This window comes from Euleptes europaea, chromosome 1, assembly GCF_029931775.1.
Source record: "Euleptes europaea isolate rEulEur1 chromosome 1, rEulEur1.hap1, whole genome shotgun sequence".
NCBI lineage: Eukaryota > Metazoa > Chordata > Lepidosauria > Squamata > Sphaerodactylidae > Euleptes > Euleptes europaea.
The window spans coordinates 78,772,983-78,914,825 of record NC_079312.1 but is presented as its reverse complement, the minus strand read 5'-3'; the positions used below and the strand labels follow the sequence as shown (position 1 = coordinate 78,914,825).

Here is a 141,843-nt window from a genome sequence, read left to right as displayed (position 1 = left end):
CTGATTTGCGGTGGGGTGTGTGGCGGCTCTGGTTGTTGGCCTTGGAAGAGGGTCCGACGCCTCCCCCCCTTTCTGTATTGCGGGTGGGGGCGAAGGACGGGTGGACGTTGATTATCAAGAGTAAATTGAGAAGTCTTATTGATGAGAACCTGGAATCGTGCCTAAAATTAAAAACAACAACATACAAACCTGACTTACCCAAACTTTCCAAGGAGATGCAAGGCCATTGTTCACATTAAGTGTTTGTCAGTCATTGTCATGATTTAATTTTATGGATACATTACTTACAATTTAATTTTTATCAATAAATAAGATCATTATTAAGTATGATATCAAGTTTTATTCAGTGTACCTATAATTTAATTAAGACTTAAAACTTCAATTAAAGTTTATTAAGTTAATAAACAGTGTACCTACCTATATAGTTTAAGAAATTTGGCTCTCAAAAGAAATCTCAATCGTTGTACTGTTGATATTTGGCTCTGTTGACTAATGAGTTTGCCGACCACTGCCCTACACTAAGGAAGCTGTAGAGGCACAGTTTGCCTCCCTTTGGCTGGTCCTGCATCAACTTCCTTGACAGGGAGGAAGGTAACCGGTATTGCCAGCAGCCGCAGGGTAGAGGGGCAAAGAGAAGTGGTGCAGGTGAGGACAGCAATGAAGGTTTACCATCTCCCGAGTACTAATTGCCAAGGCTGATCAATACATATTTTCAACAGTCTCCATGCATTGTGATAGAAATTATTCTTGTCCACCCTGTAAAGGAGGTGATGGTAGCAGGGGCAGATCAGGAAACATTTTATGCTACATAATGATAAAAGCTGCACATCTGCCTGCATCCACATGCAAATGATTACTTACCATAACACACAATGGCAGCTTTTGCCCCACGATAGTATATCCGGCTCATGGCCTCATACCTTTCCGAACCAGCTGTATCCTAGAGAACAGCAAAGTGAAAGTAAGAGCCTCATATGTATCACCCATCTAGGTCTTATAAAACAGGGGTCCAAAGGTAAGGATCCAAAGCATCCATCACTGCTATGGTGCCAGTCACTAAAACAGGATTTAGAATAAGAAACAGTCCCTCCATTTTCTGATGTACAACCAAAGCAACTAAAGTTTATTGTACTGTAAAGATTATTACATATAGACTTGGACTCTGATGAAAATTCCCACTGATGGAAGGATTTCCATCTGCAGAACACACTTCCTTGCCTCCCCCATCCCTCTGCAGCCCAAAATGCCCTTCGGATGACAGGGGACCCTCCCTCCAGGAACAGCATAAAGGGGGAGTCAGAGGTGTGCAGCAAGAGGGGGAAACAGGCAAAAATCGCCCCCTCCTTTTTATCAGCAGATTCCACAGGATCCAATCTCTTGCCTACCTCGCTTCCATCCCAACCAGTGTTTGGAAGCTTATAATGGACTGGATTTGGGTGAATAAACTGAAACTTAATCAAGACACAATGGAAGTAACACAAGTTGGTGGTCAGGCTGTTTTAGGAACATGTGTACAATCTCCTGTGGATGGGGTTCCACTCTCCCTGAAGGAATAGGAATACAGTTAGCTCTTGGCAGCCTTGCTAGGCAGAAGGTGCTAGAAAAATTTTTTCCAGCTTAGGTGCTTCACCAACTATAGATATTACTATACGCAGCCAATCTTGCTGTACAGTAATACCTTAGTAACATCCAGAATGAACTACTGTTATGTGTTCTACATTAGGTTTTCCTTGAAGATGGTTCAGAAACATCATCTAATAAAAAATATGACAGGTTTTTACTGGATCCTATCAAACAGAGCATATAAAACGTGACCATTGCACTGGCTGCCAATTTGCTTCTGGGCTTAATACCAACTGCTGTTTTTGACCTTTGAAGTCCTAAATGGCTTCTTAAGCCATAAAGTACCAAAAGGACCTCTTTGTAGATTAACGTGCCTGAGCTGGTGGATGCCTTCCTGTGGGGACCTGCTTTAGCAAAGGTGGGGCTAGGGAGGACCTGTGGAATTCCCCTCCTTCAAAGGTGACGCTGGTGTGTCTTTACAGGCTTTCTGAAGAACTCTGAAGGCTGTTTTGTTTGTTTCAGAGGAACAAAGTAGTATGCTGATGGCACCATCTCTTTTTAATGGATGCTCTACTCGTTTTAAACATTTGAATTGTTTTTATGTTAGTACTGTAAGCCACCTTGGGGATCCTGTTTGGACCTGAAAGGCAGCAATAAAAATCCACTGTATAAAATCAATCTCTCAACTCACCCAAATCCCCAACGTCACAGTCCGGCCTCCCACTGGCATGACTTTGGCCACAAATGCAGCACCTATTGTCTAAAAGAAAGAGGATAAATACAGAAGCAGTTACATGACCCCAGCAGTTCCTCTCCTGGCCGATAGTCACTCATGTATGACAAATAAGCATAACCTCCAGGAAGCAAAACCGGGAAATTCTTGCAAATACCAAAAGCAGGCTTTCAGGTCAATGGTATGTCACAAATGACTAACATGGGTATGTGCTGGGAAGAAAATTAGTAACTGTTTTTTGTGGATTAGTAATGTTTATGAATTTATTTATAAAAAGCTCTCTTAAATTGGGAGCAGATACACACAGTTTCTCTACTTCTTCGTATTCTTCTGATGAGTGGGGACATGATTGCTCTCTTTAAGTATTTCAAAGGCTGTCACTTAGAGGAGGGCAGGGAGTTGTTCCTGTTGGCAGTAAAGGATAGGACTTGCAATAATGGGTGTAAATTACGGGCGGAGAGGTACCAACTGGATATTAGGAATATATTGTTTACAGTACGAGTATTCCAACAGTGGAATTGGCTACCTAGTGAAGTGGTGAGCTCCCTCTCGCTGGCAGTCTTTAAGCAGCGTCTGGACGAACCCTTGTCAGGGACGCTCTCTAGGCTGACCCTGCACTGAGCAGGGGAATGGACTAGATGGCCTGTATGGCTGCTTTCAACTCTATGATTCTACAAACAGTTTCCGTGTCCTTTCCTATTCAGAGTATCTGTGGACTTACAGATCTATCACCGGATATCAGTTTAATAACATTCCAAGAAAAAAAAACGAGAAGCTTAAGAGAAGGAAAAAACAAGAATTATTTAGGGATAGCAGCAGAACAAGATCGTTCAACCCAACTGTCTCCATGTCCGCCATGAAAGGGACACTCACATTCTGGTAGGGACCCACGAGGAAGCGGTTATGAACATATCTTTCCACCAAGCTGGTCTTGCCCACGTATTCTTTGCCCAGCATCACAACTTTGGCATCCACACGCTGCCCACTCATTCTCCTGCCCTTGCAGCAAAGAGTTCCCCGTTAGCTGGAGCACGCAACGGGAAGGTGCAGCTCAGGTGGAGAGGCTCACCTACAGGAAACAGAAACCGACGAACTGTATCGCTACCACAGGGAGCAGCACAAAAACACCACCCGCCACTCCTTGTGCTAAGAGGGGCACAGCACCTGCCGCGGCCCTCAAGAATATCCTCAGCCCATCAGAATTCGCATGGGAATTGGCAAGGGAGGGAAAACTTAGCGAGGGGGCAACAAACAAACATAGGAATGGAAAAAAATGTAAAACACATTTATTCCTCAGCAACACAAACTGCATCTGGCGAAGTAGAAAAGGGCAAGAGTCCAGGAGCACCTGAAAGACTCACACAAATATTTCCTGGCAGGGTAGGAGCTTTCGGGAGCCACAGCTCACTTCTTCAGATATCATCTCACTTCTTCAGATCTTCAGATCCCATCTGAAGAAGTATCTGAAGAAGTGAGCTGCGGCTCCCGAAAGCTCCTACCCTGCCAGGAAATATTTGTGTGAGTCTTTCAGGTGCTCCTGGACCCTGGCCCTTTTCTACCCCTGCAGACCGGCTAACACACACGGCGACCCGATGCATCGGGGGGAAGCGGGCTCTAGTGCAGAAAGGCTTCTGCCGCAACAGACGGGCCGGTCTTTCAGATCCCCCAACGCAAGCAGGGCCAGCCGCACGGGGCCAAACCCCAGCCAGGGCCAGCCGCCCCCGGGAAGTCTCAGGAGGAGCCCGCTCGGGTCTCCCGCAGCCCAACCGAGACGCCGCCTCCAGCGCGCCCGCCCCGCAGCCGGGACCCCCCCCCCCGCGCCCCGCCCCTCGGACAGGATCTGGCGCTGGCCGCCCAGGGCTTGCAAGTCCCCCGCGCGGGGAGGGGAGCGGCGGCATCGCTCACCTGGGCCTCATGGCGCGGCGGCGGCGGGTGGGGGTGGGAGCCCCGGCTGGGTCGGGCAGGCAGGCGCAGCCGGGCAGCTCCCCCGGGCTCCACCGGGGAAGGGGGCGGCGCTTGGCGCCGGGGACGGAAGCGCGTGTCGGGGCGGCGCTTGCAGGCGGGCGGCGGCGGCGGCGGCGGAAGAGCCGGGCTGAGCTGTCGGAAGTCGTCGCCTCGCCCGTGTCCCCGCATGGCGGCTGCTGCTGCTGGGCGCCGCCTGCCGCCGCCGCCGCCGCCGCGATCCTCCGGGCTGCCCGTGTGGCGGGCGAGGGGCCGCCCCGGCGGGCGGAGGGCCGGGGCCGCCTAGGCCGGCGCTGCGGTGAACGCCCCCCCCCCATCTCCGTCCCCTCCCTCTCCGTGTCCCGCCGGCTGGGCGATGGGGAAATACTTCCTGACCCTGAGCGTCCTCAAGGGGCCCTGGGACCAAGTCTTCGCCGCCTTCTGGCTGCGCTACCCCAACCCCTACAGGTGAGCGGGGGGGGGGGCGACCCTGCGCTTCCCGGGGTGGAGGAGATGGTCTAGGCCAGGGGGTTCTCCGCAAGGGGGGAATCATCCCCTCCCCCAGGGGAGAATTTAAAGGGAAGGGGGAGGGGGTTGGGACCGCTATTTAGCAAAGCGTGATGCCCTGTAGATTATGTACAATCTGCAAAATTGTAGTTTCTTTTTATAATTTAATCGGCGACGGTCAATCAAGTTGATGGCTATCTTGGGAAAGGGGGGATTATATTCTAAACAATGGTGAAAGCGGGGTGGGGGGAGGGAGCAAAAATGGTTGAGAACCACTGGTCTAGACTGCGTCTTGAGTATCCTTACGGGAAGATATTTGGGGGAGCAACCCTAAACGAGTCTATTTAAAAGGAAGTCCCATTTTATCACTTATTCTCCGGAAAGGATTATTAGGATTGTAAAACGGGGGGGGGGGGTTGTTGTTGTGCTAGTAAGCCTCTTGAATTTAACAAATTACTTTTCCATGCAAGTGTTTCAGGAGCGCAGTTTTACAGCCTCTCTCTGGGTTTGTTGACTCCGAAGTAAGTCCTACTCCGTTCACTGGGGCTTACTGCTAATAAGTGAGTGTGCCCAGGCTTGTCGCATTAATCTGCTGGGTTTATTTCTGCAACGCGGTGGACGTGCGGAGTTCTGCCGTGCTAGAGCAGCTCACTAAGTCCGGCAGGGCGCCCTCTGCCTGGTCAAACTGGCCCCCTCCAGTCCTGAGTTAAGGACCTTTCACCCACTGGACTGAGCGCTGCTGAGCCGCCGATTGCTTTCTATGTCAGCACGGTGATCAGGACTTGTTTTTTGGTGTGTGTTTTTTACCCTCATCAACTTGAAGTAAGACCGGAAAGTTTTGTTTAACGCTTACCAGCTCCCAAGCTAAAATGGACCAGTGTGCAAGGAAGTAATATACTGATGTGAGTGCAGGAAATAGGCCCAAATGCTTGTATGACAGGAAGCAGGACAGGCCCTTATTATCATATCTTGCTGACTGACATGAGGATAATCTGATGGAGAAAAGGACCATGTACACAAGCTCATGCTTTTATGATAATTGGAAATAGCTTCTGAGCATGAGCATCTCCCTGCTCAATTGTTCTAGCAAGGCTAGATCATCCTAAGGCACAGGAGAGAAGGCTCTAAGGCGACAAATGCTAGGAGGGACTTCCTCTTGCTTCCCACAGACTTATGCAATAAGATAAATATTGGTTTGTCTGAGCTGTGCAGGCTTCAGTAGGAGCCCTGAAGCTTGGTGACTTTATTATCCAAGCATTGGGTGTTGGATGCTATTAGGATGGGAATCCTGGGATGTATCAACAGAAGTAGTGTCCAGATCACATGAAGTGATGGTATCGCTTTACTCTGCTCTGGTTAGACCTCACCTAGAGTATTCAGTTTTGGGCACCACAATTTAAGAACAATATAGACAAGTTTGAACATGTCCAAAGCCAGGCAACAAAGATGGTGAGGGGTTTCGAGACAAAGTCCTATGAGGAAAGGTTGAAGGAGCTGGGTATGTTTAGCCTGAAGAGAAGACTGAAAGGGGATATGATAACCATCTTCAAGTACATGAAGGACTGTCATATAGAGGATGATGCCAAGTTGTTTTCTGTTGCTCCAGGTCGGACCAGAACCCACGGGTTGAAATTAAATCAAGAGTTTCCATCTAGACATTAGGAAGAATTTTCTAACAGAGCAGTTCCTTAGTGGAACAGGCTTCTTCGGGAGGTGGTAAGCGCGCCTTCCCTGAAGTTTTTAAGCAGAGGCTAGATGGCCATCTGTCAGCAATGCTGATTCTATGACCTTAGGCAGATTATGAGAGGGAGGGCATCTTGGCCATCTTCTGGTCATGGAGTAGGGGTCACTGGGGGTGTGGGGGTAGTTGTGAATTTCCTGCATTGTGCAGGGGGTTAGACTAGATGACCCTGGTGGTCTCTTTCAACTCTATGATTCTATGAGGAGCTGTGGAGTTATGGATCACCAGTTAACATTTATGTCCCAAAGGCACAATGCTGGTGGGTAGAAGGATCTTCTTTAGTGAAACTGTTGAGAATCACCACTGTTGACTGGCTACTGAAAGCAACCTGACCAAAGGTGAAAAGGTTGACTCTGGCAGTTGAAGATAACAGGTGACATACCCTGCTCAGAATAGTTTAATGAGTGGCTCCTCCCCTCTATAAAAATTTTGTCCCAGGCTTTCACTACTGCATTTGGCAGTAGCCCAATTAACAGGCTCTGCAGAGGGGTGGGGAGTTGGTGTCTCACTCTATGGATACAAAAGCAGACAATCCAGTTAGAAACCACATTTTCTTATCTCTGTTGGGGTCTGCCTCCACACTGATTGTTGCTTTCTCTGCTACTTGGGCTTTGGCTGAATAAAGTTCATTCAGGACATCATAGAAGACACACAAATGCCTTTTGTCTCCCCTCCCCAGTAAACATGTCCTGACAGAAGATATCTTGCACCGGGAAGTGACCGAAGACCAGAAGCTGCTTTCCAGGCGGCTCCTAACTAAGACCAACAGGATGCCCCGCTGGGCAGAGCGCTTCTTTCCAGCCAACGTTTCTCACTCTGTCTACATCCTTGAAGATTCCATTGTGGATCCACAGAACCGAACTATGACCACATTCACCTGGAACATCAACCATGCACGTCTTATGGTACGTAGTGGTTGCTTTGCGTGGGGTTAGGGCTAGGCTGTAAAGTTCTGGAGCCAATGTTGGTCGTTGAGAGTGATGGTAATTTTGGTCTTCTGCCTCCTGTGCAGGTGGTGGAAGAACATTGTGTTTACAGAGAGAACCCAGACAACAGTAGCTGGACAGAAGTCAAGCGGGAAGCTTGGGTCACCTCCAGCCTATTTGGTGTCTCACGTGCTGTCCAGGTGAATGTACCACAGATCTGTATAGCTTTATATAATTCATATGTATACAGTGGTCAGATCATAGAGTTGGAAGGGACCACCATGGTCATCACCAACCTCCTGCACAATGCAGGATATTCACAACTACTTCCCCCCCCCCCACATCCCCACTGACCTCTACTCCATGCCCAGAAGATGGGGAGGAAACCCTCCAGAGTATCTGGCCTGGAGAAAAATTGCTTCCTGACGATCAGCATTACCATGGGGCATGTAAGCAAGGGCCATGAGAGCCAAACACTGATGCAACCCTTCCTGCCCTCCTTCTCATGATCTGCCTAAACCCCTAGGGTTCAAGCTGTGCAAACTAGCCATGGGGAAACCCTTAAACATGCTTTGCTTAGTCTCTGATCATGCTTGCTGGGTTCTTGTTTCAGGAGTTTGGCTTGGCTAGGTTCAAAAGCAATGTGACCAAGAGCACCAAAGGGTTTGAGTATATACTGGCCAAAATGCAAGGTAAGTATATGCAGTGGCAACTGATTAAAAAAGGAGTTGTGGGGGGCCAAGGATACTACCACTGACACATGTGGGGATGGAGTAAGCAGGTGGTGTTAGGTTTGCAAACTGTAGTGTGTAGCTGTGTAAGAAAAAGATTAATGTGCACTGCTACAGTGCTGAATGAGCAGCCTCCTACAATGTCCCTAGAATTATTCCAGGAGATGTATAGCACAGGGTACGCAAAGCTGTCATGTTTTCTTTGATCACTTCTGCTAATGAAAGCAAGCAACTGATACTGAAGCCCGGCTAGTCTTTTTCATTTAATCTTATTTGTACTAAAGCGGCCCTTTTGCACTGTTGGTGAACCTTGACTGTAGTATGCTCTCCATTCGGTTAAAAGTCACAAGAGAAACTTTGTTGTTTTTGCTTAACTAGTCACAGCAGCAGTTTGAATAACCCAAAAGGGAAGCACTACTTCAGTTTTTTTGCACAAGTTGTGGGTAAACTTTGCCACATTCTGCTGCTGTCCTAACCTGTAGTTGTTGCCGAGCAAAAGGCTAGTGGGAGCATGGGGCACTGAGGAGCCATGATAAATATCTAAGAGGCAAATATCTAAAGGGGAAAATGGCCTGTGTCTGGCTTCTCTCTCTCATATTTGCATAACTGCACTTCTCCCAGTATTGCTCCATAGTCTTAATTGGTTTCTGAACTTCTGTGAGAATAAGGGCTAAATAACTTTCCTCGTTTAAAGCCAGTAGATTAACAGTCTTACAGCCATCTGGCATGAAATCTTTGCCATTAAGTCCCATACACAGATATTTAAACAGTGTTTTGCATGACATTTCCACAGAAACTTTTTTGTCAGGGCTTGAGTTCAGTGGCTAGAGTTTTGTAAGCGCTTGCTTCTTTTTTTAAATCACAGGTGAAGCACCATCTAAAACCTTGGTGGAAACGGCAAAAGAAGCAACAGAGAAAGCCAAGGAGACTGCCCTGGCTGCTACAGAGAAGGCAAAGGACTTGGCGAGCAAGGCAGCTACTAAAAAGAAGCCGCAGCAACAATATGTATGAAAAAGCAGCTTTTCCAACAGCGGGGACCGGAGTGCCATCAGCACAGGCACCATAGTAGTACTGGGAAGCTCACCTGTAACGGGTTTATGGGCCCTTGGGAAGTGGAGCCAACCAAACCGTCTTCTAGATTTTATGTTTTTTAATTGAAATTGTACAAATCTGACAATCATCTTCTTTCTAAAGGTGTAATTATCATTAAAAGAACAGACTTCCAATTCAGTCCACTGCCAAGACCTATTCTGCTGGTAGGAACTGATCTTCAAAACTGTGATTAACTGGATTAGTCTTCCTGTTTACATTGACCTCCTTGGGGCTTCCCCTTTGTATAGCTGTAGCACAGACCAGTTCAGCAGGGTGGCGCCTGCTTGTTAGAAAAGCAGGCTGCCTGCTCCAAGAGCTTACTCGGGTGCTTTTGAACTGTTAGGTTTTCTTCTAATGGCTCGGGTGCATATCATTAAAAGAAATATTTAACTAAAATGCTGCTGAGTACATGTGAGCATGGGGCACAAAGGGAAGGCAGCTCGTACTGTAGGGAATCAGAGTACTTTCATCAGCAGTTGCCTAGATTGTTTTCTCATCAGCCAGGTTCACCAGTTGTGGGGCATAGCTACTCACCACATCATCCATCTGCAGCTGACTCCATTTTATGGATTCCGTATACTGGGCCAAAACTATTACATATAATGCTCTAGAACCTTGCCCTCTTTTCATTGTCTCTTTTAGTAGGAGGGAAGGCCTGCTGCCTTCATAACGTAACCTGTGACTGCCTTCATAACGTAACAGTGACTGATTCTGGTAAGGGCAATATGGAGCTGCAGCATTAGCATCCTTTGTCCAAGGTCAGAAACAGCCCTCTTCCTCCTTTACTGAGAGCAAGCCAAGTCTCTGGAGACAGGTCCCATTCATAGCAGTATGAAGCACTGGGAGATTGGAATCATCTGTCTTGCTGCAGAGCCACCCACCAAAGTGTGGAGTTCTGTACGTCATAACCAGAAGTTGCTGGCATTAGAGTAGCTGTGCTCTCGCCCAGTGCTGAAAGAAGCCATCACAGCATCTTCAATGCTACCGAATTCCAGGCCCTCAACGTCCACTTCTGCATCTTCTGTAGCAGGAAAAAACTCCATTATACCCCCCATTGGATGTATTATGTGGTCTATTACAGGGGCTTAGGGTAGAGTCCCACTCTTTTTAGGAACAGAATAGGGGCCTGGACAGTTGGCTATTAAAGGAGCCATATCCCAGTAGTAAATAGCCAGCCCTCCCAGGTTTTGCAGAGGGTAGCTCATGTTCTAACAACAGAAAACATCAGCTACAGAAACTGCAGACTGGCACCGCAGCAGGGGACAGTCTGGTCGTTGGGTGGCACTCACCTTGGTCCGAGTCAGAGCGTTCAGAGGAGAGCTGAGAGCAGCCCAGGCTGTCGACGCGCAGCCTTTCGGCACTGGAATGACCGATCAACACCTGCAGCCTCTGGTGCAAGATCTGCTGCTCACACTGTAGTCTCTCCTTCAGCTGCTGGGCCTTCTGCTCTTGCTCTTCCAGCTTCTGCACAAGGAAGGATGAGGGTAAGAACAGTATTGGTCATTACAGCCAATTATCCTGCTCCCTACAAATGTAACTAGACTATGGTATGTGATGCTCCAGGGTAATGAAGCGGTCTGCTAAGACCTTCAATGCTTTGCTTGTGGGTTTCCTGGAAATACCAGTCTGGTGGAACACAAATCAAGCAAAACAGCAATTCAAGCAAAAAATTGCAGCCTCTCAGAAAGGGACAGAGCCACTTAGCTGCAATCAAGTGTAAAACACAGGATCTACTGTAGCGATCCACAAAGAACTGATAAACCAAAGCTAGCTACAGTGAGGAACATGTAATTGCTGCTGCCTTTGTGTGTGTAAGGAGCGATGCACGTAATTTACCTTAATGTGCAATCTGGCTTGGTGCAAGAGACTGAGGGTTGTCGACCGAGAATGCACTGAGTTCAGGGGGACTTGCTGCTTCAGCTGCTCCAAACACTGCCGCAACTGGGCCCTCCTGCCAGGGAAAGAACATAAGAAAGGAAGGGCCATGTTTCCGTTGGGGCTGTAACTAATTTCTGGGCCCTTTTGAGATGGCAACATATTTTCCAAAAGTTTTGTCTAGGGAAAAAAAACTACAATCCTCCATGCTTCAATTTTTTCCTTAATGGTGGAAATGCACTGCCTCGGAGGGTGGTGGAGTCCCCGTCTTTGGAGGTCTTTAAGCAGAGGCTGGATGGCCATCTGTTGGGAGTTCTTTGATTGTGGGGTCCTGCATGGTGGCGGGAGGGTTAGGGTCACTGGGGATGTGCAGGGGAGGTAGTTGTTAATTTCCTGCATTGGGCAGGGAGGTGGACTGGATGGCCCTGGTGGTCCCTTCCAACTCTGATTCTATGAATAATCCTTTGCAAATGCAGAAACTGAATAGGATTTTATAGTCTGCCTCTGCTATGCCTGCCTTGCTAACCACAAGTAAAAGGATATAGACAGGTGGCTAAAGCTGCAGAGATATAGAAAACCAACATAGAACATGTAGCGCTAGGGAACGTGTGTCTTTCTTCTCCACTGTTTCCTTACTGCAAAAGACTTCCTTGCTTGAACCACTATCTCCCATGGCTATTCTCACAACCATAGGCAGCACCTAAAAAGTGTTTGAAAGCCCTACCATAAGAACCTAGAGATGGAGAGGTATTTGCTGAGATTAAGGACTAAACTGGATGGCCAGCAATCAACTTCGGTCCAACTGGGGACTCCCTGCAGGCAGTTACTTGAATCAAACCACCAGCATCAACTAAAAAACGGGATGTTGCAAGACACGATATACAGAGATTGGCAGTTACACAAGACTGATCAACCAAGAGTGACAAATGTTTAGAGAGACACCTTTCTCTGAAGAGATACCATAATCCCATGATCACAGGGTTGTCACTTGTGGCCTTGATCTGTCATTGTTTGTTGCCTTAGCTATGGCACTGCCAGCTCTCATTTGCCCTCTCAGGATCTGTTTCCTTGTCAGTTTTTGATTTAAAAATATGCATGTATCACACCATCACTCCTGCATTTCCCCATGGACATTTCCAGTGGGCCACTGGAGCCGAAAGCATCTTGTAGTGTACTCGTATATCGAATTCATCCGGTCTACACTCGCTAATTTTGATGGACTTGGATTAGGATTACACATCAAGACTAGTAGTCAATAGCATGTTCAGTGATCTTTCCACTTTTTGCGTAAGCAGAAAGGGGGGAGGGATGAGAGAACGATTATCTTAGTCCTCATCCTTTCCCAAATAAAAGTTTACCTGTGCTTCTCCAGCTCGTTGTGCATAGACCTAAAAGCAAACAGAGAAGAAAAATAAGGTTGTGGGTTATGTATAGATTTCCAGAAAGGCACAGCTGTGTTTCTGTGTGCAGCAAAGACCGGCAAAGTCCACATCCAATCTAAGCAAACCCTGTTCTTGCATCAGTTTTCTATATTAGAAATGTGTGTGTGTGGGGGGGGGAGACTTGCCTCATCAGGAGCAGTTTAAGAAGAACCCCATTGATTAGAACAGTACCGAGTTCCTCCTTGCTTCATCTTGAGCATTACAAACCCTCACAATAACCACCACATCCAAGCACTCAGGAAACAGAGTATGGGAGCCAGTAAGCCTAAGCTGATAGGGCATGGTGGAGACAAGGTCCCGCAAAACTACATGTCACTGAGAACAAAAGGTCCAGGCTTCACAGAGAAAAGGCTCTTGGCTATGTGTAGCAAACTATAAGCAATCCCCATGGATGACTTCCTTATATCAGCAATAAGAAAGTAGGGTTTACGCCTCTGCCTATGGAAAAAGGCCATAACTGGTTTCAAAGATGAACTAGCAAACAGGAATAGTCATGACACCCACCCTAGATCTTCTCCTGCCATTCACAACAGGAGATTTACAAATACCATTTGTAGCATGTTGTTTTCTGCAATGAGGGCTTCTCTCTTCTACTGGGCATCAGGTATTTAAATACATAAACCTCAAGACCAAGGCACTGGAATATGTGCCATTCTTCAAAGGAAAATGGAACAGCAATTCCAGGCATTCAGTCCTTACAAATGCAAAAGTGTGGTGAGAAGGTGAGCCTATGACAAAACTTTCTTATATCACTAATCCAGATTTGATCTTTGGTTGGTAAGGGGATGGGGGACAGAAGAACCCCATCAGCTATCACTATATGACATAGAATCATAGAGTTTGAAGGGGCCATACAGGCCATCTAGCCCAACCCCCTGCTCAATGCAGGATCAGCCAAGAGCATCCCTGACAAGTGCTTGTCCAGCCTCTCCTTAAAGACTGACAGTGAGGGGGAGCTCACCACCTCCCTAGGTAGCTGATTCCACTGTCAAACAACTCTTACTGTAAAAAAAGTTTTTCTTAATGTCCAGTCGGTACCTTTCTGCCCTCAATTTAAACCCATTATTGCGAGTCCTCTCCTCTGCTGCCAACAGGAACTGCTCTCTGCCCTCCTCTAAGTGACAGCCCTTCAAATACTTTAAGAGAGCAATCATGTCCCCCCCTCAACCTCCCCTTCTCCAGACTAAACATTCCCAACTCCCTCAGCCTTTCCTCATAGGGATTGGTCTCCAGACCCCAATCATCCTTGTTGCTCTCCTCTGCACCCGCTCGATTCTGTCCTCATCTTTTTTGAAGTGAGGCATCCAGAACTGCACACAATACTCCAGGTGCGGCCTGACCAACAGCAGAACTATGACATCTTGCGATTTGGATGTTATGCCTCTGTTTATGCACCCCAATATAACATTAGCCTTTTTTGTCACTGGATCACACTGGCTACTCATATAGAAATATACTTTTGTCATTTCTTTCATTTTCCGAGTCCTTAGCAGTAATTCTTTCCAGTTGAACAGAAGCTGGCCTCCATGTTGTTCTGGTTACATATCTTTCTGCCAGACAAGCATCACTTGCTATGCTTTAATTTTGCGTGTATATTGCTATTGAGTTACAGCCGAATTATGGCAACCGATAGGGTTTTCAACGCAAGAGACCAAGGTGGTTTCCCATTGCCTTTCTCTGCATAGAGGCCCTGAAATTCCTTAGTGGTCTTCCATCCAAGGGCTAAGCAGGGCCAACCCTGCTTAGCCTCTGTGATCAGATGAGATTGGGCCAGCCTGGCCCATCCAGGTCAGGGCATGTCCTGTTTTTTTGCCTTCAGTGTATAAGTGTTCTTCCTCACCTTCATTACGGCCCTACCTTCATTATGGTAAGGGGCAAAACCCAAGTACCTACAGAGTCAGAAGAAGCCTTCCCTAGCCAGTTTCCTGCAGAGACTAAAACAGCCTCTTTTACGATGGTCAACAAGAGAGAAAAATACCAGCCTCAAACCTCAGAGAAGGGCCCTTACCTGACATTTTTCAAGGCCTTTCGAGGCTTCAGCCTCTTTTGGGACCCTATTGTGCCTTCTCCACGGTAAGGCGCAAGAGAGGCGTAGCCATGTTCTGCTTCTAAAGGACAAAACGACAAGCTGTAAACTAATTCCTCTCCCCTCCCAACGGACCCCCCTTCTTTTCTTTGTTCCCCCCACAAATTCGCACACCCATGCAGGAGACCACTGTCCGTCACCAGGCAATGGAGGCAAACGCCTCACCAAGAAGCCCACATTTCCCATTTTCAGCAGTACCGACCCACTCCGCCCGCCTTGAGCCAGGTACCTCTCTCCCTGCGTTCCAAGAACTCCGCCGCCTGCAGCAGCACCTGAATGTTGCCAGCGATGAGCTCCATGGCAACCAGGGACCCGCACCGAGCACGGACTCCCTCTACGATGCAGCCGAGCCGCCGCCTCCAGCAGCCAACCCGGGGACGGGCCCGCCCCTTCGAACGCTCGGCGATTCGGGCCCCGCCCCTTCGAGCCAGTCCCGCGGCGGCCGAGGCGGATCCGCTCCGCTTGCAGTTTTCGCATAAGCCTTAAGGCAGGGGCCGTCTTTTCACACCCCCCCCAGCTGGGCACCCGTCCCCACGCCGCTCCTGCTCCTCTGGAGCTCGAGGTGCTTCGCCGCACTGTTTTGAATCTCAACCTGCCGTGGGCGGGGCCAGGGGAACCGGGGCTACTATTGGCCAAAGGGTGGGACCAGGCATCCTGACGTCAGTTCGCTTTCAAAACAAAATCAGGCGGGAAAAGCAGGTTTCAAATTTGAATTGGAGGCAGGGCCATCTCTGTCTAATTGGGCTGCCTTGATTTGCGAGGGCTCTTAAGGGCCGTGTCATTCGAGCCCCATTTAAACGATCTAAACCGACACACAAGACTTCATCTAGGGCTAGCTTCTGTGCTGTGTTAATTAACTCGCTTCGCCTTCAGGCGGTAGACTCTCTACTCCCCATAGGACCATACCTGGAATGGGGAGGGTTGCCAGGACCCTCTTCATCACCGGCAGGAGGTTTGTGGGGCGGAGCCTGAGGGGGGGGAGGGGGGGGACTTCAGTGCCATAGAGTCCAATTGCCAAAGCGGCCAGGGGAACTGATCTCTATCGGCTGCAGATCAGTTGTAATAGCAGATCTCCAGCTAGTACCTGGAAGTTGGCAACTCTAGGAAAGGGGTGGTGGTGAGAAAACACCCCTCTTGCTGTTGCTCCAATAAACGTGATCTTGAACATATATCTATCTATATTGCTGCCTGTAAAGAGGTAAATGGGTAACAGAGAAGGTGGGGAGCTGAGAAACACAAATCCAGCCTCGCTGCTGTAATGAGGAAAAATAAATCCTCAAAAATGAGGCGATCCTACACAAAATAAAAGCGTACTGCAACGGAAGCAAAGTACACCAGACTGTTCTATGTGCTACACAGAATTAAGTGGGCGAAAGTAACTTAAGGTTTAAAGCTATACTGTCCCCAGCACCGTATAGTGATGGACTAGGATCTGGGAGACCCAGGTTCAAATACCCACTGGAATCTTGGTGGCCGGGTGACTTTGTGCCAGTCCCATATTCCCCGTTTTTTGTTGTGAGGTTAAAATGGAGGCCAAAAGAATGCAGTAAGCTGCTTTGGGCCCCCATTGGGGAGAAAGGTATAGTAAATGAGAGAAATCGATTAGAATTACATACCCTGACAATTTGTAGTGATAATAGTATTAGGTGCTGAACATTTGCTGTTGAAATATTGTCGAAGGCTTTCACGGTCAGAGTTCATTGGTTCTTGTAGGTTATCCGGGCTGTGTAACCGTGGTCTTGGAATTTTCTTTCCTGACGTTTCGCCAGCAACTGTGGCAGGCATCTTCAGAGTAGTAACACTGTCCTTCAGTGTTACTACTCTGAAGATGCCTGCCACAGTTGCTGGCGAAACGTCAGGAAAGAAAATTCCAAGACCACGGTTACACAGCCCGGATAACCTACAAGAACCAATTTGCTGTTGAAATTTTCACTGAGGGGAATGATCTCAAAAGGCCACTAAATGTATAGTAAAGTTATTATGCATTTGTTTATAACTTTTTATAATTCAAATAAATTTAGTATTTATGGTTTATCTATAAATGTCCAGCTTTCAAAAGAAAACTGCTTCCCCTTTTCATTTGTTGATTCTTTTGATGTGTCTTCTGATTCTGTTTTGTAATAAGGGAGAGTTTTGTCATCATTTTAATCAGCTGTTCTCTGTTTTATGGGGTCTGGTATTCCACAGAGAGCCAGCATGGTGCAGTGGTTAAGCTGTCAGACTAGGACCTGGGAAACCCAGGTTCAAATCCCCACTTGTGCCATGGAAGCTTGCTTCCTTGGGCCAGTCACACACACTCAAGGCCTGACCCCGGCTAGTTGGATGGGAGACCTCCAAGGAATACTGGGGTTGTGATGCGGAGGCAGGCAATGGCAAACCACCTCTGAACATCTCTTGCCTTGAAAACCCTACATGGTCACCATAAATCTGCTGTGACTTGTCGGCAAAAAAAAAGTATTCCACAGTCTGTTTCTCCAAGTAACAATAGTAGTAGCTGTGAAAAGAATTGTCACTCCCATTTTTTAAAAAAAAATCTAATTTTCTTTGTGCACTAGGCATGACCCACACCTTAGTATCCTAGAGTCTCCTGCCTCATAATCTCTCTCTTAGGGCAGCCATAAAGCAATTTGCACTCTGATTTTCTCTCTCACCCAGCTTAATGAGTTCTGGTGAACAAAAAAGCTTGCACACAGTTTTGTGTTATTCATTTGTTCCTCATAAAAGGTACTACGTGGCCTTTGAATTTGTCTTTGGACTAATGCAACTACCTGCAATCTCTTTGCTCCTGGTACTTAAGGCTGCCTGTTCTGCGTAAAAAAGATGAACTAGGACTAGTTAGGTTGTTTTCAGGGTATGAAATCTGAAGGGCGCAGGGGAGAAAAGAGGTGCTACAAGCACTTCCACAAACTACAAAGCCCAGCTAACCATAACCAAAAAGGCAGTTCTTTGTACAGTGCAAAAGAAAATAGATTAAAACTCCTACTCCTTCATTATTGGATTGTTGCACCACAAAGGATGTTGGACAGGTGCCGAACAGCCTTTTTGAGGCGGGTGTTGGAACAATCAATAGAGGGGGAAAAGAAACGAAATTCCAGGGCTAATTGAGAAATTAAACTGCACCAGGTCCAGATGGCGTAAACCTGATAATTTTTATAGGACTCAAATGTGAAAAATGGTGATCTAAGAAAAACATGCAGCCTCCACACACACCCCAAATGATTGGAGATTAGCCAATGCATCACAAAATTTTAAAGACAGATGGGTAGGGTTGCCAACCTCCAGGTGGTGTCTAGAGCTTCTGGAATTACAACTGATCTCCAGGTGACAGGGGTCAGTTCATCTGAAGAAAACAGCCAATTTGGAAAGTGGACTGTATGGCACTATACCCCACTGAGGTTCCTCCCCTCCCAAACCCAACCCTCCTCAGGCTCCACCCCCAAAATCTTCAGGAATTTCCCAACCTGGCGCTGGCAACCCTATAGTTGTGTGGGGGGGGGGGAGAGAAAACCAGGAAGTTACAGGGCACCAATTGAATCTGGTCCTTTGACCCTGCTGCTTATAAATGTTTATTCTTTATAACATCATGGGTCTGCCTATCAAGGACCCACCTCATGCATCTGACAAAGCAGATTCTAGGCCAGAAAAGCATATGGTATAGTAAATATTCATTAGTTTTTAAGACTCCTGTTTATTTTTGTTACAACAGACTAGCACAGCTTGCCCTCCAAAACTCTTATTGTTCAACAAGGCAGGGACAGACCCATCAAATTCTCCTCTAGGATCTGATGAGATAAAAATGTGGGTGCCGGGGTAGGTAACTGCAGTTTTTGCCCATATCTTGTTTTAAGACAGAAGGGTCTTCAAATGACTAGTGAGCAGTTAATGGACCAAAACAGACCACCATCTTAGCAGATGGTAGAAATTATCATATGGTTGCTTGATCGTCTGTTTTACTACAAACATCCATACAGTATCAGAGGAGCATGCCTATTATATTAGGCGCTGTGAAACACAGGTAAGATGCTGCTGCAGTCATCTTGTTTGTGAGCTTCCTAGAAGCACCTGGTTGGCCACTGTGTGAACAGACTGCTGGACTTGAGGGACCTTGGTCTGATCCAGCATGGCTTTTCTTATGTTCATATGTTCTTAATGCCATAGAGTCTACCCTCCAAAGCACCCACTTTCTCTAGGAGAACTGATCTCTGTAGTCCGGAGATCAGTTCTAATTCTGGGAGATCTCCAGGTCCCACCTGGAGGCTGGCATCTCTAGTTCTATTGGAAATGGAGTACTTTATGTACAACATTGACAGGGCAGCACAATATGCACGAGTGGCTGCACTTGGGCATGCTAACATTGCATGCAACATCACTGGCACATTTGTTTTAATTGCTTAGCATCATGTTTAAACTAGGCCTGAGTCAATTACTAGGGACGAAGCAACAGCAACGGAAGATTACCAAACCAGTCACTGATATCAAAGCCCACATTTTATAAGTGAGCAAGCTTCCTCACATGGGAATCTGGTCAGGTATGAGGCAGATTGACTTCAGTCAAGGAAACGATTCACTGTTTTAAATCACCCAGGAAAAAAGACCAATTTAAGTTGATCAAAATCAGTGTTTTAATTGGATAAGCTACCATCACTCTGCTCAGCTAAGTGCAAAGCCTTTTTCCAGCACAAGGAGCCAGAAGTCTCCTTGTATCTGAGGAAGGCCCCACACTTCGTAGAGCAGAGTGGTAGGAGCCAATCCATTATGATGAAGATACTTCCTAAATAAAACATGCATACTAATTAATGGCTATAACCACAGAAATATTTATTCAGTTTTAAATCCTCTTTACACAACTTTAAAGGGAACACAGTGTTTGCTACATATCTTTGCTATTTTTAGAAAATGATATACAACACGTTGCTTATTTTTAGATGACTCATGACCCCAGATAGGGTGTCCTTTACAACCTGCAGCCATGGCTGGTTGGAATCAACACTCCAGAGGTGGTGCTGCTTCGTTTTCCTTTCTGTGTTACCTTATGCCTTTTCTGTGGTCAGATAGTTCCCACCCCTCAAAAGTAAATCATCTCAAGCAGAAGTAAAGGCTGGCAGTAGCAACTGGTCAGATCAGCATTCTCCTGAGATAGCAGGTAAGTACCTTGATTTATATTTAGAATTTGAACTGTAACAGTTGCAGAGTTCAGGCATAAAATGGGCCCCAAAATTCTATCCTATCCCTGGTTCCCAAGCCATAGTGGAAGCCTGTGAACTTTTGTGCTGTATGGTAACTTGCAAATTATGTTCCATCTACAGCTCTTGTCTTTAAAAAAACCTGTTTTAAAATAAAGTCTTGATGTAATGCAATCATATATTTTGAAACTGAATTTATGACCCTCTTAGGAACTGTTTTGTTTGCAAGTTGAAACTTTATAGCTGAAACTTCTTTAAAAAGTCATTGCTTTTTGTTCACACCAGTTGGCTACATTCACTCAGTATATTATTAAGTTATCACATTCCACATTTAAGATGAACACTGGAGCGAAGGGACCCATGTCTGCCCCCCAGGCACCACAACCATCTCTGTAATACTCCAAACAATACTTTAGGGGAGCAAGAGTGTGTGAAAAAGACATGGGGGTGGTCTTCCCCACACATTTCTTATGCCAGCATGGTGTAGTGGTTACCTAGGTAGGATCTGGGAGACCCAGATTAAAATCCCCACTCTGCCTTAGAAGCTTGCTGGGTGATCTTGGGCCAGTGATTAATGTTGTGAGATGTTGAAAGGGGCAATGTTTTAAGCTAACTGGGTTCCCATTGACTCATTATCAATACTGGTATGAAGAGCACCATCTGGACCCTTTGGTTTTAACTGTTAAAGCTCTGAGATATAATAGGTTTTAATTTGTCAATCAATCATGATTTTCTGATGCATTGTATTTTAACTGGAACACTATGAATATTATTGATGTGAGCCACCCTGAGCCCGAATTGTGTCAGGAAAGGGCGGGATAAAAATCTAATTAAATAAAAAATAAAGTACATAACATGCATAAAAATGTCCTGTTATTGTTTCCAGTTAAGTCCCTTCCCCATACCAAGTTTATTATTGTTGATATGATGTAACAGATTTGGCCCCAAGGACAGGAAGTTACCCCCTTTTTAGCAAATCTTAGCCATCTTACAGAGAACATGGGACGCATGTCTATTAAACACACACACAAACATCTTTTTATTATTTTTCCTGCTGAATAACATTATTGGGCTATTATATAGTGCCATCAGAAGGATTAAACCAAGCAACAATGCTGGAAAAAAAGACATGGAAATATAATCCAGAGTATGCCACAACCTCTAATACATCTGACATGAAAATGGTGCACTACAGTGTACTTTAAGCACTGCAGTTCTCCCCAAACATCACTGTGTGGGCAAACCCCACCCCTTCCCCACACATACATTGTTGAAAGCAATTCTGAGCTGGGCTGTGTACAAAATTTATTTACTCTGCAATAACCTCTTTCTGCACTAGCTGCTGAAATTAGCTAACCGGAAGAGTTTCCTTTAAAAAACACTCAATGTTTAACCTTCAGTAGATCTAGTTGTACTTATTATAGAATAACTGCAACTCAAAATTTGCATCTGGAGAGGTGTGTGGGATACAGGGGAAGTGTGAAATGGCCGTCAAGAACCAGCTTCACCATACCTAACAAGTCTAGACACACAATTTAAACACAAAATGGTGGGTATTCTTTTGCTTGAAGATATACTAAGAGAACATAGTTGTCCTAAAATATGTATCACAACAAACCTTATAAACTAATGTGTAAGGTACTACATAGTTTCTTAATATTCATGCATGAGCTTTTATGTTTTTTAGGGCTGTTGAAAAAGAAATTCGGTAAAATTCAGATTCGGCAAAATTCGGCCAGTTTTGATTCGGGAAATGCCAAAGTCCGAACTCCCCTGATTCGGATCCGTGGAATTCGGCGCCAAGTTCCGAGTTCGGGGAAAAATTCGGCCGAATAAAGCCATTAAAAACACATTCACGCCTTTCCGCGGCTTCAGGGGGGCAATTTTGGAGGAAGAGGTCCCAAAATTTCAGAGTCGCTTGAGGGGGCCCTTCTTGCAAGAACCCCCAAGCTTTGTAAAGATTGGGTCAGGGGGTCCCGAGATATGGGGCCCGGAAGGGGTCCCCCCACAAAATCACCCACAGGAATAAAGGCATTAAAAACACATTTGTGCCTTTCTGCGGCTCTGGGGGGGCATGTTTGGAGGTAGAGGTCCCAAAATCTCAGCGTACCTTGAGGAGACCCTTCTTGCAAGAACCCCCAAGTTTTGTGAAGATTGGGTCAGGGCCACCCGAGATATGGGGCCCGAAAGGGGTCCCACCCATCTGCCCATTGGAATAAAGCCATTAAAAGGGATGTACTAAAACGAATGACAAGTCAGCCCATTGGAAGCAATGGGAGAGGCTGCCCAGCCCATTGAAGATAATGGGAGAGGGGAATGTCGGTTGACTTGCATTGACTCCACTGAAATACATTACAGGGGATGTACTAAAACGAAAGACAGGCTAGCCCATTCGAAACAACAGGAGCAGCTGCACAGCCCATTGGAAACAATAGGAACCAGCCAGAGAGAGACTCACTGACCCACAGTAACTCCACACGAAGTTGGCAACCAGTGAAAACAGTAGAAAGCCTTTGGCTTCCACCCTCACACACACACACAGAATCTCCCCCCCGCCCGCATACACACACACAGGAAAAAAATTATAGAGAAAAAACCCCAAATGGGTCTTACTGTGGATGTCTTCTTCTCTTCTATCAGGAGCAGGGACTGGGAGGACTCAGGAGTAATCCTATCCAATACGATTCTAGCAGACTCACACACACATACTCTCTGGCACGGGAGGTTTTGCCTTGGATTTGCGGCTCTCTCGATGCACATTAAGGATTGCCTGCTCCCATTCATTCCAATGGGTGGATTGGGGGGGGGGACCCCATAACTCGGGATGAATTGCCTTTTAGTCAGACCCCCGGGCCGTGGTAATGGTACAGCCCAACTGCCGAGGCAACCAGACCCCCAGGCCGGGGTAATGGTACAGCCCAACTCGAATGTGTTTTTAAAGGCTGTAATGGGCTGATCATGGGGGGACCCCTTCCGGGAACCATAATTTGGGACCCCCTACCCCAATCATCACCAAAATTGGGGGTTCTTGCAAGAAGGGTCATCTCAAGCTACGCTGAAAGTTTGGGGCCTCTACCTCCAAAAATGCCCCCCCGGAGCCACGGAAAGGAGCATATGTGTTTTTAATGCCTTTATTCCTGTGGGCAATTTTGGGGGGGAACCCTTCCGGGCCCCATAACTCGAGACCCCCTGCCCCAATCGTCACCAAACTTGGGGGTTCTTCAAGAAGGGTCACCTCAAGCTACGCTGAAAGTTTGGGACCTCTACTTCCAAACATGCCCCCCCCGAGCCGTGGAAAGGCACGAATGTGTTTTTAATGCCATTATGGTTATGCTGCTGATTCGGAGCCCCCGAATTTGCCGAATTTATTCGGCGATTGCCCCGAACTCGCCAAATTCGTCTCGTGGTTTTCCCGCCTTTTCTGAATTTGGTTCCATCCGAACTAGAAACAGCTGAATCGGGGGAAATTCGGCTGTTTTTCAGTTCGGGACGAACCGAACTGACCGTCCTAATGTGTTTTACACTAAGACTGAGGTATGTATCCATTACCACCAGCACCCTGATTCTACTGGGTTTTCAGGCATCTCTGGTGTTCACCATTGGGTCTCACTTTGAACACATGAAACTGCCTTATACTGAATCAGAGCCTTGGTCCATCCAGGTCAGTATTGTCTACTCAGACCAGCAGCGGCTCTCCGGGGTCCCAGGCAGAGGTCTTTCATATCACCTACTTGCCTAGTCCCTTTAACTGGAGATGCCAGGGATTGAACCAGGGACCTTCTGCATGTCAAGCAGATGCTCTACCACTGAGCCACAGCCCCTCCCCTAGGGCTTTCAACTCTAGCACATACAAGATTTTTGAAAATCATAACAAATGAAAGGTTGGGACAAGTATTACATTGGACATCCTAAGACAAATTTAAAATTGCATAGTTGTAGCATAACTGGTGAACTTGGTGGTGTTGAGGCTGGGGGGCGCTGTGTATTAAGCATGTGCTCCTCCTTCACACTGCTACAACAAACCTATACATTTTTGGTTTGTATACACACAGAGATGTTTTTGAGCATGCCAGTTTCCTTCCTTCCAGTGGACAGCCATCTCTAACCCAATGTCATTAAATCAATAGCTGAAATCCCTGGGGTTTTCAGACAGGAAAGTGCCCCGAATACTTATGCAGAGTACATTTCCCTTCTTCCTGCCGAACAAGCAGAGCCATACTGATGTCAAGTCCAGCAGGAACTCAAGCCAAGGAGTTGAAGGCCGAGATAAAGCACAAGAACGAAACACAAATGGTGTGTCTTGCAATGTGCTGTTTGCCAAATAAAGGAGTTTGCTTTCTTTTCTTTTCTTTTTTACACTACCAGTTCAGAACTACATGAAACTCTCATTAGAACTATAGGAATCTGATTTAGAACTGCTTGTTTTGTACAGAACTGCATGTTAGGAAACCTCTGGCGGTACTATAAAGTAGGGACTGTCCCTGAGAAATGAGAACGGTGGGAGGGTTTGGTAGATATGGCAGGGGGAGGGAGAAAGGAAGAGGCAGACTGCTAAAGTTTTGGCCTAAATAACACAAGAATCAAGCTGATTCAGCAATGCAGCATTGCTCACTCATGAGCTGCAGCAGTAAGTACAGGTAACATTTATTCAAGGATGGACACCCCAGGGTGAGCCCCCTCCCCCCCAGTTACCAGGCCATTCACAATTCCTTTGCCCCCATCAACATGTTCTGAAGTCACCGGAGTGGGTTTAGGGGACAAAAAGCACAAGACCTGTATGAGGCTGACAGAAGCGGGAAGCATTGTTGTTAATATCTACTGAACGTGGAGGGCCTGTGTTCCAGCACCTGGGCCTGCACAGCAGACTGGATAGAGGCAAATTGGATTGTAGGTTCATTGCAACCCACAGCTCCTGTACCAAACGATGTGCAACGAAACAAGCCTTAGCAGGAATAATTGGGGTGGGGCAGAGAAAGAAAACTGATACACACCAACAACATTTGAAAGTTTGTGTTTGCATTTTCTTGGGGGGGGGGGAAGTACAGCAGCAGATTGTCTGTCAGCACCCTACAACCCTACAGGCAAATCCAGCTACTGCCAGCACATCTATTCTGAACCCAGAGAAGACAAATTGGCAAGAGTAACAGACAGCATTTATTCAAGTATTCAGGAGAGTTACCAGCTCGTGATGGTTTCAAAGGAAGGAACTGTAAGTCTCACAGAGAGGACTCCAGAGCATTTTATAGAAAGTACATGGCAAGGTTTGTTGCAGCCCTTTTCTGAACAACCCACCTTAGCCCTTCCTACATGTCAGAAGCTGGTGGGCAAAAAGGCATGGCTGTCTTCCACACACTTTATGATGGTGCTGCTGGAGTCGAGATCCTGCTTTTGGTTCCAGCAAAAAGCACCATGAAGCCCGTATTGCACTTCAGTCCACATCTGGCAACGCACCTCTATTGCCTTGTCGGAAACAAACCTGTAGGACAAAGCCAGCCTCAGACTCCCCTCCCCCACCACCTTTTCCTAAGTGCAGGAATCCTGGAAGCCAAGCTACCAGCACCAGGCAATCCTTACATGGATACTCCAGCCGAAAAAGGAATGATGGAGAGGAAAGAGGCTATTAGTGCCATTTAGAGGAGTTTGCCCAAGTGCCATTTACAGTGAATTCTAGCTCCAGGCAAAATGGGTCACAAATGTTCTTCAAATATGAATACAAAGATCACATGCTATGAAATTCTAGAGTTTCCTCTTCTTCAGTTCCATCCCCCACTCCGAAAAGCCCTTTGGAGTGCTCGCAAGAGCTTCTGAATAAGACACAAGTGGTTGTTCCCATAGTCCTCTGCAGGTAGCACAGGCTGTGGCTGCCTTCCAGTCTTTGGTGTTTCTGTAGGCACACGAGGTGTGTGGTGAAGCCCCGGTCCACAGGCTGATGCTCACAAGCAGCTGGCATCTTTGTGGGCAGAGGGTAAGTGGGTGGTGTAGCAGTGACTGCAGATGCGGACCGGCTTCAGCTGCCTGAAGTGGGGCAGAGGTGCCAAGTGCGAGGAACAGCGAGAGCAGAAGATCTGTAAGGAAACAAACTGGGCATCAAATAGGGTCACCCGGTTCTGCAAGACCCACTTATTTACTTATTGCATTAATACCCCACTTTTCTCCCCAGTGGTGACCCGAAGTGGCTTACAGCATTCTCCCCTTCTATATATTATCCTCACAACAACCCTGTGATTTAGGCTAAGGTGAGGGTGTGTGACTGACCCAAGGTCACCCAGCAAGCCTCCATGACAAACTAGGGATTCAAACCTGGGTCTCCCAGAGTATAGTCTGATACTCTAACCCCTATTACTACCCCCCTACTACTGGCTCTTCATATGCTGGGGGGGGGGGGCAGTGATGCTGTCCTAAGAATGCACCCATCCATGTGTCAAGGCTCAAATCACAAGCAATCATTAGCCAATATCAATCTCATGCCAATATGGCCTGGCATAGCCAGCAAGGTTCATTTCAAGTCCTTTCCTTGCACCCATTCTGCTGCTCAGAATGCCACTCTTGTTCCATTCCCCCCTTCAGAACTGCCTGCCGATTCAGCAAGCACCACCTGCAATTGCCAGTTCTCTGTCCCACCTGGCTGTGATACATCTCAATACTTCAGCTAAGGGACCACTAAAGGATTCATTCACAGCATCATGCAACACAAAGGAGTCTTTCCAAAAGAATGATCTAACCCAACCACTGCCCCCAATGTAGGCTTATCCTACACATAAAAGGCTTTCATGTCTACTACCTGCCGACCTTGTTTTTCCTTCCCCCAGAATTAAGCTGTTTTCAGATTTCTGCGCAGCAACCAATCCCTTACCTTCCCACAACTCCGGCAGTGGTGACGTCGACGAAGAAAAGTAAAAGGCACATGACAAGCCATGCAATGGTTGCAAGTGCTGTCTGGCACCCACTCTGGTGGTTCCAGTGTATCTGAAAAAGGGGCAGAAGGGTAGCTGGTGACAAGGCTGTACTTCTATTGAGAGAAAATACTTGAGGCCCATATAGCTCATACCCCACAACCAGTCCTCTTTTTCATACTATATTACCCTTCTTTTGCTCCTCCTCATACCCCCATAGTATCTAGCCTTTCCATGCTTCCTACAACCTCTCTCTCCCCTTTTGCTCCATTTTCCTTTCCTCTCCCCCCTACACTCTAGCTTCATTCCCACCTCTTCCTTGTCTTTCCTACCTGTCCACTCCTACTTTCCCACCACCCAGCTCCTCTCACGTTTTAAAATGAAATGCATCAGCTCTTTTGGATTACTTAGGCAAGCACAGACAACACTAATTACGGTATCAGACAATGCACAATGGCTGCTGAGAACTCATGAGGTAATTTTGCAAGACATTGGCATTTTTAAAATTAACATTTTCTTTAATCCCCCCTCCTTTATTATTTAGTTATTTTTTTCCTGAAAACCTGGAGACTCCAGCTTCCCCAATTGGTATCTGCTCACATTGTGTGGATTTTTTGATCAACACTCCAGGGATGTGTTCAGAATTAGAGATAAACAGTAACCAGAAATGTATTTGTTAATGGTGAAATAAAATTGTACAGTCTCAGTAGTACACAAGGCACTGTAGATTAAAAGCCACGGTCCTTTTGAGCAGGCTACAGTTTAGACAATGCAGCACCTCAAATTGGAAAACCCACTGCAAGGCAAACAGTAATCGGCTAGCAGAACATCTGGTGGACAGCAAGTCAAAGACGAAACTAAAATACCAGCCAAGCCAAATCAGTACCCCCTGACTGTGCCTAACAAACCCTTGAGAAACTAGGGTGAACTGCTCTTGGAGGTCAGGTGAGGAGACAGAGATCAGGCCACGCCCCTGGGACAGCAAACATGCTGAAGCAGAAGCCTGTAGTTACACGTATCAAACTCTCAGCTCTCACCTTGTCTTCCACGGCCTTGCCTACTACTGGAACAGAGAGCACAGTCTGCCAAGTGAGGAACTGCGGGCGCCACACAGACCCCCACCTCTGAAAAGGAGAAATTAAAAGTGTTAGCATGCAGGCAGCTTATGTCTGCCCACAGCAAAGTGCCAGAGCCCAGACACAACTGGTACAATAAACATCTGCAGCATGTTTTCTACAAATGATGCAGCCATTATCTGCTAAATTAAGACATCTGAGAAGAAGGATGGACTACAGCCTCTTGGCACTAGGAAGCCACCAGCAGGCCAATCCAGAAGCTCCAAGTACCAACCGTGTGTTACAAAGAGATTCCTCCCCTCCTATGTACCTATTAAAAGCCAGAAAGCACTTCATGTTCCGCCCTTCAACATGCACTCCACTGCCCACTGATGGGCATCACTGCTAAGCGCATCTGAAAGGTAAGGAGCAAGAGCGCTGAGCGCTGCAATTACCAGCAAGCAAGAGTTTTAATGATACGCTTGCTCAGAGCCTAATAAAGCTGAGATTCTGCAACCCCCTCTCAGGGGTTTCATCATACTGTGCCAACAAGCGCTCAAAAGGGAAGGGCAGCTCGGAGCTTTTCATCATGTTTTTGTTCTACAGGTGCTGCTATTGGTCAAAGAACGTGATCGGGGAACCCAGACATCAGTGCACTTCCAAATGGCATCACCAGTGCTGGAGCTCAAGTGCGGCAGGTTCATTCGTGTTTACAGCCCCATGAAACAAGCTTTGCCCCTAACATCACTGCTTGGAATTTATGGCAGAACAGCACTGTGTGTCTGCACTGTACCTGCGACTTGCCTTGTATGCTGGCCTGAGTGCTGAGAACAGAATAAGCTGTCATGCACAAGTCAAGTAAGAGTCACTCACGGCCAGTGTTGGTCACTTCCAGTTCCTCTGTCTGGGACGTCACGATGGCAAATACAGTTTTCAGGATGGCACGCAGGTCACTGGCAAAGTTGGTCTGGAGCTGGTCTGCCACTCCTGCCCACACACAGCACAACAGTTAGAGTACAGAAAAGGCAGGTTCTGGTGCAAGCGCAGCCACCCATACACACACCCCTTTGGCTACCACTGTGCCCCTTCTTCCCACCTGATTAATGCACCAATAAGGCTGCTATCTTCATTGATCTCTCCTTCCACAGAGGCATCTGGCCTGCAGCGATGAGGCATTAGATATACTAATTCCCACTCTGCGCACCAACCTTTCAGTAGGGCTAATGTAGTGCTGTGGTTGAGACATTAAATCTGTGAATCAGGAAGTCCTCAGTTCAAATCCAGCCTCACTCCCATTTCTGCAATAGGGAGGTAATGCTGGGCTGCCTCCCAGAGTTGAGCAAGGATTACTAAGACAATGTCTACCAAATGCTTTGAACATCTGAAATGCATTATGCAAATGCAAAATATTATAAACCTCCTTACTACTTTTGCAATCTAATCTGTTACTAAATAATTTTTCTGGGGTGAGAGACAAGATTGGTACAGGTTATTTTTGGCCTATTGGATTTCATCTAGAGGGTTATGCTCCATTTCTTCTTTTAGGAAACCACTATGAGAGATGTTATGTTAAAATGCTTACTACATCCCCAACACATAAGCTGAACTGATTAGCCTCATCCCTTAGCATACGATAGCTATACTTAGGTGTTCATCGTAGCAACAACTGTACCGCATGACGGCCAATTTCATTCCAAGAAGCCTTCAAGACACTCACCTTGCCACTGTCATTTTCCAAAGGGTAACAAGAAGTTTATCATTATGTTTTAGGTACTTCGATTTTGTGTCCAGTCCTTCCACTTCTAACAACAGCAGACACTCTAGATCCACCTCTCATTGCTTGACACATGTTTTGTGATGGTTCAAGTCCTACATGGAGGGTGGGTTTCAGAAGGTGGTGCTGGGGGACTGTTGGTCAGCCCCTTGGCCTCTGGGGTCCTGCAAGGCTACATCTTGTCCCCTATGCTTTTCAACATCTATATGAACCTGCTGGGTGAGATTGTCCAGAGATTGGGGCTGGGCTGTCACCAATATGCAGATGACACAGCTCTAGCTCACGCTTCCAGCTGATCCCAGGGAGGTTGTAGAAACCCTCAGCTGGCAGCTGGATGCAGTCTGAGTGGATGTGGGCTACTAAACTGAAGTTTAATCCGAACAAGATAGCAGTACTACAGGTGGGTGGAAGGTCTGACCTGGGACTTAAAGTGCCACCCGTTCTAGATGGTGCTGCATTCCCCTTGAAGGAATAGGGCCACAGTTTGGGTGCTCTTGGACCCAAGCATACTGGCTGGATAAGCTGTGGCCAGGAGTGCCTTTTACCAGCTTTGACTGGTTAGCCAGCTGTGGGGCTTTCATAATCAGAAAAAAAAATTGGCCACAGTGGTGCATGCCCTGATTACATCTAGATTAGATTACTGCAAAACACTTTACATGGTGACATGCTTGAAGTGGGTCATTTCACTCCAGTCTTGCCCCATCTACACTGGCCCCTGATCTGTTTCAGGACACATCAAGGTGCTTGTGTGGACCTTTAAAGGTCTATGTGGCTTGGCATCAACATCTCTGAAGAACCATCTACTCCCTTATGAACCTGCCCGACTACTACAGTCATCTTCCAAGGCCCTTCTTTCTGAGATTAGGCAGGTGGCAACCCAGGAGAGGGCCTTCTTGATCACGGCACCAAAGCTCTGGAACTCCCATCCCCAGGGAGAATAGTCTTTCCTTTCCATTACCATCTTCCACCAGGAGGTGAATATTATTTTTGTTTCATCTGGTGTTCCCTCAATGATCCCTCTTTCCTGCCTTATGTTTTAATTTTTTGAATTAAGAGGGCAGAAGGGCAGGGTACAGATTTTTCAAATAAATGAAAGAATAAATGAATGTTTCTACCACAAGAAGCACCTGATCTTTGCCAGTCCAAGCCACAGAAGATCATACACTTGTTGAAGTCCTCCCTTATCAAAAAACTCTATTGTACCACCAACCACACACCCAATACTAATTTTCCCCATTGAGGTGAGGGATGTGGAGTGCCTGAGAGACCGTGGAGAAACTTAGGCACTTACCAGAGATACAAACAAATAATGTGTGGATCATGTCATCGGTGTTCCTGTAACGGGATCGTAATTCCAACCACCGGGAGTGCCGTGAAACTTCAACAATGGCTCCTGCATGGGTGCTCTTAGGCTCCCGCCCAGGATGCCTGTTAAGAGAAGCTGTTTTAGAACAAAGATGAAAAGGTGCTACTTTCTCCCACCTCCCCCCACCCCCATTTTGTCCAGAAGGACAGAGTTTCCATTAAGGGATCTATCCTAAGTGTCTGAATGTCTATCAAGAAAACTGTCAAGGAAAAGGGAATCTCCACAGTCAGACTTGCATTAATATGTCCATACCAACTTTGGCCCGAGAAGATTCGAGCACTTCCCTTCCACCTTCCAAGAGAGCCTTTGAATCCTTAGATTTGACACAGGCATGACTGTGACTCAAAGAGGCCTCCTGGTCTGGAACTTACTATCGCCTGGCTGCTAACTGCTTTTATTGACTCCATTTCTAGCTATGGATCTTTGATGCTTACCAAGGCAGACAGCTTCATTGCTGAAAACATTGAGACCAACATGCCTCTCTTCGTTTGGGCATCAAAGAGGAAGTCATGTGACTCAGGCTATGGTCCAATTCCTCTCAGTGGTCAGAAGAACTGTGCCGAGAATTTCAGTGGGTAAAACAGCAACCAGTCCCTGATGTGCGCATGTGTGTGTGTGGGGAGATTTTTGCTCCTTACCTTGGGACAGATAAGCAAGCCACAGAGCCCCTGAAGTCAGCAGAGTCCACCTTGCAGGAGGCCTGTGAATCTGCAGCACTTTCATTCAGGACACGTTTCTCCAACATGTAAAGCTCTTCCCTGGACAGCACACGCAACAGGTCTCTATAACAGAAAAGGTTTTTGAAAAGAAAACATACAAGAGATACAGCACACCTGAGCAGCCCTCAAGGGCTGAACTAAATGCACACAATAATTGGAAGGAGGAGCATCTCTAAGCTTAACTTAAGTGCAATGTAGAAGCCAAACTTTGCAACAAGGGACTTGCTTGATCTTGGCAAGCCAGCAAGGCATCTCAATAGTTCATCTCACTCTAGTATGCATACAAATGCTTACCCCGCCACCAAATAACCTACTTTCACCCATGGGAATTGTGTCTCTGCCTGTAAGAGAAACTGCCAGCATCGCTACAATGCTCCCCTTAACTAGAACTTAACTAGGAATGTACTTTAAGTTAATGGTGTGCATTCAGATATACCAGAGCTGAAAATATACCAGAAAAATACCTTATCGGTATATTCTGGGTATATTCTGCATCCCAAATACATTTGGGAATTTTTTGAGAAACCCAAAAAATTGTCCCCAAAATCCTGGAAATATTCAGGATGTACCAGGAAGATCAGGAGAAGAACTAGGCTACCACCTCTCTATGAGGTGCTAGTCGATTACATGCGGGGAGTCATTTAAAATGGGCAGGGGCATTCAAATTAGACTCCCACCTACAATCTGAAGCAGTTCAGTCTGGGGAAAAAAAGGTAAAGGTCCTCTGTGCAAGCACCGGGTCATTCCTGACCCATGGGGTGATGTCACATCCCGACGTTTCCAAGGCAGACTTTGTTTACGGGGTGGTTTGCCAGTGCCTTCCCCAGTCATCTTCCCTCATTCTGGGAAACACCTCTCCATATGATTCTGCTGAACACATAGCTTGGTGCTTAGCTTGTTCCCTTCCTCAAAGGGACCAGCCCCCTAGATCCTTGTAATGCTTCACTGAGGTTCCTGTGATGGAAGGCTGTTTCTCATTCACTCACACACCTGATTTTCCTAAGCAAGACATAAAAGGGGCTGAAGACTCGGGATATGTCCTCAGGCTTCCGTTCCAAGTTGAGGGGCCCATCAGGGTAGATCAGAAGCCCACTGCATACAAGGAAAAAAGACAGAGGTAGACAAGATGGCTCAGAAGTACTAAAGTCCTGTTGCACAAAGTCTTATGCTTACGTTGCTATCTGAAGTTGGGTTGGTTGGATATAGTCCAAAACTAAAGAAAGTGCTGCAAACCGCCATACTCTATGCTACCTTACACATCTATCTTACTTTTTGCTGTCTGAGAGGAAGGAGAAAACAAGATGAAAATAAAAAACAAATTTTGTAGCAACTAAAAGAAAGTTTGATATTTTAACAGTTTCATACAGTCATAATAGTACTAGCAGTATATTTGAATTGTGAATTAAACTTCATAACATTGAACTACTCAACAGTATAGAATCATACACCTTATAGCATATTAATTATGAGCAATTACATTTAAACAATAAAAATATCCTTACAATATTGTATGTCTGGAATATACACGAGAATTCTCCAGTATTGCCAATTGCCTTACTTACAAACTTTCATACACATTCTGAGCAAAATCTTGCCTTAAAAAGTAAGGTGGAATAAAGAATGTAAGATTGAAGTCAACCACTAACCCTCTCCAATCCTACAGCTTCAATTTACACTGTGTAAATTGGCTTGATTTATTCTGCCTTGGAAATATGCCAGAATTGCCAGGGTCAAGAGCCAGAAATGCCAGGACAAACATTTCAGGAATCTTGACCTGTGAAGCTGTGCAATGCTCAAAGGTTTGTTGTCAATCACACTATGACTAGTAAAACCACATACCTAATAATGGCCAGGCGGGGAATTGTGAACATCAGCTGCGGCTCATAGCCATCAATCATCTCCTGTGTCAAGTAGCCAAGCTTCAGCGCTCTAAGTGAGTGAGGGAGAGAAGTGCAGAGAATGAGAAAAGAAGGGTGTGGACCACATGGCTGGCAGCTGTCAAAACCTCAGTCCAAGGAGCTAATTATCTTAGAAACAGCTTGAGCCAAATTTCTAGCATCAAACAAAGTTTTGGCAGGTTTGCTTCACAAGGTGTGGTTTTCTTCCAACACAGAAGTAGGTGGTGCTTGTTCAAGCATTTTCCAAGCCACAAATAAGAGGCCCTGATAAGAGGCAAAATCCTCACCTGGCCACAGTTTCGCAGAATAGCACAACAATCTCCTGTTGCCTATAGACTTCTTCGGGTGATTTCACCGAAACCAATGAAGACACATAGCTGAAAAATAGACAAGACTCTGAAACCCACCTCAGCCACTACCAATAACTTGTTCTGCATATGGCCCCTTCTTTGGGTTTCCCATCATAGCTAGCATTTGGGTGGCATGAATCTCAGAAGATAGCACCGATCACTGGGGGTGTGCGGGGGGGGAGGTAGTTGTGAATTTCCTGCATTGTGCAGGGGGTTGGACTAGATGACCCTGGTGGTCCCTCCCAACTCTATGATTCTATCCTGCTTAAGATTACGACAGCACCTTTGACTGAATCCAGCCAGAACCTCCTTTAGCACAAGACTGTCTTTATCAAAAATTAGCTGTTAGAATTTTGCAACTCTATATCTCTACATATCCACTTACTGCTCCAAGGCTCGATGTAGTACATTTTCTAAAAGGAGGCCAGTTTGTAGTTTGTCTACTCCTTACTCTGAAATAGTAACCAGCACTAAGGCAGCTTAGTACGTACCTCAGTTCAAACTCTGCAAAGAGTATATCAAAGCGAATCAGTGCCCTACGGACAGGCTCTGAGTAAGGACCATGTTGGCTCAGGCTTTGCTCCCGGAGTACCGTCCGTACCAGTTCTAAGCTGCACAGCAGATCCTTGGCCAGAGGTCGAAGCCGCACTCCATCAGCTTCATCCACATCAATATAGGTGTGTGCCATCAAACACTGAAGGGAGAGCACACGGACAGATCAGGAAAACGCCCTGTCTTCTGGCTTCCCCTCCCTCCTTCATCTTCTTTACGATCTATTTCAGGGTTAGGATGAGCCCTCCAGAAACTGTAATAATGGTGAGCTCCAAAAATAGCTTCGGACTATGTCTCAGTACACAAGACAATAATGTTGCATCAGCATTCAGCAGTCATCTGCCCAGGAGGATCCAGGGATTGTATAACAAGTGAAATTTAAGCCATGGTTTGCGAAAGAACATAGTGTGGCACCAGCTAATCAAAGAATGTAGCTACTTTCTATTGCAGCCCTTCACGTCTGAGTACCATTCCATTTATGATATGCAAGGGAACATAAGTCGGCCAGCCCTTGCAGTTCACCCCAGCACATCCAGCAGGGCATGGAAGAACCTGACTATAATCCCTCGTGGCTCACCTCAGCAGCAAACAACATGTGGTTCCGGAGGCTGTCCACTAGAAGGTCCTCGGGGAATTTGATGACATAGTCACGGCCATGTCGCTCCTTGGGGATGCACTCATCCATTATCTGCTCTATGATGGCTAACAGTTCAGCCTGGCAGAACAAGAAGAGGTATTACTACTCTCAGAACAAGGACATTTCAAAGATAGCAAACAAATTGCTATGCAGGAGACCACTCTGGCCTAGAACATTATTGAAAGGCAAGGCAGATTTTGGCATCTGCATGATCAAGCACATATCTAAGCAACATCTAGACCTGAGCAAAGATTTAGCAAACCGTAAGAGAAACAAAATTCTGTGCTGACAGGAAGTGAGAATGAAGGAGACTCTAGGACACAGCTGCTCCATCTACCAAGAGTGACCCACATTAACATTTCCCCCCTTTAGCCAAGGATGAGAAATTTCCAAGCTACCTTTACAATTTCATCAACAGTAAGTCACATACAAATACATGCAAGCCAGGGTGAGGGAGCTACATTCTGGCAGATTTATACATAGTTTGCAGTTTGAGCCTTTTTGAACAGCACTCATTGCTCCGTGGGTCCAGCAAGACATTACAGCAGATGCCCTCTGAGGGTTCAACTGCACTTTCCCACCTTAAACTTTTAGCCACTTCTTTACCCTGCAAGGATCACTTCCAGCCACAGAGCTCCATGGGGAGAAAAACAGCTAAATAGATTAATTTTGTGAAGAAGAGTTGGTTTTTATACCCTGCTTTTTCTCTGCCTTTAAGGAGTCTCAAAGCGGCTTACAATTGCCTTCCCTTCCCCTCCTCACAACAGGCACCTTGTGAGGTAGATGGGGCTGAGAGTTCGGAGAGAACTGTGACTAGCCCAAGATGACCCAGCAGGCTTCATGTGGAGTGGAGAAACAAACCCGGTTCTCCAGGTTAGAGTCTGCCACTCTTAACCACTACACCACTACCCACATGGGTGGGTTCAACTTCAGCTTTCACGCTGTGCTTTCAACCAGCCTCCAGTTCTGATCCCAGCTCTACTGCCATCTCACTACTAAGTGCCCCTTGACCAAGCTTCATTGGCCCTAGGAGCCGGACATATTTTTCAGCATTCAGGGTTTCGTATTTTAATGACCATTTCTCTAATCATTGCTACCATAAAACCTAATCCTAAACTCTTCAGTCTCTCGTAGTGTTATTAAAGCTACGACAAAAGTGTTGTAGTACTATATAAATAAATATGGGGTAACCCTGGTTGTTAACACCGTAACAAACAGCTAACTTTTAAACGTAGCCTTGCTTCTCACCAACTTTTCATAATCCCATCATTACTTTAAAAAGTTCCATTGAATTGAATATTGGAGCCAGTATGGAAAGCAACTGGTTTAGAAATAAATTCATCTGCCTCCATTATATGCTAACTTTATACAGTTCAGAGAAGCAGTGAGAAGAGCTTTATGCACAATGTATTTTTATATCATACTTCAAAGGGCAAAATGATAAATAAGCATAGTACTTGTGCTGCGGATCACTAAGAGACACTACAGTAAAATCATTGCTGCAAATACTAGATGCCACAATGAAATTTTTAGCTGGCGTGGCAGCGTGGCATTTGTCAAGTCCTGAAATATCCCATCTTACCTGACTAACATGCAGCTGATTTAGCAGCACCAGGTACTGCTGAGGATCCGTCTCCACATCCAGACAATTGATCTCCGTTACCACTCGAGTCACTCTCTCATCAGCATAGAAAAACTGAGACAGCAGCCTGGGATCAGAACGCTGAACAGAGAACAAAGAGGTCAGGTAAGTCATTGCTGGACCATACAAGGCTTGGTTAAGACCAAGATTTGAACCTAGGTCTCAAACAAAAGGTGGGGTTCTTGTGCAAGTGAAGCACAGATTTGGCAAAAGGTATTATAAAAAGACAATAACGCTAGGAAAAGTCGAAGGCAGCAGGAAAAGAGGAAGACTCAACATGAGATGGATTGACTCTATAAAGAAAAACATGGCACTCGGTTTGCAAAACCTGAGCAAGGCTGTTAATGATAGGATGTTCTGGAGAACAGATTCATAGGGTGAGTTGGAAGCGACTTGACAGCACTTAACACACACAGAATTACAAGAATCCTTTGCTAAAATATTTAAGCCAGAAAGGGATGGGACTAGACAGCTATTCAAATTGTAAGGCATCACCATAACTGCCTCCACACAAAGCCTCTGCTGTGTGTTTCCCTCCCCTCAAATGGCAGCACTTCTTATCTCAGTTTCTACACAATACTGTTGTGCATTTGCCCACCTTGCAGGCTTTCTCTGGGCCCACTGTGGATTTCCCCAAACCTGCTTTGGGTACGATGTTTCCAGGAAGAGTTGTAAGAACATAAGAAAGGCCCTGCTGGATCAGACCAAGGCCCATCAAGTCCAGCAGTCTGTTCACACAGTGGCCAACCAGGTGCCTCTAGGAAGCCACTAACAAGACGAGTGCAGCAGCACCATTTCTTCTGGAGTTTCACAAGTGAGAGAGACTGTGAGTGAGCTCACTGGATGTGGGTCTTAAGGTGCTTATCCTTTACATAAATACACCACTTTTGTACCTAAAGCAGGATTTGGGGAACATGTGGATGAGAAGACGTGGATTCTGCATTTCTCTGCACGCATCCAGTACAACACTGAGCACCATTTTCCTCTGCAGCCCCCCATCCAACCACTTGTGGGATTCTTACCAGCTTGTTTTTAAATTATTTGTGGTAGGTCTACCGCTATTCTGTTAACACTATTATGACATTCCTCCTACTTTGTTTTTAAGTTAAGCCTGCCAGAGGTGGGTAGGGGGAATGGCAGGCATAAGAGGAAAACACACAGGAAATCTCAGTTGAGAAGCTACACTGCTGCTGTGAACGCCTTTGCATTCACAGAGGTAATGAGAGCAAAACGGGGGAATCACCCCAGTGTGGAAGCAGCTTTAGCCACCTGTGACAACAGGTGCTTGTGGGGCTGGGTTCCAGTCTTTAACCCTAACATTACATACATACATATATATTAAAATAATAAATAATTAAAATGCAACGATTAAATTAAATCTTTTGCAGAAATCTAGCACAAAAGGTTATTCAGATGGAACTTGAACCCAGCCAAGTAGTGAGGATTTATGTAAAGGATAAGCACCTTAAGACCCACATCCAGTGAGCTCACTCACAGTCTCTCTCACTTGTGAAACTCCAGAAGAAATCCTATGAATCAGTTTCATGCACACTAAATAATCTGTGCTGTGAAGAGTGCTCCCTCTTCCAGTAAAACTTCCATTGGCATAAAGGCCCACCGAAAACCACTGATCTTGTACAAACAGAAGTTTTAGAGGAGGAAACACGTTCTGTGACAGAGACTCGAGTACATGGAATTAATTCCTAGGACCCAAGCCACAGGTTTCAGACCCCTGCTTTAGAGGGTGGGGGAATCAAGATTTAAAATGCCAGAAGTTACCCATTAGTTTTTGCCAAAAGAGCACAACTGTAATCCACTGGAGTAGGGTGTGAGTGCGAAGGAAGATGGCAAACACATAGGTCTGCCAACCTCCAGGTACTAGCTGGAGATCTCCTGCTATTACAACTGATCCCCAGCCGATAGAGATCAGTTCACCTGCAGAAAATGGCCGCTTTGGCAATTGGACTCTATGGCATTGAAGTCCCTCCCCTCCCCAAACCCCTCCCTCCTCAGGCTCCACCCCAAAACCTCCCACCAGTGGTGAAGAGGGACCTGGCAACCCTACAAGCACAGGAAGAATAGTGACTGACAGGACTGTTCTTTAAGGGCCCAACTCCACAAAAGCAGCCGGGTATGGAGCAGGCGGCCAGGGGGCAACGGGCTCCTCTGATCACAACAGAATGGTGTAAAACCATTCTGGCTCAGCATGAATTGGTTCCCACTCCAGAGATCCATGGCACCAAGTGCTTTGTCATTCTGAAAATGTAGCTGCTCTCCTGCACCTATAAACACAAACCAATTTTAAGATGGACTAACAGTGTATGAGATCCTAAATCATCTTAAAAATCAGTTAACCCTCTGACAGAACTACAACCCATAAGATCTAGAGGGAGGAGAGACTGGGTCAAGTATGTACTCTAGCCATGTCAACACAGGCATGTAGATAGCCAGCTGTCTACAAAAAGGGCAGAAATTGCCCCAGAAGACCAGGCAGGGAAGCTTTGCAAAAAGCAAAGCTTCATGCCACAAATGACAAGCAAAGGCTAGAAGTAGGCAGACTAGTAGAAATAGGAAACAACTCATTTCGTTTTCTGGATTTATTTGCAAGATTGTTCTTCATTTCAGCTCTGTGCAGCTGCATGCAGTTAGAAATTGCCAAGAGAAACATGTACAAGATTAGTGCTGCTCAAGCCAGCCAAGTCAGCACATTTCAGTGAATTAGCCAGGACGGCAACAAGCCAGGAATCACCAAATATTGTCCCGAAGTTGTTAGACAGCTCTTGCTTAATTCACTTAGCACATATGCCCTTGCATGTGCCCTCCCCTTTTAGCAGACTTTGAGGGGGAGAAGGAGACCGAATTGCTCAAGAGACTTTGTCATCAATATTCCTCCATGATTTCACTGGCTGGGAGGATTACAAACCAATTTAAAATGACAGGCTAGCGATTCCCCATTTTTGACACATTAAGATCTTGACGGAGCTAGAAAACATGCCCAAGGCTGCTTCTACGTGGATAGGATTCTCCACATGGCTTTCACTGTTGCTGTAAATGCAGAGGCATGCACATTAGCAAAGGAGCTCCTGTGCATGGAAGTTTTCTGCATGTTTCTCTCTGTCTTTTTTCTGACTTTCCCCTTCTACACATGTTCTGTATAACTCAGCACTGGAAACTCACCATCCCTTTTGTGTTTTATACTGGCCTATGGCTGTAAGAGTAAAGACTTTGACCATCCCTTTGTTTTTTGTTCTTTTCTTCACGCATTAAAATTTGAAACAGATAAGCAGCAGTACATTGCTATAGTGATTGCCATTAAAAAAATAAAACTTCAAAAAGTACTATCTTACTCTATGTGCAGCTACCTCTGAGGTTGCTCCGGAAATTACAGTTAGCCCAGAATGCAGCTGAGCAGACCCTAACAGGAACGCCTTGGAGGGCACATATTTAACCTGTGCTCTGCCAGCTGCACTGGATTGAGATTTGGATTGAGTTCCAGATCAGGTTCAAGGTATTGGCTCTTACCTTCAAAACCCTGAATGGTCTGGGACCATCGTATCTGTGGAACCTCCTCTTCTACTACCCCCCCCAAGAGCCTTGTACTCCTCTTTGGATAATCCCTGGCCCAAAGACTATCCGGCTGTCCTTGACCAGGGCCTTTTTGGCTGTGGCCCCTGCCTGGTGGAATTCTCTGTCTAAGGAGACCCAGGCCCTGACGGACCTCTCTCAGTTCCAAAGGTCCTGCAAGATGGAGATGTTCCACCAGATCTATGGTCGAGGACAGCGACGGCTTTATCATCACAGCTTTGTTGATTCCATCAGCTGGCCTGGAAACCTGAAATTCCCTGAAGCTACTCCCTGCAACGTCCGTGTCTGGACCTCCCCAGCCCCCTTCCCCCCAGTTTGTTTTAAGTATACTGGGTATGGTTTTTTACATCATTATGGGTATGTTTACCTAGTATACTGGGTATGTTTATTACATTTGTAATATAAACTAGTTATGTCTAGTACCAGGGTGTGGTAGCTTAGGTGCTATTGTTATTTTAAAGTTGTATAAATGTTTTTATTTAATGTGCCTTATTTTTACTGTACATAACACTGTTGATGTATTTTTGTTGTGATCTGCCCTGAGCCCACTTTGGTGGGGAGGGCAGAATATAAATAAAAGTATTATTATTATTATTATTCTCCCCTGTGGCATGGCAGGAAAAAATGCTAGGAAAATGGCTTAATGAATGGCTAATGGCAAGAAAATGGTGGCGATGTGGGTGGGACCTTTGCAAGGCAGGCCAACGCATACCCTTCCTTCCAGGCAGCATTCTAACATGGTCAGACTGCATTCTTTCAAAAAAATATTGAGTAAAGCATGTTTGGGAAAGAACCTGGAAACAGGACAGTTACAGCACAACTTTGCATACAAGCTCCAATAAAAAGAACTCCAGTTCTGGAAGCCAAGGTGGATAAAAAACCTTCATGTGGAGGCAACCTGGCTTCCAAGAACCAGCTACCAGCAGCTTCAAAGGCAACAAAATGAGCTCTTGCCCAAACAACTTCATGCCACAATTAACCCAATAAAAGTGCTACAACATACTGTCGTTTTGCTGGTGGAGACCAATACATTACTCATTCTATAAAGATACTGCTGCCTCCAAGCAGTCACACATAATAGCTTATGTACTGTTAACTGAGCACTGTACTGTTAACTAAGCAATGCTATTACACCCAAGCACTGTTAGCTGAACTTTCAGACGGATCAAAGGACAGATGCAATGCTAAGCAACCATTCAAAATGGCGTCTTGGCAGACACGGGAAAATACAAGTGGCTTTAAATGGACAAAAATTCTAGAGCGACGGAGCTAGGCTCATTGGTCCCCAACTGGTAGAGTTCTCCATACTTATTTCCATTTCAGGTGGGATCAAAAGTGCTGCCAGGACACCAAGCTATAAATAGCCAATCTTCAAGAATCCCTCAAGAACAGGCTGTGATTCCCAATCAAGGCAAACACAACATCATAACCAGGCCATCAGCTTCACTGCCTGCTCACAAACAAGCTGTTGGGTGCTAGTTGGAGAGATCCAACAACAGCTGTAGTTAAAAAACAACAATGTATCTTCAAAATGGAATGAAACTATTATCTTCTATCACACCACTTCAGAAGCATTTAATAAAATCTCTAGTTTTCTTCTTGACTAAATACCCTTTTAATCTTGCCCCTCCACAAAACCTGTGCCAGCGTGGCCAGCCAGGCCTGTTCCCCAAAACATAGCTATTACCTGGCTATCACAGCAAGCCTGTCTTTCGTGTAATATCACATAACTGGTACTGGATTATTTCTGCTTTATGTATAACGCTCTGGTCTAGACTAAAATACCAGGTGGCTTTTTAATCTACCGTTTCCCCTCCCGTTTGAGTCACCACAGCCAGATGCAAAGGGCCACAGGGAAGTAACTTCAGACTGATCCCAAACTAATTAACAAGCAGGAATTGACTCATTATTTCCTCCTTTTAAACTGTAATTTTTAGACAAGTCATCATTTTCACAGAGCTAGTTTTAAAGTGTTAGTGGCTTGGTACAGAAGATGAAATCATTCAGCCACCTCAGGATGCACAGAGCGTGAGGTCACAATACACACCCCTCTCAGGTATGCTGGAAGGGCAGGCAGCTCTTTTGCAGAGAAGGATAATCTCAGGAGCACAAAGATTGCTACAGCTCATCGCACGTCGACCGACCGCACAGCCGACTGCTCCACCCAAGTCAGGCCGTGATTAGCCCTCACCAGAGGACACGCGATAGCTGAGCCTGAAACTTTAAAAATGGCACTGAAGGGCAAAACATCAGCCCCAAACTTAACATTTACTAGGCTTTTGTCATGGTTCTCACACAGATTTCTTCATGTGATTCTCTGCAGGGATACTTCCGTCCCTCAGTTTCTCAAAGGTGCTAGAATACCAAAGGCGTTGTAATTGGAAAGCCTGCTCCAGAAAACAAGAAGCACTTTCTTAGCCAAGCCCTCCAGTTTGTGAAAACTGGGGGTGGTGGTGGTGCTAGAAGCCACAGAAGGAAATCACTTCACCGCTACTAATAACTTCTAGATCTTTCATAGCCAGATTAGATACTGGAAGATCTCTGAACGGAGTTACCTCTTTTTATTTAAATAACATTTCTCTATGTGTGTGTGTGTGTGTGTGTTCAGATTGGGCTGTGGCACAGGAGGATGGTTTATCCCAACCTTTCATGCCATTTCTCTGATCTCAGTCGCCCCCTCTGATCAGATATTTACTACACAGGCAGGGCTGCCATCAGGTGGGAAAGCATCCCAGCAGCAGCTCAGACATATCAGGATGGCTCACTAACACCCTCCTCTGATCGACTGACCCATCTGCCCATCAATCCCTCCCTCTGCCATGCCGTAGGAGCCTCTATGGTGATCTCCAATTTCCTTTGAGAGGGGAGGGAAAGAGACACATACAGGTACTCATGTCTTTCACCCCATGAGGCAAATAACTCCAGGAGGCCACAGTTTGGGAAAGTGGTGCATGGGGGAAGAATAAAACTCCTCATCACCTTGTGCCACAGCCCTGATCCAAATCGCACACAGCCCAATCTCCCAATATCACTTCCCCTCCAAATCCAATGCCTATCAGAAAAAAACCCTCAAAAGAAGGCAGAGTTTTTGCAGAGATGTCTTCTGTTTTGTGCTTAGCTGTCTGGTGTTTACGCTTGTTTTTTGCCTTTAACTACCAACCTAATTAGTGATCATCTCAACCACAGCATGTACATACTCATAGCCAGTTTCATCAGGCCTGGCCTTGCAGTGTCCTGTACAGCCAGACCATCAATTATGGCCAACGTAGCCTCTTCCCTCTCACATGCATCATCTCTTCTTCCTGCATTTACTGAATGACACATATCCATTCCCATGTCTAGAGGAGGAAGCAAGGCTTGGCAGGTTTGGCCTTTGGTTTCCCATGAATGACGGCTATTTAAACTTGGACTAGAAACATCTGTACCCTTGACTCTTCTTCTCTCTTTCTATCAGCTTCCCCACCCCATCATGAAACTGAACACCCTGGGCAGAAGTGACCTTTTGTCCATTGCCCACTATAAGGTAAAGTAAATAGAGTTTGTAGAAAATTCATAAAGGAAGATAACACCACCAAGAAAGAAAGTGGTTCTTACTAGAATGAAGAGTGGTGTCATGTACCTACTACTAGACTAATTCAGTTGGATGTTTATGGACCTGTAGTCCATACTGTGTCAGCAAGTACAAAACATGTTACTAGATACACATGGTGAATTACTTAAAAACAGCATGAAGGGAGGCAGGCTTAGGAAGTTATGCCAAGACCTGCTTCTTTCCAAATGGCCTATTTTCCTTTCCCGATGATTTATACTGGGCATAAGCCAAGGTTGCAAACTTGAAAACAATTTGTATCCAAACCTTTAACCAAGTAGTAATGGCTACAGATAATTATATTAGCATATTTTGAAATACCGGCAAAAATCTACAAGACATGAAAACAGAAATGCACACACCATAAATGTAAGTATTTAGCGCAATGCTAATCTAAGAGAAAAGCAACAAAGCAGTGAGATTTATAAGCACAGATAAACACCACTGATGGTTTCACAAAAAACTCTTGTTGAAGAAATCTTAAGTTTTCACTGATGTTGCAAGGAAAAGACACTGTTAAATGTATTTATGTTCAGCCTCTGGAAGATACTGAGATGGTTAAACCGTATGTTGGAACTTCATGAACAAGCCTGGTGCTTGCTTGTTCCCTCCTCCCTTTACATGCTCAATTAGCAACTAACAGTATGGCACTACCCAGAGTTCACTATTACATCCAAACTGACAAACTATGTTTGCACAGCCATTCCCCTCCACCCGTGCCAAACAATGGGCTGAAGTTCATTTGCAATCTTGGAGAGAAGACAGCACACAAGAACAGAGCTTGCACATAGCACCAGCTAAGTAAGGTTGCCAAACTCCAGGTACTAGCAACAAAAGAACACCTATGCTGCAATGTATAAATACTAGCAAATGATACAGCACAAGGCTCCAAAGTAATCTCCTGCTATTACAACTGATCTCCAGTCAATAGAGATCAGTTCCCCTGAAGAAAATGAGGGAAGGGCAGAGGCGATTCTACTCACATCACCCCAGCTGGGCTTTCCAGCAAGCAAAAGTACTGTATGATAACTAGGGCTGTCGATTCAGTTCGTCCCGAACAGAAAAACAGCCGAATTTCCCCAGATTCAGCAGTTTTCAGTTCGGATGGAACCGAATTAAAAAAAGGCGGGAAAACGACAAACCAAATTCGGCGTGTTTGGGGCGATTGCCAAATAAATTCGGCAAATTTGGGGGCTCCAAATCAGCAGCATAACCGTCAGTTAGTAAGCAACTAGCAGCATTCTCCAGCGGCCAATGGTGGCCAAGCCGGGTCTTCTTCTGGCCAATCAGTCGCGGTTGAGTGCGTGAGCCCAGCTGCTGTGTGGCCCGGGGAGAGAAAGAGAGAGTGTCTGTTTGTGTGAGAGAGAGATCCCCGTGTGTGGGGGGGTGCGTGTGCTATTCGTGCCTTTCCGCGGCTCTGGGGGGGCATGTTTGGAGGTAGAGGTCCCACACCTTCAGTGTAGCTTGAGGGGACCCTTCTTGCAAGAACCCCCAAGTTTTGTAAAGATTGGGTCAGGGGGTCCCGAGTTATGGGGCCCGTAAGGGGTCCCCCCATCTGCCCATTGGAATACAGCCTTTAAAAACACATTCGAGTTGGGCCGTACCATTACCCCAGCCCAGGGATCTGGTTGCCTCGGCAGTTGGGCCATACCATTACCCCGGCCTGGGGGTCTGACTAAAAGGCAATTAATCCCGAGTTATGGGGTCCCCCCACATCCACCCATTGGAATGAATGGGAAGAGGCAATCCTTAATGTGCATCTAGAGAGCGGCAAATCCAAGGCAAAACCTCCCGTGCATAAATGGCCAGAGAGTATGTGTGGTTGAGTCTGCTAGAATTGTATTGGATTACTCCTGAGTCCTGACTCCCAGTCCCTGCTCCTGATGGAAGAGAAGAAGACATCCACAGTAAGACCCATTTGGGAGCTTTTCTCTATAATTCTCTATAATTTTTTTCCTGTGTATGTGTGTGTGTGTGGGGGAGATTCTGTGTGTGTGTGTGTGTGTGTGTGTGAGGGGGGAAGCCAAAGGGGGATGGGTTTACCTGTTCTGCTGGGGGTGGGCTTGATTGCCTCTGTGTGGGACTGGGCTTTCTACTGTTTTCACTGGTTGCCAACTTCGTGTGGAGTTAACTGTGGGTCAGCGAGTCTCTCTCTGGCTGGTTCATATTGTTTCCAATGGGCTGTGCAGTCGCTCCTGTTGTTTCAAATGGGCTAGCCTGTCATTCGTTTTAGTACATCCCCTGTAATGTATTTCAGTGGAGTCAATACAAGTCAACCGACATTCCCCTCTCCCATTATCTTCAATGGGCTGGGCAGCCTCTCCCATTGCTTCCAATGGGCTGACTTGTCATTCGTTTTAGTACATCCCTTTTAATGGCTTTATTCCAATGGGCGGATGGGGGGACCCCTTCCGGGCCCCATATCTCGGGGAGCCCTGACCCAATCTTCACAAAACTTGGGGGTTCTTGCAAGAATGGTCCCCTCAAGCTACACTGAAAGTGTGGGACCTCTACCTCCAAAAATGCCCCCCCGGAGCCATGGAAAGGCGCAAATGTGTTTGTAATGGCTTTATTGCAATGGGCAGATTGGGGGGGACCCCTTCCGGGCCCCATATCTCGGGGGGCCCTGACTCAATCTTCACAAAACTTGGGGGTTCTTGCAAGAAGGGTCCCCTCAAGCTACACTGAAAGTTTGGGACCTCTACCTCCAAACATGCCCCCCGGAGCCGCGGAAAGGCACGAATGTGTTTTTAATGGCTTTATTTGGTCGAATTTTTCCCCGAACTTCAAACTTAGTGCCGAATTCCACGGATCCAAATCAGGAGAATTCGGACTTCGGCATTTCCCAAATCAAAACGGGCCAAATTTTGCCGAATCTGAATTTTACCGAATTTTTTTTTCAAAAGCCCTAGTGATAACTTGCATTGCTTCTGCCTCCACTAAAGTCTAGTGTGATACAAGAGGAATGGGTGCCTCTCTTTTATGTCCTCTATGCAAGCACCTAGGAGAAGGAAAAGGAGTTCAAGGTGATCACCATTAATAGATAACTATGGAGCAAAGCCAATATTTGTGGGCCCCTTGCAACTATGATTTACAACATCCATGCTACCCCAAATCTAATAAAAATAATACAAAAGTAGTTAATGCATTGTTTAAAAGATCCCTGTCAGCGTCATGTTTGGCTTAGCCAAAGCAGTACACAAAGCAGTCTATCATACATATATACACAGACAATTAAAATTAAACACGAAGAAAATAAGAGCCCTGTGAGTTGTATTGTTAATTTAAAAAATTATATCCTGCCCTTCTAACCAAAGAGGTTCTCAAGATGGTTTATAGAACAATGCAACAAATCATATCAAAATAAAAAACAAAACAGTCAAAACAATACAATGGATAAGATCCACAAACTTGCTTCCATTAAGGTAAATCCATTTACTCTGGAAAACTCTCTCAGAGATATACTTTGCAAGAAGATGGATCCAACCCAATTTTCTTAATAGCAAGCAGTTAGAGCACTACAATTAACACAACAGGGTCAATAAGAGACCACAACAAGGATAATCAATAAATTCACCATCAAAGAAAGTATAGAAAAATAAGAACATCTTTGTGTTACCGGGGGTGGGGAGAAATACCTTTTTCTCCACCTTCACCACTGGTAACATTATTTAGTGCTACGCTGGCTTCTGAGATTTTACCATATATTGCCTATCATCAAAGTCTGAAGGCTAGAAACTATACATTTTCAGCATCGCCAAAAACATATTCTGCGTTTCCGTGGTGTGACTGCATATCACCCAGTTGATTACTTGGATTATAATAAGTAGAGAACCAGCTGATCAACCAAGATGGTACACAATGTCTTTAAATGGGAAACTCACGATCAGATTCCTAGAAGAATTGGACAAGGCCCAATTTCAAATATTAATAATTTTAACAAGGTACAAGATCACTACTGAGTGCTGTACAGACCACACAGCAAGTACAGCACGAGCATTGCATGTTTACTCAGAAATAAATCCCAGCATGTTGGTCAACACATATTAAACACATTTAAAATGAACACATATTGCTGCTAGGGTCACCAACTCCAGGTTGGGAAATTCCTGGATATTTGTGGGGTGAAGTCTGGAGAGGTGGGGAATGCTAACCTGAACAACAAAATGAGTCACCGTTTCTGCATCCTAAATTAACTGGCTACATCTGCTCACACTATTGATAGCACTTTTAAGTCACATGCTCCTTCTGGGACTCCTGCACTGGTACTGCATCTTACATTTGCATGTGATGGGTTATTATGAGTCAAGTGGTCAGGCTCTAGAGACGTTGGCATACAATTTAGCTTTCCTAAACGCCCCATATTTTAGCTTCTCTTTGCATTTGGTATGCTATTCCCTCCCCCAACAACAGTTCTGCAACTGTGTAGGTCACACCTTTGTACATTCTATTATTGCTCATCAAGCTGACTTCCTAGCCTTCTGGGGCATGTGTAGACAATCAAGAATATACAAGCTTCACCTTTTGAACCAAGAGAGTTAAGGAACACAACAGGTTCCACCCCATGACCAACAGCCATAATGTCCCAAGCAGATATGTTGCCTATTGCCTCCTTCTACAGGAGCATGCTGAGCCCCGGTGGTGTGTCAGTGTCCTCCCCATTGGGCTGGCCAAAGAACCATTGGGATATTTGGGAAGACAACTCCCCCCCTCAATCCCAATATGGCTTAAATGTGTCAGGCTGAGGCAGCAGCATAATACAATGATTCTCCCATACAGCTAGTGCCGATGATCAAAACTAGATGTGCGTTCCACAAGCCATGACCTATAAATCTTCTTGATCACTGCCTGCATAGCAGCACAGACAAATATGTCCCTACCAAGAGAGAATCTGAACAGTACGCTGGGCTTTTTACAGCTGACAAATACTAAAAAGCGGAGTCTGCCTGTTCTACGTCACAGCAAAGACATTCAGTACCCCCTTGGCTCTTCCTCTCTACTTCATATCAATGATGTTCCTTTTCTTCTTTTACACTATACTGTTCTCACTGGCTGTCAAAAAAAAAGCGGACAACAGTGGGCAAGATGTTTTGTGGCTGTTTGTATTGTGTATAGCTGTTAAAAATGAAAAAAATCTCAATAAGTAGTCAGCTGTGGTTATGTAATATAAGATAATGAATTAAAGAAACAAATTTAGACTCTAAGCTCAGATATTTCTAGTAGTAAGCAGCTATGGCCCTGTTGACCGTTCAAACACTGCAGAGTTATTTTTGCTTCTTGCAGTGAAAAAACACCCAACAATAAGAACTGGATTTTCAGGAGTTTTTAACTGCTGGAAAGATACAGCAACCTGCTGGCAGTGGAAATGTTTTTCATAAGTACCATTTCCATATCATCAACTGTATTTTCTTACATTGGTTCATGGAAATGCTCTTTTACATAACTAACTACGGCTTATTTCTCACTGAGGTGGTAGAAACTTGTGTTAGGCCCATAAGCACTTCAGACTGCAGGTAGACTGTAGGACACATGACTGAATGCTCCTCCTTAGGAAAAAAAATTCTGCAAATTTAAAACTAGCATGTTATAGAGAAGGCCGGGCTGCTGCACCCTGACATCTATTCTGTACACAGATAATTTGGGGGGGGGGGGTGTCTGGAGAAACAGTTAATCATGTGAACCCCCACCTACATTCTAGAGTGATAATAAGCCCAGAGATGCTTACCACCTAATTAAAATTTAGGTCTATTTTTCAACTCCATGGGCAGTCCAGTCTATAAACTAGTTGAGTTAGTTAACCGCCATTTCAGGTAATTCACTCCCCTAGAGACAAACCAAGCCATCGAATCAGATAATACCTTCATAATAAGTTTGGGGATCACAATATGACGCTAGCCAACAGCACTATATCAACATAATCATTGTAAAAAGCAACTAGCACCAAGGCCGTCCCTCCCATCCCTTTGGTGTGAAACAACCCCCTTAGTACCCAGCTCCAAATGATGCCCACTTTTTTCAGAATAAGTATGAAGAATTTTAGGGTTATTAACAGGGCCAAAGTCTTAAACCGCCCCACTTACTTGCTTTAATCATAACTTTCCCTCTAAGAGATACACTGATTATAGTTCATACAGGATGTAATGAAAAATTTGTGTTGAAAGTAGCACTAGGAATTAAATGGTATATTAAAAATTAAAATGGATAAAAGCAGTGGCTGAAGTTGGAATTGGACCTATTTTCAATAAGAAATAGGACACAAGCATTTTAACCATAGGGACTAATTCAGTGATTCTGCCATCAATTGAACTGTGCAGGTCTAAATATTATTTCCCAATATTGGCCCTGACCTGGATGGCCCAGGCTAGCCTGATCTCATCAGATCTCAGAAGCTAAGCAGGGTCAGCCCTGGTTAGTATTTGGATGGGAGACCACCAAGGAATACCAGGGTTGCTGTGCAGAGGAAGGCACTGGCAAACCATCTCTGTTAGTCTCTTGCCATGAAAACCCCAAAAAAGGGGTCGCCATAAGTCGGCTGCGACTTGACGGCACTTTACACACACAATATGGCATATTAGGAAGACTGGCCATTAAATTAAAAAAAAAGTTGATCCACCATCTGGTTTTTAATCTATCAATTATATTGAAATAAGGCTGCATATATTCACAACATTTCAACATAGGTGCCTTTTTAAGGAAACTGAATGTCTGTTAAATTATACACATGAAAAGCTACTGCTCATTGTTAGAAGGAAAGGCCATCTTTAATATTTCCTTTTTCCATTTCCTATTACAGTATTGCATTACAGCCAAAATAGCTGTAATAACCGTCCTTCAGTCACAGACCCAATGGCTAATTGGGAAGAGGAAGTTTTAATCGAGTTCAATTACAAATATTGGAGGGAACTGAACAGTCAGTACTGAACAAGAGCAGATCTGGCTATTTCACTGGTCCTGAAGCTTAAGGCCTGAAAGTTTTTTTCTTCTTAGTCTTAGATTTCATTATTTGTGCCTTGTACCCCTTTGTACACCATCACAATTACTGCAAACCTGTGTATAAAGCACAATAGCTGACAGACTAGATTACTTGTCTACTTAACTACCCAATACTTCAATGTCACAATAAAGAGTAAGATGAAATACATGGGCGATCTCTCTCACACACATCTTGAACATGCTATTCAATTCCCAAATGTGAGAAATGTAATAAACAGGTTTTATACCCCATCCCCAAATTCATTAAACAGGTTTTATACCCCATCCCCAAATCTGCATGCATTAGTTAATCCAGCACAGAATAATTTTTTCTTCCATCTAACTGTCTAAATCCATTTTGGAATACTGCTAAATTGCTGAATTCAGATGCATTATACTTTACCAGCAGTTTATAGGCTGTTCAGCAAGATCTCTTTGTTTGGCCCTGTGACAAGCCTCCCCCCTCCCTGAGTAGACGCACAAAGCCTCCTAAGATTTTTGGGATCTAGGTTCGTTTTGAACTATAAACCTTCCCTTCAGTTTCCAGGTGTTCTACAGGTAGTGAGTGTGAGGTACGTTTTGTGGTGCACAAGGAGATCACTGAGGCTGGATTAATACATAAACAACTAAGAAGATTTATCTGTTTACAAGTTGGTTTTAAAGGAGCAAACCAGAAGCACAGGTCTCCAGGTATACAAAGTAGAAACCTGGCTGAGGCACAAAAAAATTAAACTAGTTATGACTTCAGAGTAGTTAGACAGTGATTTCAGGCCCAAACAGACTTTTATTGACTAGCCACTAGGTTGCATTCTCTCTCACACACAGGATTCCACCCATACCAGCTTGCCCTTTCCTGAGTCAGACTAAATTGTACACAGTCTGCTCATCACCAGAGACAGGCCTAACAATCTAGCACTCTCCTCTCTCCCAGAGATACAGCTAACCCGCTCTGCCATACTGCCAGGCACAGCTGCTCTTCACTCTGTCTGCTCTTTTTCTTGAGCCAGACCTGAGCTGTCACTGCTCTCTCCCTGAGGCAGAACTCTGCTCCCTCTTCTCCTGTGTTCCCTCCAACATCTCACCCCCCCTCTTCTCGAAGGTGACTGGATGCTGGAGCAGCACACTCCTATGGGCTCGTTTGAGTGGCTGATTTTCCCTTCAGGGGCAGGACAACCTCCTGTCCGTTTCAGCCCCCAACTCATAATCCACTTTAATTGCATGATTTCTTGCCTCCTATATAACTCTTTAGTTCATGACTGATTTTCCAAACCTACCCCTACTTTATCAATGGAGAAAAGGTAGCTCCACCCACCCACCCGTAACACAAAGAGCCCTGGGAAATGAGTTCCTTCAAAGCAATGGTACAAAAAAGGATGTTAGCTTGTATTCTGGCATACAGTGCTGACCTAGCTCTATTCCCTAGACCAGTACAAGCAAGCATACGTTTATTTACAGACACACCATATGCTACTCTCTCTGAATTGCAACTTAATATACCTGGCTCAATGGAAGATGAGTCATAAACAAGTTAGCAGGAAGTCAAACTCTTGCCAGCAAATGGACAGCGCTGATGATGCCTGTAGAAGCAATTGCATCCACCCACACCTTCAACCTTCCAGAACAGCGGTGGCACAACACCAGTTCACACACAGAGTGCTTTGAACTCTCAACCTCACCCAGAATTGGCCTACAACTAGTACAAGGCCAATGCCCTTTACCAAAGGACTGAGCACACAAGTACCTTGATCTTCCAAATGTTATTTCCTTTAATTCAGCAGTGTGCAGAAGTACAAGGCACACATTCCACAGTGGTAGCCATGGTGTCAGGCCAATGTCATGGAGCGCACGAGCCACAATAGACACAGTCACAAAATAAAATAAAGTTTTGCAGCATCTCTACCGATACAAAGTGACAGACAACACCAAACCCCACATGCTTGCCCTGAAGCTACACAACAGCCTACCACCCGTATCCTACCCACCATCACCTAGTAAACAGGGCAAGACACCACCCAGAACAGAGTTCTCAACAGCCACAGACAACAGCCGGAGGGAGCACACATCTTGGCTGTCTTTGTCGGAGCTACCCCACTTCTGCTTAGATCTTAAGGCTCCTAAGTTTACTACCACAGAGAAGGAGATGAGAGAGAAGTGTTAAGTCACATACACAAGACCACACCTTTGGAAACTGACATTCATTAATTCAGAACTGCCACTCCCTGGTGCTATATAATCACAATGTCACCAAAAGAGTGGGGCATTTTTCCCCTTGACCCTTCTTTAGTCACTCTGATTACAAAAAAAGGGGGCATTCAAAATGCCCAAAGACTAAGAGACCAACAGTAACAATCCTGACTTGGCATCTTTAGCGGTAGAGCTGCTCTCAAAGGATAGAGGTTCGAGCCCGGCAGTAAAGCAGCAGAGCCGAGGATTCTTTTCAAAAGTTTGGCGGGGGGGGGAGAAGGGGCGTCTGAAAGCATTCCTCGGGTAAAGAAGGCAACCGACGCGAGCAGCTTTCTAAAGGGAGCCAGCCTCCCCCCGCCCCAGGCAGGCCTGTCCCAGAAGCTTCAAAAAGGAGGCAGGCAGGCAGGCAGGCAGGCAGCCTCCGAGACTGGAGCGGCCCCTGCTCCAGCCGCGGGAAGCATCCCGCCTCACCTTCGGCCTGTGCAACCACCTCCGGACAGCAGCAGGCAGCATGGCTCCGGCGAGGCGAGCGCGCTCGCCCTACTGCTCCCGCCCGCTCACCTGCGCTCGCTTCGCTCCCTGCCTCGGCCGGGGGCGGCGCCAGGCCCCACCCCCTGGGCGGAGCTCACGCCGCAGGGCGTGGGACTCCGCCGCGCCCCTCTGGGCTCGCCCCGCCCCGCCCCTCGCTTGATTGACACGGCCGCCTCCAGTCGCGCGTGGCTTCCCCACCTCCTGGCGGGGAGGAGCCGCCCGCCGGCCGGCCTCCTGCTGGGCGCGCGGGGAGGGCGAGCGGGGCGCGCGCTTCCCGCAGGAGCCCTTCTTGGCATCCAGGAAGCGGGACTGCAGCCGTGTACGCCCGGGCGGTTTGGCCTTGGATGTGCCGCTCTCTAGATGCGCATTTGCCCCATCCCAATCCCCCAAGCGCCGCAAGAAGCCCGCGTGCAGTTTTGAGAACTCCGATGGGGAACATGTGCATCTTGAGAGCGGCAGATCCGAGGCCAAACCGCCCGGGCGTACACGGTTTACATCTCCCGACCGCCTTCCGCCGATTGAGTTCGGTCGGGGTGCCTCTTCCCAGGAGCGCCGGTGGAGCAATGGGGCTTCTGCCGTGGCTTGCTCTAGCGGATAGCCGCCGCCCCCTTCCCCCCCCCTCCCCCCCCTCCCCCCCCCGGCAAACGTCTACGGTAGTTGCATCGTAGGTGAAAAGGCGACCGGTGCAGATTTTCCTGTTCAGGGACGCCATGTCGGGTAGGGGCGGGACAAAATTCGGCAAGTCTTCGAAGTGTGGTTGTGTGTTTTCAAGAGTTTCTAGTCTAAGGTGCCACTGTTGCTCCTGTCTCTCTTTCTTAACCCCCCCCCCACCGTCAGAAGAACAAAGGCTTGTTCGGAAAAAGTGAGCTGTGGCTCGCGAAAGCTCACACCCTGCCAGAAAATATTTTTGTTAGTCTTTAAGGTGCTACTGGACTCTTGCCCTTTTCTACTAAAGGCTTGTTTGTAAGGAAAGGATGTGTGTTCTCGGTATGCATATTTAATTCACAAGCTCATTTAATTTTTTAACAGCCTGTAAATTGGTCAGATACAGGTATGCTTGCATGACCGTGTGAGGTCTGTCACATGAAAATAAGTCTCCTCGCTGCCCTCCCTAAGTAGTCATTTTATTCTTGCCATTTTACTCACGCCATTTTAGCAACTTGTACCTGTTGGGTTTCTGCCTGCCTTGTAGAAACCCAACAGGCACCAAGAAATAAGCAAGAATGAATGAGTCACGTGTTATCTATTTTTACCTTTTAATCCAGCCTTTACTCAAAGGAGTTCAGGGTGCCATCCGGGATTCTCCCTATTTTTCCCTTCCCAACAATACCTGTGTGGTAGGGTGACTGGCCCAAGATTACCCAGTGAACTTCGTAGATGAGCAAGGATCTGAATTCTGGTCCGTCCACACCTAGTCTCATAATCTCATATTACATTGCGCTGATTTTAAAAAAAAGTAGCTTGCTGGGCCCTTGATCACCTACACAACAGCATGGGGGTGGGGCAGAATAACACCATGTAGACTCTGAACTAAAATGGTCTCTCAGGTTAATTTCTTTAAAAAGGGTGCCAGAGCTCATTTTGCCTGGTGGACCTGTCCCCTGAGTGGAAAAAAAGAGGGGAATAAAACTCAACCTGAAAACAGAAGCTGGGTACACAAGGTTGGGTAGAAAGAAAGAAAAATTTATATATACTAAAAATATAATGTATTAGAAGCGCTAAGTAAAGGTTAAAAATATTTAAAAACATTAAAATAGCACAACGGCATTTCCTAGGGTTGATCTCTGTAACCACATACCAAATGCGTTTTGGCCTATTGGGCCTTCATCAGTGGTTAATTAAAACACATGTTAAGCCTGCACACATTTACAGAAATAAATACATACACAAACAGTTCAAACCCAACCAGGCATGTGTATAGGTTGTAAAATCTATTACCAGTTACTCAGACATCTGGTCAGATTGGTTCTAGTTGTAATACTGGTTAGTATATGTCTCTCATATACTATGTGTGCAGGTATCAACCTAGGAGCAGTTAATAGGTTGGTGCTAAGGCCTAACTTAACACAGATTCAACCCTGTAGGGGTATATAGTTCTTTGTGTGAGAAAGGCTTATTCACTCACAAGAGTTGGAAATTGAGCTTTCCCTAAAACCAGCAGGATGAGCAGTCCCCTTCTTTCTGTCTAGTACACCCAACCTACCAGCTCCAGAATGTTCCACTCCCTTCATCCCTCATGACCCATTTAATTACCTTTTAACCTGCAACTAAACACTATTTCTTCCAGCAACTAATCTTTGAGTGAGGACTAAAATGTACAAAGAATGATTATACATGGAAGTACGGTGACTGTTTTAAGAGATCAACTATAAAATGAATTAAACCTAAACATGCTACTGAGGTTCTTGTAGGTTATCCGGGCTGTGTGACTGTGGTCTTGGTATTTTCTTTCCTGACGTTTTGCCAGCAGCTGTGGCCGGCATCTTCAGAGGAGTAACACTGAAGGACAGTGTCTCTCAGTGTCAAGTGTGTAGGAAGAGTAATATATAGTCAGAAACTATATATTATATAGTTATATATTCTGACTATATTATATTATATTCTGACTATTATATAGTTATATTATATTCTGACTATATATTTCTCTTCCTACACACTTGGCAGTGAGAGACACTGTCCTTCAGTGTTACTCCTCTGAAGATGCCTGCCACAGCTGCTGGCGAAACGTCAGGAAAGAAAATACCAAGACCACAGTCACACAGCCCGGATAACCTACAAGAACCAATGAACTCTGACCGTGAAAGCCTTCGACAATATGCTACTGAGGATTATGTAGTTTGCAAGTACCTTCTTATATTAAATGGTAAAATGGAAAAAAACAAAACCCTATAATTAACTACAACAAACTGAAGAACATTTCCTGAAGCATTTGTACAATTGCTGCTTTGGGCTTTTGCTGACAGCTATAATTGTACTGGTTGTTTACAAGGGAATAGTTGATGCTGCCACTGTGTGATACTATAGAACCACTTCCTGTCTAGATTGCCACTGGCTCTGCCCTTAGGTGTCTCACACTCAGTGACCACAGGTTGATCATACACAGTGCAATCCTCGGGGGGGGGGGGGGGGCAAAAGGCCTTTGGAGGTAGTGTGACCCCTGCGCTGGTATAAGTGCCACTTGCACCATCCACATGGGCACTTACTCTGGCACCAGGAAGTGGCGCAACAGTGTGAGGCACTGGCACACACAGCGCTCCAAAGGGGGCATTCCCAGGGGCAGGGCTAACTTTAGTCAGCTCCCTAAGCCTTTTCACCCCAGGAACCCCCATTTTTGCTGGCATTAACTTACTCCAGCAAAAATGGTGGTGTAGCCCCATGGAACTGCATACAGCAGTTCCACAGGGCTTCGAGGTATAGTCCTGTGTGGCTTGCTTGCCTTGGTGCAGCAAACCGCTTAAGAGGCAGCCTTCCCTGGCTGCGGTGAATCTACCCCCCCTCAAGATTGTGCTGAAATTGTTAATAACATAGTACAAGTAATAAGACTGCTGGTACCATTATAGAATAGAATCATAGAGTTGGAAGGGACCACTAGGGCCATCAAGTCCAACCCCCTGCACATTGCAGGAAATTCAAAACTACCTCCCCCCTCCACACCCCTAGTGACCAGAAGATGGCCAAGATGCCCTCACTCTCATCATCTGCCTAAGGTCACAGAATCAGCATTGCTGACAGATTGCCATCTAACCTCTTCTTAAAAACCTCCAGGGAAGGAGAGCTTACCACCTCCCGAGGAAGCCTGTTCCACTGAGGAACCACTCTAACTGTTAGAAAATTCTTCCTAATGTCTAGACGGAAACTCTTTTGATTTAATTTCAACCCGTTGGTTCTGGTCCGACCTTCTTGAGCAACAGAAAACAACTTGGCACCCTCCTCTATATGACAGCCCTTCAAGTACTTGAACATGGTTATCATATCCCCTCTCAGTCTTCTCCTCTTCAGGCTAAACATACCCAGCTCCTTCAACCTTTCCTCATAGGACTTGGTCTCCAGACCCCTCACCATCTTTGTTGCCCTTCTCTGGACACGTTCCAGCTTGTCTACATCTTTCTTAAATTGGGGTGCCCAAAACTGAACACAGTACTCTAGTTGAGGTCTAACCAGAGCAGAGTAAAGTGATACCATCACTTCACGTGATCTGGACACTATACTTCTGTTGATGCAGCCCAAGACTGTGTTTGCCTTTTTAGTTACAGCATCACACTGCTGACTCATGTTCAGTGTTTGGTCTACTAAGACCCCAAGATCCTTTTCACACACACTACTGCTCAAACAAGTCTCCCCCATCCTATAATTATGCATTTGATTTTTCCTACCTAAATGCAGAACTTTACATTTGTCTTTGTTGAAGTGCATTTTATTAGTTCTAGCCCATTTCTCCAGCTTGTCAAGATCATCTTGCATCTTCGCTCTGTCTTCTACCGTATTTGCTACCCCTCCCAATTTAGTATCATCTGCAAATTTAATAAGCATCCTCTCTATTCCTTCATCCAAATCATTTATAAAGATGTTGAACAACAAAGGGCCCAGCACAGATCCCTGAGGAACTCCACTAGTCACTTCTCTCCAAATGGACGAGGAACTATTAACTAGCACTCTTTGGGTACGATCTGTCAACCAGTTGCAGATCCATCTAACTATAATAGGATCTAACCCACATTTTCCCAATTTGTCAACTAGAATACTATGTGGAACCTTATCAAAAGCCTTACTGAAATCTAGATAAACTATGTCTACAGCATTCCCCTGATCCAGCAAGGGAGTAACTTTCTCAAAAAAGGAGATAAGATTAGTCTGACATGACTTATTATTGAGAAACCCATGCTGGCTCTTAGTGATCAGATCCATCCTTTCTAAATGCTCAAGGACGGACTGTTTGATGATTTGTTCAAACACTTTTCCTGGTATAGAAGTCAAGCTGATGGGTAGTTACCTGGATCCTCTTTTTTCCCCTTCTTGAAGATGGGGGCAACATTTGCCCGCCTCCAATCTTCTGGCACCTCACCTGTTTGCCAAGACTTTTCAAAAATAATGGACAGAGGTTCCGAAATTACATCTGCAAGTTCTTTGAGTACCCTTGGGTGCAATTCTTCTGGCCCCGAGGATTTTGTTTCATTTAAAGAAACCAGGTGTTTGTGCACTACCCCAATGCCAATTCTAGGCTGCAAATCCCTTCCCTCATCACATGTTCTGTTTATGCCATGTTGAGCACCACTTCCTTCATGAGAAAAAACTGAGGAAAAGTAGGAATTGAGGAGCTCTGCATTAATATGCTTCTTGCTCACCAAGGACTCTGGTGTTTTCCACATGGCTTTTGTGGTTTCTCCAATTGCAGCTGCCAATACAGGGCAATGGGTTTACACATAATAGGATTTCCTGCACTTTCCCTGCCCCCAGGCCCCTCCTAGGGCCACCCCACCACCAGGCGTTGAGGGTTTCCCAATTGTTGTTGTTTTAGAAAATCATTAGTTGACATATTACTATATTGATCTATCAGGTTCTCTTAAATCCAATGTAATTTTTTGCTGTAATAAATCACTAGCCCTACTGGGAGCAAGAAAATGGTGCCAGTGTGGGCCAGACAAGGAAGATCCAGACTTTCCCTTCCACATGGGTCCCTCCCCAACCTCAAAGTAGAGCTGGTTTGGGAACACTTACAGGAAAGACAGGGAAAACTCAAGAGGTGTCACAGTGCTGTGGTGAAGCCTGGCAAACCACCCATGTGTAAGTGACCTCTGAAGCAACAATCTTAACCTTAATGTCTAAGTAAACATTCATATAATTGCACACTAATGGCATAAAGTACTAAGAGAAAATCCCAGTTCAGTAGGCATCAGCTGGAGAAAAAATCCCAAGAGATAAAGCTAGCTGTAAATATGTACCTTCTCCCCATAACCATTTTACTTATTAGTCTTCATATTAATTAGAACTGGTGGGGGGGGGACAGATCAGAATACAATCAAAACCAAGAGCTCCACGCTTTTACTAGATGCTCTCATTGTTCCTTATAGGAAGTTCATCATTATTTCAAATAGTTTAATGAATTAATTCCTCAGTGCTTAACAAATATAGTCAACAACCTTATAGCACAACAGTCCCTATCCACCTCCATACCTCCCCTGGGGAATAGTCCCTGGGCTAAAAACAGGCAATCAAATTATTCAAATCTCACTTTCCTTAAGGGTTCTACCTGTCACCTTTTTTCTTTAACAAAAGCTCCTCCTCCAGTAGGTGAGAAGCTAAGGGGATACTGCCATTATAAATAATGTGAAGAGTTGACTTTCTAACAGAGTACTTTAGCTAACAAAACAAACAGCTGCTTAACTTACTGTACAGTGATTACTTTGTCAACAAGTAGACTTCAAAAGATTGTTCTTGTATTTCATATCCAGAAGGATGTGCTTGATGGCTAATATGAAAACATGTCAGAATAGTCTATTGGGCACACTACCGCTTTCAGCTGTGCTTGTCAAAATAGTTTTTACACTCATCCCATCCCCAAAGTCTTTTTTGTTAAATTTTAAAGTTTTAGAGTTTTATTTCAATACAGAAACAAAACATAAACATAACACAAAACCAATCCTATTCATACGGTTTAAGTTGAACTTATTTTTAAATTTGCATTTTAATAGTTCACTTCTTTTTTAGTTACATTATTTTCTCAATATATCGTCATGTCTAATAATATATTTATTGTGAAACATATATTACCTAAATCTTTCTTTTTCTGTTTTGATTTAATTTTATTCTTAATTTTCAGCTAAATAGTTCAGAAGACATTCCATTTTCCCTGGAATTTTGAAATTGGTCTATTATGTATAGTTTTGCCATAGTCACATAGTCAGTGAGCCATTCAAATCTGGGTATTTCTCTGCCTTCCATTTTGCTGTATATATTACTCTTGCTGCCACCACTATGTACTTGAATAATTCACTATATATTTTTGAATATTACTTGGTAAGATTTAAAAGCATTTTTCAGATCCATCGCAAATTTAAGTTTTAATATCTTTTGCATTGCATCATGTATCACTATCCAATATCTGCTTGCTTTCTTACATGTCCACCACATATGATAAATTGTTGCATCTGTGTTCTGACATTTCCAGCACTTCCCATAGTCTTCGTTAGCTTTTGCTATATCTTTAGGTGTGATATACCATCTAAAAAAATTTTATACCAATTCTCTCTTAATATTTGACACTCTGTAAACTTAATTTTTTTAGTCCAAAGATTTTCCCACTTACTCATATATTTCCTCCAAATGTTTGCATCTATTTTATCATGCAATCCTTTACTTCCTCTGTTTCAGTATCATATTTCAATAACATTTTATAAATCAGTCCTAATAAATGTCATGAGTCTACAGTGATTAGTTGTTCAAAAATAGTATTCTTTCTTAATTGGCCACCTTCTTTGGCTAGTTGTTCTCTCAATTTTGATACCATTTGATGATATAATAACCATGGACTATTCTTTCCTTCATCTTTGACTGTATGCCAAGGTTTTATTTTTCCTGGATTATCCATCAAATTCTCATAAATTATATAATATTTTTCTTACTTGTACTGTTGTCACAGTAAACGTCAACTTGAGATGCCAGTGGTGAGGTTGGTGGATTTATTCTACCTCTACGTTGAAACCATATTCTTAACAAACCATCTCTCAAAATATGTGTTCTGTTTTGAGTTTGAATTGTTCTTAATAACTTATTAATCAATAGATAGTTATGTATTCCTTCTTTAGTATCAATTATTTCCAATTTTACATTCCTTTGATTTGGATCAATAACTCAGTCTGACACCCAGATTAGTGCTGCAGCTTGACGATACAATTTAATTACAAAAGTTGAGAAAGCAGAGGGTGGGGTGGAATGGCCTTATGAGCCAGCATGATCCCTGCACTGGCGTTAGTACCACTTGTGCTGGCTAAATGGGCACTGTCGCCAGCGTTGGACCACTTACGTTGGCACCAGGGAGCTGCACAGCAGCACCAGGCATGGGAGCCGGTGCAGCTGCTGTGGCAAGTTTTCTCCAACACAAGGGTACACACTGGTGCCAAAGGAGGAATTCCCGGGGTGGGGCTGACTTTAGTCAGCTCCTCGAGCCCCTTCTCCCCAGGAATGCCCGCATGAACTTGCGCTTGCAAAAATGGTGGGGCAGCCCCATAAAACTGCATAGAGCAGTTTCACGAGGTTTGGGAGAAATTACGTTTTTGGCTTGCTGTTCTGGGCCAGCAAGCTGTCCAGGAGGCAGCGTGGCTGTGCCGTCCCTGGCCCTGCTGCAACTAGAAGAAGAAGAGTTGGTTTTTATATGCTGACTTTCTCTACCTTTTTAAGGAGAATCAAACCAGCTTACAATCTCCTTCCCTTCCTCTCCCCACAACAGACACCTTGTGAGGTAGGTGAGGCTGAGAGAGCTCTAAGAGAACTGTGACTAGCCCAAGGTCACCCAGCTGGCTTCATGTGTAGGAGTGGGGAAACCAATCCAGTTCACCAGATTAGAGTCTGCCGCTCATGTGGAGGAGTGGGGAATCAAATCCTGTTCTCTAGATTAGAATCCATTGCTCTTAACCACTACACCAAGCTGGCTCCCAAACTACCCCACGTTAGGATTGCGCTGCCTATGATACATTATTATTACAAGATGAGGTAATACAGAAATGCAAGTGAGATTTGATGGAATATTTCAGCACTAATAATGCAACTGAAACTACTGCGACAACAATATGGTAAACTAGTAAGGCCTTTATCAGAGGAACTTTATTAGCAATAGCTGCAGGGGGGAAAAGAGAAACAAGACTCAATAAAGAATAAATGGACAATTGAAGATGTTAGAACAAGATAATAAAACTACTGACAATAAGAAAAATTCAAGGAATTAAAAACTAAATAATCAATTAGATGTGTTAGAAGTTTGAAGAAAAGCAGAAAAAAAATAAGAAAAAACAAAGACATTTTGAATGGGCAACAAATCTGGAAGATATTTAGCATATTGTCTAAGACAGAGAAAAAGAAAAATACCTGGGATCAAGAAAGCAATCAAGTAGTTCATGCAGAGCAAGAAATACATTAACAAATAAAGAACTTTTAAAAATATTTATAAAAAAGACCCTGTAGATGTGGAAGGTATGGAGAAATATTTAACAGAACTACCAATTAAAAGATTTACATCCAAGCACAGAAGAATTCTAAACCAAGTAATAGGCTTTAAAACATATAGTAGATGGAGGGGGGGAAATGCAAGTAACGTACAATTAACATAAATATGAACACTGAAGCCCACTCCTAAGGGGAAAGGACATCTGGGGGGCTTTCAGCAGTGGCTCCCATGCTTAGACTATAACGTAATTATGAGTTAATATATTTTTAGAACTATTTGTTTCAACTCTTCAATATATATAACACCAAGTTGCAATGTCAATTCCCTCCCCATAATCACTCAGGCAACACTATTACAAGACCTAACAATATCAGTCATCCCATTAGGGAATCATTTCCTTGCCCATCCTTCAGTGCGCTAGGCCATCACTGCCTGCAATGCCCTTTGCTGCCTATATAGGACAAACAAGTAAAAAAACAAAAACAAATTTGATATCAAAAATATAAATAGAACCAATTTTCAGAAAAAAATACTAGTTTTTAATACCTGGAAAAACCAGGTATTAAAATACAAATAGTTTTCAAACAAGTAAGTATTGGTACGTCCAGAATTCACAAGTGTTTTATTATCTGGTAGCGCAAAACAAATTCACACGAAAGAGCTCCATTTTGGAAAGCTCCTCCTTAAAATAGAAAGGGCTGCGCTCTTTTGACTTCGACCTTTGAGGGCCATTGGTGGGCTGAAGCAAATGATATCACCAGTAGGACATGATATAGTAAAGTTGCCAAGAAGAAATGGACAGTGCTCTCTGCTGAATGCCAAAAGGGCAGCAGACAAAGGGACTGGTAGCCCTGCAACAATCTCACATACCAACTCTGTTGCCATATCCATATGGGCAACTATAGACTGTCCTTCAATTAGAGAGCTATTCTAGACAGGCTTTCTCAGCATCATACTCAGGTCTATTCAATGGGGCTTACACCCAGGATTTAGGAAAGCACTGTTAATCTATTAGTTTTTCAAATGCCACAAAGCTTCTTTTTGGCAACAGACTAACACAATTACTCCCAGGAGCAGTCTTAGCCAATGGGCAACCCAGACAGCTGCCCTGACCACCCACAGCCCCTCCCTCCTGGCAGAGGGGAGATAAGAAGTTGGCTCCTGCCACTGCTCGTGCTCACCCCTTCAGGGTTCAGGCAGGTGGTGGTCCCTCACACCTGCCTTGTCAGGGCTCAGGCAGCTGACTCCATGGCGACTTGTGCCAGCCTGTGGCTGCCCGATTCTGTGCTTGGGCAGCTGGGACCACAGCAACAGTGGCTCCCAGCCACATCACACAGGACTAGGGCTGCCTCTTGCATGGCCCTGGTGGTGGAAGGCTGTGATTTTTGGGGCCCTTCCTGGACTTTTGCCCAGGGCCCCAGAATCACTAAGACCACCCCTAGTTACTCCACTGTAATTTATAGCTCATGAAGGATGGAAGTCATACCCTGTGTTGGAGGTTCAATATATGTCAACTGCCTGGAAGAATCCGTCTGGTGCACAAATGCAACATAATGTGGTGCTATTTTTGATGGCTCTCTCAGATTGAAAAGAGAACTTGCACTGTATGTTCAATTCCTTACTTCTTTTTTTTGGACACCAATTTTCTTTTGTGAAAATCAGTGACAGGCAAGATTAATTCCTCCAAATAAGTGACTGTCTCTAGTTTGTGGTCACTTGGGGCCACTTAATACATTTAAAGCATGATTCACAACTCTGCTGCTCAGCCCTAATGCAGCTCCCTCCCACAGCAGTTCAGGCAGCAAAGCCTTACCAAATTCCAGATGTTTGGATACCACACCACCCAGCAGCTGCACAACAACCATGATGCTGCTTAACATCTTGAAGCGGACTGGTGAAAGAGCCTGGAGGATAGCAGCACAGGATAATGTGCAGAGTTATGGACTGCATCCTAGATTTTTCGTTGTATATGCTGAAAAAGCAACCGTATTGACTAAGCAATGTTTCAGAACAAATTTGAGATGACTCCATGCTTTAGGAAGCTCCTAATTGGCTGTGGCCCTCTGTGGTACTTGTACAGGAAGAATTGATTCCGTAGGTATGACTGAAGACAGATTTGGACAGTCTGCCTTAGTGTTCCTGCTTTCATTATAGTAGGATAGGCAGCTAGTATAACACCATTACTGACAAACTTGTTCTCTGATTTCCCATAGCCTATGCATGATTACTTGGGTGCCCCACTGAATTTGGTGGAACTTATTTCTAAGACTGCATAGGATTGCAGTCTTACAGTCTAGTCCTAAACAGAACATCACCCTTCAAAGCCCATCAACTCTGTCTAGAACTGCACCGAATGTCGCATTGGAACATCCAACGTACAAAGATCCCCCCCCAATATTAGATAAATGGATATTTAAGAAATTCCCACCCCATCTTTCCACCATGGGAGGCAGTTAGTGACACACAAAATAAAAACTGATATTTAAAAAACAAAAATAATTCAGCTTAGCAGAAACAAAGAGATATTAAAATGAACAATAGAAAATAAAATTAGTAAATTGTACTTCAAATCACAATTGGAATCAATAAAGACTTCACAATGAATTGGAAGAGTGACAGAGAGAAGTAAAGCTCCTGAGACTGTCTTCTGAAATATGGGGGGGGGGGGGCACTACTGAAAAGGACTACTCTCATGTAGAGGGTAGCCCTTTAATAGTCTGTTTAGAATTCTAAAGGACAACACCAGCATTTTGAAGTGCATATAATTATGCTAAATTTTAACAAGCTAATTGCTGATATATCTTTGGATTTGGGCAGATGGGCAACTTTAAACTCTCTCCGGGGATTTTAAGTTGTGACTTATTAAGCAAAAAAATCTGTTAAGGATATACTGGACACTGCAGCAACTCTTTAGCAAAGGACTGAGTAAAATGTCTAACCGCTGGCATTGTAACTCACAAAACATGTCCCTTAAACATATCATTTGGTCATGTCCAGTCATTCATATTTTCTGGAAAGAAGTTATTACTCATATTAATTTTGTAATATAATGTTCATTGATTTTTGAGGATGTTTATGCACTTTTAAATTATCTGTCTCTTGGAGGCTAACTGATAGTCAACAAAATGGACCCTCTGTGCTCTTACTACAGCTAAAAGACTCATTTTACTACATTGGAATGATAAATGCCCACCTCTAATAAATCAATGGATTGAGGACCATAGAACTCTATCAATATCTGAATGCATGGCATATAGACAACAATTGCATATTGGCTTCTTTTTTAGACATTTTGAAACCTTTTATAGAAACTTCTATGTAGATCTGCCACCATTGTTGTTATTTTGTCTCTACTTTATGTATAGTTTTTTTCTTTTTTAAAAAATTCTAATTAATTGCCAATTTTTTTCCTTGCTCTTTTTTTATATATATATAAAATTGGAAAAGTTATCTCCTGGCCAATACTACTAACCGAGTGTTCAGGAGCATCCCCAAACTGAAAATCTGCTTATTGTGGGACAATACAATTCAGAACAGTTTTAACATCGAATATCACCCAGGCCCTTCCCAGTGAGGTGACCCAGGGCAATACCATTGTCATTAATGTGAAAAACACTGAGACATCCAGAAGGACTAATGAGGATGCATTTCGTGCATTTCCTAGCCAAGGAGACAGACAGAGTAATCTGGGAGCCTGGGGGTGGGGGGGTGGGGAGAAAGGGGTTTAAACACAAAAAAGACCTTAAAATAGAGGGAAAGGCCCTATTGCAAACAGTGATGCCATTGCATTAGGGGTGTTCCCAGCATGAATGGGGTTTGGAAGCTGCCTAACAGCTGCTTCACCCCCCAGAACATGGTAAGTGTCTCTATGCCAGCATCCATACCAGTTTGCACGGTGCAAGTGGCACAGATGCCGGCGTAGGGGTCACACTGGCTCCTAAGAGCATTCGGGGGGGGGGGCCTTCAGGATTGCACAGTAAGGCAGTCTCAGTCCTCCCCACCCCCAAAGGCTGGAAAGCAAAATGAAAAGTAACCAGAAAATAGTCTCATCCAGAAATACCTAGACATGGACCATCATTATAAGCTTGCAAAACTTTACCCTCACTGGCATATCTGAGGCTGGCTGATAGTTGTTTAAATCAGCAGGGTCTAGTAAACATTTCCTTAAGAGAGGACTTATCTTGGCTTCTTTTCAATATTTCAGGAATAAACTCTTTCAACAAGCCATTTATGATTTTCATTACCCTCCAAGCCTGGTCCTCATAGACAGACCTAGCCAGCCAGAGGAGGCAAGAAACAAACATGGAAGTGACAGGCCTCACCTCTCCAAGAATTCTGCCCACATGCACAGGTTGCACAAGGTGAAAATTATCCCAGTAAACCTGACAAACAGAAAGCGTGGGAACATGCAGAACAAGAGCTGTAATAAAACTGAACATATGCATATATATATAGCTATCTGCTGTATCAGAGCATTACTCCACCAAGCTCGATACTGTTCACTCTGTTTAAGAGCAGATCTCCAGAGTTTGGGGCAGAGAAAACTCTTCCCCAACATTTGTTACCCAAGATCCTTAATGGGATCTTTTTCATGAAAAAAAAAATTATTTACAACATTTCTGTCCCGCTTTTCTTTCCTCACAAGGACCAACACGGCAGCTAGCAAATTAAAACATACATAATAAAATCACATTTTAAAACAAAACATAACTAAAACAATTACAAACAGAGCTAAAGTGCAAAAAGACATAAAAACAAACAATTAAAACATACAGTGAGGAAGGGAAGGGGATCACTGATGGAACACCAAATGAAACAAAAAAAGTGTTCGCTCACTGGTGGAAAATGGCAACAGAAGGAAACCGACAAATCCCCCTGGGGAAAGAATTCCAGAGTTTTGGTGCCACAACCAAGAAGGCCCTCTCCTTGGTAGCTACCTGCCTAATCTCAGAAGGTGGGGACACCCAAATCAAGGCCTCCAAAGATGACTGTAGTGGTCTAGTGGGCTCATAAAAGAGTAGGCAGTCCTTCAGAAGTGGTCTTCTGTTACCAAGCCATTCTTCCTCCTGGAGTCCAGAATGAATATGATTGATTTTAATGAACAAAGCGTTTGTTCTCCATATTGGTCACAGCGGCCACCGAGGACTCCTGCAACTTCCCTTGAGGGCTAGCTTGAAACTGTCTCTTCGCTACTCAGACTGTGTTGGATGACACTGCAGGCACAGTGGAGGCAGAAAAGTTCTTTGCTGTCATCACAGTCATGAGGTAGCCTCTTAAATGAGCTCTAGCTCACGTTCACTCTACATGAGATTCCCTCCACTGGCACTTGAGCTCCCCAAAAACCTGGGCAGTTAAACCGGCTCTTACAAGCAGGAGAAAATGCCTAGGAGGGTCATGGCAGTAACCCATAACTCCTCCCTGGTCCAACAGTGCCCCTAAACTGTCTAACACTGTAACTCCCCCTGACCCAAACGCTCAGTATTGCAGCCTCCAGACTTCTCTACCCAGCTCTTTACAGATACCCATGCAGAACACACTGCAATATAGAGAAATAGCATACACAGCCCCAGGACTGCTTCTGACAGAACCTGGGGGGAGGGGGGGAAGCCTACTTTGCCAAACATCTCTGGGCAACAGCTGCATTCACTAGCTTTCCCCCAGTTCTCACCAGAAGGAGAATCAAACAGACAAACAGCAGTCCCTGGATTCCAAGTAAAGGGAATAAATACCCTCATCATTACTTTGGACATCCCTTGGTGTTCCCTTTTGAAAGGCAACCTTGAAACAGGAATTCAGAGGTGTTTGCTTTTTTAAGTTACCAATTATCTCTCAGCATGAGAGCAAGATTCTAGTCCAGTAGCGGCTTAAAGACCAACAAGATTTCCAGGGAATAAGCTTTTGAGAGCCAAAGCTCCTTTCATCAGATACCAGTAGGAATGGAGATCCCTGAGCCCTTATATTCCACTGGGTTTAGGGATCTCCATCCCCTACTGGTATCTGACAAAGGAGCTTTGACTCTCGAAAGCTTATATCCTGGAAATCTTGTTGGTCTTTAAGGTGCTAGTGGACTCGAATCCAGCTCTTCTGCTGTCAGCATGATTTCCAATATATTGGCTTCCCCATTATGATTCATCTTTAGTTGTTGTTTGGAATTATTATGAATATACCATTAAATTCTATTATTCTTTATTATAAAATACCATTAAATTCTATTATTCTTTTTTCCTATCAACTTCATTCCAAAATATTTTATTGTCAGTAGCATTACTAGAGCCACTTCAAACGCTTGAAGATTTCATTCACAAGCTTTTTATATAATTAGAATCCACATTAGAAACACCCAGTGTTCAGTCAGATAGGATTGCAAAGTGTCTCCTGTGCCCAAACATAATGGGTTTTCCAATAACACGTGTTTGGATTTTCATCCAAGAATCCTGACCTAAGGGATCTAAATGGAGAAAAGTGGGAAGCCCCGGATATTGACATACCTTAGAAGCAGGGTTTTGTTAGGTACACAATAATATAATACAATACCTTTATTGGCATCTTAAAATAGTAATGTTAGGTACACCGTTTTGTAGACGGATACAAGTTAAGGGGGGAGTGAGAGACAGCAGAGGCCTCCTTGAGTGGTAGGACACGGCTCCAGGGGAAAACAGACAGATGTTCAGTTAACACTTTGTAGATGCTCCGAAACACTGCAAAGGGGGCTCAGGACTACCGGATCAGTGTTTAGAACAGGGGGGGGGACGCTCTCCAGCAGGCAGGTTCCCAAATAGCAACTTCACCCTTAAAGGCGGATATCAGAATATTGCAAAGCCGGGCCGGGCTTTGATGGGGAAATTGACACCTCCTGCTTACAAACGGAGGCGGAGGGGGAAAGCCACCTTCGCCCGCCTCCACCAGCCCCGCGCCTCCCCTGCCTGCACACGCGCTCGCCGTCAGTCCGCGATGGCGCCTCCTCCGGCCGCTGGGGGGCGCGCTGCCCAGGCACTGCCCGCTCCGGCGATGGCGGCGGAGGCTTCCCCCCGCGGGCAGGGGCCGGACGGGCCGCGCCGCCATATTGGCTGTTGTCCTGTCTGAGCGGCGGCGGCGGCGGCGGCAGCAGCAACAACAGCGGCGACGAGAGCGCGGCGGCGTGGGGGGTGCAAGGCTGGCATGACTCGCAGGCGGAATAAGACGGTGGGCGCGGCCGGGGCGCGTCGGGAGCGGCCGGGGGGAGCAGCCCCCCCAGAGCCTCCCGTGCCCCCCGCCGGGCCCGGCCTGCCAGAGACTCCCGAGGGGGTGGCAGCAGCGGCGGCGGCAGCAGCAGCAGCGGCGGGGAGTAGCGCGGAGCAGGGCAGAGCCTCACAGGTACCGGGAGCGCGCGTCCACATCTCGCCCTGCCCCCCGAGCCGAGCCCTGCATCCACACCCCTCTGCTCTTAGCAGGATGGCACACCCCGTGTCCATTTGCGGCGCGATCCCACCCTTCACCCAGATCCCTGCCGCACTCATCCGTTTGCGGTCGCCTGCACCCATTCATCCACCCATCCCTGCATCCCGCGAAACCTTTTTTGCCCCTCTAGCCCACCACCTACAACGAACGTCCTCGAATTTAGTTCCTGCAGCACACACGGCTGGATCAGCCCTCTCTCCAGCACCGTCGTGCATCCAGCACCTACTGTGCACCTTGCAGTCACCTCAAGATCCACCTTGAATCCAGGCCGTCTAGATCGTGACCCGGTGCAGAAGCGCTCTCCCGATTCTCCCCACTTCACTACAGCCACCTGCTTCCCCTGCATCCAGCACCCATTGAGTCCTGCTGCTCACCATGCTGCCTGCCTCCATTCAGTCCCTTATAGAAACAGCACTCCAACCTACATTCTAAATGTGCTGGTGTTCCCTTTCATCCCAGCCATGTATGCAGCACCGATAGATTTCGTTTTTACATGTGGCCTTCACTTCTTTACTTGCATGCAATACTAAATGTGCATGTAGTTCACCCAGCATGCCAAAGGCTGCACACACCTTTACTCCTGCATCTCTTCATTTCCTTAAGGAAGTACTATTCCATATGTTGGATGCACCTTACTCCGTATTACTACCAAGGCCTATATCTGGCTTCTCCTGCTATAGCACTGGTTCATTCTTTATATGCTGCATCTATTCAGTCTCCTCCTGGTTACATCTCTTTGTCAAATACACAAAGGCAGGTCTTTCCCCCTTGAAAGCTGTTTAGTTCTCCGTACCTATAGCTCAGCCTTCTGTTTGTGCTTTCAGCACATCTCTCTGGGCCTGTCTCAAATATATATATCCATCCCCTCCCACAAGGTAGGGTGGGGACTTGTCACTAACACACTAGCAGTCACCTGGATCTTTGTGTAATCCAGGCTTCTACATAGTAAAAAAAGCTTTCCCCTCTTTATGGAAGCAGAACAAGTTACTATAATTTCTTAGAAGATTTTTAGTGAAAAGCTGGCTTTGCATGGTTGGGGATAAGGCTATTCAGTGCATGGCTATTGAATCATGAGGCTGACAACAGTGGCCAGCATGCTACAGAAGGTCATTGTGTAACCTGTGATGGTATGCCCTCCAAGAGGAATGGGCCTTGGCATTAAAGTGCATTTGCAAAGCTATGTCTAGCTATTGTGGGGCAGTTAGACAGGAGCTGTGCTGCAAGCAGAATGCAGTTTGAGGCAGGGAAAGAACTGGAACACTGGTATGAACAGAAGTTTAGACACTGTCCCAGGGTGCTGTTTGGGCCTGTTTCTGGTTAGCTTGTCCCCTCTTGGCACTGGGCAAGCTGTTCCTAGCTCTTTATGGTTAACCATGTACACTGAGGTGGCAAATCCCCAGGACAGCTTTGTGTTAACTAAGGATTGTGGAATTAGCCTTCTGGGAAGCAAGGCGGTTGTTGGCAGACAGCAGACCTGCAGGAGACTCAGCCAGAGTTATACAGAGTATTTAGAAGTGGGGGCTTGTCAGCAGCCTGTGCCAATCTGCAAAAGGTTTTCAACCTTATGAAGAACCGGGCTGCTGTTCTTGTTTACACGTGTGTACATTTTTTAGTATGCCAGTTTTGTGCAGACAGAGGCTGTTATATTCAATGGTAGGCTATAGTTCACCTAGAATGTTATTTGGCTGGTTTAGGGTAAAAAAAAATGCCACTTCAATCAAACAGAAGTGCTGGTAAGCAAGCCCCCTGGGTAGATGATGCTGAACCTCTCCTGTCTGCAGCTTCTTCAACATGCTGCAGCTACCATTTCTGAATGTTTGTGCAGCAAATAATTAGCCCCTGGTATAATATACCATCTTCATAATTCAGATAATGGAGGATGAGAAACATATAAAGGAATTCCTTGCTAAGTTATCATGTGTAGTGGGTTGGGCAATTGGTTGGAACTCACCTTGCTTCTCACCTGTGCCATACTCTCTGCAGAGATCTAGATTTAAAAAGCTGCCGCTAAAAACGGGCAACAAATAGAAACTTGGGACAGGTCAGTTTTGTGGGGGAGGGGGTGGGAATTGGTTTGTTTTAACAAGCATAGAGATGGCCAGCTGGCACGCTGTTCCCAGCCTCCACTGAGATTTCTCTGCCCCCCCTTTACCCTCTACTCACAACATATTGAGTATACAAGGCTCAAGATATTTTCTTCCCTCACAAGCTCCTCCCAAATGCACCTTCCACATGTGCCTCCAAAGTAGGATGCAACACTGCATCTTGCACTCAGTGTCTGCCATGGAGAAGGTCTACAAAAACCCCACAGCTCATCAGGTGACCCTGTCTTCAAAAGATTCTTCATGGGAGGGGGCAGCCACAAAGTAAAACACAGTACAAGTATTTTCCAGTCATACTTTTTAGTTGAAAGGAAGAAAAATGGTGCAGTCTTTTTTATTTTATTTTTTGGCAGAGGGAGAAGGATAAAAAGAGGAGATTATCCAGCCAAGCTGCTGAGTAGACGAGGACTTAGGGGTGGGAAGGTGTCTGTCTCCTAGGGCTGAAGAGGTTGGCTGTTCTTGGTCTATAGAATTGAAAATGCAAGCATCTGATTACTGTAGTTTACCTGCTTGCAAAGATGTCATGATCTGTGCCCTGAGGAGGTTACAGCCCTGATGATGCTGTGTCAAAAGAGGAGGGTCACTTAGAACATTAGCAAGACAATAAGCCTGACTGGAAGAGATGCTTTTGTAAAAGTTCGCTTCAGAGCAGCCCTGTAAATTGGCCCAGTCAAAAGACTCAACACAAACGCTTGAAGAGCTATGCCACTTGTTACTACCAAACAAGACTAGCAGGTTCATATGCAAGGATATGTTTGAGCATCTTCATAAAATAAGTACTGCAATAGAAATCACTGAAAAGACTTAGGACAGGATTATATATGTTTCCTTATAATAACTATTACTAGAATCTTGATTGAGTTTTCTAATTTTGAAATACGGTTTCTGTGTTCAATTTCTCATGTTTGCTATATTTTAACAATAAAAGTATCTGGAAAAATTAGGTGGATGTTGGTTTAAGAACAGATTGTTACAGTGCTTTGGACAGAACAGTAGCATTATGTCCCAGTGTAATGAAGTGGGATATAAACCTGCGTGGAAACTAGGACGCAGAGCAGACAGAAAAAGAGCATCTTTGGAAACCAAGATGGAAAAAAGCTTTCGGTTGCAATGTCTTAAATAAAGGTAAAGGTCCCCTGTGCAAGCACCGGGTCATTCCTGACCCATGGGGTGACGTCACATCCCGACGTTTCCTAGGCAGACTTTGTTTATGGGGTGGTTTGCCAGTGCCTTCCCCAGTCATCTCCCCTTTACCCCAGCAAGCTAGGTACTCATTTTACCAACCTCGGAAGGATGGAAGGCTGAGTCAACCTTGAGCCAGCTACCTGAAACCGACTTCCATCGGGATCGAATGTCTTAAATACTGAAGTAAAAAACCAATAAGTAATACTGCTAAACTCTGAGGGAGACAGATCAGTCCTCCTCCGTATACTTCTTGACCCAGGAGGAAGAACTATAGGAGACCCACTAAGTTTAGATATCACCTTCTCTGCTTCATAGGTGAATCTGATTTCTGTCCAAGAATGGAAGAGCACCCATTTTGTATGGGAATAGAAAAAAGCAAGAGTCCAGTAGCACCTTAAAGACTAACTTTGTATGGGAAAGTGGTATATGAGAGACGGCCAACTTCGGAAATTCCAGAAGACAGTTGAGCTTTCTAGTAATGGTTCCTCTGCTGGATGACCGAAGCCCCAGAGAGGGAGGAAAGCAGAGGTGTTGCATGCATTAGGATAGATGTGTATGTTATCTTTACAGTGTCTGAACCACGTAGTCCTCATCCTGAGCATAAAGTAGAGACAGTGACAGAGTTAACTAGGTAATATACTGCTAAGTAGAATAAAATGGAATACATGCATGTATAGTATTCAGAGGGCTTTCCATTCAGCTTAATTTACACTAACCAAGAACTCTTCATTTAACGAAGGAGTCATGCTCAATTGGGCAAGGCAGAAATGCAGGGAGTCTTGAGAGGATGAATAAATAGAAGGTAGCATGTTATGCATGGGTTCTACAACTGCTGTGTGAAAGTGACTTCGCAGCTGCAGGCATCCACTTTACAGGCTCGCTAGAAATATTAAGACAGCATTCCCTTCTATCCACTTTTCTCTGATCACAGCTAAAATTGTGTGTGTGCACGCATGTGTAATCTGCCATACACAGCTGCACTCAGACACTGTCCCCTTTGCAGTTCAGAAACTTTTGCAGGTAGGTGAAAAATTGGAGCAGCAGCAAACAATGGAAGTGTTGCTACATACTGTGCAGAACAGGATACCTGTCTTTAAAAGCAGTGTAAAAAGGAGAATAATTGGCAACTGTAACTTCCACCACGGCATCCATACTGCAGAATTTGCATTTCAATAGTTTTAAGGGCACAGGAATCCAAAGTCTGACAATCTAATTTCAGTATAAGGCAAATTTCTCTTGTCCACTCATTTGGGAATGTACTGGGAATGCTGACCTACCCTGCATTTGTTAGCAGGCTGTGTGGAGAGTGACTTATGATAGTCTAAAGTCACTAAAAAGAAGGTTGGCTCTAATTAGAGGGGGCAAAAACAAGTATGCTTTTAGTACAATACGGTTAGCAAAATGCACGTTTTTCAAAAGAGATAGTACTAACACTTCAGACTCACAAGGTGGGATTCTGACTTACCACATGGCTTCTTACGACAAGGCAGACTTCTTTGTAACTTTGTGTGGCTTAGCACTGCAGTCAACCTCTTCAGCTTTGATATACAAAGTGCAGTAACATCGTTCCTATTTTCATTGTAGATTTCTGCACTTAATGTTCATGGCTGTCAGCTTCCAATCAGTAAATAGTTGCCTTTGTAATCCAGGTATTGCATAGGGCTAGAATGGTGGCTGAAGATCTTGCTCCCCCTGTCCCCAGAGATGAACATGTCATGGTACCTTTTTCTGGAATTGGACAGCCACTAGCCCTGTAATACTAAAAGGAGAACACATAGGGCTAGAAAGTGGTTGGGGCAGAGCTAGAGTTGCAAATGATTTTCAAGCATCCAAGCTTGAAAAGCAGTGCAGAAGTTTGGTTCTGGAAGAGAGTTTTCCCACTATGTATGTACTCGTTTCATCAGCACAAAATGGTTTTTTAAAACTCTGGGGAGTTTAGGAAAAACACAGCACTCAGGAAAACACAGGTACTCAGTAGATACCTGCTGAAAGGGAGTTGCGCACATTTCTGGGTCCTATCCCAGGTTGGAGAGAAAGGCCCAGCAATAAAACTTTCTACAAGCTAGCGCTCAAATCTGTCTCCATTGCTTACAGAAGGATTCCATGGAGGGACCAAAAGGCGAATACATTATATCCATTCACATCTCCAAGTCCTTCAGAATCATAGTCCTATGAATTGCTTACTTGTTTCACAGATCCCAGCGTAGAAAGGTGTGTAGCAAAATACTGTGACAGGAAAATTCTGGTAAGCCTTAGAAGTTACCATTTCAGACAAGAGATGAGAGTTCATCGTGGGATAGGTACGAGGTATCCTCAAAGAGCTTTTGCAAAACATTCCTTCCCCTTCAACCCTCCCCGCCCCCCATTCCAACCTTTTGATGGAATGCCAGCAGGCAACAGAGCAATCTAGCAATAGAAGGACCATCTTTTGAAGCCACTGTGGAGAAAAACAGCAGTACTAGCTAGTTTGTTACCTAGGCTTGGATTGCTTAGGTACTGCGTATTACTGCCTCACAGTTCTTCGTTAAGAACAACATTAGAATTTTTCCTTCTTCTATGTCCCCTTTGAAAAAGCATTCTCGCAAAGCCAAAAGTTTACCTAATCCAGAGGATACCTCCCCATCAGAGTCTCAGAAGTTCAGAATTAAAAATCAACATTGACTTCAGAAAACAGCAACAACATTTGTATTAACTACTAGAATCAAACAAATAATCTTGTAATAGGGGAAAAGTAGATACTTGGTCATTTAAACATTTGTGATCTCAAAGCAGTTTCTGCCAAGGTATGATAACCACAAAAGAATAAAGTTCTTGATTCAGATGTGCTATTCCACTGGTATAGCTGTTTTTTTGATTTCTTAAAGGTAACTGATTTAATGAATTAATGCCAGTCACTGTTAGGAGCTTTCTTTCCCTATTGCAAGAATACCAAAACAGCCTTTTGAAAGTTTGCCTTTAATTCACAGGCTCATCAGCTGACTAGGAAATACGTTAGCCAGTTTAGAAGCTGTAGCCCTAATTTAGATATATACAGCCATCACAGAAAATGCCACCAGATCCTAGCATCCTGAACACCTCAGTTTCTCATTTCCAAAGCAGCTAGGGTAGGGAGAGAAGTCCTCTCATTTTCCTGAAGGACCAATATTGGCACTGTACTCTTAGAGCATCTTGAAAAGAGATGCTAACAACAGCATATCTGCAACAGAAGTATTTCAACATTAATTGCATCCTCAAGAGTGTGGCTTTTGCATCACTACTTTAGGGTCTGGCTTTGAGAATAAGACCACACCTTCTCTGTGGGAAAACTAGTCCCTCACTAGTCAACTAAGGCCCCCAGAGATTAATGTATTTCACCAACTTGACTGCAGTATAGGGAGGTTTCAGTTGTACTTGGTAGTCATAAGGAGAAAAAGATGCTCTTATTTTGACAAGAAGCACGTATAAGAGCTGCAGGAATCAGTCCAGTGCTATTTCCTAGTATAAAAAGGGACTCTAAAAATTTAGCTGTTCAGCATGTATTTCTTTACATAGTCCTGGGTACTAACAAAAACAACTGTTCAAGCTAAAACCTACAATAAGTTTGGAACAACCAGTATTCAAGCTAGTTTCTGATAAATAGGCCCTACAATAGCTTTTTTAAAACAACAGAAATCAAGCATAAGTAACTCTAATGGGTTCTTTAAAAAAATTAGGCCTAGCTGACAAAATATGCTCTATTGCCTTTATGCCTAAAGCTTGCATTCTCCCTTATAAAGCATCTGAAGATCTATTGAGCGTGCTCAGTAATTCTCTTTGCTGATTGGGTGCTGGGCCAGAAGTGGTGGAACTGAAACTATAAATAACTTTCTTCCTAGGTAGTGGTTGAGTTTTTGTAAGTAGCAAGTGAGAATCATGTTTGGTCTTGTTTCTAAAAGGCTTTCCTTGCTTAAGTTAGTGCTTTTTTTCTTATAGTTTTCCAAGGGTGTTTGCTTGCTTTTTTGGGGGTGTGTGTGTGTTTTGTTTATTTGGATTACCATATTCTGTCCTGTAACAGAAGTGGTAGGAAGAAGTCTGGAGTTGGTTCAAGATATGTCTACACAAACACGATTCACCTTGGGACAGCTCATTTCCATGCATTGGTCAGTGAAATCTCTTAATAATTTTGGCCCAGGCTTATGGTAGTAGATTTTTCTCATAGTCATTGTGAGATAAATTTTGAGTTGAGATGCTTCTGGGAGTCTTTTCTTGTGTAGATTTTGTCTACATGCCATGTAGAACCTCAGGCAAACTGAGGCTATTCTAAGGTAACTATATCATGTAATCAAGGCTTTGCTGTTGCCTGTGAAGGGTGCTACATGATGTTAATAAGGATGAATACCTATAGGAGAGTTATAAAAAGTATTACAGGCCGTATAGGTTGGGGGAAGGTAGATATAAGGTCCATAGTAATGAGTCCTGTGGCAGTCCTGTGTGTTCTTACTTGGGAACAAACTCCAGTGAACTCAGTGAGACTTGCATAGGACTGCCTATTTGTGATATTAGGAGGAAGCTACTTGTGGGAAGAATATGATTGCAGAATTAGCTGTGAAGACTTATGAGTACTAGCAGTACCCATTATCAAACTGTGATAGCAATGTTCTCTGAGACTTGAGTGTAGGTAGTACCAAAAAAAAAATGACTTGCATTATTCTCAGTAATAGGAAGTCTCTGTCTTCCTGAATGTTGATATGACATGAGATCCTCTTGGTTCAGAAAGGAGCACAAGGACTGGAAATCTGGCAGTGTTGACTGAATCCTATCGGAAGTGGGCTAGTATGGAAGCTGGTGGCCACTACATAGAAAAGATGGATGCTGTGAAATCATTAGAACAGGAGAGCTGCTCTTCCAGGAAGATAGGAATAATTTTGACACATGCAATCATTATATGGTGCAACATGAAGCTTGGTGACTACAGTGAAGGGCATGTTGTATTCAGACCCCAGTCAACAGGGTTAGCATGACCTACCTAGTCTTTGTTAGTGGTTAGTCCTTTGTCATTCACAGAAACTGAAGCATCAGTCACGAAGAGATTCGTTTTCATACATTCTGTTAGCAAAGAGGAGTCCAAGTCTGTAACCCGTCATGCATGTATTTAAAAATACTGTTTGAAACCTGTTCTACTATAACTCAGCTTCAGAGTTCACTGAGGTGATATTTGAACACCTGAAGCTGCCTTATACTGAATCAAAGTATTGGTCCATCAGGGTCAGTATTGTCAGCTCTGACTGGCAGCAGCTTTCCAGAGTCTCAGGCTGAGGTCTTTCGCATCACCTACACCTTGATCTTTTGAAACTGGAGATGCTGGGGACTGAACCTGGGACTTTCTGCATGGCCAAGCAGATGCTCTACTACTCAGCTATGGCCATTCCCCTCTCAGGGAGCAAGGCTGCCTCAGTTTTCCAGGAGAGTGGTTTATGATGTAAAAATTATGCTCTGCTTCATTATTATTCATTATGTTTGTCTCCTGCCTTCAACTACCTCAAGGCAGTATAGGCCTCATCCCATTTTGTCCTTAGCAATCTTTCCAGTAGGCAAGGCTGAGCAAGAGTTATTTCCTCAAGTGCATCCGTTACCTTTACAGCTGAGTTAGCTGTGACATTGCTTGGTCTAGCAACTCCAGGAGGCTTGAAAGCTACCTATTATAAAGGGCTTAATTTTCATGGGGAGTTTCTCTCAAAGAGAAGCTCTGTATGAAAAGTGAAGTGGACGCATCCTGTGAAAGAGCTCTTTGACATCGAGCACTGAACCCTTGGAACATCCTGAGTCAAAGATACATTGTTCAGTTGGTGATGTTTGGTTTCATCCAAGGCCTGAGAGAGTGGTAGTTGGTAAACGGAAGGGAAGGTGCTGGCCCATCCTGCTTTCCCATTGGGAGATTCTACTTGATTGATGTCTAGCATAAGTCATCAAAACAGTTGACTATAAACCACTTGATCATGAGGAACCAAGGAGCGAAAGGGCAGAGTATCTTCTAACTCTCAGCATTCAAAGCTAGGGCTGAATGAAGTTGGAGAGGTGCTTTTGTTTCCTTAGAATGATCTGCCTCCACTTGTATAATTGTCATGGATTAGTTAATGATGCCTCTGTGTGCTGAACATGTAGTAGGTGTGCACATGGAAGGATAGCCAGTGACAGTTTTAGAGGCCTGTATGCTAAGTCAGGAGCAGTTTCAACAAGCAGAGTAACTATTTCAGAGATACAGGTGGCAGACACTGCATAAACAACAGGACGTTTATTGCAAGGGTATGGGTTGATTAGGTGAAACTCTAGGCCTCCATGTACACACCTACTACAAATGACACAAGAGATTGTGCGAAAAAGTAATGCTGTCAGTTAAAATGACTATCAGAAGAACTACTGGTTGTATTCTTCTGCAGAATTAAAAATTTGCCCCAGAAAGCCTGTAATTTTCACTTAGGCAGGGACCGCATACACTAATAGAGATGACAAGGACTGGAGTTACCATTTGTGATCTGAATCTAACCTTTACTTTTGTCAGTTCTTGTTGTGGGAGGTTCACTCACTGATGTAAAAGCAGGGTATAGCGTAGGATCTGGGAGACCAAGGTTTGAATACCAACCATGTCATGGAACCCTACTAGGTGAACTTGGGCCAATCATTCTCTCTTAACCTAACATACATAAGAAGGTCGTTGTTTGGAGGATAAAATGGAGAGAGGGAGAACAATGCCGTAAACCACTTTTTTGGGCGGGGGAAGGGAATTGGAATATCAATATGTCAAATTCACAACAGGGCCTCATCTGCAGATACTTACATCTGGAGATAGGAACCATGAACAGACAATACAACTTTCTACAAACATGAGAAAAGCCCCAGGTGTTCAGAAAAATCAGAAATCTAAAAAAAATACATGGGGGTTGTAAATCCCCCAAAAGAATAAAAGCAGAACTTGTACCTTTAAGAAACAAATGCCCTCTGTAGTGGCCATTGTGAGGTTGCTATAAACAACAATATTGCCAGCTTTCAAGCCTTGGTTTCTGTCAGTAAAATCCAGGGGGAGGGGTAGAGCCCTATCCAGGGGTGTTTTGGCCTTTGAGGGAGGACTTATTTGGGCCAACCCTGGCAGGAGCCACTGACAGGCACAGCTGCTCATTATTATTCAACTGCAGCAACCACATGAAGCAGTGTGGTATAGGAGTTAGAGTTTCAGACTAGAATCTGGGAGACTCAGGTTCAAATCCCTACTCTGCTGTGGAAGTTCACTGGTGACCTTGGGCCAGTCGCACAATCCCAGCCTAACTTACCTCACAGGGTTGTTGTGAGGATAAAAAGGAGAGGAGAATGACATTAAGCCTCTTTGGGTCCCTGATGGGGAGAAAGTTTAAGTTTATAATTAAGTTTATTATACAGCAGAAGATGGGTATCTTCAGTAATAATTAAATAAATTATTTAATTTATTTAAATTAAATAATTTAATTTATTTTATTTTTAATAATTATTTTTAAATAATTTAATTATTTTAAAAATAATTCAGTTTATTTTATTTAAATAATTTAAGAGAGCCAGCATGGTGTAGTGGTTAAGAGCAGTGGTTTGGAGTAGTGGAGTCTGATCTGGAGAACCAGGTTTGATTCTCCACTCCTCCACATGAGTGGCGGACGCTAATCTGGTGAACTGGATTTGTTTCCCCACTCCTGCACACGAAGCCAGCTGGGTGACCTTGGGCTAGTCACACTCTCTCAGCCTCACCTACCTCACAGGGTATCTGTTGTGGGGAAGGGAAGGTGATTGTAAGCCGGTTTGAGTCTCCCTTAAGTGGTAGAGGAAGTCGGCATATAAAAAACCAACTCTTCTTCTAAATAATAAATAAGTAAATAAGCAAATAACAAATACAGCTGAAGATGTGTATCTTCAGCTGTATTTATTATTTCTTTAATTATTGCCCCCTCCCTGCTTTTATTGACAGACACAAGGCAGATAAAAGATAGGTTGGCTGGTAGGTGGGAAGCAGGCAGAGGATATAGGGATTCATAGGAGGAGGGAAATAGAAGAGGAGGGGATACAGTGGGAAATGAGACACACACCCCACAAGTCTTTGCAGGTCTCCCACTTGTAAATATCTAAATAATGCTGGCAGTTAAGGATTAAGTTCCAGGGACAAAGGTTGATGCTTGTGGAACTACTGTCAGATGAAGTTTGTCAGCCTTCAGGTATATTATTTAGCAGTAGGAAGCAACATCCAATGAATTGTAGGTGATTGACCTATCTCTTTTTTTCCTCCTCCCCTCCAGTATTGGCAAGGTGTTCCTTATTAATTCCCCCCATAGGGTGTGTCTGATTCTGTGAGAGTGGTGGGGCCCAGTGCTCCCAGCCAAGTTGCGAAAGTCTTGTCACTTTTATTGTCCCTCCCTGCCCGAGTGTGCCTGTCCCTGCAGTGATGGTGAGAAGAGAAACCCAGTTTTCCTTCTGTCTCCTTCCAGTGCACTCTTCGCCCCTTGTGCTTTGTCTCACCTTGAGGCTGAGCGAGACCATCTGCTTTGCAGCAGCAGCTAGAGGCGCAGCCCTATTGTCCTGGGCTTCTCCGTTGGTGGGAGACAATGACGCCCCTGCCCTTGACTCTTCATGCCTGTCATAATCTCTAAGCAGTCCTGTGGCCTGTTGCCTGTCTTCTGCCCCAGAGCCAAGCAAGAAGCTGTAGGCCACACCTCCTTCCGTGGGAAGAAAGGAGCAGCAGGGAGATGAGCTCTGCCTCCAACAGCTGCAGCTGTTCCTCTGTCCTCAGCCACTTCAAGTGTTGAGCAGGGAACAGGTTGCCTGCCTGCTGAGCCCACAGGGCGTTGGGGTAGCGCTGTGTGTGTGCTGGGCTGGGGGAAGCAGCTTGCTGGACTGAGGCAGAATTGAATTGAGAGCTGGATAATGGGGGAGGGGGGAGGAGAACAGGGGAGGGAAACCCTAGAGAGGACTTGGATAGAAAGCAGATGCCCTCCTTGGTAACGTACATACTCGCTGCTACCACCAGCTGTTCTTTCGCTCACCTCTCATTCCTATGCCTGCTGGTCTGTGAACGGATGGTTGGGAGCCAGCGTGGCTTAGTGGTTAAGAGCGGTGGGTTGGAGCGGCGGACTCTGATCTGGAGAACCAGGTTTGCTTCCCTGCTCCTCCACGTGAGCGGTGGAGGCTAATCTGATGAACTGGATTTGTTTCCCCACTCCTACACACAAAGCCAGCTGGGTGACCTTGGGATAGTCACAGCTCTCTTAGAGCTCTCTCAGCCCCACCTACCTCACAGGGTGTCTGTTGTGGGGAGGAGAAGGGAAGGTGACTGGTTTGATTCTTCCTCAAGTGGTAGAGAAATTCGGCATATAAAAACCAACTCTTCTTAAAGTTTTCATCCAGGGTTAGTTTGTGTGAATAGTATTGTAGTAACATAGACCAAGGGGGAAGAATTAGGTAGACTAGCTGCCTACTGTAAGTTGTAATTGGATGCTCTGTCCCTCCAGTGTGCCCATTGGGTTGTATAGATTAGCACTTAGTTTGACAGAGATGCCAGGCAGACTGTGATTGTGCATGCATGAGTAAAGGGCTGCCTACATCAGCTCCTAGGGAATGCCCGTTTTCCAGTGAACAAGGTGCTGTGTGTCTGTGTGCCAGCATGGTGTAATGGCTGAGAGTGGTGGTTTGGAGCGGTGGACTCTAATCTGGAGAACCGGGTTGATTCCCCACTTCTCCACATGAGCGGCAGAGGCTAATCTGGTGAGAACTGGATTTGTTTCCCCACCCCTACACACAAAACCAGCTGGGTGACCTTGGGCAAGTTACAGCTCTGTTAGAGCTCTCTCAGCCCCACCTACCTCACAGGGTCTCTGTTGTGGGGAGGGGAAGGTGATTGTAAACCGGTTTGAGTCTCCCTTAAGTGGTAGAGAAAGGTGGCATATAACAACCAACGTTTCTTCTTCTTCTGCAGGTGCTGCCTACTTCCAACCAATCGGTGCAGACGTGCTGCTTGCTATGTCACCGGGAGCGTAAAGATTGGGGAGGACCCTCCCACAATGGGTTGGTGTCCCCAGGTGAGCGGCTGCCCCCAGACTTTGTGCCGGCACTGGTGCAGAACCTGCTGGGAGAGATGCCACTGTGGATCTGCCAAAGCTGTAGGCAGAGTGTAGAAGAGGAAGAAAGGAGGGCAGTCCAGGAGCAGGCGCTGGCGGTAAGCATTTAACCCTGGTAGAGTGTATTGCGAGTCCATCGCTTACTCCAGAGCAGGTGCTCTTGGGTAAAGAGAGCTGCCTGCTATGCATGTCATCTACTTGGGAGGCCTCCCTGGATTGGTCCTGTTCAGCAACCTGACTGAAGTCAGATAGTTCCATGTGTGTAGCTTTTGTCTTCAAGCCATGAGACCTGCTAGATATGACCTTAGTGAATGTTTCTACACGCTGGGGTCTTTTTTGTCTTTGCTCCCCATTTGTTCTGGTGGGAAAGGGGAACAGGAATCGAAACGAGAGTAGATAGGTCTTCTCAAGAGGCCTCAGCCCCGCTCCTCCAGGGAAGGTGTCCTATGCTCACCCTGATAGGAATATTCCAGGGTGAAGGTTAGCCCAGCATGTTTCAATGAACAACCTGATTTGGTATTTTGGATTTGCTGTTTGAGTCACCAGCTTTCTGCCTTCAGGTCTCGTTGTCTCATACGGCCTGTAAGTCACAGTCCTGCGGGGCAGGCTCCCACTCTTCTTCGTCTTCGTCATCCTCATCCTCGTGCCATGGGAACTCAGGAGACTGGGACCCCAGTTCCTTCCTGTCTGCGCACAAGCTCTCGGGGCTTTGGAACTCCCAGCATGTCAATGGGGCAGGCCAGGGGAGCTCCCTTGGGGGGACACCTGTTGTACCAGGTGAGTTCAAGTTAGCTCTAGCCTAGCTCTTTGTCTTCTCCCTTTTGCTGTGGGGTTCTCCCTACAGCTCCTTCATAGAGGCTGTTCTAAGAGTCACGAGGGTGGTAATGACTCAGCTATGTTGAGAGCACTAGCACCAACCCCACATTAAAACACTTGTCCAAGGACGGAAGGCTGTACACAAGTCTGAGTCCTGCCTTTCTCCTGAGGGCAAGTAATACTTTACAAGGAAAGTCCCTACCTAATGGGCTTATTACCTGGGGGCTGCCCAGCTTACCTAACAAGAGATTTCCTGGTCCTCTTTCATGGGCTCATGTCAGGTGGTTCAGATGGGGAGGCAAGCAGGGGGCCTGGAGAGCAGCTGGCTCCATCTCTGACTCCATTTCAGGTGACAAGCACCCCGGCCTCCTTCCGGAGTGTGCCAACCAGGCCCCTGCTGTAGGAGGTGGGCTCAAAGCCTGTCCTTACAGCCACGCGCTCTCCCCAGCTCCCAGCGGCACCCCAGGCTCACCTCTGCCTACCTCACTCGACTTCTGCAAAACGCTTCCCAAGCAGTTCAAGAGCATGTGCCGGAGACCCACCCCGCCAGGTCTGTATGTGCGGGGCCTGGGGAAGGCCAACAGACCAAACCTGCAGGGCAGAAGTATCTCCCTTGCTGGGCTCACAACTATGTGTGTCTCCCCCCCCCCCACTAGGCTTTGTTGTCTTTGGCTGAATGCGGGACTACAGCATGATAGCCCAAAACCTAAAGGGCCACGGGTTGGTTCTTTCTCCCTCCTATGAGTTATCTCCATAGGTTATGATTAGGGAAGTATGCCACTGAGCATGAAGCACGTAGGGCTGGACTTCCTAGCATGCTTTGAGGGAAACATATATTTTAAGTCATTGTCACTTTAGAAAGTGCCACAACTAAAATAAGGCTTCTAGCTGGGAACATGGGCGTACTCCTGGGAAGGAAGTGGTAGTGTGCAGTGGCTGGTGTGCACTGGGCAAACTTAGCTGCTGTGAGGCATTATGCCTAGTAGGTGGACGCTTCGGCTGTCAAAGCTTCGATCTAACCTTCCTCTGTTCTTGTCTGGCTGCAGGAGAGGCCTTCCATTCTGCGGAGCACCACCGGCACGTGGACCTCACTGCTCCTCCCAACAGCCCCACAGGCCTCCCCTCGCAGCCGCCGGCACTTCTTCCTACCAAGCAGATGCCTGCCCACCCTGGGCCCTTCAGTTCCCCTCCTCACGTCCACCTGAGCTCATCACAGCAGGCGGCCCCGTTCCCTGCACCAGTCCTCAGCCCGCACGCACCAGCTCCGAAGCCAGGAGCGGAATCCCCTCCCACCGGAACCTGTAAGAGTCCGCACCTACCCACTGCCAATGTGCCACTGCTGAAGATACCACCTCCCGTAGGCTGCACTCATCCATGCAACGGCCATTGCAGTGGCTCCTTGGGTCCTCCTGCTGCCTCACATCAACTGCCCAGCACTAACAGGTGAGCGCAACCCTGGCTACTGGGGATTCTTGCCAATCTACCTAGCCTCCAAATGGCAATGCTTCCCTGGGACTATTTATCAGTTAGTGTTGCTTTGTTTTCTTGGATGCTGGTTCCTCAGAATGTACATGTAAGCTTAACAACAGCATCCTATGGGATGTGACGTCTGTTTGGTGTAACTAATCCCCATGCAGACTGGTGGGCTGGGCGTTGCCCCCCCCTTCCACACTTTGCTGTGCCTTGTCCTTGCCCTGCTGTGTTCTAGGGTCTGTGGCTGCTAGAGCAGCCTTGCATTAATTCCGGTCCTCGAGAACTGGAACCAAGGCAGTCTGTGGCGTTTGTGCATGAGAGGGCTGCTGTCACGGCAGAGGAGGGTTGAGCATTTCCTTTTCTGAATTCAAGGGTGCTCACTATGAGCCATTTTGAGATGCGACCTGTCAAACCTACCAGGACCAACACACAGGTATTTATGTCTTTCCTGCCTTTTGGCTTTGCTAGACGTTCACAAGGCAGTGTACAAAATGAGAGTCTGTAATTAAAGCAGCCCATGTAAAATACAGTGAAGCCCAACATCAATTGCAAGCAGAAGCAGTAGCAGAATAGGCCAACAAAATAAATAATCAACCAGCAAATGCCTGGGAAAATTAATATGTCTCAAAAGCTGGGCGTTGATGCCAATCAAATGTTCCTGGGGAAGCGAATTCTGTTAACATACTGAGGTGCTTAGGAGAAAAGCAGGCATATAAATGCTTTAAATAAATGAATACTGCCCCTAGAAAGGATTTCCAGGCTTGCCCTCCACCCCACCTCTGCAGGTGGAGGCATCCACAGCCTTAGGGCCTAACTACATGTTACATTCCCCCTTTTATCCTCCCCAGGTCAGTGTGATTAAAAGGTTATTGCAGGTTCTGTTCTGGGAACTTAATTCCAGGTACACGTGGGCCCAATTCAAAGTGGTACCATGGCACATAGGGAGAAGGAACTTTTGTCATCATCTCCCCCCCCCCCCACACACACTGTTTTCCCATCATGAAACAACACAGGCTCCTATTTGCCCTGTTGGGGACCACATGTGCTCTCATGGGGTATACTTAAGGAGTGCTGTCTGCCCCCTCAGAGAAATCTAGGTGTACCCCATCAGTGCATATGGAGACCCCAACAGGGCAAATAACATCCCTCCGGGGACTTAAGCCCCTTCACCTTGTGTGCTGTGATCCTGATCCAAATTCAGCCCACACACGCCTCAGAATTAAGTTCCCAGTATGGGACTTGCAATGCACATTTTAATCATGTGGACTCAGAGGACCTGGGGAAAACACAGTGTGTAGGTAAGCCCTAAGATGATGATCTTAATGAACAGGATGGTTCATATGGTCCTTCAGATAGGTAGCGGTCGTTTAAACAGAAGTGCCAGCTCTGTACAATTTTGCGTGGTGAATAAACACGCCACCTACATTTGGGTCTTCCCCTGCTTCATCAAGCTCATTATGACATGATGATTTTCTCTTACAAAGGAATATCCATGGAGGCATCTAAGGGAAAAAATTATGTTCAGAATTCAGCATTCCTGTGTCTTAGGCTCTAAAGATCTGTGAGTAGGAATCTAGCCTACTTGAGGATGTTTCATGTGAATTCAGTCCACAAGGATTTTGCTTTCTGACATAACATTTCTCATCTGACTCCAAGTATCACGCCGTAATAAACTGGCCTTCTCTGAAGATCTCCTGTGCAACCAGGCAGGAAGTGCTGCAGATCTAGATCCGTCTTGTATTGTATTTTGCATTTTAGCAGCCCTATAAAACTCCTCTTAGATCTTAGCATTGCAGCAATCCTACCACAGAAGGGTCAAGTTCCTATGTCGATGAGGGGCTCTCCTCTCCTCCTGCCGCTTTCTGAAGCTCTCTCGAAAGATTCTTGTATCTCCTATATGCAGTTCAGAGGTGGGAGAGATTTCACTGGGGACATGTCTCACCCACTTGCTTCTCCCTGCTCCCGTCCTCTTTTGCAGGGATCCTGCCTGCAAAGGGCACAAGTTCCCAAACGGTACAAGCTGTCACGCGCCACAGTCCTGTGAGGCGGACGAGGGGCTTGGCGAGGACGAGGACAGCAGCTCGGAGCGGAGCTCTTGCACCTCGTCCTCCACAACCCAGAAAGATGGGAAATTCTGTGACTGCTGCTACTGTGAGTTCTTTGGCCACAATGCGGTAAGTGAAAGCATAACCATGATTTGCGCTGGTAGTCATTTTTAGTTGTTCGCGTGGGGGTAAAGGGGCTTGGGAGATGACACTGACAACACTACACATGATGACTTAACTACTTGGCCTTTGTAGCCTTGACATTAACGCACCCCCGGTATTTTAACTTTGCACTTCCTCACAGATCTGCCAAATCATTTCTGATCAGTTGAAATAAAGCCTTGTGGTTGCACCTTGTGCTCAGACCAGCGGGCCTTCTGATTCAGCTTGGACCTTTGGAGTAGCTTATGTGGCCAGAACTTGCGGCTTGTCTGTCTGTGAGGGTGGTGATAGAAAAAGCATGAACTGACTCTGGGAGCACTCCAGCTGTTTGAGATAGCGGTGGGTTGGCAGACCCGTGGTAATACAGTCTGCTGCGCCAGCAGCAGGCCAATAGCCCAGGTTTCTCCACAGCCTCCAGCTGCCCCAACAAGCCGGAACTACGCTGAGATCCGAGAGAAGCTACGCTCGCGGCTAACCAAGAGGAAAGAGGAGCTTCCTCAAAAGCTGGGGCATAGCAGTAGCTCGGGAGAGCCAGCCGTGGATCACCGGGATGTGGACGAACTCCTAGACTATATCAACAGCACTGAGCCGAAGCCCCTGAACAGCGCCAAGGCTGCCAAGCGTGCACGCCACAAGCAGAAGAAGAAGGTGGGCTGTGCATGTGCATACGTGAGCATGTGGGAGAGAGAGTGGGGAGTGCACACACTAGTTCAGAGCTCCTAGGAGATAAAGGGGGGGGGACGTATGTGTTCTCATGAGCCTTGGGAAGATGACTCCCTAAGTAAAGGGCTGATCTGAATTCCAATAAAGTGCTGGCCCCAGCCAGTGATGGGGCTGGGAGAGAGCTTGGTGAGACACTAATCTGAATATAGCTTTTCCCCATAGCAATGGGGCAGTTGTCCATTAGTTCCAGCGTGTGCAGGGGGGAAGGGAGGGAGGGAATCAGTGGGATGGAAAAGAAAAAATGAACTATTTGACAAACTTGTTTTCCCACTTGTCTGTGGACATATTTTCATGGACTCGCACGGATGCTGAAAAATGACATAATTTTGACATAACCTTCAAGCTTTATTTGACCTGCCTTGAGAGCAGTGCTGAAGGGGACCAGGATAAATACTGGCATATGTCTTACCATTCCACCAAGGAAAGTCTGCAGCCTTTCTCCAACTTCAGTAGCTCTTCCCCTCCTTAAGCTGGGTGAAGTGCCTCCAGCCAAAGGTTGGATCTATGCCAGCCTTCCTGCCTGCATGGGTGCAGCCATAAGCTTGACGCGAACGAAAGAGATCACACAGCCCGTAGCCATGGTATGAGCCGCCCTGCAGGATTCAGAAGCTGCTCAGGATGCAGCCTTCTGTTGTTTTCTTTGTTTACATTCATGCATTGTTTACATCCTTGTCTATTTCTATTTAGATGTTTCAGTAAGCCCCTTTGGATCCCCATCGGGAAGAAAGGCGGGGTAATAAATAGCTGAAATGAATAAAAGCCTCTATAACTAAACATGACTGTGCGCTTCCCCCACTTCTAATATAATGCATGTGGTATAATTGCAAATACCTCAGTAGCAGCCCTCCAAAGCAGAGGTCTTTTCCGAATCCGGGGGCTTCAGCAATTGAAACTGAGAACTGAGCTACAGCTCTAGCTGCTGAGTTTTCCAAAGGGTAACGATTTGGCTGTTAACCTGTATCAGCCGTCCTTGACCATGTAATATGTTTCAGGCGCACTACTTTATCTGCTATCTCTGGTAATCCTCAAATCATTATGCATCAGTGCCCCTCTTAACCTTTGCAAACATGCAGTAATAATTTAGAGGGAGGAAAGAGGTTAATTATGCTTCTGATCTCATCACAGATTATTTTTCTCTTTGCTGACACACTTCATATTCTGATTCATGCACTGGAACGTGTAAACAAATCAGAAGTTGAAGCGCGTTCAGGAGTTATTATTTGAGGTTAACTGATCTGTAGACAAGCCATTCAGTTGTTTTCACCTGGGTTCTTGAGTTGCAGCAGAGCTGAGCCAGACAGCCTGAAAATGCATCCCTGTGTTTCTCTGCTCTCATTCCCTTCCTCCTTTTTTCCTTATGCTGTAGTGCTGTTAGCTGAGTTGAGGGACTGGGATGTGGTAATCCTACTGGCTCTTGACACACAAGGAAAATGCTGTGGGAAATGGCTGGCGATGCATTTTCTCCCTGAGGTTTGTTACCATGGCACAGACTCTGTAGATGCCATCTCATTGGTTCCCAGCATTAATTCCCAGGTGGACAGAGTGGCTTGCTGGAGTGGCTCTCCAGCTGCATAAAAGAAGTGATTGTGAGAAACTGGAAAGCAGGGGCCTCTTCTTCCAGTTCAGCCAGAGGCTGGCAGCTGTTCTTCCTCCTCACGGTTCTTTCTTTTATCAGTCGCTAGTTGCAGGTGTGGGCTGCTGGAACTGTGACACTCATGTTAAATTTCCTGTGCTGCAGGAGAAGGAGAAGGCACAGCTGGAAGCCGAAGCCCAGAAGCGAGTGGACCGAACCCCACCTACTGGTCAGGACCAGGAGCTGGCTAAAGAGAAACTCCTAGAGTGGCCCCAGCTCGAACTGGAGCGAGTGAACAGCTTCCTGAGCAGTCGGCTGCAGGAGATCAAGAACACCATCAAGGATTCCATCCGTGCCAGCTTCAGTGTCTATGACCTCAATCTGGATGTCAATGACTTCCCCAAGAAGGCAGCTGTGCTGGAACAGAAGAACCTCCTTTCCCACCTCAATGGCTCATCTGAGCTACAGGAGATTGACCTTGACTTGTCCCCACTCAGCCTGGGTGCCCCACATAATCATACATTGCTACGGAGTGACGTGGGCCCCCGATGGGCAGAGAGCCCTGGAGAGGTGCCTCCGCCACCGCCTCTAGCCTCTGAGAATGGTGTGGTGAAGCGGCTCAATGCCGTGCCCAACCTCTCCCGCATGATTTGGGTTCAGTCACCCAAGCCAACAGACTCTCCCCAGGAGAGTGGGGCTAGCCATGAGACTAAGGAGGTGGCAACAGGCAGGGGAGCAGAGCTGCAAGAGCAAGCCCCCGCCCCAGGAAAGCAGAGGAAGGGGAAGCGGCAGGGCTGCCCGGCAAAGAAAGGGGAGTCTGTTGCTACTGCTGGCGATAATCCTGGCTCCAAGGGGATGGGACCGAAGAATCCGCCCAAGGGGACCGTTCCTGAAACCCAAAGAGGAAGCAGCAGCAGCACAGAGCAAGGTGACTGCTCCCGAGGGTTGCGTCAGAGCCAGGGATGGGGATGCAGCGGCTCTAAGGGCGACAAGGAGAAGAGCACTGATGGGAAAAGCCGGAGAGGCGAAGGCAGAGCTGATCAGACAGAGCAAGAGCCTGCCCCTTCAGGGGCAGGGGACCGGCATCTGCCCTACACAGCTGCATCGGATGACTTGCCCCAGCCAAAGGGCAAAGGCAAGAAAAGCAGGAACAAAATGGAAAAAGCAAGCCCTTCCATTGGTGAGTATTCATTCCCCCTGTTGAGGGAGCCTGCTCAGTTTGGAAGCTCCTTATTATGAAGAACTGGGACCCCCTAAGCGTCCAGGGCATTGAAGTTTCTGGGATACATCTTACGCTTCTTAAGGCTCATCAGAACCTTAGTATATGGTAGCCTGTTCTCAGATGCTTTTAGGTGCTATCAGAGACCAGTGTAGAAGTAACAGCTGCTAGCTTTCACCCTGATGTGTACGTAACAGATTTGTCATGGCCATAGGCTACAGTCTGGGGATGGGTTTGCACTAGAAAAAGAAAGCAAAACACACAACTGGATAACCGGCTGCTCAACTCAGAATAAATTATGCTAATTAAATAAGGATTTTTATAGAATTAGGATTTGCTTGGTAAGGACTGATATGGGAAAGAGGTATGTATGAGTGAAGGGAGGGCAATAAGGCCAAAGGTAATGGTGACTGGGAGTTAAGAGGAAAGGAGTTGTACAGGCCTCAAAAGCTACTGTCCAAACAAAGCCGCTCTTCAATCTTTTGATCTGGCTGTGTGTATTTTAGTTGAGGGTGAAAAATAGACTGATTTTTATTAAAATTGAGATTCACAGGAAGCCAGATCTACATTGTGGAATACTGCATGTTTGTGGTACCTGTGTGTTATTACTGCATAATTTGCTTTTAGCACCTTTGGTGCTGCTTTTGTATGAAAAGGGTCGAGAAGAGTACAGGGACTTGAACTAGCATATATCCTGCTTTGGCCTCCTGGACTAGGGCACAGGTTTTAAATGGTGTGAGGCACATGCTTGGTTTAGGAAGAAGAGAGGGTATCTTTATCTCTGCCACTTCTTTTTGAGAAGCTTAGAAGTTCACCTAATTCCTTTGCTATTGCGTGTCAGTAGATGATGTGTTCCTGCCAAAAGATGTGGATGGTGTGGAAATGGATGAGACTGACAGAGAAGTGGAGTACTTCAAGAGGTAAGAAGAGTTGGCCATGTGGACTATTGTTATCTTTTGATCTGGGCTTTGCACATAAAGATTAGTGCTGCACATGGACGGGACTAGGTCAAAAGGCTGGGGGAAGAGGTGATTGTGGTATCTATGTCTCTACAGTTAATGTCTATCCATGTAAGCCCTGCAGTGTCGCATCAAATAATTCTACCGAGTAGAGAAGTTGTCAACTGCCAAGATATTGGGGAGCCAAAGCCCCATTCTAGTGTATTGAGAGGAGGATGACCCCATAGCCAGAAATTGTATGGAGAAAGAGCATGAGCGTGCTTGGAGAGGGAGGGTTGCCAGGTCCACGTCATCCCACGCACTGAGGCTCACTGACCAAGGCATGATGATGTCATGGGCGGGGGCCCAGTGATGTGACACTGAATGTCAGTATTCTAGAGTTTTGGTCCCATGATGGACAAGGCCCTTTCTTGGGTTGCCACCCCTCTAGCCTTAGCTGGTGGGGGCACCCAAAGCAGGACCTCCAAGGATGACCAGAATGGTCAGGGAGGTTTCATAGGAGAGGAGGTGGTTCTTCAGATATGCTGGTCCAAAGCCATGTAAGGCATTAAAAGGTCAATACCAGCATCTTGAATTGGTCCCGGAAGCAAATAGGGAGGCAGTGTAGATGGAGCAAGACTGGAGTGATGTGGTCCTTACGACCCACTCCAGTCAGCATACTGTCCACAGCATTCTGTACACTCAGACTGTCTTCAAGGGCAGCTCCATGTACAGCACATTGCAGCAATATAATTTAGATGTTACCAGTGCATGTACCACAGTGACAGTATCTTTCCTGCCTCGTGAAGGTCGCAACTGGCTCACCAACCAAAGCCGGCGAAAGGTGCCCCTGTGGCCACCGCAGCCACCTGTTTATCTGGCAGAAGACCCGGGTCCAGTAGCATCCTCAGACCTGCTCTTTAGGGGAAGTGCAACCCTATCCAGAACAGGAGACGTCCCTGTTCCTGGGTCAGACCTTAACCCAATAGTAGCACTTCCATTTTGTTGGGATTAAGTTTCAGCTGATTTAGCCTTCACCCATCACAAAACTGCCTCCAGGAACCTGTTCCCATTTTCCACAGCCTCCCTGGGATTTGCTGGAAGCATGAGATAGAGCTGAACGTTGTCCACATAGTGGTGGCAACTCAGCCCAGATCTCTAGATCACCTCTCCCAGCAGCTTCACATAGGTGTTAAAAAGCATGGGGGACAAGACAGAACCTTGCATATCACATATCTGTAAAATGGCATCAGCTGTCTAGGGATGTAAAATTTTTGGAAATTTTGTAGCTATGGGGGAGAAAGTGTTCTCATTTTTTTAAAAAGAAGAACAAATGTTGGGGAAAATGAAATATATGCTGTACTTATCAATTCTAAACATTTTACTGCTTTAACAATATAAAATGCATCATTTATCATTTAGTTAGCATATAATATTGTACTACTTGGCATAGTTACTACTTGGCATATTTAAAAATACAAAGGCCTTAGTTTTCTGTAAACAAAATTATAAATAGACCCAATATTAGAGCTGCAGCTGCAGAATTCTGAGCTATCTTAGCGCATGGATCTTACTTCTTTCCATCTGAAAGGTAGGAAAAAATGAAAGTTGAAAATAAAAATTGCATATGTAATAAAGAAAAGAAACTGTGTTATCTGCCCAGAAACCGTCTCTTATAGACATCATAGGGCTAGCTAGATGTCAAGTTAAACATTATAACTCCAAACACACTGAACTTTTCAATAGTATATTATAGTCATACGCATTATAGCATATTAATAATGGACAAAATTGATAATTTAAATAATAAATACATGTTTGGAAATATGTTGTATATGTTTATAGTATACACATGAGTTCTGACCTGAATGGCCCAGGCTAAACCAATCTTGTCAGAACTCAAAAGCTAAGAGTTAGTACTTGGAAGGGAGGCCACCAAGGAAGTCCAGGGTCACTATGCAGATGAAGGCAATGGCAAACCATCTCCGTTTGTCTCTTTCCTTGAAAACCTCTCTGGAGTTACCATAAGTTGACTGCAGCTTTGACGGAACTTTCCATCACCACCACATGAGTCTTTAGTTGATTTAATTAGCGTATCTATATTCTGTCAAGCACTGTTGCAGGGCATAAGGCTGGGGGTTAAGATTCAAAATTCTGCTAGAAGATGGCAAGTAACCTGTGCTTAAAATTAGAGATTCCTGAGTTACACTTGCTTGCAAATTGCTTCCTCCATTCTAGAAATTTTCCTTTAACACCAACAGGTAGATGTATATAGATGTATATATATATATATATGTATATAGTTACTGCATAGTGGGAAGAAAGCACTCTGCAGTTTTTACTGTCTCTGCATTCAGAACAGTAATGTTTCATGGCTCAGATTAAAATTTAGATCTTCCCAAAGACCTCTTTTCTGTAATAGTGGGGTTTAAGATTACCTGGATATTATGCCCCCTCAGCCCTTCAACCTTTTGCAGTTGTGTACTTCTTTTTCTGTAGTAAGAGGTTCTGGAGCTTAAACCTGCCTGAATATTATATCTCTTCTGTCATTTAGCCAGATTTTGGGGTTTGTTGAGAACAAGAGCTTGGTGGTGGACATTCATTGGCATTTTGCACAAGTGTTCTTTCACACATACAAGTTATAATAAGGTGGCTTGCAATGAATGGTTAAGAATAGAAACCAGGCTGAGTAAAACTAGCATTAATTTTTCTACTTGCCCCATCTACACTTGAGGCAAATTTCCCACTGGCTTGATTTTCATAGCTTGATTTTTGTCCTGTTGTGTGATTTTTATGATGTTTTACTTTGTGAGCCACCTCAAGCATGTTCTTTGGTGGGGGGATGAAAAACAATGAAAAAGACTACGGATTTTAAAAAATTAAAGCTGGGAAGTTGAGGAGAATGGCACATTGCATGACGGGGCATTGCTTCCATGTGCCCTCGTGTAACTGTGGGCTTGGAGGAGGAGGAGGAGGTGAAGGTATTTCACCCGTTGTTCCCACTATAACAACCAGAGTTACATTTTGATATGTGTGTTACAAAGATGAGCAAATAAGTGACAATGACAAGTTCTATTTCTGTATAGTATTAAGAGAGTTGCCCCCTCAAACACTTCATTTTTATTGAATACTTATAAGCTACAACTCTCACAATTTAAGGAGCCAAGTACAAAAAGAGGTAAGAGCAGCCATTAAAACAATTTGCCATTAAAGCAGCAGCACACATGAATAGCATCGTAAAGCTTAGCCGGACGACAAGACTAAAAACCAAAATAAAACTATCTAATTTTAATCCCACCATTCCTCCAAGGATTTCACTGTAATGGACAGGGTTCTTCAAATTCCTGTTTTGACCTCGCAACAACTCTGAGATAGATTAGGCTAAGTGAGAGTGACTAGCCTAAGGTCATCCAATGAACACATGCTCGAATAAGGGAGGAATTTGAAAGCTACTCTCCTCAGTCATGGTCTGACACTCTAACCCCTACACCACACTGACTCCAAGTGTAATAGGTAAAGCTATTATGATTGAATTGCTACTTTATATTTTGTTCATATAATATCAGATCTCAGAAGCTAAGCAGGGTCAGCCCTGGTTAGTATTTGGATGGGAGACCACCAAGGAATACCAGGGTTGCTGTGCAGAGGAAGGCACTGGCAAACCACCTCTGTTAGTCTCTTGCCATGAAAACCCCAAAAGGGGTCGCCATAGTTCGGCTGCAACTTGACGGCAATTTACACACACACATAATAGCCATGGGCACCAAGAGAAAGCACTCTATATCCAACCAACAAAATGCTTGGGAAAATAAACATTTTTACTGGGGCCTAAAAGTTTCTCACCAGCATCACTTTCTTTCAGCAGAGCATAACCCTCTACGTATCTCCTTTCCAAACTGATCTTTTACTTTCTCACAGAAGCAGCATTTTCTACTGATATTCTATTACTAATAATTTGTGACTTAGAACATGGAACGTTGATAAACATTTTAATTCTTCAGGACAGATCATCTAGTGATTAGAGGAAGCTCATAGGTGACAAGCAATTTTTATGATATCTGTATGTAATAAGCTTCCAGACTTTTTATGGCCCCTCTCACTCTTTCCTCCCCTCTGTTTGTAGGTTTTGCCTGGACTCAGCCAAGCAGACCCGACAGAAGGTGGCTGTGAACTGGACCAATTTCACCCTGAAGAAAACCACTTCGAGTGCAGCTCAGTGAGGTGTGCGGTGCACCCCTGGTGTATGTGCAGGGTCCCACACCTCGCTTTGCCTCTCCTTCCCCCAGACCCATAGACAGACACTTGACCTCACCAACCCTGCTCCCCCCTTCCCTACCCCATCCATGGGGCTCCCATTCCTAGCCTATAGGCATGGCCTGGACAGCCCCTGTGTCCCTCACCTCTCAGTGTTCGACGTTCGGGGAGATGCTGACTGAGCCGCCCCAAACCCAGGGGCAGTCTTGATCGGCCAAGGCCCAGCGTGGCACAGGGACCAGGCTGCACCCAATAAAGGACTTTTTAATTTTTTATTTTATTTAAAAAACCCAACTTTTCTGTTGTTTGTTCTGCCTTTTCTGGTCCCTAGGGGTATTTCCTAGTGAGAGGATGGGGAACTGCAGCAATTCAGCTCAGTTGGTGGGGTGGGGGAAGCCTCCCTCCAGTGGACTCTCACACAGACTTAGCAGAAGTCGAATACTCTTGATCTGTAAAGGCAACAGGTGCACATGGCACTGCCCTTGAACAGAGCTTTTAGACTCTAATCATCTCCTTGCACGATCAGGGCAGCAGTACTTTGGGGTGTGGTGAAGCTGCCTCGACAGCCTCCTGAAAACTGCTCATGTTCTGAGGACCCTAGCTGAGCTACTCTACCTCTCAGGGATCGTGGTTCTCTCAACTGGCAAGCCATGCTGTGGAGTCTTGGTTGTCTTCCTGAGATTCTGATGACGAGTTGATGCTTCTTTAAGTAGACAGCTGGGAGCCAATAACTCCTGTGATGTCTGAGCAATAGAACCCCAATCAGAGGACCCAGTACATTGTAATGAAGCTTAAGCCTATCTCACACAGTTCCTGTGTAGGGAACTTCATGTTCCCCATGTCTCGTGGGACCAGCATGCACCTATTTTACTGTATTCACACATGGCACAGTCACCAATTGGCTCCAGGTTCCTGCAGTAGTGTTTGTGTGCTTCATACATGACTGTTTGTGATTTCCTCCGTGGAAGTGACATTCATGTGGGAAGTTTCTCCCACATAAAACAGCCCTAGATGCAAGCAACACTGAACATTAGCCCCATTCAATTCTATGCATGTCTATCAAATCAAATGGGCATGATGACTCTCTTCGCCCCCTCAGCCCAAATATCTTTGATTACTACCTGTTGCCTGCTTGCAGAATAAACTCCTCAACCGGGGCACCCCTGCACTGTCAATCCCCCTCAAAATATGCTTGGTAGCCTGATGAGAGTTGGGGAAATGGCAACTCTGCCTGGATTCATGCCAGAACTTATTACCCCCAGATGTTTGTTGCTTCATAGCGAATTACTTGCTGCCATTTTACTGGGATTCCGTTTCATTCCACAACTGCCTGAGAGGAGCCCTGTGAGCTTTTATGGGAGAATCAAATGCTGGTAAAAGGGTTGTAATTTTCATTCATCACAGCCCAGCCACAACAAAGTTCCAATAGCAAAAAACCCTTGTAGTCCAGGATGAAAAGGACCAGAGTGAAGACCCTGGAAAGCTGGTAGTAGAGTATTCCTTGATAAAGGGTAGAGCTGTGGTGACATTGTGTTTTCTTGGATGTGCCTCCGTGTAGTTGAACCCAGCATATTCTGGCTTTGGACACATGGAGCCCCTTCCCTCAGAACTGTGCTGTCAGGTTCATTCTTGAGCTTCATTGGGCTTAACTGTTCCCCTGACTCCTGCTGCCACCCATTACTCCTAACCACTCCAATTGTTGGGAGGGGTCATTCCACCTGATTGGTCCTAGTTGTCCTGCCAGCCCACTCAGGAGAGTTTGTCTTTGGTTTCCTAGCATCCTATCAGAAGCACAGAGGGGCAAACCATGAATTGCCTTTCTTTCCTTGCTCTGTTGCCTGGGCCAGGGTTCTTGCCTTTACCCTCCCTTGACCATTTGTTACATGTACTTGACAAGCCAAAGTGCAGCAGTGTCAAAGCTGTGGTGGCTCTCTGACCCCCACTTCTGGTGCTACCCAGATCCTCTCCCCCCACTCCTGAGGCTGGTAGTGGAGGCTTGAGCCTATCTTACTTCCCAGAGGGTTTAGGCCATCCCATGCCATAAATCACGAGCAGATCAGCTTCTCTGGATTTCTTAATTATATCCTTTTTGATACTGTGAGATCTTTCGTGCTGAAAGATAAACTGACATTTGGACACAGTGGCTGTGTGTGCTGTGTAATTGCTGCCCGTAGCTAGCACCAAGGGATGAGGGTCTTGGGTATTGGCTCAGCTTTGCTGGATCTAGAGAGAGCCTGGCTTGGACCCAGACTGGCTGCCGGCACAGAGAGCCTAATGCGGACTGCAATCAGACCCCTTGCCCACCTCCTTTCATTCTAGCAAGATGCTGCTATTTGTGTTGCTGAAAGATGGTGGGTACTTTACAGCTTCTTGTTTCTATCCTAAGTGTGTGATGGGCTACAGTCTTGTTGATTCCTAAGCACAGAGAGGCCTTTCTATCTCCTGGGATGCTGTTTACTACAGTAAGGTGCATCATGAATGGAAGATTTTTTTTATTCTGTAACATAGTATTTTGTACTGTGCAAACAGTTGCATGGTCCTCCTTATGCCACACTGGTGAAGCAACTCATTCTTCCAGTAGACCTCACTGAAGAATTAAAACAGCACCTGGGGTAGGGGTCTTCTTGCACCGTTAGATTCCTAGTTACTATTAGATCAAATTATTGGCTTTGTGGGCCCCTGTTGCAACGAGAAAAAGAACAGAGTGAAGAGCATGGAGGGGTGAGAACAGAATACAGCAGATGGGAATTATCCTATTCCTCTTCACAACAACTACCTTATGTTCTTAATCAAAAGAATGGAAACAGCAAAAGGAAGAACCTCTTTGGTTTATCTACTTTGCTAGCTTGATGGGCTGCTAAGTGATCCCATAACCACTAGCCATTTTCCTACTGTTAGATCAGTATAACTGATATTTCAGCAGGCAGGCATAACTGATACGATGGCTAAATAAAGCATATAATCAGACCCATTTCTGTTAGGCATCCCAAATAAAAATCTACCCAGAATCTGCTCCAAAGAAGCTTACATTCTATAGCAAGAATAATGACATTTGCGTGTTTTATTGTAAATCTATTAAATGAATGTTTATAGCAGTTGCATATATTTAGTCAAGAATCACAACTGGAGCAACTAGAGAGGAACAAGTGGGGTCTGGAAAGAAAAAAACAGTGTCTCCTTGGTTCAGAAGACATGTCCATCTAATATATTGTTCACAATAGCTACCAGCCAGATGCCTCTGGAAAACTCCCAAGCAGGATGGGAGGACAACCACCTTCTGGTGTTTGCCCCCAGTATCTGGTATTAGAGGCCTCTGAACAGGAAGATTGCTATTGCTGATAAATCTGTGCCCTAAGTTCTTTTCTTTTTAAGAAATGCACACTGAATTAGTGAATTCTGTGTGTTAATTATGCACTATGAGAAAAGGACAATTTGCCTTTGCTTAACCTGGTGCCAATTTTACTGGGTGCTCCAAATTCTAGTACAATGAAGCAGAATTATAACTCCTTTCAAGACAATTTAGTTTTGTGTCATGTTCCTTCCTTAGCTGTTCTTTTTTTCTGAACTAAAAAGTTCTAATCGTTTTAGCTTTTTCTTGGGGGAAAGGAGCTTCAAGCCCTTTTATCTCATTTCTGAATCTTTTCCAACTCTATGATCAGTGATCAGACTGGTACATAGTGTTCCAAATGTAGCTACACCATGAAACAACAGCATGGTTATACTTGCAATACTATTTTCAGTCCCTTTCTGATCAGTCTCAACTTTTTATAACTGCAGTATACTAGGTTTATATGTTCACAAGCTTTCAAGCATGGCCCTACGATCACTTTGCTGAATACTCAAAACAGTTCAGAACCCTTACCATAAGATGTTCAGGTTGTCCCAATGCAAATAATTATGCAGTTCTTGCACTAATTTCATCTACCATTTTGTTATCTATTTGTTTATTTTGGGGGGCTCCTCATGGTCTCCTCGGGAGTTTGCAACCCTGAATAATGCAGTATTGTGTGTAAGCTATAAATCTAAACTTTCCTGGTCCCAGGAAATATGCACACTGGTTTTCAAAAGACCCAGTGCACTGCCCCTCCTGCACTTCAGGGGAGAAAAACTATATAGGTAGTACACATACCTTTCACAGGAGACAAAAAAATTGATGTGTGTCAGTATCTTGTACCTACCGGGACAACTATTTGCCTTTCAGGTCCCGGCATGTAAACCCTGAAGTAACACCTCTGGTTTTGTTTTAAAACACAGCCATTTTACAGAATGACATAAGCTATTAAGTTGATCTTTATCTCTTTCTGTTCCCAAGGGTAGCAAAATATAATCTTTGGTTTAAAAACAGCTTTGCTTCTAAAGTTCTACATGTGAACAGGTTTGTTCTGCATTTCAAGTCTAGTTGAACTAGATGCTGTGCAGATGTGCCAGATTTGTGTTGGGAGAAACTGCTGCCTGTCAGGCCCTTGTATCTGATGTGCTCCTTGCCATTTTGACTACGGTATATAAATAAGAGAAGTGGGGTTATCGAAAGTTACACCAAGTCCCAAGTAATAATTCTAATCAAAATTATCTTAGCTCACACAGCTGCCCCAACCTTAATGCTGTTATCCTCCATTACAGTCCAAAACACAGCAAGATAAAAGAGCTGGTTTTAAAAAATGCAAGCCTTCTTGCTAGATCAGCCAGCCATATTCTCCCATGTATGACCAGCATATTGTCCCAGCTCATGAGCATTCCATTTAGCTAGATTCTAGCAAAGTCAAAAAATAGGGCACCAATTTTTTTTACTTTGCCTAATCCCATTTTAGAGATAAAAGTCAGTGGCCATCACATCTTGTGGCAGTGAATGCCATTGTGATAGGGAATTCTACTTTCCCACTGAAGTTAGGATCCACTGCTACCTATACACAAGTGTGTTTAGCATATAAGGCTTAGCAAATGTAGATTCTTCATACTTTTGTCAGCCTTGTAAGAAATTTCCACGGGCCAAGGCCTTATATTTGTAACACTACATGATTCTGTGACCCGGGCAAAGCAAAACATGACTGCTAGCTTCTGAGAAACCACACCTACAGATCTTCTTCCTGTACGTTTTCTGTTTCTCTATTTGAGAGGAAGCCCCACGATATAGGTTTTCCTGGTGCCATCACCATGGGTAGAGGCTATTCCTGTCCGCGGGAGGGGGCAGATCACCTGTCTTAGATCCTTCTGAGCTAGAGATCTGCTAGGACCCACGAAGGGCCACACCAAATGATTTCGCGGGCCTTATACAGCCCCCGGGCCTGACGTTCCCCACCCCTGGTCTAAACTGTAGCTGGTTCATAAAAAGCCCTACTACTTGTACATAAGCTTGTTCTGCACTTCGTGCCAGTCTCGCATGATGAGAAATTGCTACATGGCATGACAAGAATAGTGTTCAAGGAAATGCTGTTTACTGGAAGTCTGAGAGTGGTACAAGGACATTTTTTATATTGCTTTCTTGAAGCTGAGAACACACTGATTCTATGAGTGGCATTTATTTTAATTAATGAAAATATTTGTATCAGGTGCTGTAAAAAATTTATTAACAGATTTTATGCCATCTTTCTCAATGTAAATAGCAACTCAAGAAATTATAATAATGCTTTTTAAATTGACAAAAACAGCTGACCTACATAAAACAACAGATAAAATTATAAAAGCAATGGCTAGGTAAGTAGATCTGAAGAAGGGAACAGAGGTTGATCAAATATTCTTGGATAAAAAGTGAAGTCAGTTTTTCTGAGGGGATTTCTTCTTTTTTTTACTGGTCCTGGATTCATTGTGATTTCTAGTAAATCCCAGGTTTTTGCCAAATCCTTGGGAGCAGACCTAGAATTTCACACCTTGTTTCAGAGCAAAATTATTTCACCAGCACAGAACTAGTGTGTGACAACTTCTGCCACATCTACAGTATGGATGTTCCTGACCTAGTACTGCTGATCCCTACAGCAGCAACAGACTGCTACTGTTTGTGATGTTGCAGCAGTTTAGTAATCTTTATGTCTCATCCTAACTGCTTCTTTGCTTGTTCAACCCATAAGATAGTTAAGATAGCTTGCATAGTTAAGGCACAGTTTTTGTATCTCATGCAAGTCAACAGCAAATGGTCAAATCGGTTTTGCAGTGTGCCTTCTACCACTTTACATGCCCATATTTATTCAGAGAGCTTCCAATCCTTCTCAGTTGATTTTTGTCAACAAAATGTCTACCAATTTGAACAAGATACATTTTGAAGGATGCAGTTGGCCGGTACTCAAAGCGGCACCTTTGCTGAATTTTTGATGTTCAAATTAAAATTGATAAAAGCCATAGTACAGTTGGGCATTCAGATCTGGGCCTTCAGCTCCTAGTCCAACATGAACCACTATGCTACACAAAAACAGAGTGCATGCAAGCAAATGCTGTTCAGTTTAAATCTGCATAGATAATTTTCTTTTGAACATTTTAATGTTACAGAAACAAGAGTTGTACTATTACACTGCATAAAGTATCTGCAACTGATTACACCTATTGCGGGGGGAATCAGATGCGGCACACAATTATGCAACATACAATAGGTGAAGACAGGTCATGGCATTGGTTTCAAACATAACCTGCAAAGAACTGTTGCCAGCGAAGGGAAGTTCTGCTCAGGCTTCAAATCAAAATGATCCATATAGAAAACTCAATTGTACTAAGCAACATCGATCGCAGGGTATGAAAATAGGAAATGCCACCTCAAAGCTTAAAAGTTAGTCGCCTCCTTTTACCGCAGCATCACTTTACACTGCCCCCATAAAATCTTTACATGCTTTCACGGTCAGTTCCAAAAAAAAAAAAAGGATTCCTCCCTTAGCCTTGAAACTGCCTCGCTCAGATTCACAAGAACCGACACAGTTACAGCTCCCGTGTTATCTACGGAGCACGAAAGGTCAACACCGTCATTAAGCCACTAAACCTGAAGGCCACCCACAACACCAAGAAGTTTCCTTTCAGGCACATCTCCGCCTCCAGCTCCATCAGAAGGCGCCGAGGGCGAGCTCTTCTCGTTTTCACTAAAATTGTCCTTCGCCGCTTCCCTTCGTGCGCGCATCCTTCCTCATCCGAAGGGGCAGCGTGTGGGTGTGGTTCCGGTTGCTAAGCGACAAAGGCCTTGCGCTACCCGTTTCCTAACCCCCCGCCTTTCAGCTCCTTCTCATTGGCTACGTGCACGTTGTCTCGCGGGGAGACGCCAAGTAATTGTGCAGTGTCGAAAACATGGATACCGGAAGTGGCAGGAAGGTACGTCTGAATCTGACCGAAATCCCTCTCCCAACTCCTCTAACCCCGAGAGTGTGATTAATTCCCGCCCCCCCCTCCCCGCTTTTCTAGGGAAAGGAAACTTCGCCCCAGCAAATAACTGGCTTTTAAAAATCCCCGCAGAGGCAGCGTGAGGTGGAATCTGAGTCGTCGGGCCTATCCGAAGAGGAAGAGGACCCGAAAGAGGTGGTTGTGGAGGAGGATGACGACGAAGACTTTGTGCCCTACGTGCCCGTTAAGCAGCGCAAGCAGCAGATGGTAAATGGGGCTGAGGTCGCGGGGGTGTCCCTTCCCGCTCTGCGGAGCCGTGCTGTGCACGTGTGCTCGGATGCAGCAAATATATCTGAGTGTGGCTGAGAAACACCAGCGTGTTTGGGGTGGGGGCGGGAGAGGGAAGTCGGTTGCCTGCGTGGCCACTGCTTGGTGACCCCTTGTGCACTGGAGGAGGGCCCGAATGGCGAACTAGGTGGACCTTTGTCACAACCAGTAAGGCTCTTCTTGTGGACTTAAGTGCCACCGAGTAGATGGGGAGTTTACTCCAAAGCAACTGAATGGCCCAGGCTAGCCCGATCTCGTCAGCTCTCAGAAGCTAAGCAGGGTCAGCCCTGATTAATATTTGGATGGGAGACCACCAAGGAAGTCCAGGGATGCTGTCCAGAGGAAGGCACTGGCAAACCACCTCTGATAGTCTCTTGCCATGAAACTCCCCCCCCCAAAAGGTCGCCATAAGTCGGCTGCGACTTGACAGCACTTTACACACACACACAAGTGTGCATAGAGGTTCAACTTCAGTTCTTCAGCCGTTTCGTTCTTGTTTCTGGCCACAAACTGCGTCCCAACTAGCAGTGAATTGGAAGGGAATTTAAGGTTTGTACAGCTCCCTCTAGTGGTATCCCTCCTTCCCATTTACTGGTGAGAGGAGGGATGGCGCTTCTCCTTTGGCTTCATTTTCTTTCTGGGAGGCGCTCTCTTGACTTGCATTAACCATTTAATTTTACAATTAAATTTCACAAACAGTTAAGCAAAACATGTCTTAAAGTCAGTAATTATAGTAGTATCTGGGTATCAAAGATAGCTGCTCTCACTTCATTAGGACACCACATAAGGAAACACCTATATAATTCCGATAGTTCTGGAGTATATTGATGTGTAGGCACACTACACACTTCTTTTGTGTAGTAGTGTAGCTGGAATGCCTGTGATTCTATATCTTAACAGTTGCAACCTGTGCTTAGCTGGATCTCTGGCTTCTAAGCAATTCTCCCACCTTTCTAAATTAATAATCAGAAACAAAGCTAGAAACAATGTCCTAAGGGAGGAAAAGACTTCTTCAGAACAGCAGAGGTATGACTTGCTGTCAGTCTCCACCACTATGATCAATACACACATTTCAGGATACAGAGAACATGTACATGTTGGTCACAGTATGTGGTGTGCCAGAAGAGCTGGTGCTGATCTTGTCAGTGTAAGCAGGCACTTGAATAGACTTGTGCTGCATGGATGAGGTCAGAGGAACTGTGGCAGAATTTGTTACATGTGGGCAACTAGATTAAAAGACATGAGGCAGGGGCTATTTTATGTATGTCACGTATATGCTGCTTTTAAATATCTAGTTTATACATTGGTTTACAAAGTAAAACTGTTGACCAATAAAAAATGAATTTTAAAAGGCCTACTGAATAAATTTAACAACTGCAGGATCAGTCTTTTGAAATGTAATTGTTCTTCGTTGGTGGAAGGCTATTTGCTCTCTTTAGACTTAAGGTAAAGGTCCCCTGTGCAAGCACCGGGGCATTCCTGATCCATGGGGTGATGTCACATCCCGACGTTTCCAAGGCAGACTTTGTTTACGGGGTGGTTTGCCAGTGCCTTCCCCAGTCATCTTCCCTTTACCCCCAGCAAGCTGGGTACTTATTTTACTGACCTTGGAAGGATGGAAGGCTGAGTCAACCTTGAGCCGGCTACCTGAAACCAACTTCTGTTGGGATTGAACTCAGGTCGTGAGCAGAGCTTGGGCTGCAGCACTGCAGCTTACCACTCTGCACGATGGGGCTCTTTCTTTAGACTTAGGGTTACATAAATGAAGCCAAGTTTTTCATCCTTGCCAGTGTAAGGAGTGAAGCTCCCCTCCACCTCCAGTTTTGGTCCTGCCTGCTTGGCAACAACAGGATAACTTGATATCTCCTGTTTTGCTCATCTTGTCCCATCAAATTATTTCCGTAATCGCTTTAATGGATTAGGATGGGAAACATTGTAGGGCTTTTTCAAAAGCTAGAAGCCCCCCTGTATCTACCAGATCAGAAGCTCCTTCTTGGGCAATACTGTCATTCCTCAATAAAACTTGCATGAAGTATGGCAGGATGTGCTTGCAGGAGCCACAGAGGTAATAGGGGGCACCTGAGACAGCAGCAGAAGTAATCTGCACGGGGCCTGAAGTGCCCCAGTGGATTCTTATATTGGCTTAGGCACCCAGAGACAATTTATTCCTCATGTGTTGGATGACAGTGGTGGCATCTCTGCAATTCAAGTTGTAATGATTGCATTGAGAATGGCAGCTATGTTAGCCAAATGCCCTGTCTTAGTGCAACAGAAATGTAAAATAACAGGAATTTCTCTCAGTCTGTGGAATGCCCTTTATCACCACCCCAAGGATATGTGTTTTCTTCTAATTCATCATTAAGGGGTTTTGCTTCTGGATAAAAAGATCATTGTAAAGGACGTCTAGGTGGACCTTACAGAAGGAGGCAAATGGACCTTTTTATTATTATCTCCTTTTGATCCCGTAATATCTTCTTTCTGGTCTGTGGGCTGAAGACACATTTCCCAAAACAGTTTTCCATAAGTATGAGGCACATATTTGTTTACCTATTTATTTACATTATTTGTCATCTGCCCTTCTCACTTGGACCCAAGACAGACTACACAGAGTGACTCAATAACAATGCAATGGGATTAGGGTTGTAGAACCAATGATAAGTCTAAAAACAGAACTGAAGCAAAGCATAAGTATTAACACGACATATTACATGAAGCTGAATTCCATAGCAGGATCCTAGTTTCAGCAAGCTATGCGTAGTAGTATAGACTGCAGTCCCTAATAATTTTCCAAGTAACTTTGTGAATCATTTAATGCAGTGCAAGTCTATTGCCTGCGCACAAAAGCCCTCTTGGCTAATTCAGTTTTGCATAGTTTGCAGAAAACCATGGGAGTGGAAGCCTTCCTTACCTCCTCAGGCAATTTAAGAATTGTGTGCTTGATGTGAATGAGAATGAATAGATAAAACAAAGGGAACAGGAAGTGTTTTGTGGGGGTGGGCAGGAACAAGATTTGAGTGTGGGTTTTTTGTTAGGAGTTCAGTGGCTTGTTCATAAAAACAAAAAATGGATTATGGAGAGAAAATTGCAGAATGATGGAACAGGAGCTGTAGTACATGGCAACATTAACCAAACTTCACGGAATGATCTCTGCAGATTCTTACCCTCTGCAAAATTGGAGGGAAAATATAAGAAATACCACTAAGAGAAATTGAATCAATTGAGCACATGTTATTTGATCGTGCTCTATATAATAACATCTGTAGCTAAACTATTGGGCCATTGCTGGAAAGGTTCCCTGGGAGAGCTAATAAAGTTAGACTTGAATATCTTCTCTCAGACAAGAACCATCAAACAACATGGCTGGTTGCTCGATTTTGTACCCAAGTTTGCAATTTTAGAAAAAGTAAAGAGGGCCTTTTAACATAAAGAGTGATAAAGTTTTAAAGTTCCTGGGTAGGATTTAATTTTTAGTATTAAGGAGAATTTTGAATTGTAAATTTGTTTATCGGTTATGTTTATCCTGCAGTTTGTGTTTGGTATATACCATGTTTATTGGCAGCTGCTACATGAAGTTGGTTGTATACTGATCTTATTCCTTTTGTTTATTCCCTGTACCTGTTCGTGTGCTGGTCTTTGACCGTACTAAAGTTTTATGATAGGATATCTGCAGATTTAGGCCTTGTTTGGTGGATAGAGCGAAATGTGGGGTATGTTTTTAAAAATGTTGCATTCTCTGAACTTTGCTCTCCTCTGTCAGTCACTCAGGGAAGACTTGAAAAGGGTGAAAATGTTTGCATACCCCCATGGTGTACCCCCACAGCCATGATTCCTAGTATCAGCCCCTCCTCCACCAAGAAAAGCAGCTTCTGCTCAGCCCTGATTTCTTCTGGACGATGGTGACAGCACTTAAAATTAAAAAAATAAAATAGTAATTGTTTCTGTTCTTGGGAAAAAGTGAAGGTGTCATGCAGCTAATATGATTGTGTTACCTGCTGCTCTCATAGAAGGCAGACAGAGGGATTCCCTTACTTTGCCCTGTAAGGAGAGTGAACTAAACTAAAGCAAAATAAGGAAGCCCACTTGAGTAGCCTTAGTAATCCTGGTATGTAGCCATACTTTGATGGCTACTTGACAGCTTCACTTTTTTCCAGAAACAGAAAGACTGACTATTTTAGAAAGAAAAAAATGGGGTTGTGAACATTAATTCATAGTCAACAAAGGGGTAGGTATTGTGTGTGTAAAGTTCTGTCAAGTCACCGCCGCCTGATGACAGCCCAGTAGCCCATTGCCTGGCTCTGCATAGCGACCCTGGTATTCCTTGATGGCCTCCCATCCAAGTACTAACCAGGGCTGACCCTGCTTCGCTTCTGAGATCTGACAAGATCAGGTTAACTTGGCCCATCCAGGTCAGGGCAGGTAGGTATTGGGGAGGGGAAATCAAAGGGACATTTAGCCTGCCCCTTCAAATGTTCCTTTTCATGCCAAAATGTTCTGCAGGTGGGCTAGCAGTCCTCCTCTGTTCCAGTCTAAGCTTTGGACTCTGCTGCTTGTGTCTCTTACATATCCTTAGCTGCAAAAGCGACTGCAGATGCGCCGCAAAGGGGTGTTGGAGGAAGACCAAAGGGACAGTGGCAGTGAATATCATGGAGATGAAGATGACATTCCTCTGGGTCCACAATCGAATGTCAGCCTCCTGGACCAGCATCAGCATCTCAAGGAGAAGGCAGAAGGTGGAGCTGGCACACTTGGGTTGGTCTATAGGTGGGAAGGCGGGTCTAGAAGGGCATAACTGACTGCTCTGTAATCTCTCCAGCACGTAAGGAGTCGGCTAAAGAGAAGCAGCTGAAGGAAGAAGAGAAGATCTTGGAGAGTGTGGCGGAAGGGCGAGGTGAGTGTCAAGGAAATACTCTCTCATTAAGGTCCGTTAGTACTAGGCAGGGAGAGGGAGGAGAAGGCTGCATGGCATCACTCTTAAGTGTAAACTTTGTGGTGGATCCCAGTGCTGCCCAGCTCTTAATGTTATCACAAATACAGCAGAGTAATCCCCTATGCGTCTTTTTGCCCTGATTTTTCTTTGCTCTGGCTGCTGCTGCTATAGTGGTGTAGTGGTTAAGAGCGGTGGTTTGGAGCAGTGGACTCTGATCTGGAGAACCAGGTTTGATTCCCCACTCCTCCACATGAGCGGCAGAGGCTAATCTGGTGAACTGGATTTTTCCCCCACTCCTACACATGAAGCCAGCTGGGTGACCTTGGGCCAGTCACAGTTCTCTCTGAACTCTCTCAGCCCTGCCTACCTCACAGGGTGTCTGTTGTGGGGCGGGGAAGGGAAGGTGATTGTAAGCCGGTTTGAGTCTTCCTTAAGTGGTAGAGAAAGTCAGCATATAAAAACCAACTCTTCTTCTTCTATATGTTTCCTGGCCTTATAAAGGGCTTATACTAATACTAATGTCTTTCTTTTGTGTAGCGCTGATGTCTGTGAAGGAAATGGCAAAGGGCATCACATATGATGACCCTATTAAAACCAGGTAGATCATATATGTTGTGGATGCAAGTTTACTGACCAGCCTATTCAATGTTCTCTGGAGATGCATGGTGGGAACACTTGTTCTTGCTGAGATCCCTGACCAAAGGCGATGAGGAATGGATTGATCTGTAAACTGGGAATCGCTGGATTGCACCTTGGAGCCATTTGTGCTGAGGAATGGTTTTTTTTAGATCTAGAGATGGGCTAGGAAGGTTTAGGTTAGTTGCCTTGAAGAGTTTGTAGTGGGAAAATAAGAGATTTTTAAAAAATATGTCAAAGCTGCTGTGGATAACAGTTCTGATACTTTATTTGTATCAGATGGATTCATTGTGAAATTGGTAAACCTTGCAAATGTAGTACCATCATTATCCAGTGACTGCACATACACAGCTATTTTGTTCTGAAGCAAAATCCAACTCCCAAAGTCATGTAATATCTTTTACTAAGATCAAACCAAAGTAACACAATAATATGGGCAAGCTTTCAAATTCTCCCTAACTTTCAACAGGATGGATGTTAAATGGGCCGGGGTGGGGGAGCGGAGAAGAAAGACATTGAGATCTCTCTTTGGGAGATCCTGTGAAAGGAAGGCTCAGCATAAACACAACTGTTTTCCTGCTGGTAACTGTATTTGATTTCTTGCCATCCCACTTCAGTGTGAGTGGCCTCATCCTGGTGTCCGTGCTCCCTGCTGACATTTCTTTGTATTCTCTTACCAGCTGGAAGGCTCCCCGATATGTCCTGGCTATGTCAGAAGCACGGCACGATCGTGTGCGCAAGAAATACCACATCCTGGTGGAGGGAGAAGGCATCCCACCCCCGCTCAAGAGCTTTAAAGAGATGAAATTCCCACCAGGTAGGTGGCTGCATGAGTAATCCCATCTGTGAGGGATTTCTTTTTACAGAGATGAGTTTGGAGCTGCAGGCTCCTGGTTTTTCATTATCTCCAGCCAGAATGTTCGTGGGACTGCTTCTCAAGCTACCTTTGCACTTGGATATGCATGCAGAATACATTAAACACATTAGATTGAAACAGCAAACACTTATGTTGTGTCATTCCTCCCCCCTTTCTAAATGGTTGCTGTTAGGGACTCAGTTTGCTTCTGCTTCTTACATGTACAGTAAAAGCTTCACTATACAGATGTTGCCGGTTAATCAAAAGTGCCAGATACTAGAGCTAATTGCTGTAATCCACCCTTTACCTGGAGGAAACTATGGCTATCAAACCTCACACCCTTGGGAAAGTGTGGCAACAGCCCCCATGCATGGCAGGGCTGTCCTGTGCAGCAGGCCCAATAAGCAGGCCAGCAGCCCTTCAAGAATGAGGTTAACTGGCAGCGCTGGCTGTCAAAAGCCTTGCAGCAGCTGAAGACATCAAGCCAGCTAGTTGGAGAGGTGGAAGCAGGGCTTGCATGTGCCCAAAGTCACAAGCATATGGTGATCCTGGGCCACCCAAGCTTGCCCTCCTCAGTGAAGCAGGTTGGCTGAGTTTTCTGGAGAGCCAAGTGCCAGGTAACTAACCTTTTGCTGAATTTGGCAGGAAAAGCAGCCAGTAGTACTTGCATGTGGTCATATTTTTTAAGATCTGGTGCGTGTGTGTGTTTTGTACTTGGGCCTGTGTAGCTGAGTACAAAAAAGTAGCGTGAAAAGTGCCTGAAGCCTTTGTACTTTTGTGTTGGGCATACGGTGGGAAACAGCTCTATTTCTAGTCTGTCCTCCTTCAGTTACTGAATCTATGCCTTACTCTACCCACAGCAATCCTGCGAGGCCTCAAGAAGAAGGGGATCCAGCAGCCGACGCCCATCCAGATCCAGGGTATTCCCACTATGTGAGTCCTGCAGCCTTTTTCTGATTGCACTGGGCCACTGCTGTGACTATGCAAGCAGTATGGAATTTAATACTGTCCACGTATTTTCTCTACCCTGCCCAAATATATTACAATTAAAAAGATTACACTGATTTGCACTGTTGGTTGTGTCGGAGTCAGTCATTACAGACTGGGAAGTATAAGATGTGAGGTAAAAGCACAAGAAGCAGGGCCACAAAGGAATTCCCATGCAGACCCCTTGTAGTTTTTAAAATGCTCAGCACTTCCAGACTTTGTGGCATTGTTGACTTTGAGACTAGAAGTCTGCTTTCTCTCAGGCTTTCACTGTTGCTACAGTCTGCAGTTCATGGCCATTAATCTCTCTGGTTTGATCATGTTTTTAGTGTCAAATGCTGCAGTTTCGAACGAGCGCAAGTAGGCTAATCTCCTTCCCTTACACATTTACTAATATACCTCTCCTATTCTAGTCCACTCCTTCTATACTAAATGGTTGCCCTGAATCACTCCTTTATTTTCTTTGTAGACTTTCCGGCAGAGACATGATTGGCATTGCCTTCACTGGCTCTGGCAAGACTCTGGTGTTTACCCTCCCTGTTATAATGTTCTGTCTGGAGCAGGAGAAGAGGCTTCCATTCTCAAAGAGAGAAGGGCCTTACGGGCTCATCATCTGCCCCTCAGTAAGTTGCATGATCCCTGCTTTGTGCTTAACTGACCTTGTGCGGATGGGGGGGATAATTGAGGCAAAAAGAGGGGGGGAAGGGGGAGTGGTGCAAGCTAGGGCTGTCTAATGGGCTGCTGCCTTTGCAGAGGGAGTTGGCTCGCCAGACTCATGGTATCCTGGAGTACTACTGTCGCCTGCTGCATGAGGATGGGATGCCTGCCCTGCGCTGTGCCCTGTGCATTGGAGGCATGTCTGTCAAGGAACAGATGGAGACCATCAAACAGTAAGCTGGTGTTGGGAGTCTGGGATAAGCATTTACAGTAGGGTTGGAATTGGCAGTTGCTCCTCCTCTCTAAGGCAGGTGATCTCCATGCCTTGTCAATTGCCTGTCCTCTGTTCCAGTCATAGGCCTATCAGGTATCATAACTGTTGCTTATTTCAAGACCTTGCAGCTGGAATAGGCAGTACACTTCCAGAAGATCCCTTTCAGAAAGGTTTTTGATCTAACCAGCCTACTGGTCATGTGAGCACATTTACCTCCAGCTTGCTGTCTCTGTGGGAAAGCAATGGATATAGACCATGGGCCACATTCACATCTCTAATGCAGATTAAAATATGTTCTGTTTCGCAGTTGGAGAAGAGACAGTGGGACACAGATGTTTGGGGGGATTTATGTAGATCTATTCTTTAACTTTTTGTTCATGTGACTGTTACCAGCACAACCCACCACCCCCTCTAGGATTACTTAGCTCACCAAACAGAGTGGCTTTACTTTCTTTCTTGACAGCTGTCTAATATATTTTTATTCCACTCTTCCTTCAAGAAACTCAAGGTGAGGATGCACATGGTCCTCCTTTCCCCCCTCTTTATCCTTACAATAACCCTGTAAGGTAGGTTAGGCTGAGAGAGAGAGAGCCACTGGCCCCAGCTTACACCTCAAGTTTCATAACAGATTGGGGATCTGAATCCAGGTCTCTGAGAGCCTAGCCTGACACTATAACCACTACACCACACTGGCTGTCAGGTGAACCAGAGGAGGAGTCTAGAACTGAGGAATCCTGGCCTGATTTCGATCAAAGTTTGTGGGAATTGTACTCTTTCATGCAGATTGTACTATGCCAATAAAGGTAATTGGAATTTGAAATTTGTACTCTTTCAGGGGGGGAAATGTGTATAAAATAGTACCTAACTAAGGCTAAAGTGACCCATTCTGCCTTGGGTCTTGTGAACACAGCTTGGAGAGAGAGTGTTTGGCCTCCAGACATAAAAATTAGTGTTTCTAGTGCCTCTGTTTAAACTACCGGACTTGGGCTACTTCTGCAACTTTGACTTCTGTTCCCACAGTGGTGTTCACATGATGGTGGCAACACCAGGTCGCCTGATGGATCTCTTGCAGAAGAAAATGGTCAGCCTGGACGTCTGCCGTTACCTGGCACTGGATGAAGCCGACAGGATGATTGATATGGGCTTTGAGGGAGATATCCGTACCATCTTTTCTTACTTCAAGGTACCAGGCAGGGTAGCCTGTACTCCACAGACTTAATCCGAATGAACTCAGAATTTATGTGAGGCTTCTTTCTGAGTCATGTCTTTTTGCCTGGTGCCAGAGGCATATGCTGACTTCTCTCTCTTGGGCAGGCCACACTCCTCTGGTTTGTTTGACCTTTTTGTTTGATTTTGGCTCTCTTGCAGCAGCAACACTCCCCTCCCCCCTGCCATGTGAAAGTTTGCTGGTGAATGCTGTGGATGGGACTGAATTGGATCTGGAGTTCATTAGGACCTTGCCTTGAAACTTGTTTTCATGGGCAAATGTCCACCCTGAAACATGCAAAGTAGCAGTAGAGCATGCTTTTGCTTCTCCTTCGCCATTAAGTGACCACAGTCAGCACCTGGGATTACAGGAAAGGCGTTCAGGTTATATGGTAGGATTTCCAGGCATGCTTGAGGCTTGGTGAACCCCTTTTAGAAATCAAGCACTGACTGAGGCACTGTGTTTGCTTATGTGGTCACTCCATGTAAATGTGTCAAAAAGAAGTTACCATGTGGGCCCGTCTACTTGTTGCTGTGCAGTTGATCGGCTTGGTCATACACAGAGTTCTTTACATACTGCTCTAGGGTGACCCGCATTCTCTTTCAAGAAAAGCTGATAGTATGAACTGTATACATTATGTTAATTGAGCAGTCTTTGCTTGTGTTTGTGTATTTTGTTGTGTGTCTGCTAGGAAGGGTAAGGGGCTATGTAAGATGTTAAAGCCTCCTCAGCCACTGGAAATGCTACTCTTCCCCTTGCTTTACCTGGCTTCTGAGATTTTGCAAAGCACTTCCTCCTGTCTTTGTAGCCATGAGGGCTATGCACTTGCTTCTTTGAAAGGATTTTGAATTTTGTGCCTAGTGAGAAATTCTCCACTTATTCAGACTTTCAGAATGTTCACGGCCCTGCTGATATGGCGAGTATCTTGTCAGTATATTTTCAGAGACCCATTTCCTGATGATTCCAGTGACAGTTTTCAAGCAGGATTCCTGGAGTATAGAAAGTAAAATGGCTGTCCTTCTCTGTCCCTTTCTTCCCTTAGGGTCAGAGACAGACTCTTCTCTTCAGTGCTACCATGCCCAAGAAGATCCAGAATTTTGCCAAGAGTGCTCTTGTGAAGCCTATCACAATCAATGTGGGGCGTGCAGGAGCTGCCAGCTTGGATGTCATACAGGTATGTTGTGTTTGCTTTCTTAAATTGTATACATGACCCAAATGCTTACCATATTTTTATCTGTAATATGATCTCATCAGATCTCAGAAGCTACAACAGGTCAGCCCTGGTTAGCATTTGGATGAGAGATCACCAAGTCCAGGGTCACTACGCAGAGCCAGGCAAGGGCAAACCACCTCTGAACATCTCTTGCCTTGAAAACCCTCTGGGGTCACTATAAGTTGGCTGTGACTTGATGGTACTTTCCACCACCGCTTCTCGGAGCTGCTTTTCAAAATTATTATCTGACTTAGGCAGGAACCACATTTGTTGGATACTGTTCTGGTATTGGGTTATTGTACACCATCTGTGTGCTGACAAGATAGTCAGAAAGTAAATGATTCCTGTAGCTCAAAAGTGCAGTATTCAACAATACATGAATCCAGCCTTGTTCTCATAATGACCCTATGAGGCAGGTTAGCCTGAGGATTATAACTTGGTCATAATTTCCTGGTTCCTTAGGGATTTGAAACCAAGTCTCTTATCTCATAACTTAATGGCTTCCTGATCCCTGATTAGTTGTTCCTTGATGTCATCTGCTTTGACCCCTTACTCTTTTGTCATACTGGGGGGGGGGCGGAAAATATTGCCATGTGACACTATCACAAATTCTCTCTTATTAGGAAGTAGAGTATGTGAAGGAGGAAGCCAAGATGGTGTACCTGCTTGAGTGTCTACAAAAGACCCCACCGCCAGTGAGTACAACATTAACCTAAGGTCATTATTTCTTAATCTTGCCTTTTCATTCCTCTATGTTCCTCACAGGTACCTGAACCATTTGATTTTCTCCTGAAGCAGAAGCTTCTGCAAGAAGCTGTAAAGTGCTCGCTGTGGCATTTTGTATTGCATTCTGGTTCTATGATCAGGGAGGGTGAACGTTGTATAGACTGAGGGATTGAAGCAGGATCCTTTAGAACATCGATTGGAACCCTGGAGCCTTTTGCTTCCTTTGGCAGGTCCTGATCTTTGCTGAGAAGAAAGCTGATGTAGATGCAATCCATGAATACTTACTACTCAAAGGAGTGGAGGCTGTGGCCATACATGGTGGCAAAGGTCAGTAAGTCTTACATTGAATATATTCCTTTTATTCACTGAGAGTAAGTTGTGGTCACAAACATGTGACTATATGTCACAACCCGCAAACGCAGCAGAAGGAATTTGGTCTGTAACAGAGCCTCTGTCTCACTATGGATAGACTTTGTGTTTCCCCCTTCCAGTTTCACTATTATATTGAGCTGGTAAGTGAAAATGAAAGGTGCCTAATTCCAAATTGACAAGGTAAGACGTCTAAGAGCTTATGGAACTGGCATCCACAGATTAGACAAAAGCCTAGACAAAAGTCCTCCACAAGTGCCCTATTTCACGCCCCACAAATATTTTAAACTAATTTCACAGCTATGAAGATGGTGCCCTATCAGTGAAACTTTCAATTAATATGCCAACAAATGCAGTTGGAGTTTGTGATAAAAATAATATGGTCACATGACCCATATTCAGCTCCTTCCTTCATTTGGTTTTTAAACCAGCTAAGGAGAAACTTTCCAGGGGACAATAACTGACAGACAAATTTACAAATGCATCTTTCTTGTACATAAAAGTTGTCACTATCGAGGTTGAAAGGCCTGTGGGACTGTTTATCCTGAGACTTCATCTATGTGTCTGTGGGGAACAATGGGCTTTTGTCTGGGGTTTGTGAATAATTCTTTGTAGAGTGTTTGAACAGAAAGTCTCGTTGTCTTTGGTCTATAAGCTTTGTGGGGTAGGGAGAGAAGAATTCTTCAGCTGCCAACTCTGTGTTTCCTCTGGTAGACCAAGAGGAAAGGACTAAGGCCATCGAGGCCTTCCGAGATGGCAAGAAGGATGTTCTGGTTGCCACAGATGTTGCCTCCAAAGGCTTGGATTTTCCAGCCATCCAGCACGTCATCAACTACGACATGCCTGAGGAGATTGAAAATTATGGTATGTGGCTAACTTGGCTGCGAAATTTTCAGTTACCTAGTTGTATATGCATTTAGAGCTTCCCTAGAGGGGGAGTGGAGTGCGTAGAGAAGGCTTATGCCCACAAGACTCTGGTGCCAGCTGTGTAGCATGTGGATGTATAGTCCTGTAAGTCCTAAAACATGTTTGGCTAAGTCAGGATTGCTGGCCCTCGAAGAATCAGATAGAGGACAGCTTCTTCCTCCACAGGTTTGTTGACTGACTTGTACGTCAATATTGTTTTTTCCAGTTCATCGAATCGGACGTACAGGTCGCTCGGGGAATACTGGCATTGCCACTACCTTCATCAACAAAGCCTGTGGTGAGGATCTGAGAGGGGCTATGACAGAGGTTTGGCCTTGGGGTGTGTGTGTAAAGGACATGGAGTTGGTGCCCCGTGTTTGCTGAGTCGAGTCCTTGTTCCTTGGGCATCAATTTCTGAGGATTCTGTCAGAGCTATTCTCTCTTTTGAGTCACTGCTAAAAATAATAAACTGCAGGGACCAGGTTATGGGTGTGGATCTTTTAGGAGTGCCTGTTGGAACAAAAAATCAAGATGGCTGCTTGGTTCCACGCTGTCTCCCACTCACTGTAACCAAAGTCCATTTCTGTTTGAGAAGCTGGCCTATATCTATTCTAACTTTCCTCTCGGTCCCCAGATGAGTCGGTGCTCATGGACCTGAAGGCGCTGCTGCTGGAGGCCAAGCAAAAGGTGCCACCTGTGCTGCAGGTGCTGCATTGTGGAGATGAATCCATGTTGGATATTGGAGGTAAGTGTGGCTTGTAGGGAGCTGGGTAGGAGGCAACGGTCTTGTCTAACACCGTAGAGTAGGTTGGGGCTTTCCAGAAGAGGCAGCTCAGCTACAGCTTGGAGTGGGCAGAAAACTTCCTTTCACTTATTTCAGTTCTTGTCATAATCCATGAACAGTTATGAAAGGTCTTGTCTGGTTAGTGACCTCAAGAAGGGCTACCTAGCAGACAATCAGATGAGTCTAGGATCGGGTATATTTTCATGGGTTGCAAATTGCCCGGTCCACTTCCACACAGCATGGAGGAGAGTGCTTCTTGCCTCTTGCTGTAGGTGCCCCTCTGCTCCCTTCCCCACCCCGAACCCGCCTTTCCCTATGTTACGCCCTAATCTGAGGAGCAAAAGTTCATCTGCCCCTGTCCTTTTTCTCTTCCAGGAGAGCGGGGCTGTGCCTTCTGTGGGGGCTTGGGCCATCGCATCACGGACTGCCCCAAGCTGGAAGCCATGCAGACCAAGCAAGTCAGCAACATTGGGCGCAAGGACTACCTGGCACACAGCTCCATGGACTTCTGAGTGCTACCTGCCCCTTTGGCCAGCCACCGCCAAGAAGAAGGACTTTGTGGTTCTTGGATGGGCAACTTTGCCCAAACTTTGTGCGTCTGGCATAGCTTACTAGGGGGGCTGTTGCCAGCTGGAGCGGGAAAGGACACCATGGGACCTCCTTCTTTTTGTATGCAGGTGCTGGTTCTGCCTTGAGATGAAGTGCAGGGCGTGATCACGGTCCTGTGTCTCAAGCCCATAGACTGGGAATTGCACATTAGGGTGCCCGTGTTCTTTTATTCTGCAACTTTTTGGTTTGGCCGCACCCGTTGGTAGGTTTATACAAGCAGGTGTTGTCCTGTTCTCTTTTAACAGCTTGCATCCTCCTAAGCCTTTTAGCACCCTGATCCAGAAAATGGCAGGACAGTGCTGCAATAGCCTGTTGTGTCAGTGACTGTTGTCATGTAGGCATTGCGCAAGCATTGTGCCCCTAACTAAGTGGCCCTGAAATGGAGGCAGGGACCAAGGTCTGAGTGGGTAGATGTCTGCTCTGTTATCTGACTCCAAGAGGAGTTCAATAAGTTTACGTGCACCTTCTCTGCTGAGAAATTCAGCCCTTCTCTGCACGGCAGTTTTCGCCAGGGTTACTGTGTGTGCAGTAGCCCCTTCTTCTGTTGCTCCTTATGCAAAAAAGGAGGACAGGCTCAGTAAGTCAAAAGTCTCCTGGGAGTGACCGTCTCCTGGGACTCCTTAGCCTGCAGCGGCTGCCTTTTTTGCATGAAGACCCAAAAAGAGGAAGTTAGCAGGGAGAGGAAGTCACCAGTGCTATCTTATATCCTGACTCATCCCTGTGGCAGCCACAACAGCTTGCTGTCTTCAGCAGTCTCTGCTTCACTGGGCTACTGCCTGTTGGGAGCCTGCCCCATGGAGTGTCCTGTGAAGGATGGGATCCTGTATGTCCAACATCTCAAATTTGGGAAGGTATGTAGGGGTATGTGGAGGAGGGGAAGGAGCGGAAGTAGGAAATCCAGTGGCTATTGTGAGTCTCTTCCTATTCAAGAGAGTAGTACCATGATAATGTCCTAGTTCTAGCTATCGTCTCTTAGGGCTTGAGCTTGTGAGTGGCAATTGGAGCCCACAGTAGCAGTCATGTCTGTGCTTCCCACCCCCTTTTTTTCATATCACTGGATTTTTTTTTGCTTGCAGCCAAATGTTCTGTAATCCTTGAGTGTAAATAAACATTAAAATGACAAAATGTACGAATTCAGAGGTATACCCAAAGAATGCATGTGTTTTGTGAGTGGTGTACAATGTTTATAAACGCGTATGCTGCCTGGCCCTGTAGCACTATGCCTTTGAAGGTGGGAGCACTGAAGTATGGTGTTTCTGTAGGTGTGGGAAAACTGCAAGACAGAAATGGGCATTTTTGGTATTGGCAGCAAGGACCTTGCTTGGCTGAGTCCGCCATGTTGCTGTGTCTTGTTGTTTTACGCCAGCGGGTTGGTGGCTCGGGTGTCTCTCCTTGGTTGTCTGTTGTGTTGCAGGTGCCAGTTAGTTAAGCTCAGGTCTCAGACTCCCCAACGGTACAGTCGCATGGGGGGAGAGAGCTTGCAGTGGTGCCTGCCCATGTGGAACGGATGTCTGGGGCGAGAAGAAATGGTTCAGTGGCTCTCGTTTTCGGTCACCTGCCTTACATCTGAGCTAGCAAATGTGAAATTGCAACAGTCATGCCCAAACAGCATTCTAACAATTTGAGGATGTATAGTCTTGCATTAATATTTGGCATTTGTATGGCACATTGCAAGTGTACAAATAGCTCTGTTTACGCTGGGCTGGATCCTGTAGCTGTGTGAGCAAAAGGCCTTATTTTTCCCAGCAATACCTCTGAACACCATGAAGATGATGCTGAGGTTTGGGGGGTGGGGGTCCAAAAAGCCACAAAACGCGGGCAGCTACGGTGAAGGGGGAGAGCAGGCACAATCACCCTTCTCACAACAGCAGAGCCTCTTCCATCAAAGTTATCTCTTTAAATCCTTGCAACAACCCCATAAAGTAGGCCAGTATTTTTATCTCCATATTGCCAAAGCCACTTAATGAGCTTACGGCTGAGATGAGATCTAAACAGGAGATTTCATTCTCGCAGCTTGTTCTTTTGGCTGCTCTGCTACATCAGGGCTTCTTAAACGTTTTCCTCTCGTAACCCCTTTTCGCCCAATAAATTTTTACACAACCCCAGGTATATAAAATAGGTATACAAATCAAACATTTACTGATAATAAATCAGTAAACATTGATGATAAATTTATTTTAAACAACTCTTTGGTATACATATAATTTTACCATTTATTAAAGACGAAAGCAAATTTGCAAACTGATAAGAAGGATGTGCTTGTCTTGCGACCCCCACATTCAGTTACGCGACCCCATATGGGATTGCGACCCACAGTTTAGGAAGCTTTGTGCTACATCACCTATGAGACTGATTACAAAAATCCTTTTCCATATCTGCCTGTGTGTTGGTTTTTGGCAAGTAAAGAATGAAGGTGGTACAACTGTTGACCATTTGGCCATAAAGTGATCAGCTTATATTGCCGACCTGCTGTCTTGATTGTTATGGGCTGCTCAGCAAATCTTGTCATACAGAAGTGGCTTTAACCTGTAGTGAGCCCCGTTGTTATTGGTGAAGTGCCATTCTTCCTCCTGTCTGACTTAGCAGGGGATAGAAGGAGGCAGGAACGCAGGCCAGTGAACTTCCTTGGTACTTGTTGCTGAATTGCTTCCAAACCCCTTTACTATCTCCAGAATGTGCATGAGGCAGCTGGAGCATAAGCTGTGGAACTTGTTTCTCATGTTCCCTGTACAGGCAAGAACTCCACTTGTGGTTCTGACTATTGCAACTCTGTACCTACAAGAAACTAGTCTATCATATTGGTCCTAAGCAAAATGCAAAAATCTACAAGAACAAAATCCATGTATTAGGAGCAACCAAATTGACACAAGCCCTGACCTGGATAGCCTAGGTTAGCCCAATCTTATCAGCTCTCTGAACCTAGCAGGGTTGGCCTGGTCAGTATTTGAATGGGAGACTGCCAAAGAATACGCAGAGGCAGGCACTGATAAACCACCTCTGAACGGCTCTTGCCTTGATAACCCTATGGGGTTGCCATAAGTCTGCTGCGACTTGACAGCAAAAAAAGTCAGCTCGCTTTTAAGTTCGTCAGAACTCTTTTGCAGGCTGGATGACACAAAAATGAAAGGAGGGGGAGAACAGATTTCTCAGATCCCGATCTTCCAACCTGGGTTGAGCAGCAATAAAGATTTAAAATAATGCCTGCTTAGCATTTTGCACAGGATGTTGACAAGACACAGGTCTGAAAATCGAGATATCTGCTACCCCGCATTATTTTGTGCCATCCAGCCTGGTGAAATCAAAAGCTTGCACACTTTTTTTGTGTCATTTTGGTTGATCCTAATAAAAAGGTATAAAGTGGATTTTGTCCTTGCGTTTGTACCTGCCGAAGAAATCCAAATGCCACATTGTTGTGAGTGAGGGTTCACAAACTGACTGGGATTTGCAGTAGTCTGCCATTGTTTTTAGGCTTTCTCACTTTCTGAACCACAAAGTTCATTCTTTTAGTCCCATCTTCTCATTGAGGGAGTTGTACCAGAGATGAGTAGAAGGATAGTAACTGCTCCTATCCAACCTATGTCATTGACGCAGCATCCTAGCACAATATATGGCTTCTTTTGAAAGAGGCAATATCCCTTCTCCCTGTTGACGACAGCTTTTAAAATATTCATTAATTATGTAGTGGAGTATGCTGGATTCGGTCCCTACTGATCATATTTGGTAATTTGGTGTCTGCATTTGTAGCACTCAAGTGGACTTCAAAGTTGTGAAACTGGAATGCATTTGAATAGATTTATTACTTTGCTTCCTTTATCTGTCTGCTGAACTCCAGTTGCAAAAGAAATTGGAATGCTTTGATAAGAAATGGAAGGGGGCAGAGATTGATGGGTGGTAACAGAGAGCCCTAAAGCCATCATCCTTAGGCAGCTTTACATTGTCCTTTCTGAGGTTTACTCTAGACGCTGCCCACACATTATCAGGCTCCCCTGCACATTCATGAGGTCTAGAAACCTGGTTAAAATAAGAGGGGAAACAGATTTCTTAAGGAGGTCGAGAACACTAGCTGCTTTGTCAGATACTTGTACTTGTGTGAAATACATGAAATATAGGCAGAACAATTACTAGGCACAGTAAAGTGCCTCAAAGGGACCTTGGTGTAATCCAAAACCTATATGATAACTTCTCTGATTCCTGGGGCTGAACTGTCCCATGGGCTTCTTCCCAGATCAGGATAGTCACACTTCTGCTTGGGTAATTAGCTAATTTCTGGCAAATGCCACCTACAGTTGCTCCATTCCCAGCACTGCTGCAAGTGCATAAATTCCTCTATGCAGACTGTTCATTATCCAGATTCATGATAACATCTGCAGATCCCTGACTCTGTGCTATTCCCCTTTACCCCCTCACAGAAGATTTGGAGGAAAGTGTGGGCCCAGCTCTTTGCTGATAGCCCCTCTGGTGTTGCACGGCTCGAGTACTTTGAGACACGTGAAGGTGTCGCAGCAGAGAAGGCAACCCTGCGCAAGGGTGAATGCAAAGTGATCCGCCTCTCAGACTGTGTCTCTGTGGAACGGGCTGGCGAACACAGCTCACCCAAGGACTCAGCACCCTTCTACTTGCGCATGATGGCACGCAACTACATTATGGCAGCAGATGAACCAGATGACTGGATAGAGTGTGTCTGCCAACTGGCTTTTCAGGTATTGACTCGGTAACACCTTAATTCAACGGGATTGCCCCTGGGCCTCACAGAACCACAAGGAGATTCCTCTTGCGCATATGTCAACTATGTAAGGCCTGATAAAGGAGCCAACATTCAGCCGAGCAGCTCCTCTCTGAGGTTTCCAATTATCCTAGGGGATTTTCATTTCACTGCTGAGAGATCCTGGATCAGATTGCTCTAGTGACTTAACATTCCCTGACCACTTAATTACAGTGCACTTGTTTTTTTAAGAATAATTTTGTGTTTGAGAGCAGGGGAGGTCCTGAGTGCAATGGTAATGCATAATCCTGCAAATAGCACCATGCCACAATTCTCTAGCCCTAGCCCCGCCAGCACACACACTGTTGACGAATCAATAAGCCATCTGACTCTGAACAGATTGGATAATAAAAAAAGAAGTCCAGGGGCATCTTAAAGACTAACAACATTTATACCAGCATGAGCTTTTGTGAGTCAGATGTGAGTCAGATGCTATGAAGAGGAAATCATTACTGATTTCATAGTATCTGAATAAGAGAAAGCTCATGCTAAAACAAACGTTAGCCTTTAAGGTGTCACTGGACTTCTGTTTTATTTTACTATAGCAGACTAACTTGGTTACCCCTCTGCAGTTAGGAGGGATAACAGCCTAGGATGGGCTATAGGAAAGAGGTAGGAAAACATCTTAAAGAATGCTTTACTCTGGGAATCCAACTCTGAGCATAATCTCTGGGTCAGATATTTTTCTTGTTTGTTCTTTCACAAGTCATTTGCAACCTGTTCCTAAATCATATTAATGGTTTAGGAATAGGCTGTATTAGAAAGTCCAAGTAATTTCAGTGGGACTTGTTTCCAAGCAAGTAGACATTCAATGTGAAAAACGTTAGCAACCTTTTGAAAGTTGGTTCTGCTTATTTCCACGAATAATTAAAATAATAGAGGCTGCCAACTGACCAGAATTGTTGGATGCCAAATGAGATGATGAAATTATGTTGCTCTTTGCACATGAAAAGTTTCTTTTAAACTTTATTTTCCCATATAAATTAATTTAATGCCTAGAGGAAAAAGGTGGTTGGCAGTACCAAATGTGTGTATCAATTAGTGGTCTTAACCAATAAAGAGCGCTATGTGTGGGTTTCTAGAAAAAATATTCCCTAAATTTTCATTAAATACTATTTTATGGCCAAAGCCAAACATTAAAGGCATTCTCTGTAATGAAAGCTTAGTGCGGATAACATTATTAAAAAATTAGGCTAAGCTACATCGCCTATATTTTCATTTGTTTTTGATGTAAATATTAAATGTTATATATTAAATATATATGCTGTGTAGAGTAATTTTACTTACTGGAAGATGTTTGGAATATATAAATTTATGAGCTGGATTAATGATGGGCAAATTAAATATTATATTTCTCTTCAGGAATAAATGGAGGACTAAATACCACTGCTTTTCACAAAATTTCAAATAAACTATTTCTTGAATAAATTGATTAGGATGACAGAAGGTGCATTCTTGAAATCATGGCAGCAAAAACACCACATTCTCTGTCACAGATATGGAAAAATCTGCTAGAGCTAGCTGTGACTGATGTGTTCAAATTTGAGGAAAAGATTTAGAGCAGTCTCTAACTGTGAGAGACTGGAAATACGTGTGAAGAAAAACTGGCAGATGCTTAATTTGGCTCTGAGAGATGGTTGCTATAACATTCATATATAAAGAACAGCCGAAATCTATTAGGTTCCTGAAAGATGTTGGAAATCCAATGGAAAGAAGACAAGATTTTTGTCATTGCTAATGGCAACGTCCAGGAATAAAGCTCTTTTGATATATATGTCATCATGAGTATCTTCAACAAAATCCTCAGTGAATTTGCCTACAGATCCCAAAATCTCTTTGTTGACATTCCTGACAGGGTAAATTGTTAAAGAGAAGGAACAGCTATTGTTTTGCATGATAGTGGTGTCTAAGATTCCTCTTACAAAACAATGGAAGTCCAAAGATACAGGATTAGAGACTAGTTTATAAAAAATTTGGGCTCTTGCAAGTATGAACAAAATATCATGGTTCATGAGTGTTAAGAAAGATCACAAAACAATTTCGGGGGTTGATTTGGTTTAAAAATAATCGGAATTGTAAGCTTTCTAAAGTGCATGTAACCTTTTCTGTGTTATGATTAATTGTTCTGCTAAATTATGAGTAACTGCAATTATCGGATGATTAATCTGAACATTATACTATTTAGGCTTTTCATTGATGTAACGTTTCTATTCATAATTTTTAAAAAGGAAGGGGAATTATTATAATCTCACATATATTAGGAGTGACGCTGAGGGAAGAGACTCCTACAGGGAAATATTTTATTTATACAGCACCTATCAGGTTCTTTACAAAACAAAAGTTAATTAGGTCCCTGCCTCACTGGCTTGCGTTCTAATAGCTATGAGACACAAAGGAAAGGGGAAGTAGGCTGGGGAGATCAGTGTCTTTAGCGGTTAATAGAAATAATCCGGTTTTGGAGTGAATAGATCTGTTTTGCTGTGTTAAAACACAACTGTTGATGGGATCTACGTACATGGAAATCACCCTGGGTTCAGGTTGTTGGGAATAATCAAATATAGTAACAAGGACCATAGCCTTCTTTGTTTCTATACTGTGTCTGAAATGCTATCCTTATGCCATTATCTTTTGTTGTGCATGCAGAGAACGCCTGCTTCATCGAGCACAATAGGTGATACTCCCAAGTTAAAACCCCCAATGGAGGAGAATGTCATCTACTCATCCTGGCAGGAAAGTATGTATGCTGGGCTCTGTGGGTAGGGTAGGGTGAAAAAGCTAGAGCCAAGGGCCTGAAAGGCATGAAACTAGTTTATTGAGCAGCTAGGTTGGAGTGGTACCTGGTTCAGTGGAGGCCGTTCTAGTAAAATACTGCTGAGGAATTTTGCTCTAGCTGGGACTATCATGCGGGTACCAATATTCAGATCAGAGCTGGCCCAAGATCATTTCCACTGAGGCAAAAAATCCACACATGATCTCCGTGGCAGTAAAAATAAAATTGAGAATTTGATTGCAACTTAGCCAAGCTTTCTTCCGTCCTGTTCCATGGTGAATCCACAGCTGAGCTAAGGATTTTAAACTAAGTTTCCAAGTTTTTAATAATTGGACTTACCCAAACCATCTCTCTTTAGGTTATGGTTATATCCCAAGAATGTTGTTCATGCCTCTCAACAATTTGGTTTTAGCATGTGTCTGTGTGACAGACACATTCCTTCAACAGGAGGGGCAGTTGGAGACAAAACATTTCAACATGGATACAAACTTGCTATTTTGGGTGAACTCTGTCTTAAAATTGTAGTAATCATCGGAAGGATTGTGAGTTCATAAGGATGCTCTTTAACGAATGCTTTATGAAACAGAGGATGTCTGTTCAAATGAATAGAGGGGTTCTAAAATAAATACAGCCTACTCTTCTGAAAATAAATACAAGTCCTGAGAATTGCACATTCATAGAATCATAAAATCATAGAGTTGGAAGGGACCACCAGGGTCATCTAGTCCAACCCCCTGCACAATGCAGGAATTTCACAACTACCTCCCACACACACACCCAGCGACCCCTACTCCATGCCCAGAATATGGCCAAGATGCCCTCCCTCACAAGAACTGCCTAAGGTCATAGAATCAGCATGGCTGACAGATGGCCATCTAGCCTCTGCTTAAAAACCTCCAGGGAAGGAGCGCTTACCACCTTCTGTAGAGAAGATAGGATAGCTGATCCCAAAGGTGTCTTGGTTTAGTTTGATAGATGCTGCAATGGTCTCTAGCACCTGCTAGTCATGGTTGGAGGTGAATCCCAGAAGCACAAAGAAGATATGAGTGAGAAGTGAGGATATTGTTGAAAGAATCATGAGAAACGAGAAATAAACAGAGCTGCATGGATTCTTCACAAGCACAACAAAAAAAGTTTCAGAATTCTGAATAGGATTTCCAGTGAGGCTTCAGAGCTCTCTTCATATTCCCCTCTTCATCCGTAGAAGCAGAATAAATTTTACAACATATAACAGTAGATTTTATTACATAAGCAAATGTTGCATGTTTTCTTACTATGACTTCAGCAATCTGGATAAATTATGTAATTTTTCTTGATGCAGAGTTGTTTTCTTTTCAAAAAGCTTAGTAAACAGAGCCATTGGAATGGCTTAAAATCAAGCAAAAAGCCAAGACATCCATAACACTTGATTTCTTGCAATATATCTTTATCAATAGCATGTGAGTTCCCAGTCGTAGTGTTCCAAACAGAGGCGTCTTCCAGGTGTCACCTGAAAGGAAACTACCTGCTGGTGACTTTATCCGAATGCCTGGAGCTGAAGGACTCCCAGTCTGGACAGACTCTTTATACCTGGCCTTATGCCCTCCTCCGTAGATTTGGCCAGGACAAGGTATGTGGCTTCTTCCTCCTTGCTGCTGCCTGAGCCCTCAGTGGTAGCAGGGTAGGCTGCTCAGACTGCTTGGGACAGAAGTTATCAGTCCCCTAATAAGCTACCCTGAGGAGCAGTAAAAACTGCAGAGGGCATCTTGTCCTGCAACCTGTGGCTGGACAGTGCCATGGTTCTCAGTGGGAGTTGTTATCAGGCACTGGTCATGCCTGGAGGCAAACATTCAGTCCAGTAGAGGGGCTACTTAAGGATACACAGGCAGTTGATAGGGGCAACTATCACGCTAAAGCTTCCAACATCAGCTTTGGTCTGCATTTGGATAGCTCTGTCAGCTGAAATGGTCACCTTTCCATTTTTTTCCATCCAGAAGAATAATTTAATTCATAGGGGGCCACCATATGTCGGAAGCGACTTGACGGCACTTATACACACACACACACATATATATTCATTTGACAATATTGGTGGCTAATGTATCTCCCCCCCCTTCCCTCTTTTGTTGCATGCTGTGCATGTAAAGGATATCAGGTCGGATCTCTGACTATCTCCAGAAATAAAGATTTCTGCCCAGATGGACCAGAGGTCTGAATCGGTACAAGGCAGTTATTTCTAAATAAAATCTAAACTATTTCTTCTGTCTGTGACACAAATGAGGATTGCCAGGCTTTCTTTTAGATGTTCCTGGAGAAACTTACACTGAGAGATTCATGTTGGCCAAATATTAGAACCTCTGACATAAGATAATGCCTTTTTGAAAATCATTTTCCCCCTCTCTCCCCAGACCGTGTTTTCTTTTGAGGCAGGGCGCCGCTGCGATTCAGGAGAAGGTCTCTTTACTTTTAACACCATTCGGGCTGCAGAGATCTACAGAGTTGTCTCAGCTGCCATAGACCACCAAAAAGCCACTCTTCTTGAAGCAGAAAAGAAACCTGGGATTTTACCAGCTCAAGACTGTATGCAGAAAGTGGGAGTCTGGTCATGGCCCACCACCACAGAGAGCCTGGAGGAGATGCAATCACTGTATGCAGAAACTCCAAAGGGGACAGTGGAAACGGGATTCCCAATTGTGCATAAGGATAGCCGCTCGGTTTCCCCAGAGAAGGAGACTTCCGAGCCACCCATCATCTATGCCTCTATTGGCAAGAGTTTATTCCAGCCCTGGGCTGAGATAGTACCCAAGGAGCATGGAGATCAGCTCTCAGACCATCTTTATGAGAACCTGTGTTCTCGAGAGCAACATACCTTCGCTCCAAGTTCTCCTAACTTCACCTACAGAGATTCATTGGAGGGTAGGAATAATGATCCATCACCCATCTATGACAACAGTCCTGTAACAAGAACACGCTCAATTAGTTATTCTGGCATGAGCCCCAGTACAGAGGCTGATTCTTCCTCAGAAAGCCAGTGCCACCACTTGCTGCTTTGTCAGGCGACGGAGGGCAGAGGGGAAGGGGAAGGGGAAGCCCTGGTGAATGCTAAGCCCAAGACTAGAGGAGCTGGTGGTTTGAAGCACAAGTTGGTCTCCTTGTTGAGCAGAGATGGAGGAGTCCCGAAGGCATCCAGCAGGAGTATTAGTCCTGTGGACAAGTTGTAATGAACCCTTCAGCTGCAAGGGACCTGTCCTATAGGGCATGAGTCTCTCATCCATTTTTTTCTCCTGTACATTATTATTCTTGAAGTCTTGAGAGGAACAGTCTTTGATCTACAGCAGTGGTTCCCAACCCTTTTTTTGGCCATGTCCCACCTAAGCATCTCTAAAATCCTGATTCCCTCCCCCCTGTGACATTATCACCAGCTGACCGCCGTGTACATTCTGATTTTAATTTTAACAATGTGTATGTCACAATATATATTTATATACTGTATATGAGGCCCCTAGAACCATAAGAAATGCAAAAAAAAAGGTTAAAAACTCATTCTCGAATTGCCCCCCTTAAAAATTAAATTGCCCCCCTGTGGGGCGTGTACCCCACATTGGGAACCACTGATCTACAGTCTCTTAGAACAGGTGGTGGCTTGGGGACAAGTGAACTGAAGCACCTCTCTCTTACTGAATCGTTCTTGGCTAGTTAGAGATGGGAGTGGGAATCGTTCTTTCAGCTGGATCAATGGATATAAAGGAACCTGGGAAATGGGACAGATGTACATTGGTAGGGTTCCCCCCCCCCTTTGTGTCTCAATAAACAATGTTTTTATAGCATCAGGGGTGGTCTTGATTCTATATACCATATGGGGAATAGTGGGTTGTTTAATAATGCTTGGGTCTACTCTTAGTTCTTTACCCTTTTTGTTGTTTGGACAGATATATCTACTGTGGTGCTGAAGAGCCGTCTTCATGACATACTTATGTGTAGACTGCATCACTGTGTGTAGACTGCAGACTGTGTTTATATAATATGGGAGGGAGGGATAGTTCAGCGGAAGAACACATGCGTTTACATGTCCTAAGTTCAGTCTTTGGCATCTTGGATAGCAGGGGATGGGAAAGAATTTTGTCTGCCTGAGACCTTGGAGAGTTGGTGCCCTATTAAATCATGCTGATGTATATAAAAATCCTCACTGGGCGCAGATTATTTATTTGATACTGTTGTGCATTTGCCTTATCCTGTTTCCACTAGAGGGCAATATACCCCTTGCATTAGATCAATTGTTAGCTTGCTTCAGCAAATATCCTAGATAGAGAAAAACACATTAGGGCCTACTGCTGACTAGCCAATCAGGTGTGAATTGCTGTTACATACAAAATGGTGTAGCTGCAGCTGGATTGTGTGCTGTTGTAAGGAGGGTAGCCATTGTAAAAAATCAATTCCACAGTTTAAATAGTGGAATGACAGACAACACAGCTAGATTCTGGTTTCCTTCGTCTCATTTTCAAATACTGGAATCTAGCTGTATTTGTCATTCCAATATTTAAACAGTGGAATTGATTCTTTACAATAAATAGGAAATGGCTACCCTCCTTACAGCAGCACACAATTGATCAGATATCATCTTGCACAAGTTTTCCTGGAGAGAGTGAAATATTAATATTTTAAATAGAATAGATTCCAAAACTTTATGGAGCAAATGGGACAATGTTTTAAGGCAGCATTGACTCATCTATTCGGTAAACAGGACATGTATCCCAGGAAGCATCACTGTGTAGGGGTGGGGTAGAATGGGGTCTAATTCCAAAGGAAAGTGCAGAAATTGTGCAGAGTGCAATGAAAGGCCATTATACTTTATTGTCTGGCACTCACTGTAAGGAGCTCTTTGTGAAAGTGGGATTGTGTTTTATGTTTAACTACAACTATTTGGATTAAACAATCTGTCAGCAGAAGATATTGATGGTTATGGATCTTTCCACTTTTCTCTTCCCCCTCCTCCCACAGTAGTCTCCTTTCCAACCCCTGGAAGGTCACAGGACTTTCATAAACTAATCGTCACACAGGTTGGGAGCTGCCTTGAGGCGGCAGAAGAGAGGGAAATCGCTTCATCTTCCTCAATGGCGCTCTGTGGGACTTGCACTGGAACTAACCCAGTGATTCATATGGAACATCACATAATCTTTCATGGATCAGTGCCCAATATGTCAAATACGTGAAGTGGTGTCCCAAGTTGACAAGTTTATATATGTGTCCATCATAGATAACAGGGTAGGGTGGTGGTTGCAAACAGAGGGATGAAAAGGGCACTAAATGAAAAATTGTAGCAATAGGTCGTCATATTTTTACAGAGAGTCCAAATGCATACAAGAATTTTTGTTTCAAAATGCACATATCCAATTGTATTCCATTAAATTATTTGGATTTGCTTAAAATACAGAGCTGTGGCATTCTGAAACATGAACTGGATCTTAAAATATAAGCCATCTGGCAGCTGTACAATAAAGGGGGTCTCTTTCACAATGAGGCTGTTCTGTTAACAGGCGGCTACACTGAACACATGGGGTGGAAGAGGGATTTCCCTTTTGGCGCCATCTGAGGATAATAATGGAGCCACTTCCTGCTTCATTTCACTAAGCAAATCCAGATGTGCTCTTTGAATAGAAGCAGCAGGCAGCTTGCTGTAAACAATTCCAGGCCTCAGTCAAAAGGATGACAGGCCCAGCTCTGCCAATGCAGTAGCCTTATTCGGAGGTTCCAGGGGAAGCTTTTCCTCAATAATCAATCACACAACAGCAGATTGGACAAATGTGTGCATTGTGTGAAAGAGAAGAGGGAGCGCCCCTAAGACTTATTACCCTGGTCTGGCCTTTGGACAATAGGGGCAGCCTAGTTGTTGCAGCCTTTCTGGACTCTGATCAGTTACAATTCAGTGCTAGTAAAATGTTTTTATTTGCAAGATGGTTTTCATTCAAATGGTGATGAAAACTAAAACGTAGGCGGAGGCTGTATGATAGCTGCAGTGTCACCTTTTATCCAGCAGAAGGAGGTAGTTGACTAGCTTCCAATCCTTTGCCTTATACTATAGGTCCAATAGACACGGGTTGATTTGGCTGCCGCTGATGGAAGGGAGGCAAGAGCTACTTGCATTTTAGGGTAAAATTCAATAAAAATGCAAAAATCTGATTCCCGAGTAACCACTGACACCTGAAGAACTGGGCCCAGTGACTACCTGAGTTGCTGAGGAGGGCAGGGAATGGGCTTCTCCTCCTTCATCCCATGTGTGCTGCTGTTTGTAGGATCTACCCCATTTCCTCCATTATTTTCATCTGTAAATCACATTTTCCTGCCTTTACTGCAAGGAACTCAGAGTAGAGAACCTGATTCTCCTTTCCCCATTTTATCCATACAACAGCCCTGCAAAGTAGGTGAGACTGAGATGCGAATGACTAGTCCACACACCAATCCTCTTGGCAGCATGGAGATTTGAACCTGATGTTCCCAGGTTCTAATCCATTTCCCTGACCACTATACAATGCTGGCCTCCTTTTCTGCCCCTTTTCAGCATCACTTTTTCTTGATTTGCAGTTTCCATTAAAGTGGGACTGAATCAGAGTTAATGCTTTGGTTCCAGAATATATTTTTTTAGGTTCTGGAAGATATTCACCTCAAGATAACATACAGCAAGCATAAGGAGAGGCTTTTTCCTCACCACTGCGTAGCTGTAGCCAGCAGCTGCCCAGTAAAGAGAAGGCTCCCAAGACGGATACCATATATTTTCCTGGTAAGCATGAATTAAATAGTACCAGAAAAGAAGGGGGAACAATAAATCAAAACACACCAATGAGAACAGAATTCCTCCTCTTGTACCTCTATGCAGGTCTCCATCACCCTCCCACCTTTCAAGCTGGTGCTGGTGTTCAGCCATATTGGGAAACTACGCAGGTACTTATTCCATGTCATTGGACATCTTTGACAGAATCTGTTCTTTAACCATGCTCTCCGCTGTGAATCAAGTCAAAGCCTGTCCTCTTTCACATATGCATCCAATCTTGAGGAGAATTTGGAAAGGCTGCATGGATTTAGATGCCTGAAGTTAGTACATAGCCATAAAACTCTGCTACAATGTCCTTTTTCTATTGTTTCTGGTCTGGTTGATGAAGAACAGCTGATAGAAGCTGAACTTGGTCAAGAAGTATAGGTCTTTGATGGAAAGGAGAGAGGCGGACTAGAATTGATAGCCTACATGTCACCCTCTCCTCTAGCAGGCTGACATGTATGACTAGTCAGTTAAAACTTGGGAGTCCTTTCAGTTTCTTAATTGCTGTGATGCTAAACTTAGCATTGGAATTGTCCAGCTGACTAAGGACTGCTTTCCAAACACACAAACTCTTGACACTTGCGGATTGTATGAGCTGGCTGTACTGAAAAATATGCTTGAAGAGATGTGAGGCAATATTTAAGTTTTGTGTCTTGTCACTCAAACATGCAAGAGGCTACTGCATATGCTGCAATCCTCTAGTGATGCACTTTACTGTATTGACCAATGCTCAGACATTTATGACGACACCCCCCAGCCCAGAACTGTTACTTTTACACAAAATGGGGCCTAAGCTTTTTAGTTCCTGATTTGTCTATGATGTTACATGGGCCTGGATTCAATTCTTAACCTTTACAACACAACATGCCCAGATACGTTGTTCATCATTTATATTGCAGGAGAAGATACACCTCCCAGGAGGAGAGTGTTTAGGTTACACTTGCCGTGGACATCCAGTGCACAGAGATCTTTATTTCCAGCAGTAACAAGTACAAGGTATTTTGAGTCAGGCATATTGGTTACATAAACATTTGTTCTCTGCTAGGAAAAAGATGGCTCTCTGCTAGGAAACATTTGTTCTCTGCTAGGAAAAAAATGGAGAAAATGGCTGCTTTGGCAATTGGATTCTATGGCATTGAAGTCCCTCCCCTCCCCAAACCCCACCCTCCTCAGGCTCTGCCACAAAAACCTCCCGCTAGTAGTGAAGAGGGACCTGGCAACCCTATTTGTAATGTTATTTTTGAGGTACATGACCAGAGTTGTACACATTATTCCAAATAAGGCCACACCACAGATCTATGCAGGTAGGTAAAGGTAAAGGTCCCCTGTGCAAGCACCGGGTCATTCCTGACCCATGGGGTGACGTCACATCCCGAAGTTTCCTAGGCAGACTTTGTTTACGGGGTGGTTTGCCAGTGCCTTCCCCAGCCATCTTCCCTTTACTCCCAGCAAGCCGGGTCCTAATTTCACCGACCTCGGAAGGATGGAAGGCTGAGTCAACCTTGAGCCGCCTACCTGAACCTGACTCCCGTCAGGATCGAACTCAGGTCGTGAGCAGAGCGTGGACTGCAGTACTGCAGCTTACCACTCTGCACCACAGGGCTTCTATACAGGAGCACTATAATATTGGCTGTTTCATTTTCATTCCTTCTCCTATGCCAGGAGCCAACACTCAGTTCCAACCCTGCCTTGACTGCTCGAGCTGAGGACAGCCAGGGCCCAGGCTCACCCGTGCAAGGAAGGCTGGGAGAGTGAGGTGGCTAGGACCCAGGCAGATGAAACCAACACAACCAAGAACAAGGGCAGGGAGCTAGGCAGCAGCGGGGAGGGTCATGGTCAGAAGGCAAGGCTGAGTTCAGACTGAGAGAGAGAAACTAAGAGGTAGCCCTGAGCAGCAAGGGGAAGGAGCAGGGCAGGGAGACAAGCAACAGGGGTAAGGCAGGAAAGGCTTCCCTTTCCTTTAATAGTCTTCCAGGTGGAAGGGGATGGGAGATGGGCCAGCTGGGTGGGGTGGGGTGAGGGAACCCTATAAAATGGAAGGGGCACCTAATTTGGTCAGGGAGGAAGCAACAGACTGAGCTCAGATGAGAGAGCGAGAGCGCACACGTGTGTGTCAGTTTGGGAAAGGAAGAGGACCAGTGTGCTGGAATTCCCACTGTTTCCCATCTCCCAGGCTGGTGAGCCAGTTGCTGTCTTTGGTGGTGAGACGGTGGGCAGCAGGGAGACAGTCTGGAGGGTGGGGGAGCCTCCCATTTTAATAACCCCCCAGCCTGGAGTTAGTCTTTTTCACTGCTACTACACACTGGGTCGACATTTTAATTGAGATGTCTACCACAACACCTTTTCCCTGTCAGTTTCAGCAATTTCAGACTCTGTTCACATAAAGTTGGGATTTTTTTTTGTTCCAGTGTGCCTCACCTTACGCTTACCTACATTAAACTTCATTTGTCACATTGTTGCCCATAGTGAAGGGAAAATGTACACATGGTTGCTCCATTGCTGCTATTAACACCTCTGTATTTCCAGGAGTAATGAGAACTACATGGAGAATCATCTGGTGATGTTATTTACCTCCATGTCATGAAGAGCTTCAACAGCCTTTTTCTGTATGTTCAGCTTTGATTAACAGGATTGGAGGATTTTCCTCCAAGCCTCTTGGCAGCCCTACTTATCATATACATTTTGAGCCACAGGACCAAAAAGTCTGCAGGAGAAGGAAGTGAATGAGACAGGATAGTTTCAGAAGGGGTTGTATTAACAGTATGGAGATGAAAGTCTATGATGCTTTGATAAATCAAAGCATCAGCTTGTGATATAGTCATTTGACTTGTCCCTCAACTCTTGATGAGTTGAAGTCTGGGACCAAGTACAATTACCGTAATGTGAAAATTGTAACTGGGGGAGGGTGAGTACCTGGAGGAACTGTACCCTCTTAGCTGCTAGCTGGCCACTGGCATCCTCTTATTGCAGCAAAAGCAATAACTGCTTCGTACAACTTGCATGTGCATGTAGAAATCCTTGTGCATTGTCCCTATTGGGGAGGGGCTGTAGCTTAGTGGTAGAGCATCTGCTTGGCATGTAGAAGGTCCCAAGTTCAATCCCCGGCATCTCCAGTTAAAGAGACCGGTCAAGTAGGTGATGTGAAAGAGCTCTGCCTGAGACCCTGGAGAGCCGCTGCCGGTCTGAGTAGACAATACTGACTTTGTTGGGCCAAGGGTCCGATACAGTATAAGGCAGCTTCATGTGTTCATATGAAAACCAAGCTAATAAAACTAGTTTGGATTTAAATATCTGTATTCGCTTAAATTAAATTAGTAAATCTGTATTAAAGGGGAAACACTATCGGTATATTTGAAGACCAACCTGTTGTTTCTACTTTGTTTTTTTATCTATTGAGTGCTCTTCAAGCATATCTGACCTTACAATCCATGATATTGGTGCTTTTTTGTTGTTGTTTTTAAAGCGCTAGTACTCATATATAAGGTTGCTCCAATTTTCACCAATTCCCTCCTCAGTACTTCGGAGAGCCCTGAAAAGATGGTGCTGGTACTCCATGCCAGTGAGTATTGTCACAAAATAAGTGCATGATGTGATTTAATAGTTTTCAACCTTTATATCAGTAAGGTCAGTATCCTGTACTTTACGCAGACAATGTTAGGGACTTGCTGTGGTGACCAGGGATGGGGGCAGTTGAGACTTCTTTGGAAAGATAACAATGTCTGGAAAAAAAAACTACTAACACAGACCTCTGACATCAAGGAAATGAACAGTTTGAGCAGAAGTTACTTTCACTATCTGAACTGTGACACTGTTCACAGCTAGGGGATGTGGGAGTACTGGAACCCAGCCCCTCCAGTTCACCCACAGCACCTTATCCCATGCAAGATACTGTCAAGTGTAAAGGCATCCTTTTAGCCCAGCTTCCAGAGTGTGGTTGGGCTTCTTAACTGGGTGATGCCATCCTAGCCCCCTCAGTATAGGTGCAAAGGAGGTGGTTTTCTTGAGGGATGTCAGAGTCGGACCACTGAAATCAGCAAGAAGCCATCTTTTGATTCCTTGAGGGGAGACTCTATCATTGCTGGTCTGTCACACCCTCATCCTTTCCAAATGAGACCAACCCAGTTTGCTTTTCACAAGTTTTTGCTTTTGATTAAAACAACCATTTAGCACCGCATGTGGATTAAAGAAAAGCATGTTACCAGAAGCTACATACAAAGAAGTAGAGTAGGGAGGCAGAGCATTGCTAAATCTGGTGGTTTACCTCCCATCGTGAGAAACTTGGCAGCTGTCCTGAGACAGATGTTGTGAGGCCTCACCTGTTGCTTTCAACTACCACCTCCTTGATCTTTTCTCTTCTGTGTATATATTGGAGCCAATGGACCACAGCTAGACTTTGATGGAAGGGCCATGGCTCAATGGTAGAGCACCTGCTTGGAATGCAGAAGATTCCAGGTTCAAACCCTGGCATCTCCAATTAAAAGAACCCAGGTAGTAGGTGATGTGAAAGACCTCTCTATGAGACCCTGGAGAGCCAATTCCTGAGTAGACAATACTGACTTTGATGGACCAATGATCTGATTCAGTATAAGACAGATGAATGTATTGATATGATTCTTCCTTTCCCCTGGCCCTGGAAACTTTTTTTAAGATACTGGTGCTGGGTACTCTTGGATATATCACTGGATAGAACTAGATTATTTCCAAATTCATGTGTTAGCGTTGTTTATTTTTACAAGTCAGCAGTATCACATGGTTTGAGATTTCAGCCCCTTTCTAACATAGGCTAGTGACTGTTTATGCATCTAAGCTATGAATAACTGCATTCTGCCTTAAATAGAAGAGAAAGTGACTGGAGATTTCCACAGCGAGAGGCCAGAGCAGTTGCCTTATTCAGCTTTGGAGGCACTTTGGCTCAGATACATCCCCTGCATTTATGATGGGTTTTGATAGTTGTCCTAAAGAGGCAATTTGTAGAACGTCTGCACTGATCCAGTCTAGCTGGTGAACTTCTGGTGTATCTTGAGGGAATTGTTGTGTACTTGTGTGAGCTGCTTCTTTATGTGTATACAAGACCATTTCTTGGTTCATTCTAATTGGCAGTATTCTTATCGTCACAGCTTTGCTTACCAGCGAACTTAAATGTTGAAAACATGCAGCAGCAGCTTTGGGCTGTTCAGAATGCTTTTTTCATGTATAAATTTAGAATGACTGAGGATATACCTTATTTAGTGGAAAAGAAGATGACCCTGAGTGTAAGATGACTCCCCCCCCTCAAAATGTTATACCCAAAAAATTATTACTGGACATAATTGTGATTTGTACGTGAATGTAAGACAACCCCCTATTTTTTTAATGGTTTCCTGAAAAAACAAAACCATTTGTTGTATTTGAGTAAATACAGTAAAATTGCAACATTTGCAACAGCAAAAACAAATTTGTAAAAAAGGGCACAGTTTCTTGACACCAATATGTTGGTCTCTTCACTTTTTATCACTGGAGATCCTTAAAAAGAGTTAGGGGGATTCTTTTCCTCTACATTGTTCTTAGTTTTTCTGCACTTTTTTTTTAAATTGAACTTTTGTGGGGAGGGTCGGTTGGTGATAGCTACAGCAAGTACTTTAATGTACTTTGTTATCCAGAACACTAAAGTGTTCTTTTGTAAATATGCACACATGTTGAGGTGCAAAGGATTAATATTGTTGCTTGGAATTTCTAACAAAGCCTTCCCCACCCTACCCTTTAGAAAAATATTTCTTGTGGCAGACTGCCCTAGAAGTGTAAGTGGAGAAAAAAGCACTGGCATAAAATATGGATCACAGTTGGCTGTTGGCCTTGTAGAACAGAGCAGTGTCTAGTTTTCAGACGTTAACAAGCCAAACAGACTTATATTTTACCAATTTACATCTATATTATGTTGGTATAACTGTCGTGACTCCCACAAAGAAACCCAGACGCCGTAGTTTTCTGATGCTACTGAAAATTCCTGTTAGAAAGCTTAATTTTCTACACAATCCCAGCATTCTATGTCTGAAAGCCATAACTTCAACATAAGGTTTGAAGCTGATCTGCAATTGGTCAAAGAGACATGCAGTTGGTCATGGAGGCTCAGTAGGGTTGCCAACCTCCAGGTACTAGCTAGAGATCTCCTGCTATTACAACTGATCTCCAGTCGATAGAGATCAGTTCACCTGGGGAAAATGGCCACTTTGGCAATTGGACTCTATGGCATTGAAGTCCCTTCCCTCTCCAAACCCTGCCTTCCTCAGGCTCTGCCCCAAAAACCTCCCTGCGGTAGCAAAGAGGGACCTGGCAACCCTCAGGCTCAGTATCAACAAGTGTTTTTTTTTTACCTCCCTAGGCCTAAGGAATTGGGCAGTCACTCTTGTTAAACGAGACCAACTTCTGTGCAATCTAAAATGTGCCCTGGAAGCCTATACAATGTTTCAGAAGATTATACGGCACATTGTCTGGTTTTGTGGAAAATTGCTCATAGTGGAAATAGTGCGCAAGCCTCAACTTGCTCATCTCTTTCACCACAACCCCCCAAAAAAAATATTGTCGAAGGCTTTCACGGTCAGAGTTCATTGGTTCTTGTAGGTTATCTGGGCTGTGTAACCGTGGTCTTGGAATTTTCTTTCCTGAAGTTTCGCCAGCAACTGTGGCAGGCATCTTCAGAGGATTAACATGCCTGCCACAGTTGCTGGCGAAACGTCAGGAAAGAAAATTCCAAGACCACGGTTACACAGCCCGGATAACCTACAAGAACCCAAAAACAAAATTCACAATATAACTTTAAAGAACCAACCAAAACTGCAAAATACATTGTGCAAGCTTTTCAGTTCTCCAGAACTCTTCATCGGACAGAACTCAACAACCTAGGGTTGCTAACCTCCAGGTACTAGATGGAGATCTCCTGGTATTATAAATGGTCTCCAGGTGACAGAGATCAGTGCCCCTGGAGAAAATGGCTGCTTTGGCAATTGGACTCTATGGCATTGAAGTCCCTCTCCAAACTGTGCCCTCCTCAGACTCCACCCCCAAAACCTCCTGCTGGTGGCGAAGAGGGACCGGGCAACCCTACAACAACCTACACAAGGAATTAAAAATATAACATGGATTTTGTGCTTGGATTTTGTTATGCAAAACTGGATTTTGCTACTTAAAATTTTTTTTTCAGCACAGTGAGTGTCCCTTACATTGTGTCGCTGAGGTTATCTATACTGTTGACACTGCCCTGTATAGCTTAGATTCTGAGTGAGGTATTGTGTGTTCTTGTTCTGTAAACATAAGTCTGAAAGTTCAGATGGTGGTTAAAGTTTGAATAGAGAGATCCCTTACATTCAAACTTTGCCTTTCATTGAGTCTTTTAAACCAGACAGGGACTAGTGGAGGGAAAGCATTCCATTCCATTCCTTTCCTTGTCCTAGTACTGGTAATATTCAGTTCATAAATACTTTTGTGGTCTGAAACCATGTAAGAATGGGTGATGACAACAGGATGAGCAAATCTGTCACTAATAAGTGGGAGAAACGGTGTAAGCGTTGCGTCATTCATGAAGGGATGTGCCCATCACTTTCCATTCCTGATGTACGGGTTTCCACAAAGTATCATGTTGGCTCTGTTGACTTTGGAAGCTGAAACAGGAATTTCCCATGCTCACAGTTCAGCTTTTTAGAGTGTTTTCAGGAGACAGGTCAGAACTGTAGACAGAAAGTGTGTGTGTGTGTAAAAAAGGATGGCAATCATAGTCTCCCCCCCCCAAAAAAACAGGTAAGGCAATAATTCTAATTAATATCCACAACTGTGTTAGTTTATCAAAATTACTTTTAGTAAAATGTACTGCACCTCCTCCACACCACAGCCCAGTAGATAGCTACTGCCAATTAGGGTTGTCAACCTCCAGGTAGTAGCAGGAGATCTCCTGCTATTACAACTGATCTCCAGCCGATAAAGATCAGTTCACCTGGAGAAAATGGCCGCTTTGGCAATTGGACTCTATGGCATTGAAGTCCCTCCCCTCCCCAAACCCCAGCCTCCTCAGGATCCACCCCAAAAACCTCCCACCAGTGGCGAAGAGGGACCTGGCAACCCTACTGCCAATGCCAGGTGCTTCCTGGTATGATGTGCAGAGCAGCTCATACCTGAAGGTTGCTGAACAGTCATGGGATGTTCACTGGGGTGGCTAAGGGAATGTCGAGAGGGCTGGGCCCCAGTGGGTCATCCCATAGCGTTAGGTGGTTCTTCAGAGAAAGCTGAAATCTATTTCGAAAGGAAACTGAGTTGGAAGATGTACCCGTTACCATGTGGGATTTGGAGTGACTGTTGCTGGCTTTATGTGACCATAGAATTTGTGTCTAATTGTGATTAGTTTTGGGGATTGGTGTGATGACATATGGCTCTTGAATGTCTTGCATGATTGCAGGCTAGTCACCCATGAAATGCTATGGTAGTTAAAGCAGATGCCTAGGCTTAGATGGATCAATGGTTTAGCTTAGTATAAGGCAGCCTAATATGTTCATATGACAGCTAGCAGCCCCATGAGTGGAAAAACAGGATGTGTTTGTAACAGTGTTTACGAAGATCATGTCATGTGAGGACATGAATCTTTCCCTTTGTGGACTGCATAATTCACGTTGGCATTATAATTCCGCTTCTTTACCTGCAGTGTGGACTACTGGGATATTGGCATAACCTGCTGTGCATGCATATGGGTATTGTGTAGCAAGAGGAGACCTTAACACACTGAGAGGTAGGCATGCCAGAGCCCTGAATTCCACCCCCACTCCGCAGCCACTCATTTTTTTTTCTATTTCCCTATTTAGATATATAATCTCACCTTTTGAAAAGAAGCCATCTGCCAAAAGTTTAATTTACTCGGCTCTGGAAACCTGTTTTCAAAGACCTGAGCCATGTGAACTAGTGCTTCCGAGCAAAGATAGTGCGAAGAATTTTGACACTAGAGAGATTTCCGATTGAGTGGCCATTTATGCACGGGAGGTTTTGCCTTGGATTTGCCG

The 141,843-nt window shown here is 44.9% G+C and overlaps 7 protein-coding genes and 1 non-coding gene across 9 annotated transcripts in view; 4 read left to right on the top strand and 4 right to left on the bottom strand.

Annotated features, from left to right (window-relative positions):
• RAB24 (RAB24, member RAS oncogene family) overlaps positions 1–3,319 on the bottom strand; it is an 8,932-nt gene extending 5,613 nt beyond the window's left edge. Inside the window, exons 1-3 of the mRNA XM_056860951.1 lie at positions 3,170–3,319; positions 2,255–2,323; positions 862–940 (exon numbers count right to left, since the gene is read on the bottom strand). Coding sequence (XP_056716929.1) covers positions 862–940; positions 2,255–2,323; positions 3,170–3,286 — 265 coding nt within the window. The 5' untranslated portion in view covers positions 3,287–3,319. The remainder of the gene's footprint in view (positions 1–861; positions 941–2,254; positions 2,324–3,169) is intronic.
• Positions 3,320–4,613: 1,294 nt separating this feature from the next.
• Positions 4,614–9,226, top strand: PRELID1 (PRELI domain containing 1). Its single transcript, XM_056859335.1, has 5 exons — positions 4,614–4,705; positions 7,165–7,390; positions 7,498–7,611; positions 8,025–8,103; positions 9,008–9,226. The coding sequence occupies exons 1-5, from the start codon at positions 4,614–4,616 to the stop codon at positions 9,151–9,153; spliced, it is 657 nt and encodes a 218-aa protein (XP_056715313.1). The 3' UTR covers positions 9,154–9,226.
• Positions 9,227–10,121: 895 nt separating this feature from the next.
• Positions 10,122–14,939, bottom strand: MXD3 (MAX dimerization protein 3). Of its 2 annotated transcripts, XM_056859311.1 has the most exons (6): positions 14,867–14,939; positions 14,560–14,659; positions 12,468–12,497; positions 11,071–11,185; positions 10,524–10,698; positions 10,122–10,255 (listed from the first exon to the last, which is right to left on the bottom strand). In XM_056859311.1, exons 1-6 carry the CDS (start codon positions 14,934–14,936, stop codon positions 10,137–10,139), a joined length of 609 nt encoding a protein of 202 aa, XP_056715289.1. In that variant the 5' UTR covers positions 14,937–14,939; the 3' UTR covers positions 10,122–10,136. The 2 variants fall into 2 exon arrangements, with proteins under 2 accessions (XP_056715289.1, XP_056715282.1); XM_056859304.1 differs by lacking the exon at positions 12,468–12,497 and having other exon boundaries at positions 14,867–14,936.
• Positions 14,940–23,569: 8,630 nt separating this feature from the next.
• TRNAV-GAC (transfer RNA valine (anticodon GAC)) lies at positions 23,570–23,641 on the bottom strand. The gene has a single exon. It is a non-coding gene; the product is annotated as a tRNA-Val (tRNA).
• A 2,099-nt stretch (positions 23,642–25,740) lies between these two features.
• On the bottom strand, positions 25,741–53,607 carry LOC130486118 (lateral signaling target protein 2 homolog). The gene is made up of 13 exons (XM_056859323.1): positions 53,508–53,607; positions 36,647–36,787; positions 35,005–35,142; positions 34,367–34,569; positions 33,813–33,902; positions 33,467–33,556; positions 32,618–32,719; positions 31,547–31,690; positions 30,834–30,970; positions 28,642–28,755; positions 27,751–27,837; positions 26,674–26,786; positions 25,741–25,885 (listed from the first exon to the last, which is right to left on the bottom strand). The coding sequence occupies exons 1-13, from the start codon at positions 53,547–53,549 to the stop codon at positions 25,754–25,756; spliced, it is 1,533 nt and encodes a 510-aa protein (XP_056715301.1). The 5' UTR covers positions 53,550–53,607; the 3' UTR covers positions 25,741–25,753.
• A 16,428-nt stretch (positions 53,608–70,035) lies between these two features.
• On the top strand, positions 70,036–97,009 carry FAM193B (family with sequence similarity 193 member B). Its single transcript, XM_056860516.1, has 10 exons — positions 70,036–70,077; positions 83,392–83,631; positions 84,094–84,310; positions 84,699–84,899; positions 85,396–85,792; positions 87,801–87,996; positions 88,441–88,677; positions 90,491–91,505; positions 92,389–92,464; positions 96,606–97,009. The coding sequence occupies exons 2-10, from the start codon at positions 83,551–83,553 to the stop codon at positions 96,700–96,702; spliced, it is 2,517 nt and encodes an 838-aa protein (XP_056716494.1). The 5' UTR covers positions 70,036–70,077; positions 83,392–83,550; the 3' UTR covers positions 96,703–97,009.
• A 6,977-nt stretch (positions 97,010–103,986) lies between these two features.
• On the top strand, positions 103,987–118,414 carry DDX41 (DEAD-box helicase 41). The gene is made up of 17 exons (XM_056854428.1): positions 103,987–104,017; positions 104,159–104,293; positions 108,924–109,083; positions 109,167–109,241; positions 109,818–109,878; positions 110,597–110,733; positions 111,633–111,705; positions 112,229–112,382; positions 112,513–112,649; positions 113,711–113,873; positions 114,940–115,071; positions 115,734–115,805; positions 116,067–116,163; positions 116,920–117,069; positions 117,338–117,409; positions 117,746–117,856; positions 118,271–118,414. The coding sequence occupies exons 1-17, from the start codon at positions 103,994–103,996 to the stop codon at positions 118,405–118,407; spliced, it is 1,890 nt and encodes a 629-aa protein (XP_056710406.1). The 5' UTR covers positions 103,987–103,993; the 3' UTR covers positions 118,408–118,414.
• A 679-nt stretch (positions 118,415–119,093) lies between these two features.
• On the top strand, positions 119,094–129,251 carry DOK3 (docking protein 3). Its single transcript, XM_056863641.1, has 5 exons — positions 119,094–119,355; positions 122,914–123,204; positions 125,910–126,000; positions 127,473–127,645; positions 128,424–129,251. Exons 1-5 carry the CDS (start codon positions 119,152–119,154, stop codon positions 129,234–129,236), a joined length of 1,572 nt encoding a protein of 523 aa, XP_056719619.1. The 5' UTR covers positions 119,094–119,151; the 3' UTR covers positions 129,237–129,251.
• The last annotated feature ends 12,592 nt before the right edge of the window (positions 129,252–141,843 follow it).

Coding starts and splice junctions, on each gene's coding strand:
- PRELID1 (XM_056859335.1), top strand. CDS start 4,614: ATGGGGAAATACTTCCTGACCCTGAGCGTCCTCAAGGGGCCCTGGGAC. Junction 7,391..7,497: donor TCAACCATGCACGTCTTATG/GTACGTAGTGGT, acceptor CCTCCTGTGCAG/GTGGTGGAAGAACATTGTGT. Junction 7,612..8,024: donor GTGTCTCACGTGCTGTCCAG/GTGAATGTACCA, acceptor TTCTTGTTTCAG/GAGTTTGGCTTGGCTAGGTT.
- MXD3 (XM_056859311.1), bottom strand. CDS start 14,936: ATGGAGCTCATCGCTGGCAACATTCAGGTGCTGCTGCAGGCGGCGGAG. Junction 12,498..14,559: donor AAGGCCTTGAAAAATGTCAG/GTAAGGGCCCTT, acceptor GTTTGCTTTTAG/GTCTATGCACAACGAGCTGG. Junction 11,186..12,467: donor AACGAGCTGGAGAAGCACAG/GTAAACTTTTAT, acceptor TTTCCCTGGCAG/GAGGGCCCAGTTGCGGCAGT.
- LOC130486118 (XM_056859323.1), bottom strand. CDS start 53,549: ATGCTGCCTGCTGCTGTCCGGAGGTGGTTGCACAGGCCGAAG. Junction 31,691..32,617: donor GTCTTGCTTAGGAAAATCAG/GTGTGTGAGTGA, acceptor TTTCTGTTATAG/AGACCTGTTGCGTGTGCTGT. Junction 26,787..27,750: donor GCAAGGCCGTGGAAGACAAG/GTGAGAGCTGAG, acceptor CCCCTTTTTCAG/ATACACTGGAACCACCAGAG.
- FAM193B (XM_056860516.1), top strand. CDS start 83,551: ATGCCACTGTGGATCTGCCAAAGCTGTAGGCAGAGTGTAGAAGAGGAA. Junction 84,311..84,698: donor GGGGACACCTGTTGTACCAG/GTGAGTTCAAGT, acceptor ACTCCATTTCAG/GTGACAAGCACCCCGGCCTC. Junction 91,506..92,388: donor AAAAGCAAGCCCTTCCATTG/GTGAGTATTCAT, acceptor GCGTGTCAGTAG/ATGATGTGTTCCTGCCAAAA.
- DDX41 (XM_056854428.1), top strand. CDS start 103,994: ATGGATACCGGAAGTGGCAGGAAG. Junction 104,018..104,158: donor ATACCGGAAGTGGCAGGAAG/GTACGTCTGAAT, acceptor AAATCCCCGCAG/AGGCAGCGTGAGGTGGAATC. Junction 116,164..116,919: donor GGCCATACATGGTGGCAAAG/GTCAGTAAGTCT, acceptor TTCCTCTGGTAG/ACCAAGAGGAAAGGACTAAG.
- DOK3 (XM_056863641.1), top strand. CDS start 119,152: ATGAAGACCCAAAAAGAGGAAGTTAGCAGGGAGAGGAAGTCACCAGTG. Junction 119,356..122,913: donor AACATCTCAAATTTGGGAAG/GTATGTAGGGGT, acceptor ACCCCCTCACAG/AAGATTTGGAGGAAAGTGTG. Junction 127,646..128,423: donor GTAGATTTGGCCAGGACAAG/GTATGTGGCTTC, acceptor CTCTCTCCCCAG/ACCGTGTTTTCTTTTGAGGC.